The 135,827-nt window shown below is 48.8% G+C and overlaps 3 protein-coding genes across 3 annotated transcripts; 1 reads left to right on the plus strand and 2 right to left on the minus strand.

The window, feature by feature from the left end:
* The first annotated feature begins 8,086 nt into the window (after positions 1–8,086).
* Positions 8,087–28,119, plus strand: Rab17 (RAB17, member RAS oncogene family). The gene is made up of 6 exons (XM_057762613.1): positions 8,087–8,179; positions 13,028–13,187; positions 24,581–24,732; positions 25,714–25,839; positions 26,554–26,647; positions 26,820–28,119. Exons 2-6 carry the CDS (start codon positions 13,031–13,033, stop codon positions 26,930–26,932), a joined length of 642 nt encoding a protein of 213 aa, XP_057618596.1. The 5' UTR covers positions 8,087–8,179; positions 13,028–13,030; the 3' UTR covers positions 26,933–28,119.
* A 3,338-nt stretch (positions 28,120–31,457) lies between these two features.
* Positions 31,458–32,196, minus strand: Prlh (prolactin releasing hormone). Its single transcript, XM_057751405.1, has 2 exons — positions 32,097–32,196; positions 31,458–31,621 (listed from the first exon to the last, which is right to left on the minus strand). Exons 1-2 carry the CDS (start codon positions 32,194–32,196, stop codon positions 31,458–31,460), a joined length of 264 nt encoding a protein of 87 aa, XP_057607388.1.
* Positions 32,197–36,528: 4,332 nt separating this feature from the next.
* On the minus strand, positions 36,529–81,871 carry Mlph (melanophilin). The gene is made up of 16 exons (XM_057761545.1): positions 81,711–81,871; positions 74,329–74,462; positions 60,412–60,633; positions 60,192–60,304; positions 57,057–57,160; positions 55,581–55,700; positions 53,898–54,102; positions 52,238–52,377; positions 49,984–50,067; positions 48,194–48,346; positions 47,799–47,954; positions 46,262–46,354; positions 44,483–44,569; positions 43,007–43,058; positions 41,333–41,433; positions 36,529–37,790 (listed from the first exon to the last, which is right to left on the minus strand). The coding sequence occupies exons 2-16, from the start codon at positions 74,436–74,438 to the stop codon at positions 37,764–37,766; spliced, it is 1,767 nt and encodes a 588-aa protein (XP_057617528.1). The 5' UTR covers positions 74,439–74,462; positions 81,711–81,871; the 3' UTR covers positions 36,529–37,763.
* Between the last annotated feature and the right edge of the window lie 53,956 nt (positions 81,872–135,827).

Consider the following 135,827-nt stretch of genomic DNA (forward strand, 5'->3'; position numbering starts at 1 on the left):
GAATAATTTCAGGGTTGTCTAGAAGCTCGCCCAAACTGCATGAGAACAGAAAGTCCCATACAAACTGGCCCAATCCTGGCTGGCACTGTGCCTTTGGGAGTTGGAGCACCATGATCACTTATGCTAATTTTTAAAAGATTTTAAAGCACCTGAACTTTGCCAGACATCTATCCAGTGACCCAGGGAGAGACCACTCTCTGATCTGTCTTACAGGAAACCTTTTCAGGGATGAGAAAGTAGAGCAGGTTCCAGAGTAAGGGGGAATCCAGGCACAGTGGGCTGAGGGCAGAGGTGACTCTCAAGGTGCTGGAAGGGGACTGAGGTACATTCGGCTGTTCAAGAAAGGACATTGGTCAAGCGAGAGAGAGGTCAGAGTGGAGAGACAGCTCCTTCCTCAGACTGATTGTGTAGCCTGGCCACGGTGGAGGAGTATGCGCTGTCTTCTAGAGAAGAGCGACCTCATTGAGAACATCTAAGTCTTCCACAGGCCAGGCCACAGAACAGAGCGGGGCCAGACCACCCACAGGAACAAAGCCTGCTCCATCCCCTCCTCTAACTACAGGATTCCTGAACTGGTTTTCTTTTGTGGGGCCTTGGGTCAGTCTGGGCTTCACTTCCCTCATCTGTGAAATGAGATGAAAGAGCTGAATACGTCCCCCCTCCCCCGCCCAGCACTGATAGGGCCTGAGTGCAAACGGTGGCCCAGGTACCCAGAATTTAAAGAGTTAACACACAGAAAGCTGAAGGAGCACAGAGGATGAAGCATACCCCAGTCCTCCCCTGGGCTGATATAGTTGGTTTTGACGCTGACTTGCCACAAAGTAGCAAAGTATGCCCGTTAGGAATCCTCACCTGAAGACCATTTTGACTGCCTTCATTGACATGGACAGCATAGCCCAGATTAAAAAAAAAAAAAAAAAAAAGCATGGCCGACGGAAGATTGCTCACCTTTAGCTCCTTTGACCTTCCCTCTTGTCAGCTCAGATGGCCCTCTCGCGAACAGTTGACTTGTCCTGTTCTTGCTGCTCCTTCTCTGATAGCACCGATCCCAGAAACCAGCGTTTCCAGGCTTCCATTGTGGACTAAGGGCCAGCGTCTCTGCAGGAAACTTCCAGGTTTTTGGCACAAGATTGGGACTGCCGAAGCACTCAGCCTTGTTGGCTGAGCAACTGTGGGATTGTTGGTCTCTTCAGTAAGAGACAGCCACTTTGGGATGACTCCCACTGCTGAGGAAACCAGCCTCAGGGACTGAACAGCTACTGGGTTCTCATCCCTTCAGGAGCACAATTCAGCTTTTGTTTCTATTTTAACATAAGCCAACGTAATACATTTACACACACACACACACACACACACACCATTGGTTCTGTTTCTCCAGAGAACGCCACTACTACACTTATCTGACTTCCTACCACTGAGAATCCCGGGTTTGTTGTTTGGAACCTTGGAGCACTCCAAGATGGACTAGCCGTTCTGTCCTACCAGGTCCATCCCACACGAGGATAAACATGTGGATGCCTTGCTACATACTCATCCATGCTCTAGACACACTCCCACCCAGCGGCTGTCCCTTGCTATGACTGGTCAGGGACCCATGATGATGCTTCTGGAAGGGTGGATCCAGGACAGAGTACCTGGAAAGCCCCAGAAGTGGACTTGGGGCTACTTGGGTTGGTTGGTTCCAGGATGTGGGAGCACAGTCTGGAAGTAGTGTTCTTTGGTCCCGAGTACTCTGCATTCAGTAGCTCATAGTGTGGGGACAGGCTTGGGCAAAGCATCCGGGTCCATCTCTGCCACCGGATGCATCCCCTGCCGAGCACACAGTTAGCCTTACACTGCTCATTCTGCCCTCTTGGCTGTGCCCATGGAAGCATTTCCTCCCGTGGGTGAGGTCTTCTTTGACCTTTCTCAATCTTTCCTGCCTGGGGCTGCAGAAGCCTGGATAGCGACCTGTCACTCTGCGGGGCTCTGTCTCCCCCTGCTGGGGTACCTGGGACAGGACCTGACCTCCTTGGTTTCCTGCTGTGCTGGCTGTCAGCCAAGTGCTGCAGTGATCTCTGAGTGGAGGAATTTAGCCTGGCGGTCAGGAGTCGCTGCTGGAATTTTAAACTGAGATAAGGAGGGTAAAAGTTTCAGGGAGAGGCAGTCCCCAGCTCCTGTCTATCTCAAGGGCCTTCGGAGATTAGAGCATTGCAGAAGAGGGCACCTCAGATGGTTATCAGTCTGTCCTTAGCTACATCTCTTCAAGGAAGCCCAAGAAAGGAGCAGCCCAGCCCCACACTCCCGCCCCAGGCGAGCACCAGCATGTCCAGCTGGCCAGAGATGGTCGTCTGGTTATTTCTGTTGGAAAGATGGTTGCATTAGCAGGGGGGCCCACAACTGTGGTCTGTGCACTGAGGACAGGCTGCGCCGGTCTGCTGCAAACCCCGAGAACTTCCTGAAGGTTCCACATGAGGGGCCAGTGGGATGGCTCAGGGGGTAACTGGAGACAGTTAAAGCCAAGCCCGGTGACTAGATTCCACCCCTGGGCCCTAGGTACTGGAAGGATTCCCACATGTTGTCCTTTGACCTCAGTAAGCTTACCATGGCATGTGTGTCCACACACACATATGTACATACACACAAAATTAATAAAAACATAATAAAAAGGGGGCCAGAGAGATGACTTAGTGGTTAAGAGTACTTGCTCTTCTTCCAGAGGGCCTGGGCTCAGTTCCCAGAACCCATGTTGAGCTTATAGCTCCGGCGCTGGGGGATCTGAAGTCTTCTGTCTGGCTTCCACAGCATGGTATGCACAAACCCACACAGAGACACATATGCACACATATATCTAAAAGTGTTTACCAAAATCTCACAGTTTAAGTGGCAGTGGGTCTGGCTGCTTCTGTGGGGCACAGGGTGGGAATTCTGCAGGTCATAGTTCTAGAGGTCAAAGTTCTAGAGGTCATAGGACAGCAAGGAGCTCACACGGAAGATCTGTCTAGGGACACAGAAAATCTCTGCCATGGAGTGTCTGAACAGAGATCGGGATGGGTCTGCTTAGTCTCAGCAGCCCTTACAACTGTACTCAATTCTATAATTTTGCTTTTATTTAAAAAAAAAATTGAGATAGCATCTCATTGTGAAGCCAAGGCTGTCTTTTCCCCTCCTCTCCATCTCACTCCCTGAGGGCTAGGATTATAGGGGTGTCACCAAGCCTGGCATAGTTCTGACTTCTCTTGAAAGGCGAATGTGTGCCCTGGATGCTATCTACATGTAGACGTGACCTACTAAAGTGGCTTAGTGAGAATTCTTGTCAGTGCTCAGGCAGCAAGTTTTGTGAACTGTCTGGAAATTTAAAAAGAAATAGAACACTGAAAAATAATGCTGATTTTGCCCATGAACCCGAATTACTTATGGACTGTCTCATTTCTGCTGCCAGCAATGGCGGTGATGGTTACAATCTGAATTTCTGAGTTGTGGGTCCTCACCAACCCTGAAGTAGAGTTTATCATGTCTAAACCCTGAGGACACACCCTTTGGTTCACAGAGCTTTGTAACTTTGTCTCTCTCAGTGTCTGGTTAGAATGACCTCATCACACAGATCAGGCAGGCAGCCTGGGGTTGCCCGTTCAACCTCTGCCTTCAGGAATGAGCAGCCAGGTATGGGATAGGGGCTGACTGGTCCAAGGTCTCCATGAGAGGGCCTTGCAGGGGAAGACCACCTTAATGACCTTTGGTACAGGTTACCCCAGAGGGAAGGAATGCCACCCCTTCAAATGTCTGGATTCGGGCTCATCGTGGTTCACCCTGGGAGAATATCAGTTTGCTTGCAAACAGCCAGAACACTAGGACCCCAGTATGCTGCTAGACACGTCTTAACGGGGGGAACCCAGGCTTGGGGTAGCAGAATTCTAGGAAGGGAAGTTGGTGCACACACGTCTTCCTGCTTAGGATTGTGGTGCCATGGGCAGCATTCCCCTGGTGAGATTGTATTACAGGAAAATGGTGAAGATGTGTTGCTAAGTCATTGGAGCCCTTATCAGCTGGCTTTGAGTTGGGCAAAAGGAGGACTGTGCTTGGTGGGCCTGACCTAACCAGGTAAGCTCTCTAAGAGAGGGTCTGATGGTCAGAAGGAGTGGCTCTTCTGACTTAGAGAGAGTAGCCTGCCGTGTGAGAGAGGCCTATGCAGGCATCTGCCACCCCGAAACCTCTGAGCAGCCAATAGGAATGAAGGCCTCAGTCCCTCCATCCCAAAGAACTAAAAAGGTTCTGTTAACACCAGGTGAACACAGAAGAGCGGTCCTGGTTGCCTTATTTGATGTGGGAAGACCCACCCCTTTCATGGGCAGCACCTTCTGGTAGCAGCCCATATACAAAGAACATGGCAGAAGGAAGACGATGTGACTTTTACCCATTCGACCGTCCTTCTTGCCTCTGAGTTGATTCCTTCGCTGATATCAGAACCAGCGTTGTCAGCCTTCTATTGTGGACTAGGGACCAGCAGTTCTCCAGAAATCTTCCAGATTTGTGGTATCACACCGGGACCGCTGAGCCACCCGGCCTCATGAACTGACCTGGGTTGTTGGCCCCTGTAGTTAGAGACAATCATAGCGGGAATGCAGCCATCCCATGAGCCAAACACCTACTGGGTTTCAGTCTCCACCAGCCGCTGGAGTGGTTAAAACTGCCAAGATACGGGGAGGTTGCAATGTTGCAGTTCTAGAGCATAATTACAATTTACCTGGCGTGACCTTTAGCCTTAAAAACAGTCATTCCATGTCCACCTCTGTGTCAGACCTAACACCCTGCCCCTAGAGAGACCTAATACACCGACAACAGATAAAATGCTTCTGAAACTTGGAAGAACTCCACCAATCAAAGGGCTAAGAACGCTGTCAGATAAATCTGAAGCCTATAGCTGGGATTCCCCCGCCTTCCTGCAAACGCCTTCTTAATGCTTCTGTCAGTGTATTTCAGAATTGCCTTCCCCGACAACTCTCTTTGTTCTGTTGTTTTCAAACTCCATGGAAACGCTTCCATGTTGCTAAACATGGGCTTGGTAACCAAAACTTGTGGTCCCTAGGCCCATGATCACTCAGATTTTGGCTCCCAAATAAACTATCTCTTACTCCCTTTGAGGCGAGAACTGTTTTTGTGTTGGCATTCTACTTCTCTAGAGAGGAACAGTCAGTACAAAGAGTGAGTACTTTACCTGCTGGGCCACCTTCCTAGGCTTTTACCTGACTTCTCCTAGGCTGACAGATAACCTTGCTGAAAAGCATCACTAAAGCTTCGAAGGTCTCTCTGCTGCCCCCAGCCCTAAAGCTAAGAATGCCTGTCTGTGACACCCCAGTCCTGTGACAGATTTCCCTGCTCTGCTGCTGACCCCAGCTGATGCTCCACCAAATGTCACTGGCAAATATGTCGATGTCTGACTTTCTTCTCTCCTATAGCTTTAAAAGTTCATGTCGCCTCTTTTATAGTGAAAATGCCATTCTGGGTAGGTGACTCGCCTCTGTTTTCCTGGGCCGCAGTTGGCCATGTCTGGCTGAGAATAAACTTTATTTTTGTTTGCTCTTTAATCATTCATCCACTGAGGCAGGATCTTGCCTACAGTCCTAGGTTGTCTTAGAATTTTCCACATACCTCAAGTGGGCCTCAAACTTCAGCTGACAGGAAAAACATAACTCTTACGCCAAAGGGAATAAAAGACAATTCATTTCGAAGCCAAACCTGAGCGACCATGGTCTGGGAAATGTGGATCTAGGTGATCCCAGGTGCCATGTTCTTATATGGAAGCAGTTTTGTGGAGTTTTTATAGTGCAGTGGTTTGAATCAGAATGGCCCCCACAGGTTCATAGTTTTGAATGCTTAGTCACCAGGGAGTGGAACTGTTTGAGAAGGATTAGGAGGTGTGGCCTTGTTGGAGGAAGTGTCACTGGGGGTCGGTTTTGTGGTTTGGAAAGCCCATCCCATGTTGGGCAGTGGTGGGACATGCCTTTAATCCCAGCATTCAGGAGGCAGAGGGAGGCGGATCTCTGTGAGTTTGAGGCTAGCCTGGTCTACAAGAGCTAGTTTTAGAACAGGAACCAAAAAGAAACCCTGTCTGGAAAATCCAAAAAAAAAAAAAAAGAAAAGAAAAGAAAAGCCCACCCCAGGTTTGCTATCTTTCGCTCTGCCTGCTGCCTGTGGATCAGGATATGAAGCTCTCCACTCCTGCCACAGGACCATGTCTGCCTGCTCCCTGTGATGATGAGCATGGACTAACCTTGTAAAACTGAAAGCAAGCCCCTAGTTACACGATTTCTTTTAGAAGAGTTGCCTTGGTCATGGTGTCTCTTCACAGCAACAGAATGGTGACTAAGACAGATAGTAACAGAACAAAGAGCGTTATAAAGCCAGGCATTTAAAAACTGCATTGATGGGAACATCAGAGAGGCAGGTTAGACAAAGATGGGGAATCTCTGCCATTAGGCTTTGGATACTACCTGATGATATTCTTAGCTTCTGGGTCCAGGGTGCTGCTAGTCTGATGAGATTCCAAACAGTTTTTACCTATTAGTGATAAGATGTTAGGCCCAATACAAGGATAGATACATAGGGATAGAGCTAGCCTGAGATAAGGTTATCAGCCCCTAGACCTGCAACATTCCAGCCTCTCCACACACAGCAGCTAATCAGCCAATTGTCTCTGCAGACACAGCCTCTCTCAGGAGTTTTGTGCACACTCTCCATCTTCTTACCTCCCCCTTCCCAAGTGTGATGTCTGCCTTTTCTTCCTCTAAAGCAGAGTTGCTGTTCTAAGTGGACACTGTGAAGATCCAGACCAGGTCAGGGCATGATACCTGCCACGACCCTTTCCTGCTCATCGACATCACAGGCCCCCTGCTCAGGGCACTTCCTACAGATCTCTAGCTAAGAACTTCCAGAAGGGGCACATCAAAGGGCCAATTGTGGCTGTGGTGGCACACATCCACTTCCTCTCCAGCTTCCCCATATCTTGCGGGGGACTCTGGGTACTTAGCTGCTATACCGTGTAACCTTCCCGATGTTGTTATAAGAAGGGACTGCCTTGTGGGCCAGATTCCACCTCAGAGTCCTCTGCTCCTGTCCGTCATGCTACTGTTATCAGACTTGGGGGTACCCAACCTGTGCTCCAGGACGTCTGGTCACCCACCCTTAATGAGCCAAACTAAAAGTGGGAAGCTGAAAATGGAGACTTATTCAATATGTTCACATTGGGAGGAAGGGAAAAGAGAGCCAGCTGAAGGAAGAGGCACACATATCTTCACTCCACATCAGGAGGGTGGAAGCAGTGCTGTTTCTTCCAGATTTCAGGTGGCTACCTAGGCACAGGGGCTCAGAGGCCCATTCAGGAAGGGAGTGATGTGTCTGGTCTTCAGAGCAGTGGACCAGGAGTGTGTCCTGAAGGACAGGGTGACTAGAAGAGGACCTCACCAGAGAAATGGGCCCTTCGAGAACTGTCGGAAGGAAAGCTTCTTGGGAACCTAAGACAGCTGCGCTTCCATTCACGGTGCTGAGTTCCCCATTGCTTCCTGCTTGGGGAGCCCAAGTTAGAAATCAAAGAGAGTTCTGAGTACAGAAAGAACTAACTATTGACCCAGGATTCATAGCTGACCCTGGGAGAACTACCTGGGCAATTACCATCCTCAGGTTCTGCTCCCTGGCCCTGCCCGCCTGGGATGCCTCCCCAGACTTGAGCTGTTTGTATAAAGAGTTAAGAAGTGAGCTCAAGCAACCACAGAGCTGTTATCCAAGTCAGTGATGCTGTCAGGTTTAAGGAGCCGTGACCAGTGCGACCTGGAAATGGCTGAAATTCTGCTTTGCAGCTGGGTGAGGCGAGGAGAGAACCAGAACGTGACTTTTAGCCTACTCCAGCCCAGGTAGTCATGTGATCGTGTGGGGACTTTGCACTGGGATTTACAGGAAGAGCAGAGGCCTGACCTGCAGGTTGGGGCCTTGGCAAGAGAGGTGGCCTTCCTACTTCCTTTGCTCTGCCTCTGGTTGTCCGGTGGTACAGGGCTCCTCCCATCCTGCCCCCCCCCCCGAGGGGGCCTGACCAGCCAATCCACCCAGCACCTAAGGGAAGCATAGCCAGGGGGAAGGAGGAGGGAGAAAGGAGAGCAGCTGAGGTCCTGCAGGATGATGGTCTGTTGAACTTCCTCAAGGTGAACAGGTGAGCCATTGTTCTTACTGTAGTTTACAGAATGGTCTCTGTGTGTGTGCACGCGTGTGTGTATATACATGCTTGCAAATATGTATTGCTGTGTTCTCGGGAGCTTAATCAGAGGCAGAGCTGAAACAATTCACTCATTGTGTTTGTTCACAGCCCAGTGTCCTTGTTTGTATCATAAGTGACTCCTGAAGTCATATTTTGGGAAGGAAAGTCCATTTGAATTTTCCTTGAACATAAACTGTCAGCGTGAGGAGGTGCCTTCTAAGGAGGCCTTTTCAGGCAGCAGCCGAGGCTCCAGCAATAACAGAGGAGCTTGGCAGACTTTCTTCCAAAACTTCCTTCTAATCTGCAGCTTGCTTTTTCTCTCCTATCAAACGCCATATTGTTCTGAAAGAACAGCTTGGAGGGTTTGGCTAAGGAGGACGGGAGTGCAACTTCCCTCAACTCCCTCCTTTCTTGGATGTTTTCTCCTTGGTTGAAGAGAGGCAGGCTCGTGATAGCTGAAGAACCACCAAGTTGGGATGAGAAGAGACTCCTAGTCAGAGCCTGGCAGCCATCGCCTTCAGAAAGATCTGATTCTGGAGGAGGTCAGGTCCCACACTTCCACCTTTCTCTCCCTCCAGAGAGTTCGAGCTGCTGTTGTCGGAAGCTTGCAACACACAGTCACTCAAAAGTAGTATGAAAACATCTACTGTGGTCTTATCTATCACAGACAAAAGTAGTTAATGCCAGATCCAGTAATGGGTAAATGAACTGTGAAAGTGAGATCATTTGTAGGAATCTGACAAAGCCATGTGGTTACTGCATTTGATGTTATAGCCAAGTTTTATGATTTAAGGGCAGTGTATATGATCATTAAATCTCAGGGATTATTTATTTAGCTGTATTTTTGTTTGTTGTTGTTTTATTTTTTGAAATAGGGTCTTAGTATGTAGCCCAGAAAAGCTTGAAATTTGAGGCTATCCCCTGCATCAGCAGCTTGAGTGCTGGGATTATAGGCTTACAACACATTAGCATTGATTTGGAGGTGCAAAAACAGAGTCCCCCTGTACCATTGCTGAGGCTGATGGTGCATTGTGCTACTCTTCTGGCAGCTAGGATGGAGCCAGGGCCTTGGGAGTTCCTGAGAGCACTAAAAACAACAGGCTCCAGCTCCAGGCTGTGTCTTTGCCTCAGAGAAACTGCCGGGCCTTTGTCCCGTGGAGGTGGTGCCAGGCTCTTGGACTTCCTGCTCAGCTTTGGCAGGTGTCTTTGTGCAGGAACAGGTGGACTCAGAGCACATACCCACCCTGCTTCTGTCTGGAGCGCCCTGGCAGCTGCACCCTCAACAGCCCTATCTGAGCCGTGTGCAGGTTGGCCCCACAGTGACCCATGAAGGACCTTCAGTGCTGCTGGCAACTCTGTCTCCCTTTCTACAAGTACACCAGGCGCTCTTCCAACAAGCATGTGGAATGGGAGTGTGGCTGATATGAGAGAAAGCACACTGATCCAGTTAGCATCTGTGGACACACTTCCGGGTTTGTTCAGGAGAGAGCAAGTGCCTGTTGTTCCCTCAGTGGCTTCTGCTCCCTCAGTGGCTATGACATGCTCCCTGAAGGCAATCTGGCTTCATGGTGGTGGTCAGAACCCAGGTGAACCGCTGCTAAGATAGGTGTACTTATTCCCATGCCGAGATCCTTTCAGCCAAGGGGAAACAGGGAGTGAGGCTTCATAATGGCAGAGCCGTGGTCTATGTTGCTGGTTTCTGGAGGTGGAGACTTGGTGGAAAAGATAAGGGGCAGGAATGACATCAGGCAGGAGGCTGCTGCTGACTCTGGTGGCAGCGAGCAGGACCAGAGCTTTAGCAAGGAAAAGACATGACCTGTTTGATGTGGAGTTGACAGATGGGTTCCTGGCAGGGTCTGAACCCCAAGGCAGTGTGTCCCTCCTGGTCCCCATTCAGGATTCTGGAAGCTGGCTTGTCCTTAGGCTCAGAGGGCGGAGTTTCTGGGTGGAGGTTGCACATATTATTCCTGGAGGCTGACTGCTCTCTCTCTCTTTCTGTTTATCTCTCTCTCTGTCTCTGTCTCTGTCTCTCTCTCTCAGTTCAGTCATATTACAAGACACAGGTGCTCAGTTAAGAATCCATTCTGTCTATCCACCCTTTAGTCATCTGATTAATCCATCCACCCACTCCAACCAGTCATCCACCTGCTCATCCACCTACTTTCCCACCTATCCATTTATCTGCTCATCCATCCATCTATCCATTCATCCACCCACCCGCCCGCCCACCCACCCGTCCGTCCGTCCGTCCGTCCGTCCGTCCGTCCACCCACCCACCCACCCATCCATCCGCCCATCCACCTGATCTCTCACCTACACAGCTATGCATGCAGCCATCTGTCCACCTATCACCCATCCATCTCCCCACCCGTAGATCTCTTCAGTCACTCTTGCACCCATCAACTCACCCATGAACCCACCCACCGTGTGCAGACAGGCATCCGTTGCTTAAGTGTGTGACGAGCACCGGCTACACGCTGGGCATTGTTGTCAGACTCGAAGAAACACAGGCAGCTCGAGCGGTGGCTAGTGGACTTGGCTTCAGTTTTGCGTTGATTAACTTTTATGATGTTGGGTTGTCGTATTTAGGGTTTTATTGCTGTGAAGAGACACCATGACCGTGGCAACTTTTATAAAGGAAAACATTTAACTGGGCCTGGCTTACAGTTCAGAATTTTAGTCCAACATCATGGCAGGAAACATGGTGGCATGCAGGCAGATATGGTGCTGGAGAAGGAGCTGAGAGTTCTACATCTGGATCAGCAGGCAGCAGGAAGAGAGAGAGTGTGAACCACTAGGCCTGGCTTGAGCTTCTAAGACCTCAAATTCCACCTCCATAGTGACACACTTCCTCCAACAAGGCCACCCTTACTTCAATAAGGCCACATCTCTTAATAGTACCACTCCTTATGGGCCTATGGGGACCGTTTTTTGTTCAAACCACCACATGGGTAAACAGGGTTTTAAAAAGCTTTAGACAGACAACTTAGTTGTTGCTGATCCTGCCCTGAAATCAACGCATGGGGAACTCTAGAGTTCCCCTGGGATGGGTCCCAAGTCTGCTGTGCTGCTGGGCACAGCTGTGCTGCTGGTCTGAGCTCCTTTCCAGGGGCAGAGGAGTCACGGAGCCTTCTCCCTGACTCCAACAGTTTATCTCGACAACTGCTGCATGAGACCTGGTCTCTACACTGTGTTCTTTTCTTCTGTCGCCAGAGTCTCAAATGGTCTGTGTTGTGGTTCTTGTCTATCTTTCCTTTACGCCAACCCGCCCCCAGGTTCCCACCCGGCCTTTGTCCACTATGGTGGGAGAAAGGCTCTGTTGGAGAGACTAGCCACCCATAATGGCCATGAACATTAATTAGGGGACATTCCTAGAAGTGGTCCAGATGACAAACCCTGGGGATTACACCACAATTTCACATTTTTCAATCATTTCATGACCCCGCAGAACCAAGCAAGGGCTCCAATGACTGTGAACACTAAAGAGAGACAGCCAGATGTTACCTGTCTTCTGTGGGAGGTGTTCGCCACACTAAAACCACTTCTGGCCCTGTGCTGTTTATGAGATGAGATCTCTCTCCTGAACCATGCACCATACAGAGCTCACAGAAATATATATAAATGGCCATGGCAGCCCAGGGAGGTCCCAGCAATAGGCGGGGGCACAAGAAACCCGATGTCTTCATACATGAGTTGTAAAGAGAGATGCCAGGTGTGGCGGCACATGCCTTTATTCTTGGGTGGCAGAGGCAGGTGGAGGCAAGTGGATCTCTGTGAGTTCGAGGTTAGGCTGGTCTACAGGTTCCAGGACAGCCAAGGTGGTCACACAGAGGAACTGTGTCTTGAAAAGGAAGAAAAAGAAAAGGAAAGGAAAGGAAAGGAAAGGAAAGGAAAGGAAAGGAAAGGAAAGGAAAGAAAAGAAAAGGAAGAGAGCACAGGGGCCTGTGGAGGTTTCCTTTGGGAGCTTGGGAGTTTCTGTGAGAGTGAGCACTGGGCACACAGCTCCTGCAGTCTGGTGTTCGGATGTGTGCCTGGAAGCTATTATCATTACCACCACACAGGGCTTCTGTGTTTTTGCTATGGAGCTGGGCTCTGAGGCCTCAGAGATGAGGTCCTCAAGACATAGATATCTCCTCCCACGACCTGGATCCCTTCCCTCTCTTTCTTCCTCCCTCCATTCCCTCATCCATCTTGTTTGATGGAGTCTTTACTGTGTAGACTAGACAGGTCTCAAATTTGGCATCCTCCAGCCTCAGCTTTTGGCACGCTGGGATTGTAGGTGCGCTTTACTGTTCCTGGTCCTGGGAAGATTACCCCCTTGCATCACAGAGCGAAGTTTTCATTGGAAAACAGAGGATTTGAGGAAAAAGGGGCTGTAAAGTCTTTGAAAGCATGCAGAAAGAAAGCTGCACTTGCTTGGTTCTGGAAGGTCAGGGATGTTGATATGAGGGTGACTTTTATTTTTTTAAAATCCCTCTCTTTAATCCAGGGACAATCAAAGGTGCCCAGGTGCTTTTAACCTCTCTCGGGTGCTTGGAATCAGTTTGTAAGCTGTGAGAAACAGGATGTGATTGAATTAGGATAAAGAGCCCATGTGGTCCTGGTGGAGACCACTGTGGTGAGGGTCCAGGGCCCCTTGTCATGCAGCAGACACTTTCCCAGAGACTGCTCTGCTCAAGGTGTCTGCATTCTGTCTAGTAAGCAGGCCCCCACTCCCGTGTGTGTATGTGTGTGTGTGCGCGCGCGCGCGTTGGATTTTGCTGAGGTTTCCCACCCATCTCTGTCTTCCTTGGTTGTTCGCAGGTCATGGCGCAGGCTGGTGGGCTGCCGCAGGCCGGCACTACTTCTGGCCAGCCCTACGTGAGCAAGTTGGTTCTGCTTGGAAGCAGCTCTGTAGGCAAGACCAGCCTAGTCCTTCGCTACATCAAGCAGGACTTCAACAGCGTCTTGCCGACTGTGGGCTGTAAGTGTGGAGAGCCCTGGTAGGGGCAGATGGGAATGTGGTCTGCCTCAGGATGGCCCCTGTCTTGAAACCCGAGGCTGGGTATGCCAGGACAGCAGGGAGGAGCTACATTGTGAAACATTGTCTCACATACATACATGCATACATACATACATACATACATACTTACATACATACATACACACAGCAAGCACACAAAGAGCCTTTCCTTACAGCATCCCCAGCCCCAGCCCAAACCTAGTGAACCAAACCCAAGTCTTTGATGCTGATGAAGTACAAACAGTGTGATGGTTGAGCTGCAATCCTAAGGATGCAGTGGGAATCAGGAAAAGCTGAGAGAGGCCTAGGTACATGAAGTTGGGCATAGAGCAGGTTCTCCAGAGAGTAAAATAATTAGGGAGCTTCATGAGCTGGCTGGAGGGCAGGTGACCTTCCTCAGGCTACCCTCACTGCCCGTGCCCCACACTCAAGCCTTCTAGGACCAGAACCTCTGCCCCCGGATCTACACACACAAATGCCAGCTGGGCTGAAACTAGACCCCTAGAGGAGGTTGTTCACACACACTTCCAGAATAGTGCGCCTGCCTGCCCTCAGGCTTCTTCTTCCCATGGGCCGTGATGATAAGTGTGTGGCATGTTTGAATTTGGAGCAAGGACAGATCAGAGAGCAACCCCCACCTCATTCCTGCAGATTTTGTTTTTCAATACCCAATAGGGTTTTCTTAGCTTCCTAAGTGGATGGTCCTGCCTCCAGAAGCTCAGTCAGAAAGAATGAGCTATGGTGTGATCAGGGGTTGGGGTGGCTAGGGTTAGAGTGCGTAGGGTTGGGGTGGGCAGAGCCTTGTGCTGAATTGAAGGACTGACTGCCTTATACAGATGATATCTACCATGAGCGAGCTTTCCAGCCCTGAAAATTAGCTTCTAAAAGACCCCTTGACAGTCCTTAGAAAGCCGGGGCAAAGCTAACTGACCCCCTAGCTGCCTTTGCTTTGAGCTACTGACATTAGCTGATGTTAAGATTGACTGGCTTTTGAGGTCGCATGCTGGGCACTATGCTGGGTCTTTCACTAGCTTTGCTGCACTTCTGACGCATGTGGGCTGTGAGCAACAGTGGTCAGGAGCCGTAAGTCTGCGCCCGCCCGGCTGGATAGCTTCATCTCTAATTACTTTCCCTTTCCTTGAGTCACTCTGCAATAAATAAATAAATAAATAAATAAGTAAATAAATAAATAAATAAGATCCATACAGGGCTTGAGAGATGGCTCAGCAGTTAAGAGCACTGACTGCTTGCTCTTCCGGGGGTCCTGAGCTCAATTCTCGGCACCCACAAGGCAGCTCACAATCTGATGCCCTTTCCTGGTCTGCAGGCACACATGTACCTGTATACATTAAAAAAAGGACATATAGTATTTGAAATTTAATCTTGGAATATTTCATCCCCCAGCCCAAACCCACCCACCCATTCACCTTTCCAACTCCCCCAGAAGCCCCACACCACATCTTAATTTCATGACCTCTTTCCCCTTTTCTTTTGGGTAGCCCCCTGAGTTTAGTTAGAGTTGTTCTTACGTGCACAGGCGTAGGGCCATCTACTGGAGAATGGGTATTTCATCAGGGGCCACATCCCTGAAGAAAACCTTTCTCCTTTCCCCATCAATCTTTAATTGCTAATAGCTCTTCAGCAAGTGGGAAGGCCTCCTGAGCATCCCCATTCATGCTGGGATGTTGACTATCTTCATCTTATGGAAGCAATCGCAGTCACTATGACTTCATGGTGCAATGGCCCTGCTGTGACCAAGAGACACTGTTTCAAGAGCATTCTTCCCTAAGCTCTGGCTCTTACAATCTTTCCACCCGCTCTTCTCTGGTGTTCCCTGAGTCTTCGGGAAGAGGTGTGATGTCAATGTCTCCTTTAGGGCAGAGTCCTCCAGTCAGTCACCTTTGCTCCAGTTTGACCAGTAGCAGACCTCTGTATTTACTGGTGTTCACTGGTGAGGGCTAGGAGCTGCACTAACCTAGGGGCACAGAGATAACTTCTTCAAAGGCAGCTTGATACTATGTCCGTTTAGTCAAATAATAGCAGTGGGCTCTTTCTTAGAGTCACTGAGCCTCCAGCCATCTCACCCTGCTTTTTTATGCCAGAAGTGACAAGAAGTTTTGACTTTGGTGGACTTGAGACTTCGGTCTCTCCTTTCATGCTCCATCTTTTTTTAAACTTCTTTACTGATTTTTATTGAACTCTACATTTTTCTCTGCTTTCCTCCCTGCCTCTCCTCTCCCCTTCAACCCTCTCCCAAAGTCCCCATGCTCCCAATTTACTCAGGAGAGCTTGTCTTTTTCTACTTCCTATGTAGATTAGATCCATGTATGTCTCTCATAGGGGCCTCATTGTTGTCCAAGTTCTCTGGGATTGTGATTTGTAGGCTTTTTTTTTGTTGCTTTATGTTTAAAAACCACTTATGAGTGAGTACATGTACAATTGTCTTTCTGGGTCTGGGTTACCACACTTAAAATAATGTTTTCTAGCTTCATTGATTTGCCTGCAAATTTCAAGATGTCATCATTTTTTTCTGCGGTGTAGTACGCCATTGTGTAAATGTACCACATTTTTCTTATCCATTCTTTGGTCGAGGGGCATTTAGGTTGTTTCCTGGTTCTGGCTATAACAAACAATGCTGCTATTAACATAGTTGAGCAATGTCCTTGTGGCACGGTTGAGCATCCTTTGGATATATACCCAAAAGTGGTATTGCTGGGTCTTGAGAAAGGTTGTTTCCCAGGTTTCTGAGAAATCACCAGAATTGATATCCAAAGGGGCTGTACCAGCTTACACTCCCACCAGCAATGCAGAAGTGTTACCTTTACCCCACAACCTCTCCAGCATAAATTGTCATCAGTGTTTTTGATCTTGGCCATTCTTACAGGTGTAAGATGGAATTTCAGAGTTGTTTTGATTTGCATTTCTCTGATGACTAAGGATGTTGAGCATTTTCTTAAGTGTCTTTCAGCCATTTTAGATTCCTCTGTTGAGAGTTCTCTGTTTAGGTCTGTACTCCATTTTTTATTGGATTATTTGTTCTTTTGATGAGCAATTTTTTGAATTATTTGTATATTTTGGAGATCAGCCCTCTGTCTGATGTGAGGTTGGTGAAGATGTTTTCCCATTCTATAGGCTATCTTTTGGTCTTGTTGACCATGTCCTTTGCTTTACAGAAGATTTTCAATTTCAAGAGGTCTCATTTATTAATTGTTTCTCTCAGTGTCTGTGCTACTGGGGTTATATTTAGGAAGTGGTCTCCTGTGCCAATGCATTAAGTATACTTCCCACTTTCTCTTCTATGAGGTTCAGTGTGGCTGACTTTAAGTTGAGGTCTTTGATCCATTTGGACTTGAGTTTTGTGCAAGGTGATAGATATGGGTCTGTTTTCATTCTTCTACATGTTGATATTCAGTTATGCCAGCAACATTTGTTAAATACCCTTTCTTTTTTTCAGTTTATATTTTTTGCTTTTTTGTCAAAAATCAGGTGTTTGAAAGTATGTGGATTAATATCCAGGTCTTCAATTCAGTTCCATTGGTCCTCCTGTCTGTTCTTATGCCAATACCAGGCTGTTTTCAGTACTGTAGCTCTGTAGTAGAGTTTGAAGTCAGGGATTGTGATGCCTCCAGAAGTTCCTTTATTGTACAGGATTGTTTTGGCTATCCTGGGTTTTTTTTTTTTTTGCTTTTCCATATAAAATTGAGTACTGTTCTTTCAAGGTCTATGAAGAATTTTACTGGGATTTTGATGGGCATTGCATTGAATCTGTAGATTGCTTTTGGTAAGATTGCCATTTTTCCTATGTTAATTCTACCTACCCAAGAGCATGGGAGATTTTTCCACTTCCTGGTGTCTTCTTCAATTTCTTTCTTCAGACATTTAAAGTTCTTGTCATACAAGTCTTCCACTTGTCTGATTAGAGTTACTCAGAGATATTTTATACTATTTGTGGCTATTGTGAAGGGTGATATTTCTCTGATTTCTTTCTCAGCCCATTTATTATCTGTGTAAAGGAAGGCTATTGATTTTTTTGAGTTGATCTTGTATCCTGCTACATTACTGAAAGTGTTTATGCGTTGTAGAAGTTCCTTGGTAGAAGTTTTGGGGTCATTTATGTAAACTATCATATCATCAGCAAACAGTGAGAGTTTGACTTCTTCTTTTTCTGATTTGTCTCCCCTTGATCTCATTTTGTTGTCTTATTGCTCTAACTAGGACCTCAATAATTATATTGAATAGATACGGAGAGAGTGAACAACCTTGTTCCTGATTTCAGTGAGATTGCTCTGAGTTTCTCTCCATTCAGTTTGATGTTGGCTGTTGGCTTGCTGTATATTGCCTTTATTATGTTTAGGTATGTTCCTTGTATCCCTGCTCTCTCCAAGACCTTTATCATGAAGGGATGTTATATTTTGTCGAAAACTTTTTCAGCATCTAATTAGATGATCATGTGGTTTTTATTTTTCAATTTGTTTATATGGTGGATTACGTTGACAGATTTTTGTATGTTGAATCATCCCTATATCTCTGGAGTGAAGCCAACTTGATCATGGTGGATGATAGTTCTGATGTGTTCTTGGATTTGAATTGCTAGTATTTTATTGACTATTTTTGCAGCAATGTTCATGAGTGAGATTGGTCTGTAATTCTCTTTCTTAGTAATGTCTTTAGGTGGTTTGGATATCAGGGTAATTGTAGCCTCATAAAAAGTGGCAATGTTCCTTCTGTTTCTATTGTGTGGAATAATTTGAGGATTATTGGTATTAGTTCTTCTTTGAAAATCTTGTAGAATTCTGAGCTGAAACCATCTGTCCTGGGCCTTTTGTTTGGGAGACTTTTGATGACTGTTTCTATTTCTTCAGCAGTTATACATCTGTTTAATTTGCTTATCTGGTCTTGATTTAATTTTGGTAAATGATATCTATCCAGAAAGTTGTCCATTTTCTTTAAGTTTCCCAATTTTGTGGAGTACAGGTTTTTGAAATATGACCTGATGATTCTCTGGATCTCCTCTGTGTCTGCTGTTATGCCCCCCTTTTCATTTCTGATTTTGTTAATTTGGATATTCTCTCTCTGCCTTTTGGTTAGTTTGGATAAAGGGTTGTCTATTTTGTTGATTTTCTCGAAGAACCAACTCTTTGTCTCATTGATTCTTTGTAGTTTTCTTTTTTCTGTTTTGTTGATTTCAGCTCTCAGTTTGATTATTTCCTGCCTTCTAGTTCTCTTGAGTGACTTTGCTTCTTTTTGTTCTAAAGTTTGCAAATGTTCTGTTAATTCACTAGTGTGGGATTTTTCCAGCTTCTTTGTGTAGGTATTTAGTACTATGAACTTTCCTCTTAACACTGCTTTCATCGTGTCCCATAAATTTGGGTATGTTGTGTGGTCATTTTCATTGAATTTTGATAAGTCTTTAATTTCTCCCTTTATTTCTTCCTTAACCCATTGATGATTTAGTTGAGCATTGTTTAATTTCCATGTGTTTGTGGTCTTTCTAATTAGTGTTGAATTCTAGTTTTAAGCCATTGTGATATGATAGACACATGGGGTTATTTTATTTTAGTGTGTAGGGTTCAATGTATTGTTTAGGCTTTAGAAGTGTTTCTTTTACATATGTATTTGGGGCATAGATGTTCAGTATTGAGATTTCTTCTTGATGGACTTTTCCTGTGACTAATATGAAATGTCTTTCTTTGTCTCTTTTGATTGATTTTAGTTTGAAGTCTATTTTGTCAGATATTAGGAAAGCTTGTTTCTTAGGTCTATTTGATTAGAAATTTGTTTTCCAACCCTTTACTCTGAGACTATGTCTATCTTTGAGGTTGAGGTGTGTTTCTTGTATGCAGTAGAAGGATGGATTCGGCTTTCATATCCAATCTGTTAACGTGTGTCTTTTTATAGGTGAGTTGAATCCATTTATATTAAGTGATATTAACAACCAGTGATTGTTATCTCCTGATAATTTAGTTTTCGTTGTTGGTGATGTTAATTTGTGTGTTTTTACCTTCTTTGGGATTTGCTGCTGAGAGATCAATTGTCCATGTTTTTGTTGATGTAGCCAACTTCCTTGGGTTGGAGTTTTCCTTCCAGTACTTTGTATAGGGCTGGGTTTGTGGCTAGATATTGGTTAAATCTGGTTTTGTCATGGAATATCTTGTTTTGTCCTTCAATGGTGATTAAAAGTTTTGCTGGGTATAGTAGTTTGGGCTGGTCTCTTAATATCTGCATAACACTTGACCATGACCTTCTGGCTTTCATTGTCTCCAATGAGAAGTCAGGTGTAATTCTGATAGGTCTGCCTTTATATGTTACTTGGTCTTTTTCCTTTGCAGGTCTTAATATTCTTTCTTTATTCTGTATGTTTAATGTTTTGATTATTATGTGGTTAGGCAACTTTTTTTTATCCAGTCTGTTTGGTGTTCTTTATTCTTCTTGTATCTTCATAGGCATATCTTTTCTTAGGTTGGGAAAGTTTTTTTTCTATGATTTTGTTAAAAATATTTTTTCTGCTTTTGAATTGAACTTCTCCTTCTTCTATACTATTCTTCTTAGGTTTGGCCATTTCATGGTGTTCCATATTTTCTGGATATTTTGGGTTAAGCTTTTATTAGATTTAATGTTTTCTTTGACTGATGAGTCTATTTCTTCTTTTGTATCTTCAGTGCTTGAGACTCTCTCTTCCATCTATTGTATTCTGCTGTTCATGCTTGCATTTGTGGTTCCTGATAGTTTTCTCATGATTTCTGTTTCTATAATTCCCTCAGCTTGGGTTTTATTTATTGTTTCTATTTCAGTTTTCAAATCTTGAATAGTTTCTTTCATATGTTTGATTGCTTTATCTTGGTTTTCTTTAAGGGATTTGCCAATGTCTTCCAATTTTTTGTTTGTATTGTCTTTTCCTCCATTTCTTTTTTTTTTTATTTATTTTTTTTTCGAGACAAGGTTTCTCTGTGGTTTTGGAGCCTGTCCTGGAACTAGCTCTTGTAGACCAGGCTGGTCTCGAACTCACAGAGATCTGCCTGCCTCTGCCTCCTGAGTGCTGGGATGAAAGGCGTGCGCCACCACCGCCGGCCTTTTCCTCCATTTCTTTGAGGGAGTTTTTCATTTCCTCTTTAAGAGTCTCAAACATTCTCCTGAAGTTATTTTTTATGTCATTTTCTTCTTTATCTATATTTGGTTGTTCAAGTCTTGTTGTTGTAGGGTCTCAGCTGGTGTTTTGTTGCTCTTTGTGGTGCTGAATGTGTTCTTACCTTGTCTACTCATCTTTTCCTCTAATAGGTGTGGTTGGGGCTGTCTGTGACTCTGGTGATTAATCTTCTAGGTGCCAGTGGATCCAAGGCTCAGATGGTTGTTCCTCGTTGTTCAGTCAGTGCCATGGTTCTAGTTATCCCCTTGGTCACTCTGTGTTTCTGGAGGTTGTTCGGTGCTCCTGGGGTTTGCTCTGCTCCCATGGAGTTTGCTGTCTTAGTCCTGCTCTGGTCTAAGCTGCTGGCTCAGATCTGTTTCTGTAAATGTCCCTGGTTCGGATCTGCTCCTGCAGCGGTCCCTGGCTTGGAGTGAGTCCTGAAAAGGTCTCTGTCTCTGATCTCAGAGGTCCCAGACTCACATCCTCACCCGGCAGAGGTTTCTGGTTCCTGCCTACTCCCTTGGAAGTCCCAGATGGACACCTGAACTTGCAGAGGTTCTGGCTCAGGCCTACTCCCTCGGAGGTCCCAGACTCACGCCCAAATCTGCAGAGGTACTGGCTCAGTCCTAGTTCCTAGTAGGTCCCAGACTCACACCCAGACCCGCAGGGGTCCCAACTCAGGTCTACTCCCTCGAAGGTCCCAGATTCATGCCCGGACTCGCAACAGTCTCTGGCTCTGGCCCACTCGCTCAGCAGTTGCTTCCGCGTACCTGTTCCTGTGAAATTCACTGTCTCATGTCTGCTCCAGCCCAGGTTGCTGGCTCAGACCTGCCTCTGCAAATGTTCCTGGTCTTGACCCGCTCCCGCTCCCATGGAGCTTGCCACCCTAGGCCCACTCCAGCCTAGGTCACTGGCTCCTCAAGCTCCATCTTATTAATACATCCATCCATCTCTCCCCCAAAATGCCAGGCCTCAGGGATTGCCAATCTGTGCAGCCAGGTCTGGTGGGTGACACCTTCTTTCTCTCCAGGAAGGCTCAGCTCTGTGTTGTGTAAACATCTCAACCCTGGCCATTGGGCTATAGCTTGGGTGGAGAGCCGTATTGCCCTTGCACACTGATGGGATTTGACACTGAGGACTCCCAGCCATCACGTTTAAACTGCAAAAGAAAAATGGGACAGATAAAGATTGTCAACGGAGAAGACAGGTCTGAGTTTGACACCCATGTGTCACTTGGATCTCCCTGACTCCCTCCTCCACTCTTTCTGTGTGTGTATGTGTAGGATGTATGCACACATGTGCATAGTACATGTCCACATAGAGGCCATAGGAAGATGTCTAGTGTCCTTCTATGTCACGGTGCTAGGATTCCAGGTCTGCATGAGGCTGCACCTTGATTTTTATGTGGGTGCTGAGAATTGAACTTGGGTCCTTATACTTACGCAGAAACTGCTCTTACCCACTGAGCTATCTTTCAAGCCTCTGAGACAATGACTATCCGAATATCCCCCTATTGGCTCCAAAGGCAGAAACATGATCTGAAGTGAGAACAAACAGATCAGAGTGTGTGGACTAAACATCAATGTTGCTGTGGCAACAGTTGGGGGCGGGGCATACAAAAGAAGACAGGAAGAGGAAGTAGAAGTTGCTCCAACAGACCTGACACTGCGTGTGTTTTCTCTGGGGGAAGGAAACCCAGGTCACGTTAAACAGGAGGAAAATGAGATGTTGAGAGTTTAAGCAAGTTATTGAGACCCTTGAAGGTGAGAGGCATCTGTGTCCAAGGCTCCCCCAGGCCTTCACCTGCACAGGAGAGTCGATGGTCAGCAGTAGCCATGTGAGCTGGGAGTCCCTCGTCCTATCTACGGTGGAGGTTGTCACTCTGTGAGAAGAGCAGGTTAGCCCGACCTCAAGTTCATGGAGCCTCAGGTTTACACAGCTTATGTCATTACCCCTGCTGAGATGTGGCTCTGATTCCCAGAGAGAATCTTATCTTTCTAGAAAGTTCGGTCCACTCCTACTCTTCTCTTTCCAAAGTGGATGGAAATGTGCCCCCAGAGATGACCAAGCCCTAACTCACGAGCCTGTGAATGGTGGTGCTTTCTATGGAGATGAGAAGACCTTGGACCTGAACCCCCAGATTCCCTGACTGTCACCCTCAAGAGAAGAGGCGAGGGTACAGGATTACTGCATAGGGGTGGCTGCTATAGCTTCATTTCTGTTGGGATGAAACATGGATGGTGACCAAAAGTAACTTGGAGGGGGCAGGGGTTCATTTGACTTACCTTTCTAGATCACAATCCATTACTGAAGGAATGCAGGCAGGAACTGGAGGCAGGAACCACGGAGGATGCTGCTTGCTGGCTTGCTCTCTGGTTCTCTTAGGCTCATGCTCAGCTTTCTTTTTCTTTTTCTTTTTTAATTTATTTTTAATTTATGTGCATGGCATTTTGACTGCATGTATGTCTGTGTGTCACATGCAAGCAGTTCTCATGGAGGTCAGAAGAGGGTGTTGAAGACCCTGGAACTGGAGTTAGGATGGTTGTTAGCTACCATGAGGACCCTGGGGATCAAGCTCTGGGCCTCTGGAAGAGCAGCCAGTGTTCTTATCCATTTAGCCATCTCTCCAGCCCCTCGGCCTGTTTTCTTAGACAGCCCAGACTCTTCTGCTTAGGGATGGTAGCCCTCACAGTGGGCTGGGCCCTCTCATATCCCTCACCAAACAAGTGAATCCCTTAGAGACGTGGCCGCAGGCTAGTCTCATCTGGGCAGTCACTATACCAGTCCCCGAGATACAGAGTCACTGTCCTTGGGCTAGAAGTTACATTTTACCCATTGTAGGTCGTAGGTTTCTCTCCTACAGGGTCTCCCCAACTGACTCCAAATCTACCTTGGGTCTGTGTAGGGAAGTGGCTCTGGGTGAAGCCCTTGCTTTCTGCTGACTCTTCACGTCCTGAAGGCTCCCTAATTTCCCTCGCCTCTTTTCTTCTACCTTCCCTAGTAGCCCACACACTTGACACAGACGTTTTTGGTACCATTGGATAACTATTTAAATATCACACCAGGGCAGGGGAGAGGGACCATCACCTACGCATAGACACATAATTAAGAATACAAATTCAATACTGGAAAGCAAAGCTCAAGGAAAAGTATCTTCGAGGAAAAGGTGGACGGCATGTTATGTGAAGGGGTTGGAGCCAGTCTCTGTGGTTGGTCAAGCAGGTACCTGAATGAGGAAGGCAGGCCCCGGGAGCCTCACAGAGCACACAAGAGAAGATGGGGGAGCACAGCGAGCTCCCTAGGCTGACAGTTGCAGACTTGAGTAACTCACGAGAGAATGCTAGGTGTGGAAGTGAGGTCAGTGATAGAAGAGCCAGTGGCTGGTGGGGGGGGGGGGTAGACACCGAAGAGGTTTTCTTCTGGTGACTGAGCGTGGCTTTGGAATGTGACAGGCGACTGAATAGCCATTGTGCCTGAGGGACTAAGGCATGAGAACCCTTGGAGTTCAACACATCACTGGACACTGTAGAGACATGCCAGGTTATTCACTGCTGGACATGGATTATGTTCCTTTCACATCATTCTTAGTTCAGGGTCTTTTACCTTATCCCAAGGCTTTAGCTTCACCCCAAGAGGAAGCCTATAAAGGACACAAAGCAGCCACCAGCTGCGCTTTGCTTAGTAGGGAAGCTCTGGTGTAACGTCCATGCTACTACGTGTACTATGGTCCTGTAGCGCCTGTACTATGTGTACTATGGTACTGCGCCTGTGATGTTTTGCAAGTGAGCTGGCAAAGGCCTGGAGATTGACATACACATATACACACAAAGACAGAGACATGGGTCATCCTTGAAACAAGAATGTCCCCTTTATTGTGTTCCAGGGCAGCTTATATAGGGATCCTTAACTAATAGCCGTGCCCCAGCTAAACCCACCAGAAACTAAGAATTCCTGAGGGTCTCAGGCTCAGAGCAGCTGCAAACACAGGAAAACAAGTTGTTTTGCTCAGAGCAGCTGCAAGCATAACAAGTTATTTACAGGACATTCAGGGTCTGGGGGTCCACAGCCCCCAACACTCTGGCTTCTGGAACAGGCATTCACTCAGCCTCCATCAGCAAGTGTCTAGCTGCCTCTCCCTGGGCTGCTGAGCATAGACCACCTCCATGACACACTGGGAGTCACGGGTGACCACTTTATCCCCAGCAAACACTCACTGGCTTCCTGGCTGCAGGTGCGTTCTTCACGAAGGTGGTGGATGTGGGCTCTTCATCTCTGAAGCTTGAGATCTGGGACACGGCTGGCCAGGAGAAGTACCACAGCGTCTGCCACCTCTACTTCAGGGGTGCCAATGCTGCTCTCTTGGTGTATGACATCACTCGCAAGGTAGGGTTACCTTCCGCCTCCTTCCCCAGGCAACTGTACTGTTTCCTGCATTCTGCAGGGATCAGTGGCAAGGAAACAGGATTGGGGCCATGTTTTATGGGAGCTGCTCTATCTACAAAAAGGGACTATTAAGCCTATACAATTCACCTCATTCAGGAAGTCCTCTCGGCAATGTCTCCCAGGCAAAGTTGGGTTTGGTTTCTCTGCAGTCTCTCGGCACACCCCTTCCCCCCACAGCACCACCATCGCTGGCTGCTGTGCTGCTGGATGCCAAGAGGCGGTTACAGACCAAGCCCACTGCCATAGGCCATCTATCCTGTATCACCAGTGGGTGCAAAACACAGAGCATGCGTGAAGATGACACTGGAGTACTAGACTCATATGTCTGTGTGTGTCCAGCCTAGCCTAGTGCCAGGCGAGCTTGCTGCCTCCGGGACTATAATAGGAGCTAGGGAAGTGGGGACTAGTTATAGCGGGTGGGAGGCAGGAAAACACACTGGGAGAGGGTCTCAGATAAAGCCCTGCAGAGGATCCAGAAAGTGTGTGTTAGGCGCAGATCCAGGAGGGTAGAGGGTTGGATCCGCACATTAGCCCTGATGCCCTAGGTCAGGAGAAAAGTTCCAGAGGACACAGGGTCAAGTCTCCCCACATAGCCTATGAGGGGCTGCAGTTAGGAACTGTGTTGGGGTGATGACAGTTTCCTCAAATGCTCCTGCACAAAATGGTGTCCAGAGTGGAGTTCTTGACCCCAAATGCCCTGTGCCCTGCACATCCCTGGCTCTCTGGTGTGATGCCCATCACACAGCCTTCCCCTACCAGGGGCCAGCCCATCCTGGCTGCCCTCCTAGGGGGGACAGAGCAGTCCCTTGGCATTGCACTCTGGGAAAAGGCCTCAATGTGGCGTCCTACCGGTGAGGGACACCTGCTTTGCTCTTCTGGCTCGGCAAGAACGCCAGCGTGGTTTCTGTTCTGTCTCTTTAGGATTCCTTTCACCAGGCCCAGCAGTGGCTGGAGGACCTGGAGAAGGAGTTCCAGCCAGGAGAAGTGGTGGTAATGCTGGTTGGCAACAAAACAGACCTCGGCGAGGAGCGCCAAGTGTCCTTCCAGGTGCCCTATGGTGGCAGGCAGCGGGAGGGAGGCCTTGGCTCTGTGGACTTGAGGGCTTTTGAAACCATCACACACACACACACACACACACACACACACACATCCACACACACACACACATCCTGTGCTTCAGGTACTCATGTATCACCTACATACATACTTACAACCACACTCATGATTCCTTTACCTACCTATATGCTCATACTTCATAAGCACGCATGTTCACACACGTGCAGAGCCATGCTGCCTGAATATACCTTCATAAGCACAGACACACACTGCCTCCAAAGTCATACATGCTAATATCTCCGCATGCAAACCCACAAGCACTCACATGTGCCGAAATTCAAAAGACCCCACCGTAGTCCCCCATTTTGGTTGGAGATTCATGTGGGAGGTGCGTGTACACACACGCACACGGGGAGTGTGTATGTGGGGTGGTCTGTGTGAAGGGTGTGTGCACACATATGTGACCCAGTACAACCAGTCCTTTTTTGGTTGTCTTGAGGCAGGCTTTTATGTGTTCAAGGCTGGCCTGGAACTCAGACTCATGACTTTTCCACCCCAGCTTCCTAAGTGCTGGCATTTTTTTATATTTATATAATATATATTTGTTATATTTATTATTATAGCATTATCCAGTTTCTTGTTGTGAGTCAGCCAGGAGGTGTCCCTGGAGGGACTCCCATTAAACACACTGACTTTTTCCTTCAGGAAGGGAAGGAATTTGCGGAGAGCAAAAGCCTACTCTTCATGGAAACCTCGGTCAAGCAGAACTACCAGGTGTCTGAGGTCTTCGATACCATTGGTGAGTGATGGCGTGCTATAGGAGGGTGGGAGCTCTCCCCTATGCCTCATCCCCTGAACCACCTTCTGGTGTTTCTGGGGGCTGGAAGGACCACGAGGAAGAGTGGTGGAGTGTTTGGGTTAGGGTGCTGGGGGTGGGGATTCCCTCCCTAGTAAACCCCTGTTTTCTACAGCCCGGGAGCTACTGCAGAGAGCAGGAGACAGGGGGAACAGCAGCCCACAGGACGGTGAAGCTGTGGTTCTGAACCAGGGACCTGCTGCCAGGCAGCGCCAGTGTTGTGCGTGAGTTACTGAGCGTGCGGAGGACATCTCAGCCTGTGCCTCAGAGGGTCCTCAGCCCCTCTGGTCCGAGGCAGCAGCGGCTTCTGAACAAGGCTGGCGACTCTGTGTATTCATACTCTCCATAAGACGGGTTATGCCCGAGCCCTGGAGGCTTCCAGAAGTTGGCTTCCTTCATAAGAACTGCTTGCCAGAGCTGCTGGGAATGGCCAGTGGTAAGATCTGGTGTAGAATGGCTCCCAGAAGATTGCCAGTCCCACTGAATTCCCCGATCCCACCATATTCCTGGATGCCTTGAGCTGGTGTGCCTGCTCCACCTGGGCTGTCCCATTCAGCGGCCTTGCTATCAGAACGGAAGAGTTAAATGAAGCAGAGAAGAAGCGTGAGCTGGAAAGATTCTTTGACTCATGCGATGGGAAGACAGTTGCTTCGTCCTGGGGCAGCTGGTCCCTAACTGGACCACCTTGGTTCTGGGAGTTGCCAAGGGAGAAAGGGGCTGATAAAAAAAAAGGGGGGCATCTATGCTGGGAAAAATGGAGAGATGAGCCCAAGGTGGTGGGTCACAGTGAGGTGACCCCGGAGAGACAGTCAGGAGTGGTGGGGATGGGTGTGTCCCCCTTCCAGCTGTGGATGGACAGAGCTAGGCTTCTATCTAGTTGGTGCCAGGACTCTCGAGCCTCCATGGTATTGTCTATGCATCCTTCTCTCTAAATATTAAGTGTCTTGACAATCTGACCACTGCCCAAGGTTGCACTAGGACCCACAGCCCGACAGGTCGCACTGCCAGGCTGCACACATTAGTCTGGTTTGTAGGCATTAAACATGGCGAAAGCTTGTGGGGCAAGTGTAGTGAGGGTGGATATAGGCATCAGTCTGGGTAGACTGTCTCTCCTGGTGGTAACTGTTACTGCATTGAGAGTTTTCATCTTTATAGAGAAACCCAGGTCCTTGTCCAGGGAGGAAAGCTCCAGAGGGTCTCTTTCTTGATGCTTGCTATGGCAAGATGGAGGTATTTCAAATGTGGCCATTTAGGGGGCACTGTTTTTTGTTTTATTTTGCTTTTGAGACAGAGTTTCTCTGTATAACAACCTCAGATGTCCTGGAACTAGCTCTGTAGACCAGGCTGGCCTTGAACTTGAAGAGATCCACCTGCCTCTGCCTCCCAAGTGTTGGGATTAATAAACAGCATTTGCCACCGCCCCACACAGGGTTGGTTTTTTTCTCTTTGCTTCTGGGAGTGTGATAAGCTGTTGAGTCTCAACAACAAGACACTGTTGTTGGGTGTGGTGATAGAGGCCTCTAATCCCAGCACATGCAAGACTGATGCAGGAGAATGGCCAGTTTGTTCTGGGCTGCACAGAGAAACAAACAAAAACCAGAATGAAACAAACCCCAGAGACTTCCACAGAATGAAATGTTGTTTCCTCACTGAGGAAGGTGGCCCCACTGTGTCCACTGTAAGCACAAACGGACAAAAGGGAAATCTTCTTTCCCACTTCACTCCAAATTCTCAGCCAAAGTGAACTCAGGCTGGCTAGGAGCTTGGTGATGCCTGGGCTGTGCCCTTTGCTCTCATCGGCTTTGCCTGGGCAGACTAACCCCAGCTTCCTTGTCTGGGGACTGGAGGGAGCCTCCTGGGTCCCCTGCACCCCTGGACCGATCCAGCTTCAGTTCTGGGGCCTGGAAACAACCAGACTTTTTGGTACTGATGTCGTCCCGACCAGACCGGGAGGAAACTGCTGTGACCACTGGACAGATGTGGGCCAGACACGGAAAGGCTTGTTCTGACAATCAGTGAGGAAGTGTCACGTGCTCCTTGGGAGAACCTTACCCACTCTTCCTCCGCCCATTTTCTAGTGAGGCCTGCTGATGCCGTGGGACTGCTATTCTGACAACTAGGGAAGATGGAGAGTGGCCACATGATGGTGCTCTAATAAGTAAACTAGGGGATATAAATATTCTAGCATCCTGGTCTATCCCCTTCATCTCCAAGGTCTCCATCAGGGCTGGGGAATCATTCTGCAAGCCGGCAAGCCCCTCCTAAAGGTGATGAGAGGCTTGGGCCGCAAGACCACTAGATGGCGCTCCAGAATCACCTAAGGCAAGCCTGTTCTGTCCCAAGTGTCTAGAAACTCAGGTGCACCTCCCAAGATCAAAGTCATTGCTTGAGGACAGAGGAAGGGGGAGAACTCCAGGGAGATCTGTAGGGTGCCTGTCTGTCCAATTGTTAATCTCTCCTCTCCCTTGACTGATGAGTATTGCTCCCTTCAGCACACTCCACCAGAAAGCCCAAGACTGGGCAGATCTGGTACCATGCAGCTTCCTTGCCTCCTCCTCCACTAGGCAAGTGAAATGCAGTGCTGCACTGGAACCACACTGGAGAAATCTCTTACAGTTGAGAGGCAGGACCCCAAGCTCATGGTCAAGGTTAGCATGTCCAGGTGGGACTCATGACCCCATCAGAAGACCCAGGGCCTTTGGACAGTGGGGCACAGTGTCCAGCTAAGCTGAGGTCCTTTTCTGTGACAGGAAGTACAGGAGCCTAGCCAGGCACACCACGAGGAGCATGATCAGCATGGATCCTTTTAAAGAACAGCTCACCGGCTGTTTCAGAAGGTCAATGTTATGACTAAAGGTAGCAGACAATAAGATCAGGAACAGAGCGAGAGAGAGAGGGGAGGGAGGGAGGGAGGGAGAGAGAGAGAGAGAGGGAATACACACAGCTATTCACTTTTCTAGGCTTATATTTCATCTTATTCTTGAGAGAAATGTGCTGAATTATTTGGGGGCAATGTCTTGGTGTCTGAAGCTCACCACCAAGTATAGGTGAGTCTCGGACAAGGAGAGGAAGTGGGAAAACAGCATACAGGAGAGCTGACGAGTTCAGGTGGCTGATATAGTCACTACAGTATCTTTTGGAATTTCGGGTGTTTTAAAACTGTTCCAAGACTGGAGAAAACGAATATGTCTCCATTCATCTTAATGGATAAGGAGACGGTCTGTTCCTGGAGACTGGCTATGAGAGGCAGTCCTCCAAGCACAACAGTTGTTACCATTGCCGTAAGAGCAGGGCTGTTACCTGCAGGAAACCTTCAACAAGATCCAGCCCGCACAGAAGGAGGGATGGGGAGGGCCAGTAGACCTTTATCTGAGATTCTAGCCACTCCCTGTGTCCCCATCTCAGCTGCATGCCACTTTCCCCCAAGTGGTTTTGGAAGATCCTAAAGTGTAGCCCGAGTAGAACAGCTTAGATGGCAGGCAGATGACCCCCAGTGGAGGCCAAGTCGGTCTGTGGGCAGAATGGAACTCTCTGATCTGGGATGAGGCATCTGCACAGACCGATGAGGCAGCTGGAAACCACTGGCTCTCCTCTGTGCAGGGGAATCTCACTGCCCTAGCTTCCCATGGAGCCTCCCTAAGCTCCTGTTCGAGTTTCCCCTTTTTCTAAGGACACCAGCTGTGCTGTGTTGGCACCCATCTTACTCTGACTCAAGTACCCTGAGAAGAGTGGGTGTGTGCTCTGACTCCAAAGTTGTTTGAGGAAGGACATAGAGACACCCCGTGTGACTTAGAAGGGGCACATAGGATCCAAATGATCAGGGGTCAGGTCTCTGGGATTCTCCTCTGAGCAGGAAGGAGGGTGGCATGACCGCATGTGTTAGTAGCTGCCAGCATTCATCAAGCAACAAGGAACAGAGTATGTTCAGGGTGGTGAGGGACACCACGCATCCCTGTGCTGGTGGAGCCAAGTCATGCATTTGCCCAAACAGCAGACGTTGTACTGACCTTGAACCTAACGGACGCCACAGGTTCTGGGTGACGGTGGTATGTAGCTTTATGGGCTGTATCTTTAGTTTCCCTGTCCTTCAGGGGACCGGGAACGGTGCTCAGGGGACAGGGCTCCTAGGACCATCTCTGTATCTTCTAATTTTTGCAGCAAACCCAAAATAGCTCAAAAAGTAAGTCTTAGAAAACACAGAGAGAAGCGTTGTGTTGCCTTTCTTTGGGATCAAGTATCTTACGCACTGTAGTGTGCGGTCCCTTCAGCTTTATGCAGTGTGCAAATCTGAGTATGTGGCCAGGGAATCTTGGGTGGGTGAGAGCTTGTGGGAGCAAGTCACCAAGGAAAGGACACCCCATTTCTGGACATTGGTGTGGCTTTGGGGAATGAGAATTTACAGGAACACGGATATCAACATAGCTTTCCTTCCCTCAATGCAGGTTATTAGGGGACCAGGTCAGCTCTGCAGGGCCTGGTAGAGAGGGGGTATCTCAGTTGTTTTGGGGGACAGGTCAGAGTTTCTTCTTTCCAAAGAGGCTGCTGGGCTCTGAGTTTCTTTCCTGGTTAACCTCCCATGAGGGAAAACATCTTTGTTCTGACACAGCTACAAGTGTACAGTAAACAAGGCCAGCACTTTTATTAGATTGTAGGGAAAGCAGAGAAAGCGGGGTGGGGGTGGGGGTGGGGAGGTTCCACAGGGAGAGGGAGGGTGGTGTTGGGCCCAGCATCACTGTCTTCAGGCGCTGGGCTGTCATCCATGCTGAGAGAACTTGGCACCTCCCTCCAACGGGAGGCAGCTTAGCCGGCACCGCAGGCCAGGTACGGTGACATCCCTCAGGGCTGCCCTCCTCCTGCCAAAGCGACCCACGGGCCTGATCCCACGGCCTGTGTACCAGGCTGGATTGATGTCAGGGGCTGGACAGGAGAGAGTCAGAGCAGCATACGAGATGCATGGCACACAGGTGCGGTGTCCTCCACACAGAACCCCTAAACTGATGGAAACCTGGGCACCAGGCCATGTTGGCATCCAACCTGATGAGACTGGCCACAGCGTATCTGGGCAGTGGTGTGGCTTTGGGAAATGAATTTAGAGATATACCAGTAGTGACATTCCCTTCCCTTTCCCCACTCCCTCCCCTCCAAGTTCTTAAGGGACCCAGCCAAGCTTCCCAGTAGGGTAGGGGCATGGTGAGGATAGGGAGACAGGACTGTTCTGGGCAGAGGCCCATTCAACAGGATCTTATTACCAAGAGGTCATCCTCCAGACTGAACACATGGCCAGGTAGGAGATGGCCAAACCCCATTCAGGTGCTGGGGTGTACTCAAGGCATCTAGGGAGAGTATGGAGGGGCGGGCAAGAGAGGCTGCCCACCACAAGCCAGGCACTTACTGCGTGTCTCCATGGAGTGCTGGTGGGCTCGGCTGGAAGCTCCTGGCAGGACCAAGGCTAAGAGCAGCAGGCACAGGAGCCATGCCCTCAGAGCTGCCATGCTTCTGGGATCCCACAGGAGAAGGTATAGCCTAGGGACAGATGTGTAAGAGTAAGCGGTGTGCACCAAGCTGGGACCTTAGGTTGTGTGTGCAGATGCACATGTGTGAGTGGTACATGTATGTGCATGTGAAGTACACAAATGCATATGTTTGGTGCACATAGTACACTTCTCAGGAGAGAGGTATGTGAACTGTGCACAGGTGGCTGTCTTGGGACATTCTTGGGTCTGTCTGTCCATCTGTGTGAGGAGTTGGGAGGTAGACACCCAGGTCTTGGTGGGGAGCAGGTTTATGGGAAGGGCTGGGGCAGCAGAGGTGGGGGAACAATTTGCTCAACCTCAGAGTTAGTTAGGGTTTTGGGGGGTGTTGGGCCCTCACTGCTCAGTCCTTCTCCACACGTGGCCCAGGATCTCCTGACACCGAGAGCCAGACAGGCATAGAGGACCCTCAGCGTCCTCCATCCCTAGTGAGTGCACACCCCACAACCCCACAATAACCCAGGACTTCAGACCTAGTTTGCTGAGGCTTCGTAATGAATCCGTGGCGCCCGCCTTTCTACACAGCGCCCTTTTGAGTGACAGAGGAGAGGGTTACTTCTGTGTATGGGAAGGGGTATCCTGCTGGAGTACCCCTCTTGACCCCACCCCTGGTATTTCAGATTCCATCATAAGATGCTCCAGAGCTTTATCTGAAGGCCCTTTAACTGACCTTGACTTTCCAGCCCCTCCTTGACCACACAGAAAAAGCTTTTCATCAGAGTTCTTTAAAACGCCCACTCCCCCGCCTCTTCACAACACTGCTGGGGTGTCCCACACAGAACAGGGGAGCCCCGACTAGAGAGAATGGAGGTGCTATCATGAACCATGGTAAAAACTGCACCCACTCGGGCTGGGTGATGGGTGCCCAGAATGCTAGTCGACCCTGGTTCCTGAGCCCCAGGAGACCCCTTTCTGGAGCAATGTAGACTTGTCTGCCCAGTGCACCTATTGGGCTCTGCTTGAGAGGGTGTCCCTCAGTGGGAAGTGTCCCTTGGTGGGACACTTAACCCGCCCTCCACCATGGGACAGCCCTTGAGTGTGAGAGTCCCCACGAGCGTGCATGATCCTGGACCACAGACCGTGGACAGCTCTCTCTGCTTGGTGCCCACACCTGGCTGCTCAGGAAGCCTGGCAGAGAAAAGCCTGGCAGAGGAGCTGGCAGGCACAGGAACACCCGCCCCTCTAGCACTGCCGAGTTACTCACCTGTCGTCTCTTGAGTGTGGCGACAAGGCTGCCCAGGTGTCAGGGGAGGCCTGCCTGGCTGTGCGCCTTTTATAGGCCAGCAAGGAGGCAATGGACGCTCCCGGTTGGTCCCTTCCTTGAGATGGCGTCTTTGCTTATAGCCTGCCGTCCCCAACTACGACTCCTCCCTCACCAAGACACTTCGTCTTTTTGCTTTCCTTTCTTTTATCTTAAAAAAAAAAAAAAAAAAAAAAACCAAAAAACTCTCATCAGCGGTGTGATTTGTTCCTTCCTGAATTATATAATTTCATTTGGGCCAAGTGGCTTTAAAACACATTAACCTCCCTTCTTCACGCTCGCCTTTGGGCAGACTCCAGACTTACGTGTCCACCCATCCTCTCAATGGGAGGCAGTCATCGAACAGGAAACGCCTGTTCTGAAGGCTCTTCTTCTCTTTTCCTGCCTCACCTGAGCCATGGCTTCCTGGAATGGTGGTCAGAAAGTCCCTCACACCCAGGTGGGTGCTTCCTACTTTGGTTGTCCCCTCAGCTTGCTTGTCCTCAGATGGGGTCTTTAGACACACTTCCTCTATTTCACCCCGAGTCTATGACTTAGAAAATGCCAGGTTTAATTTTCATAAAAACAAAGAGAAGCCTGGTGTTGTGGCATACACCCAATTCCAGCACTCAGGAATGTGAAGCAAGAGGATGGCTATGAGTTCAAGACCAGCCTGTGCCAGTAAAACAAAACAAAAAATTGAAAATCAAACAGCAGAAAAGACTACTTTTGTTATAGTTTGAAGGTGGTGTGTGGCAGTGCCCTATTTATAATACCAGCGCTGAGATAGACGGAGCGGAGATGGAAGGGTCTTGAAGCTCCTTGGCCAGTCAGCTTAGCCAAACCAACAAACAACCTCCAGATTCAGTGACTCAAAAAAAAAAAAAAAAGAAAAAAAGAAAAGAAAAAGTGGAGGAATGATTGATGAAGACATCCGGTGTTGATCTCTGGCCTCTTATACACATGTGCACAGGGGCCCCACACAAATGTATATACACCCTCCCATACAACCTTCTAAAAACCAAATTTATTTTGCTGTAAAGGCAATTTACAGGCAACGAGAGAAAATGAGTGCACTTAAAAAGAGAGAAAAGAGCCCAGGTAATGTGCAAACGCCAGCACTTTTACTTCGGGCATTGCTTTGGGTGAGTTCCCTGTGCCTTCCGGTAGATTCACCCTGCTTACAGGTGCTGAGCCTCATTCCTTTGGCCATCATAGCCCGGGATTGTTAAATTATCTGTCGGTTTGTGCTGTTGAAAAAGACTATGTAAGATCCCATCATTTAACTTGACCCGTCACCACCACGTCAACAGTTACAGGTTCTATGAAGTATCATTTAAGTGCAATAGAGCATTCTCGAAGGAACTCTGCATGAGACAAGACAAAGCAGGAGGACTCTCCAGGACAATCACTTCCTGGCCACCACCAGACTTGTAGGAAAAGTGTCAGGATACCACTTCACCCTTTGGGGACTTGGTCAGTGCAGCATCTGTGTTCTCAAGGCATGGCTGCATCTTCCTTGGAAGAGGGCTCTGACCAGTGGACTCATTGGGAGATATGGCAGGAGGTGGGTATGGTAAGGAACTCCAGAAGGAGCATGGCATAGCCCAGAGATGAGGATCGCAGGGAGCTTTAAATGCTTGCTTGGTGCCTTGGTTCCATCTGTAGATAGCTTAGGTGTTAACAGTGGTGATAGCCCGGCCTCTCACCTTGGTGGGGAAGAGCCATGGTAGGGCATGTTCCTGTCTTAAGGGTGGGTCTTGTGGGAGATTTCCCTGGATGTGTGCTCAGTCCTGGGACCCAAAGGGACTGCTGTGAGACCTTGGGAGTGGGAGTAAGTGTCCTGAATATCATTGTGGATCTGGGTCTCTCTCCTCTCCTCTCCTCTCCTCTCCTCTCCTCTCCTCTCCTCTCCTCTCCTCTCCTCTCCTCTCCTCTCCTCTCCTCTCCCCTCCCCTCCCCTCCCCTCCCCTCCCCCTCCTCCTCTTTCTCCTCTTCTTTTCTCCTCTCCTCCTCCTCTTCTTACTCCTCTCTCTCTCTCTCTCTCTCTCTCTCTCTCTCTCTCTCTCTCTCTCTCTTCCTCTCCTCCTCCCTCCCCCGCCCCCGTCTCTCTCTGTCTTTCTCTGTATTTGCATCTAGAATCATGGGTCCTCTTAGCAGAGTAGCTTTATTTATCAAAGTAAGGACAGAGTACGCCTTTGAGAGTCTAAACGGGAGCCAGCAGGCAGGGTGGGGGGCTGCACAACGACCCTGGTCTCAGCTCAGTCTCCTCCTCCAGACTTGATGGCATCAGGCAAAAGGTCTGCAGAATCGAGAGGTGCTTTGGGTAGCTGGAGATGCTCCAAAGGCAGATGGCAAAGGACAGGGGCAGTGTGGCCTGGGCTGCTCTTGCAGGTCTCCACAGAATCCCAGGTGTAGGCCTGGCCTGGGCACCTCAGAGCTGACAAGGGGGTTTCATGGAGGGTTTGACCACAGAGAGAAGGCAACTTTCCCCACACCTTATTAACGCGCCATGAATTCCAGGACAGGGGAACCGAACAAGGACTCTTGAACCAGCTTTGGGCACAGCAGAGGGATTTCCCATCCAGCACAGCCCTAACTCTGGGTAGCAAACACTGAAGACATACGTGGATCATGAGCTGTGGCTGTCAGACTGGAGGAACCACAGATCTGTGGCTGAAGGAACCGTGACCCTGGGGCATCAGCTGGAGTTCTGAACAGTTGACAAAGTGAAGAACAGGGGCTGGGGAGAGGCAAGGCTGTGAGGCTGTGCCCCCACACTCCCTGAAGCTGCATTGCTTGTGTCCCTGGGCTGCAGGAGAAAGCTCTGTGCCCTTCCCCACACTCCGACTCAGATGGATTTCTGCTCCTTGCAGTAAAGGGACCCCAGTGTTTGGGGGTACACTGCAAAGTTTTGAGGTCTTTGAACTCTCGTGCTCTCTAGTGGGTCAGACAGTGTCTCCCCAGTTCACACCCACCTAGAACTTCGGAAAACAGTCCTCTGTGGGAATAGGGCCTTTGCGAGTGTATTGACTGAGGCGGGCATACTGGGTAAAAATGGCCCTACAGGCAATAAATAATGTCCGGACAAGATGGCAGCTGTTCAGAACCATGCAAGACAAGGGGACATGAAGGTGAGGATGGGGACTGAAGTCAAGGTGTACTGGAATGGCTGCCATCCCAGAAGGAGGAAGAGGAACCTACCCCTCAGAACTGCAAGTTCCACCGACACCTTGATTGGATTTTTGACCTCGGACACTCAGGAGGACACATTTCCTGTGGTCATGATTGGCTTATTTTGCTAGAAGGCCAGGGGAAACAAACATGGGACTCCTGAGATGTGGGTCTCTGAATGAGAGAAAGTTTCCTCCTTGAAGTTTATTCTCAGGGTACGCTAGGATGCTGGGGCTCTGGCCTGTGTGTTCTCTGGACTCTGGAACATGTCGCGAGCTGGCAGGAAAGAGGCAGTTCTGGGAGTAGGAGATGGCCTCCCTGTACTTGTGGAAGCGCTGTGAAGAGCTGACTATGTAGTCATGAGCAAGACTGACTCCAATGTTCTTGGCTTTGGAAAACCTAAATCCTTGATAAATTCCAAAGCCGTCATTTGCGTGAGCTAGAGTCCTATGTTTAAAGCGTGAGCTGTCTAGAAAGAGAGGTCCCTAGGTAGTGCACCCCAAAAGCCTGTTAGAGGCTTGGCTTCGATGTGGCACGGTGGTTGGTAGTTATGGTGGTGGACCTGTCTGTGACCCACAAGGATGCTTAAGAACAAGGTCTGTGTGATGGGTGAGGAGCCTAGCCCCTCCCCTCGTTCACTGTCTGTAATTGCGTACTCTCCCATCACACCCGCTTGTATCTCTCTCTCTCTCTCTCTCTCTCTCTCTCTCTCTCTGTCAGGAATGTGAATACTCTCAGGGCCTCCGCGGGACCATCTCTTTCCATCACATCTGGGAATGTGGCTCAACAAAGTCAAGGGAGGGGGTTAAAGGGTCATAGCGGAAGGGTATCTGGGTGTTCCTCAGGCAGAGAGCATCATCTGAAGGGGAATTCCATGAGTTTGTATCTTCCGGGTCAGAGGCTGGCAGGTGGCCTGGTGACAGCCAGAAGTCTGAGAACATGTCATCTCACAAGAGGATCCACACAGGAAGTTCTTCTTATTTCTCACTGGGATGGTGGCCACAAGCAGCTGTGAGCATCAAGAAGTTCTGAGCCCATGGGGATGCGATGACTGTGTGGAGGAGGCAGTGTGGGGCGCTTTGTGGTACTCTCCTGTGCCCATGAACTTCCCCTTCTAGGGTTGCTGGGCCATCACGGGTTTCTGCAGAGTAAAAACACACATTCATTTAGGTATACACATAGTTTCATGTGCAAAGTGTACACACAGATGTAAAATGAACCTCACAGTTATGTGAAAGATACAGACGTAACAGAGAAACATACAAATGTAGGTGTTCACACCGGTGAGGATCTAGACACAAACTTATATATACGTATGTACACATGCATACACAGATATACACACCAGCATGTGCTCATAGATATAACGTATGCATATACAGAGAGACAGGTGACTTAATACAGACACACACATAGGCGTGTATATTGACACCCATGTGGGCATGCAAAGCCATACATACCAGCATGTACATGACACATGGGTACATACATAGACAGACGTAGGTGTGAATGAAGAAAAACACATGCGGGTGTGACTACATATAGATCCAATCTCAGACATGTGAATGTGCTTGCATCTTCCTGGTTCTGTTTGTTCATGTGTGCATGCACTACTCAGTTGCTTGTGTTTGCTATGCCCCAGTCTTAGTTGGTCCCTTGCTTGTTTTGTTTGTTCATTTGTTTCTGTCTTTTAATACAGGGTCTTATACATAAATAGCCCTGGCTGCCCTGGAACTCTTTATGTAGAGCAGGCTGCTTTAGAACTCACAGACATCCATCTGCCTCTGCCCCCCGAGTGCTGGGATTAAAGGCGTGCACCTCCATGCCTGGCTTCCTTATTTTTTTTTTTTTTTTCTGTAACTCTGTTTTCCCGGATATGAGTTTCCATCCACTGTGTCCATGGAAAGGATTTGAAAGTCTAGAGCTTTTGAAGGCAGGGAGCTTAATTTGAAAACCTATATAAAGATTTAATTGGCAGGCATGCCTTTTAGGGATGACCAACTCCAGTTATGAGGGTCAGGCAGACTCATTCCTGGCTTCAGTGTGCAGTTTAGGGCATCCCTGCCTTAGTGTTCTTTGCAGTGGGCATGCAGACTCCTGCAAGGGTGAGGTCTCTAACCTCATGAATGTCTTTCTACTGTTTCTGCATCTCTACCATGTGACACTCTGGCTTTTAAACAGGGAGTTCATAACCGTGAAAGGCCATCTATGAGCCACGTATTCCCCAGAAGGGCCTACACACTGAGAGAATGGATTGGGGTACTTGCTTCACTCTGTCTTTCTAAGAAGATGAGCTTGCAGCGGTGTGGCAGGTTCCCTGAGCCCCTATATGGAAGCTTTCTCTAGAGCTTGGCTGCAAGCCTGCATGGCTGCTGCCTCTACTCACTGTGGTTTCTGCCTCTGGCTGCAGTTCTGCAGAGATGGGGAAGGGAATTTATAGATGCCATGAGTTATGTTAGTCACATTCTGCACATGAGTTTACAGAAAATTTACAGAATTTACGGGGAACAGTGTGAACAGAGGATTCCAGGACACAGAGATCATCTCTCCTGGAAAGGCCTCCAGGTCAAAGCATCTCCATGGTGGCAGAAGAAGGGCTGGGGACTTGAGAGCTGCACCCCTCCCATCATGAGATGCCCACATGGACTTGATTAGGATTGGTGCTGGGTGTAGAACTCAGCTAAAACTTGCTTGCTGAGTACACATTAAATTCTCAGTGACAACAAAGAGTTAAATAGTACATGGAGACCTGTCTGATGTGGGATGCCCTTCTGTATGCTGTGAATATGTTTTACTACCATTGGTTAATAAAGAAGCTGATTTGGCCAATAGCCAGGCAGAATAGAACCAGGCAGGAAATCCAAGAAAAGCATACAGGAAAAAAATAAAGCAGAGTCATAGAGATGCCAATAGCGGCCGGGGAAGCAAGATGCCAGGTAACAAGCTGCAAGCCTCATGGTAAAATATAGAGTAATAGAAATGGATTAATTTAAGTTGTAAGAGCTAGTTAATAATAAGCCTGAGCTAATAGGCCAAACTATTTGTAATTAATATTAAGCCCCAGAGTGGTTATTCGGGGATTGACGGGTGGGAATAAAACTTCTAGTCACATTTGTCCTTGGAGGAGGTTCCATTTGGCCTGTGCAGGAGGCCGTTATGAAGAGCCACATGCTGAGGACAATGGCTTAGGCCACCCCTGAGGCTACTCATTGAAATATCTTTCCCCAGAAGTCATTAATATTCAGCCTAGATAGTAGGTGGAGTCAGACATACATTTTAGATAAATACTTAGGCCATCCCAAGAGAACTATGGCTTTCCCTATGGCATGGGTGACCTACTCCAGGGCTGTGTGCATGCTGACAAGACAGCCTGCCACCAAGCTACACCTTCAACCCAAGGCAAACTTTTAAGAAAATAACAAATTTGGAACTCAGTCTTCTTGAAGACTTTGAAGACTTCTTGAAGGTTTGAAGAATTGAGCCAGGCAGATGTCTGCTCAACCTTGAAACTAGAAGGAAGTTGAGGTGAACCTTGGACAGTGCACTGGGTTGGTGAAATAGGGGTAAGGAGAGATATGAGGGACAAGGGTTGGCATAGCTTGGATGTAAGGTGTCTGTCAAGATTCATATATTGGAGGTTTGGCCCCAGAATGATGATGGATCTTGATGGGCGGGGCTTAGTGGGAGCTCTGTAGGTTGTAGGGGTCATGCCTTTGGAAAGGATTAAAGACAGCCTCGCTAAAGCACAGGGTGGAGAGATGGCTCAGTGGTTAAGAACGCTTCCTGCTCTTCCAGAAAACCCGAGTTTGGTTCTCAGCACGCACATCTAGGTGGCTCACATCCAGCTGTAAGCCCCCACTCCAGAGGATCCAATGACCTTTTATGCTGGTGAACACACACATGCCACAGATTGGCATACACTCACACAGACACCCACCCTTACATAAATACACATTTTTAAAAGTCTGCATCTGGCTCCAGTGACTTCAGAATGATCCTTACTCTTCTGTCTGATAAAATGATCTCTCACTGATTCCCAACCATTACAAGCATCTCCTAAGCAGTGATGCTGGCACTATGTCCTTGAACTCTGCAGAACCATGAGTCAAGTAGGTCTATTTTCTCTCTAAGTAGCCTGTCTGCCTAGTGTATTTCATTACAGCAAGGAAAATTAGACTAACACAAAGTGTGTTTAGGCCTTGATTAGGGCACTTGTCACTGTCACCGTGAGTTTTTCCGGGATGAGGGCCACAACCTTGTCATCTGACAGGTCACAGAGCAACCACTAGGCACGCTCCTAACTCAGTGCCCAGGCTTAAGGTAGCTCAGTTGTTCCTGTGTCCAGGGCTCATTTTGCTGAACTGAGGGCCTCAGGGGTCAAATGAGGGTCTTCAGGGCTCATTCTCTGTATGCAGCAGCCCTATCAGGCCTGAGGGCTTGCCAGAGAGCAGCCTTGTAATTTCCGGATTGGCCCCTTTCCAGAGCTGAGCCTGCTCCTTGGGAACTGGGCGCTTAGTGATTCTGCCACTCTTTATTCCTTGCTGTACCTGAATACTTTAAAGAAATGTGTTCAGTTCTTGTGCAGTTTGATGGTTACCCTCACCTGCCACCCCTCTTTTGTTCTTGATTAAGGCATTAGCAAAACGTGAAGCTACAAGGTCACACGGAGAAAGGAGACATTACCGCAAAGATGTGTCTGGCTGTCCCTCTCTTCCCGTTAGGGTTCCTCTGTGTCAGCGAGCCACGGTACACTGATTTCCGGTCGAAAGAACCACCATCTATGCCTTTGGGAAAAGAGAGAGGAGGTGAGGTGCTTAATCAAGCAAAGACCAATCCAAATGAGTTCTTCTCTACCTCCGACATTGGACAGCGGCGTTGACGCAAACACAGCTTCTGTTGGGAGGGTTCACACTGGGACACATTCGGCAAGGTGAACTCGGTGGTTGTGTGAATACCAGTTCAGAGGCTTCTACCTCTTTTAAAGAGGTAGGGCCACTAAGAAAGGAGGCAGGGCCAGTAGGAAAAGGGTGGGGCCAGTAACCAGGAGATGGGGCCAGCAGGAAAGAAAGGGGCCAGTGAAAAAGGAGGCGGACCAAAGCTTTTAGGTTGCTGGAACTGGAGTTTGTGTCCTTTTTCTCTGGCTCTGGAAGAATAACAGGGGCTTAGGACACTCGGGGCAGGGGCACATTTATCTTCTGCCATGTGGTTTTGTGACAGGATGTTGAAATAAGAGCGGCGGGGTTGCGTCCCCGGGCTGCTGGGCTCACGCCCGGCAGATTTATCCGTAAACATTAGCCCGAGGCGAACACGCCCCCAATGGGTGGGGCTATGTCCCTACAACAGGACAAGGGACCTGAGGGGTGCTGGGTCTCCAATCCACAGAGCAGAAGTCTTTTAGGCCTGTGGCTGCAGAGTTGAGGGCCTTGGCCTCCAACCTTAACCAACTGCTTGGGTTTAGGTGGGGGAGTGGACTTTCATGGTTCAGGTGGGAATTTCTTGATTGAAAGAAGTGGGGCTGGCTCATAGTACTCCGGAGTCCCGATGGTCTCTCCAGACCTGTGTTCAGTGATGTGCTACACATCAGGCCTGTCTGCCAAGGGGATTTGGGGCTCACCTCTGTCTTCTTGTTGCCCACACTCCTGTGTTTGGATGTTGGCAGACGCTGCCCTTTAAGATTAAACGGTGGTGCTCTAGAAGCCCCAAAATTTCAACAGCAGCTCCTCATCATCCCCTCTCTAAGTTAACCGTGACTTTGAGGGCTTGGAGTACCAGCTCTGATCTTCAGGTGAGCCAGATGTATGCTGGGACCTCAGTGGATGCAAAGAGGAGTCTCTTCCTGGGCTCTGCTTCCCATCAGCAGGAGGTAAGGATCTTTCTCTACCATACACTCCCAACACCCAGTGTGTTACCCAAGTGCATGGGGGGAGCACAGACTCGACCCTCTGAAGCCACAGCCCAGAACACACCCTCATCCCTTTGAGTTTCCCAACAAGAATTTCCACAGTGATAGAAAAAGTAACTGGTGCACTTCCATGTTCCCAGGACAAAACTGATGTTCTTGTTACCACAGAGACTTCAAAGTCTTCTAACTGTCCAATATTCTGCACTTTCTGTAGGGACTGTTTATACTGAAAACATGGCCCTACCAGCATTGCCTGCGCTTGCTTAAAGCCACTGGGAACAGCATGCCTGGGCCCTGGGGTGGCCCAGGGGCCTTTTTGGGTGTTCTAAAGAGACAGGGCCTAGGGTGGGTTCCATAGGTTAGGGAGGAGTGTGCAGAGCCTGGCTGACTTCATTCCTCCTCTGAGCTCATTTCTCAGTAGCAACGAGGCAGGAAGGGGAGCAGGTGGCTCTTACCTTGACTGCTGGGGGCATACTTCCTCTTCAGGAGATAGGGCAGCGCAGTTGCCTAGGAGGAAGAGAACATCCCTGGGCATTCCTGAAGTGTAATTGAACTAATTTGGGACTTCTTTTTATTCTGGTTTTAATTACCAAGGTCACCTGTTTTTTATTCTCTGTCAAATATTTGAGCTCTTAGTATATGCACACTGTCTGTAAATCATGTGCCAGAGCCTATGTGGAAGAGAAGCCAGGGAACTGCCTGCTTTGGGTGGAGGGTTGGAAAGACTACAGGGACCTGGGTTCAAATCACAGTGCTGCTGCTTACTACCACACGCTAGAACCCATCCTCTGTGACCGCCACTCTCTTCCTCTGTAACACATGGACTCATGGCTGTAAATTGTGTGCCCTGTGTCTGTTGTTCCTCCTTCTTCCTTTTCAAGTGTTCCCTTCTCTACAACATGCTAAGAAATCCATTCTCTGTCTGACCTTTTCAGGAGTGGAGAGAGGAAATGGCTCAGTTGCCACAGCAATGTTCCCCAGTGTCAGGGATGCTCTAGTGGGTCTATCAGCAGGTCCTGCAGGTAGAACTCAGAGCCTGGGCTTCTTGGAACTCATAGGAACCCATCGATGTCAGGGCCCAGGACCCAGTCATTACCCTGTTGTCATTTCCACACATTTGACCCTGGCCAGGCATCCACCTCTCTGAGTGGGATTCATGTGTCAACGTCACAGAGTGTCAATGTCCACCCACCCAGGTTCTGCAACATAGGTAAAGGGTGGATAGAAACCAACAGACTTGGAACTGACAAACTGACAAGTGGCTGGACTTGTTCTGTGATGCTCAGTGAGGACCTGGGCCATGGTGGGCAGGGCCTGGAGCAGGCCTGGAGACAGCACCCCAATCCTGTTCCTAATATCCCCTAGACACATGGAACTTTCTCCTCCCAGGCCTCTCCTTCACTCACATCCCATCATAGTGTCTTCGCAGTGCTGGTCTCATCCTTGGGTCATTTCCTCATACAGTGGCTCCTGTGTGTTTTCAACCCCCAACCCAGCAACTGTATCTCTCAGACAGAGGGCAGATGACAGGCTGCTATACCTGATCCGGGTGGCAGAAGAATCCAGAAACACATGTGGCTCTGGCAAGACCCCTACCCAAGACTGATGTGGAGGGATAAACACCCCAGCGACTTTGCCCCAGGGTAGGATAAGTAGGGTGTGACATCCCTGTCCCCAGAGCTACTTAAAGAACTGAGCCAGGGAGCCTGGTGCTTGACAGAAGTTCCATATACCTGTGTTCCCCATCTCTGCACCTTGCTGGGATCTCTGGGATTTCCCCATTAGGTACTACCCTACTCTCCTACCCTCTACCCACTGACCCAGTCTGCTGACTCGTCAGGCATTGCTGAGCTGTTGGGTCTCTCTCCACACCCTCCCCTAGCACTTGCTCTTCAGAGGGAGTTGCCTCGGAAGGCTGTGGTAGATGGTACCTTGGGCACCTTGTCTTGGTCCTCAGGGTCTGCAGAGGGATCCTTCGGGATCCTGTCAAGTTTTTCAGTAACCCGGGGAAGAAAGATCTGGAGACCAAGGAAAAAAGATGTGTCATTGTTGTCTTGTTGAACCATGACATCCAGAGTGGGAGTCAAGCAGGCACAGTGCAGGACAGTGGTCCCTGTAGATACTGGTCAAGCATGCTGGGATAGAGTGTAACACCACACCCCCCATTCCCACCTGGGATTCTAGACAATGCTTTGGAAGATTGGTTTAGTGTATTACATTTGTTCAACACATAAAAATGTGTTGCTTTTGCCTTAGTTAAATAAAATTAACCTGGGAGAGAGTCAGGCTAACAACTGGTTGACAGGAAGTAGCAGGGAGGCCTTTAGCATGGATTTTATTTTTAAGTTAGGGAGGTGTGGAAGGGAGTGGCTTCCAGGATGCCAGCGAGGAGAGAAAATCAGTCAGTTGCTACTCTGGCTCTCTGAGCTTGCAGGTTTTCAAGCTAGCCTTTGAATCTCAACTAACTTTAGCAGCAGTAGCGCCATTGTCTGGGGGAACAGAATTCCCCCCAGGCCACGGCCTTAGTGGCCAGGCTGCTAGGAGTTTGAAGCTGTGACAAAAATAAAATTACACGGCTATGGAGTCAGAAAATTAAAATGCATTTTCCAGCTGGCTTTTTATGCCAACAAGCAGTTTCTTGCCATAGTAGGGACTTGAAGTCACATGGGGGGTACTCACATGTGAAAGTTACATATCTATCTATCTATCTATCTATCTATCTATCTATCTATCTATCTATCTATCTATCTATCTATCTATCTATCTACCTATCTACCTATCTTCCATCTATCATCTATCAATCATCTATCTATCTATCTATCTATCTATCTATCTATCTATCTATCTATCTATCTATCTATCTATCTATCTACCTATCTTCCATCTATCATCTATCAATCATCTATCTATCTATCTATCTATCTATCTATCTATCTATCTATCTATCTATCTATCATCCATCCACCCATCCACCTACCTATCTATCTGGAACAACACATTGACTGGGCAATAAGGATTTAATCCCTCACCTTACCTAGGGGTGCTACAGGCCATTCTTCATTCTTCTACCCCAATACCCCCACCATTGCTCTCTCTGTCTGAAGCCTCTGACTGGACTTGGGGAAGGATGTTAGGTTCTGGTCACTGGTCTAAGCACAGGTCCAGTGGCCTTTCCTTCAGTAACTCCAACCACGCTCATCTCAAAAGGGTCATTGAATCAAGTCTTCCATCACCAGATGAGGTTTGACCACCCACGTACTGGGGCTCCACGTCGGGAGCTTTGTATATGAATAAGGTGGGAGGGACTATATGTGTAGGCCAGAGAACAACCTTGTGTGTCACCCCTCAAATGCTAGCCACCATCTTTTTTGAGATAGTGTCTCTTACTGCCCCATAGCTCACCAAGTAGACCTGGGTGGCTGACCAGTGAGCCCCAGGGGTCTTCCTGTCGCTGCTTCCCCAACGCTGGGATTGCAAGTGTGTACCAGCACCACCGTGCCTGGCTTTTTTATTATTATTTTTTCTGTGTTACAAGTTCTGAGGATTGAACTCAGGCCATCACGCTTGCAGTGTCAGGCATTTTATAGATCTCCTGTCTTCCCAGCCAGGGCTTTTACTCCGTGGTCCCTGGGAGGTCCTAGGGGACACTGTGGGCTACTGAGGACGTCCTGGGGACACAGGCTTGGTGTTTCACACCTCACCCAACTCACTGGGATGTTTGACTTTCTCCGGGGTTTTCCTGAGGGTTTCACCGTGAGCCCTGCTGCCCTCAGGGCTGCAATCCTGGACTCGATGTCCGAGACCTAGAAGAGAGAGGGACAGACGACAGGGAGCCAGACAGATGTCCCTCAGTGTTCCCTCTCTGATCATAAAGATCAGACTCACAACCATAACCTGGCTGTGGAATTGAACTCGGGGTCTTGCACATCCTAAGCACGGGGTGCACATACCACTGAGCCACACCACCAGTCACTCCCTCAGTTTACCTCCGTGGTCCCCATCTGCCATCCTCTGGAACTTTCTTCTCCACTTCCCCATCCCTGTCTTTGAGTCTTGGGGTTTCACAGTCGGTCCATGAACTTACTAAGCACGACTCCACCTTGGGGCCTTTGCACGTTCTGTCCCCTCTGCCTGTGCTCCGATCCCCTAGAGCATTGGTTCTCAACCTCCCTCATGCCATGTCCCTTTAATACAGTTCCTCATGTTGTGGTGACCTCCATCCATACACTTATTTATTTATATTCATACATTTATTCCATCGTTACTTCATAACTATAATTTTTGCTGATGTTATGAATCGTAATGTAAATATGATATGCAAGAGGTCTGATAATGTGGCCTCCCCAAGGGGTCGTGACCCACAGGAGTCGTGACCCACTGCCCTAGCCCTTCCGCGTTGGATTCTCCCCACTGTCCCTCTACCACCTTTTCTAAGAGTCCCTCCCTGGGCATTCTGGGATAAACCTCCATATTGTCCTCATTACTATGTCATGATGGAATCATTTGTTTTGTTTTCATTTTTTGTTAGGTGTCCCCTCCCACAAAAAAATCTAAGTTCCACAGAGGCAGGAACTTGGGCTCAGGTCTTCACAGCTGTCCCCTATGTGACCCGCCCATGTCAGCCACATTTTAGAAGGGAGCCCTTGAAGGAAAGGCCTGGGCCTACCTCAGCCCTTGGAGGTGAGCGGTGCTGGCTCACACCTCCCTTCCTTGGGCACTGGCAGCCATTTGCCGATGAGGGCAGGGGCCCTGGATGTCCCCATAGCTTGGGTGCAGGCCTTCTTTGTTTACCGGACTCCAGGGGGAGGACACTGCAGTCTGCAGCTGTCTCTGGAAGACCTGTACACGCTGGCTTGGCCTGGACCTGTGCACTGTTGATGTCACTCGCCCAAATCTGAGCCCTACAGTCACCGCTCAGGCTCACAAGAACCATCTGCCAAGTTCAGGTGTGAGCCCTGTTGTCCTAACCTCTCAGCCTGGGTCTGGGTTCTGCTCGTAGGCTGGGGGATGGTGACAATATGTATCTTTCTTGTGACTGAAAAGCTTGCCTGCATTCCCCAGGTTGAGCAAAGAGCAGCAAGGTGGGAAGAAGCAAGCCTTAGGCTTGCACTCTGCCCTATTCCTGACTGCCAGGGAGGCTTCTGTGAGCCCGCAGGTGTGCTGTTGGCTTCTCAGACCTCTGCCTGGGTTCCATCACCAGGACGTTGTCATCTTTAGGGAAATTTTGTCCAGGGGATGTGAGGCTACCTCACTCTCAGATTGTTGAACTTCAGAGGCTGCCACGGCCACTCTGTCCTCCATCTCGGACAGCTCCTCATCGGTGCTCTTTGTAGTCCGAGGAGGGTTCCCGGGCCCCTGAGGGCTTCTTCCCCGTGTCTCCATGTGCCCCACGTCTGTGCACACCTAGGGACAAGAAGGGTGACACTAGTTATCCATGAAGCAGACCACAGGCTGCTGCCTCACTGTTTAGTCGTCCCCCACCACTTCACGCGTGTGGTCTTATCAAATCCCCCTTTCATCCATGTGGTCTCATCAAGTCCCCCGAAGCCTGTAGCTAGTAAGCCGCCATCCCTGAAAGGGTGGGTGGCTACCCGGGACTGTCACTCTTGCTCTGCCCTTTGCCTAGGACCGAGAGACCTTACCTCCGGGGACACTGCATGGAGGGTGCCACTTGACTTGGTCTCATCTTCTGATGAGGTGCCAGGATCACTGATGTTGCTGGTCAGCTCCTCCAGCCTCCTCCGGAGAGTCTCCTCTTCTGTGTCTGCACTGGGGTGTGAGTCCGCAGCTGGTTCCTGGCAGGGCCAGGCAAGGGGCTCAGAGGCAGCTTGGGGAGGTGGGCTAGCCTGAGAAGACTCCAGCACCCATTCCCATTTAAGGCCCACCCTCTGCCCTGCTTCCTCATCCCCTCAAATGTTCACCTGGATAAAACAGGTACATACAATTTATTGTCTCGCCATTACAAGGTACACGGCTCAGTTCTTCATCATGCACCCAGCACCATCCTCTCCCCACAGAACTTTCCCCTCTTGCTATACTGAGCCTCCGCCCCCACCGAACACTCACTCCTCATCCTTCCCCCGGCCCTAGGCGTCCATCACATTCCTGACTGTCTTCCTGAATCTGACTTTGCTGGACTCCTCGTATGAGCAACATTGCATGGTCTGCTCTCTGGGGGAGCTCATTTCACTGAACCTAAGTCCTCCAAGTTGACCCATGTTGTGGTACAAGGCAGAACACATCTCTCTTTTAAAGACAACCCATCAGACCATAGGGTTTAAATAAGACACTGAGCTTTCCTTGGGGGAGGTACTCATACGTGGAGGGTAGTGGTAGTTCCTCCCTACACTGCTCCCTATTCCCATTGAGCCCACAGCTCTTCCATTTGTTTCCAGCTTTGGTCCTATGTCCATGGACCTAAATTACAGCCCTGGGCATTTGGCTATGGCTCATGGGGCTGGGGACAAGGGTCTCTCTTGTTCTCTGCATTCTCCCTTTGTGAGACTGAGGTGTGCCACAATGGGGAGCTCTCAACACTACCTAGATATTCTGTGTTCCCATAGCACTTGGGGGGGGGTCTATCCTGCACTCGCATAGCAACAAGGACCCTCGCATTTTCCAGTTATTGTGAGTTCAGGGACAAGGTAGAGATGTCACACCTTATCTTCCTGTCACTTTTGCAACCCCCCTCAGGCCAACATCAAGTTGCAAAATGTTGCTGACAGAAGAAAGGGAAGGTGGCAGTGTGTGTTGACTTAGTGACACTGTCCTTTGTAGGCGAGTCTTCTTGCGTACAGATCAAAGGAGGTAGCCTGTGTGGGAGACCGTCTCTTTGTCTTGATGAGATTTTAAGGACCTAGAATATCTATTTGCTTTGACTGGTTAAAAAAAAAAAAGTCCATGAAAATCCACATGTGTGTCTCAGGCTGGCTTTGGAGTCTAGACAGTGGCCATTTCTTTGCTGCTTGAAGTTACTCTCCACTGTGATGTCCTTCAGGCACAGGTCCTGTAAGTGGCATTATGACTTCAAGAGAAGTTGGGTCATGAGGGAACACTGGCGAGGAGCTACCAAGAATGACGTAACCACTACCAGCTGGCTTTGACTTAGGGATGGGGAAGAGGCGTGAGAATCATGAGTCTCTTTGGTGAGGTAGTGAAGGCTAGGGATGCTGGTCCCACTTCAGCACGCAAGGTGTCTACAGCTGGATGAAGATTCATCTCACAGTAGTTTATGTGATACCTACCCATACTACCTTGTGATCAGACTTGGGCTGCTTCATGTGGGTGGGCTATGCGGGAAACCTCATTTATCCGTCCTTGGAGCACTGTGCACCAACCAAGCAAGATCTCTGAGACACTTCCCCAAAGTGAACTTTAATCTCCTTTAAGGGGAGGTTGTGGGCTGATCTCACGTAGCCTAGGGTATTAGTACCTGGGCTGAGGGTGGCAGGACCACATTCTCCAGGTGGCCCAGCAGGTGCTCCACAGCTGACATGCGCTTGTTCAACTCCAAAATCTGCATCAGAGGAAGAGAGGTACAGTGGTCTGGTTATAGCGGAGGACCTCCCTGCAACTCCCACCAGCACAGGGGTCTTCCTTCTTGTCCCAAGTCCGGCTAGGACACGGCCCTGGAGGTTAACTGTGAAATAAGGTCTTTCTGATGCCAAGGGTGTTGGAACCAAGAGAGGAGGTGACCGGGGTGGGAGGACCATGTAGGAGAGATGAGCAACCCAACTAGACCTCAAGGCAGCTGAAAGAGGCAACCGTGTCTGTCATTGGGCAGCTCCTGTCACTGTCCTGGCTGATTAGCGCAGGAAGATGTGCGTTGAGCTGGACACGGTGACCAAAGTCATTAGATAGCAAGAGCCCTGGGTCACTTGTGACCCAAAGAACAGCTTCCTAATCTCTTTGAGTCACCAGACTCTTGAGTCAGCTAGTCTATTAGCTCTCAGACAGAGCCCGGAAAATCAATTCCTCTTCGCTCTGCTTCCTCGCGGGCGGCCTCTCTGTCCTGCATTATCTCATTTACCGCTCGCCTGGCCTCATGAGAGGGAAATGACACGCACAGGGGTGGGAAGCTGCCATTGTTGGCGGGTAATTACCACGGCACTGAGGACTTGCAGTGGGGGAAGACCGCTCACTGGAAATGTCAACGCAAGTGTATGTGAGCCCCATGCCCGTGCTTGCCCTCTGCGGGCATGACTGAAGGTTCATATGGTGTTCGTTGTGTTGACAACGATCGATATCCTCAGTGGGCTGTCAGCATGTAGCCTTTGTCTACTGGCCCAGGAAGCACAGGTGGGGACTTGGAAAAAGAAAAAGGTTCCAGACTGTCATTGCGAATGCCACGTGGGGTGAGTAAGAAAGCAAGCCACTAGAAAGGCTGGGAAGCTGAAACTGGCGAAGAAGGCAGAGGCTCAGAGGGGCCAGCAAAATAACAGACAGGGTAGTTGACTCAGAGGGCTCAGTGGTGGCTTTCTGATGAGGCCCTGGCTATAGCTAGGCCCTGTGGAGAAGTGGTGACCACCAGGCCTGTGAGACACACAAGGAACTCAGGCAACACCAACTTCGGCCTGGTGGCTAGAGCCTCTGGAACTTTGCAGACGAGCCCACCACAAAAAGGGTCTCATGAGGGACCAGGGTTTTAAGTAGAACTGGAGTCTCCCATTTTGCCAAGATGAAGGCAAGCACAGGATGAAGATGAGCAGCCTTACTTTCTCTGTGGAAAATAAAAGGTCTGGGTGTGGCAGAGACACCGTAACCCAGCACTTGAGAGGCTGAGGCAGGAGGATAGCAAACTTAAGACCAGTTTGTGCTACAAAGAAATAGCCTGTCTCCCAAATCAAAGGGCTGGGCTGTGTGTGACTCAGTGTCAGAGAGTTCACTCGAGGCCCTGGGTTCCATCTCCAGCCTGGGGTGGGGATTTCTCCCAGTGTCTCACATCAGATTCCCCCTCCACCCATTTCCTGTGTGTGTGACCTTCATAGCAGGTTAAATTAGTCCTGTTCAGGCTCAGAACCCTGAACTCAGCCTTTTTGAAATGCAAATATCACCATCTCCTGCAGGAAGGAGTGTGGCCTAAACCTTGCTTGAATGCAGAAATCTATCTCTTGTCTTAAAGGCAAGGGACACAGGTTCTCTGGCCAAATCAACATTATATGGCTGTCTTTTGCGGACTCTGATTTGAATCTTGGTGACCATATAATCAAAATTAATTACAATTCTGTGCGTTATCACGGAAGAGGCAGGTGGTAACTATATTTTAATTTCTTCTTAGAGACAGAGTCTGGAAATGTAGTATAGGCCATATTCTTCTATCTCGGTTTTCCAACTCACTTGATTAGCTTTTCCTTCCTTGTATGACGTTTCCTTCCTTCCTTCCTTCCTTCCTTCCTTCCTTCCTTCCTTCCTTCCTTCCTTCTTTCCTTCCTTTTAACATTTTAGGGAACTGTAATACTTTGTCAATTTTATGTTACATAAATCTACCTCAATAAAGCATGTATGTATGTATGTATGTATGTATGTATGTATGTATGTATGTATATATATAGACATATTCCTATAATATAGGCAATTTTATGTCTAAAAGTGCAGAAAGCTTCAGCTGCTTTAAAGTAACTTGATGTGAAAGAGAAAAAAATCCATCCAGAGAAACACAAAGGTGGAATTCTCTCAAACCCCACTACCTGTGTGTCAGGCATAGCCCGGGTCCTCCTCTTGGAATACTGGGAAGCTGCCCTGGGATCCTGGAGACTGTCTTCATCAGAGGTGTCCACGTCAGCCAGGTACTGGGAGGGGAGCTGTTTGCTTTTGACATCATCTATCCCTTTGGAGAAAGGTGGGGTTTGAGCTGAGTGAAGGGTCAAGAGCCTGGGAACACATTTGCCCCTTGCTTGTGTCTGGTGCTCCGCAGATCCCACCCTGAGCTATGAATCCTGCCCAGAAACTGCCTGATGACACTGCAGTCCCTCCAATGCAGCCTGGGAGACCCTGTGCCAAGGATACCCCAAACCCAGCCCATACTCTGACTCCCTGTGAGATCGCATTTGTTGCTAATTTAGTGTTCATTTGGCAACACACGTGACCATCTCATTTAGTCCCTACAACTTTGGGGCGAGCTAGAAATCACTGCTTTTCCTAGCAATGACAATGAGGGGCAGGGAAGCCATGTGACCTGGTGGTATACCATATCATCATGTCCCTGATCTTGGGGACAGTCTGCTCCATTGAGAGAAGAGCCGGCCATACCCTGACATTCCTTTCTCCTCATCTCCACTCTGATATCCCCCCACCCCCATCTAGGATGCTGTGTGGGAAGTCTTGCATGAGGATCAATGAATGTTGCTGCCTGGGTTCCATTCTCAGAACCTCCCAAGCACAAGGGCCTTTGCTCGGCATTGCTGGGTCTTCTGCTCCTGCTTGCCTCTTCCACATGATCCAGGGTCATGCCGTCATGGGAAGGAATATAGAGTCTTATCCCTGGACAGGCTTATTCACTCACAGTTTTGAGAACAAGTAGAAGCCCATTTCTATGCTCAGGACCCCAATCCTTGCAGGGAACACGAGGTTACAGTCTCTAAGGACCAACAAGGAGGCAGGAGCAGACAGGTCTCCCTGCAGAAGGCACGCTGCAGCTGTGACCTCATTAACTCTAACTTAATCTGTATCTGAACTGCTGAACCCAGCACACCAGCACCCTTGGGCGCAGGAAGGGGCATCCTCAGGGATTCCACTTGGAAGGCTAAACGGTCTGATACAAATCTAACGGAACTGGTTTCCTTCTCTGGCTCTTTGTCTCCTGATGAGCGGGACCTGCTCTGCTGATCTTCCAGTGTAGCTTTGGACTTGGTGGAACTGTAGCCGTTTTGAGGAAATTGACATGTCCCTACCCCGTATCAGTGGCAGCGGACTGCAAATGACTTAACGTCTTTCTTGCTATTTCTAGACATCACAGGGAAGCCCTGAGCCAGGCAGAAAAAGGTCCATGAAGTTTGCAGAAGGACAATTACCTGGAAAGAACTGGCCAGTCTGTCTACGTAAATTAGGGGGAGGGGCTGGCTTCTTAGGAACTCCTACCCCCAGAAAAGAAGTTGGCTAGATTAATAGACCTGGATGGAGGTGGGTGGTCCTTGGACCTCCCACAGGGCAGAGAAACCTGCTTGCTCTTTGGGCTGAGGAGGAAGGAAGACTTGATTGGGGGAGGGGGAGGGAATGGGAGGTGGTGGCGGGGAAGAGGCAGAAATCTTTAATAATTAAATTAATTAATTAATAAAAAAATCAGCAAGAAAAAAAAATAAATAAAAAGGCTGAAAAAAAAAAAAAAAAGAAGTTGGCTAGAGTACCTACCAGGCATAGCTGTGGCCCCTAGGGTCCTCTTGCAGGATGCTCCAGGCACGTCCAGCTCCATGTGAGCATCATCTCCGGAGAGCAAGGAGCTATATGGCTGCTCTTCTGGACTGAGGTGACACCCCAAAGGCCCTGCCTCAGTATTCTCCAGGCCCTCGGGCTCGAGGGAGGTGGTGTCCTCAGAGCAGGGCTCACCTGAGAGGGACTGAACGCATGGGTTGTCATCTTTGGCTGCTCCGATGGTACTGGATGAACACTAGACAGCCATCTGCTCTGGCACGGCGCTCTTCAGCTCTATTTCCAGTCACTGTGCCAAGAGCATTTACCGCCCTCCTGCTTCATGTCTGTGACACCAGGGTTCCCCGGGACACTGGGCCCAGGCATCAGACAGGAGACAGAAGCACCATGCCAAGATTTTACTTCTTTCTTCAGAGAGAGGACACGGTTACTGTGTCTACTGTAGCGGCCCTTGATGACCAGAGGGGTCAAAGGATGGAGGTGAGGCTTCCTCAGCAGACTGCCCCCAGGCTGAGGGGTCTCCATGGTGCCGCTGTCCCCAAGGTGTCTATGAATTGAGGGCTCCTAGAAATCACTGACCCAGCATCTCTATAGTTTGACCTTGGCTGGTGGAGTGGCATGGGATCTGGGGGAGGGGGAGTTGGAGGAGCAGGGTCTATGGCCCAATGTTCCCTTAGAGGTTGGCTTCTGTGACCCCAGTGTTCCCTTAGGGGATGATTTCTGTGACCCCAGTGTTCCCTTAGGGGCTGGCTTCTGTGACCCCAGTGTTTCCTTAGGGGCTGGCTTCTGTGACCCCAGTGTTCCCTTAGAGGGTGGCTTCTGTGACCCCAGTGTTCCTTTAGGGGATGGCTTCTGTGACCCCAGTGTTCCCTTAGAGGCTGGCTTCTGTGACCCCAGTGTTCCCTTAGGGGCTGGCTTCTGTGATCCCTGCTCTTTACCCTCTCCTTCCATGAGGGTCAGAAGGCTCAACCCTGCCTAGCTCAGTCCATTATTGCCTGAGCCCAGGAGCTGCTGGAGGGTTCACAACAAAACCGGACCTGCCTGGCCTTGTGCTAGCTCCTGTCCTCACAACTTTTTTTACTGCCTGTCTGCACGTCTCGTGATACCAGGCATGAACTCTCATCTTGAAACCAACCCCGAAAGGCAGAGGTTATCAGCCTTCTTCCGAAATGAGCAGATAAGGCATCAGAGACTTTCCAAGGAGCAGCGTGTGGTAAGAGCATTTGCCTTCACTCTCAAGATCAGCCTCGTCCGACAATGAAGTGCATGGTGTCCCAGCCAGGCACAGGTGCAGCTCAATACAGGGCCCTGTCTGGCTCCTTAGCGGATGCCATTGTTTATTCTGCCCTCCCAAGTCTTTATTTCTAGGCTGAGCACCAACCCTCACATCCCAAGCCCCCGACTCCTTAGTTCCTGCCTGCCCCAACCTCTCCAAGTGTTTTCTCAGTATCCTGAGGAGCTGGCCTTGGGAGATGTGAAGTTTCGGAGTCCTGTTCTCCCACATCCCATCTCAAATTGTCTCCCTGTCGAGAGTCTGATGTGACCTACTGATCATAGGACACTGTGTCCCCTGGTACAATCCCAACTAAGGCCCAAGCACCTGCCCCTCAACTCCAGCTCTTAAAACAAATGGGAGTGGGTGGGGAGATAGCAGAGTGCACCGACCTGCAGGCTGTGTTCTGACTCAGGGACAGAGGACAGGCCCAGGGTATGGCTGCAAGGCTGCATGGAGTGTTCCGACTCTTCCTCAAAGTCCAAGTCACTGAAGGAGAGCAGGCGCTTTTTCTTCTCGAGGGAAGATAAGCAAGACTGGTCAAACCCCAGCCCCACACTCAGCCTCCAGACAGCAGCCTCCACCGAGGGCACCCACCTTAGACTAGAAACTGAGCCCCAAAGCAGCCCTGAGGTCAAAGGTGACCCAGGAGCCCATGGTATCTGTCCCATCAGAAGCGACACTGTTCCCAGGACCCTAGTTGTGCAGTAAGGAAAGTGAGTTCTTGGCCTGCCAGGTGCTCCTAGGGTCGGGGCTGTGGCAGTGCTGAAGGTAGTCCATACAGAAGGCATCCTGGGACTTCAGGTATATGGAGCTCACTGACTATGGGTGGAGGGAGGTGACCACTCTGTCTGTCTGTCTGTCTGTCTGTCTGTGTATCTATCTATGCATCTATGCATCTATCTATGTATCTATGTATCTATCTATGTATCTGTCTGTCTATCTATATATCTATGTATCTGTCTGTCTGTGTATGTATGTATGTATGTATGTATGTATGTATGTATGTATGTATCTATCTATCTATCTATCTATCTATCTATCTATCTATCTATCTGAGCATTTCTTTACAACTGCTATCGCCCCTTGGTACAATTACTCTGATCCTTTAAATGTGTGCTTTATTGTAGAATGTTCTAGACACTGGCTGGGTTGTATTCCGTGAGCTCAGCAAATGGTGTGAATCGGATCTTGTGCAAAAGATGACTGAGTGTCTCTGGAATTTTTCTCAGATCTGATTCTGGTACCTTCAAAGGGTTTAAGGCCAAACTCACACTCTCCAGCTCACATCCTGTCCCCAGACCAAGGCACCACCTGACCTGTCTCCACCACCAAAACTAATTTAAAAGATGAATGAGAAGAGAAACAACCACTTCTAAAGACAACTTTCACCCTCTGAAAGGTGCGAGGGCCACTCCCATGCAGGTCCCTTGAGCTATCTGGACATAGGTCTGTCCTGTACACTCTTTGTCATGGCACCTGGGTGCCTCAGAACTCCAGTCAGGCCAGGCACGGCAGTGGGATTTGTCCATCTGTACCTTGGAGTTTTGGAGCTCTGAAATGAACACTGGACTCCCATGCCTAGGAGGGAGGGCCCCAGGAGGGAAGGGCTCAGGAGGGAGGGGCTTAAGAAGGGAGGAGGGAGGGAGGGAGGGAGCAAGAGAGGGAGGGAGGGAGTCCCATGCTGGGGATGAGGAGCCACTGAGGGTGCAGAAGTTCACAGGTAGGTATGAGATAGGGGTAGGGAGAAATTCAGGAGCCTGAGGTTTGGATTCCTTAGGAGGAAGTGTAGGGGAGCTGAGAGGCATAGGGATGGGAAGCTGAGGTATGGCCTTTGGGGAGAGAAACAGCGCCTGGGGAGGACTTACTTTGGTGTTGAGGGACTGGGCCTGGGCCTCCACATCCAGGTCTCCATCCTCATCCGTCTGCTCACTGTCTCCACCCCCTTCCTCCAAGCTTGGCTCAGATCCACCTGCAATAAACAGGTGCATGGCTCCACCCTTGGAGGGCTGGACGGGGAGACCACTTAACTGTCTCTCCATCCATCCAGCCATTTTCCCACTCGCCTGCCAACTACCCACCTGCCAACCTGTGCTGCTTTGAATGGTAATGGCCCCCATAAGCTCATATATTTGAACACTTTTCTCTAGTGGGTGGAACTGTTTGGGAAGGATGAGGAGGTGTGGCCTTGATGGAGGAGGTGTGTCACTGGGGGTTGAGCTTTGAAGTTTCAAAAGACTGGTACCATTCCTAGCTACCCTTTCTCTGCCTCGTGGTGTGTCTCAAGATGTGAGTTCTCTCCTATTGCTCTAGTGACAAGGCTGCCACCTGCCTACTGTCATGATCTCCACCATGATGGTTATAGACCCTAAACCTCTGAAATCATAATTCCCAAATAAACTCTTCACAGCAATAGAAAAGTAACTAAGACATCCTCCCTCCTCCTATCCCTCCCTCCTCCTATCCCTCCTTCCTTCTATCCCTCCCTCCCACTCTTCTTTCTTCCATTTATATATCCACCTATTCATCTACCCAGCCAAGCACCTGGTTACCACCATATACCTGCCATTCTTTCTTAACTTTCCTTGTATCTACCTTCTGACCCATCCATCCACCCATCTATTTATCCATCCATCCATCTATTCATTCATCCATCCATCCATCTATAAATCTATCCATCCATCCATCAGTCCATCCATCAGTCTATCCATCCATCCATCCATACAAAAATCTATCCATCCATCCATCCATCCATCCATCCATCCATCCATCCATCCATCCATCTATCCATCTATAAATCTATCCATCCATCCATCCATAAATCCATCCATAAATCTATCCATCCATCCGTCTATCCATCCATCCATCCATACATACATACATACAAAAATCTATCCATCCATCCATCCATCCATCCATCCATCCATCCATCCATATATCCATCCATATATCCATCCATCCATCCATCCATCCATCCATCCATAAATCCATCCATCCATCAATCTATTCATCCATCCATCCATCCATCCATTCATAAATCCATCCATCCATCCATCCATCCATCCATCCATCCATCCATCCATTCATAAATTCATCCATCCATCCATCCATCCATCCATCCATCCATCCATCCATCAATCTATCCATCCATCCATTCATAAATCCATCCATCCATCCATCCATCCATCCATCCATCCATCCATCCATCTATCCATTCATAAATTCATCCATCCATCCATCCATCCATCCATCCATCCATCCACCCATCCATCCATAAATCTATCCATCCGTCCGTCCGTCCGTCTGTCCGTCTGTCCGTCCGTCCACCCACCCACCCACCCACCCAGAAACCCTGTCTTCTTCATTTTCACAGCAGGATGCTGTTCTAAGGTGAGCCAGGCCTCAGATGGCTCTTGTTCCTCAGGATGTGACCTAGTTCACAGTGGCCTTGGTCAGTGTACCCTACTTTCATCCCTCATCCTGCCTGTGGCTCTGCTGCTTATGAACAGCCACCTGGGAAAGTGTTGGAGGGACACAGGGGTCCCTCTTCCTGCCTTGTACTTTTGGGCTCCCGGCCCATGGCCTGGGAAGCTCTCAGGTGGATTTTTCTACTTCCCTCTACCACCCCATGCCTGTTCAGTCTGAGCCTGAACCTGTTGGGAGCATGGCGGGCAGAACCACCTTTGCAGGGTGCCAGAGTGGGAGGGGTCGGTGTCAGCAGAAGCAGGCTGTGGAGGCTGTGGAGGCAATGGCTGACTTCCTGGGGTGACATCAAAAGCTAAGCACCCTTCCCTAGCCTTCAGGATCCTTCCAGATACAACTTCTGACTTCTCTCTACGCTGAGGACACAGGTCAGAGCTACACCTATCTGATCAAACATATTAGACAAGTCTGAAGGGTTTCCCACATTCCTGCCACAGACCAGGGATATCCTGACCTCATTTGCCCAGGAGAAAAAAAAAATAAAAAGGAAGACAGCTGAGGTCCCACTATTGATAGCAAGTAAATCCTGCTGTCTGCCAGGAAAACCTGCATTCAAACATAGGGCTTTGTTAAGGAGGGGATGCTGGGTACCTAGCAACAGGAGAGAGCCCATTCCTTTCCCCCACAAAGGCTGCTCATGAAGAGCCCATGAAGCCATGCCTGGAAACAGGCCTCGCTCAGAGGGTCTGCAATGAAACCATCCATGCCCAGGCTGAGTCAGCTCTCAGAACAGTAACTTTGGTCTTTTGGTTGTTTTTATTTTCTTTTAAGAAAGTCCCCTCTGGGAGGTGATGGCTTAGTGGCCAAAAGCACAGACTGTTTATGCTGAGGATCTGGGTTCGGTTCCCAACACCCACATTGGGTGGTGGTGGTGTCCACATGCACCTGTAACTCTAGATCCAGGTGCTTTCATGAACTTCTCTAATATCCATAGTCCTGCGCTTACATGTGCATCACACACACACACACACACACACACACACACACACACACACACACACGATTAATTTTAATAAATATTTAAAGAATAAAATAGCGAAAGTGCCATCTCCTTTCTTCCACTGTGTCTTGACTTGCTCTGTTTACAGGAGCCCACCAGGGGAGAATAAAGCTTTGGGACCCAGCGACTTGTGAGGAAGTGCCTCTATGTCGTTTTTTGTCCTACAGCGCCACCTGCTGGCCTTCATAGAGACTGTTTTGAGAGTGGCAGATTATCGCCGGCAAGGAAGTGTTAATTCCCACAACTTTCTAGATGGCTAAAGGGAAACTCTGTCAACTTCTAAGTGACAGACGGCTGATTCCCTGGCTATGAATCCTCAACATAGTGTAAAATTTTAGAAAAAAAAATCCCACTGACTTCAAATATTGGGGATGTTTATAGCAAACTGGAACTCTCAGGGGCCTGGAACGTGACTGAGGGCTCCAGAGATCTGTGCCACACAGAAGCCAACCAACCACCCTGGAACAGTTCTTCAACATTAAAGGATGTCTGGAACAGCCCCAGCCAGGTCCTCCCTTACCGCCACCCTGCAGCCGCCCACAGAGAGACCGGATCACTTTGGCACTCCCGAAGTGCTTGAACCGAGTTCTCAGGTGCTGGTAGTACCACTCCAGAGAGCCGATCTTCACGACTCTGCGGGGAGATGAGCGCAGGTCTGAGACAGTCTTCCCCAGCCAGCCCCACCAAAGGAACACAGCAGGCTTAGAAGCCATTAGGGACATTCTGCCTCCGGGGCTCACCTGGCCAAGTGGCAGGGGTCACAGAGCCAACCCTGCTCTTCTGGGTGGGCGTGGCTGCAGTTTTTGCAGACATAGAGGCCACACTCTAGACACTGCCTTCTGCTGTTCACGAGGAACCGGTAGGGCTGAAGGCAGCGGGCACAGTGGGTCTCATTCAGATGGGCTGTGTCAGACAGCAGCTCCCTCTTCGAGCTCTCCTTTTGTATCTTGCCCTTCAGTCCCCTGGGAAGAATGTAGGACCAAGAAAAACATCAGATGGCTCGTTCTACACGAGGTGGCTGAGTGCAAGCAGTGTGAATATGTGCCCCCGCGCACGGTACTTCCATGTGCAGGAGTGTGGCTCAAACTGATGGAAGGCAATCTTGGGCATCTTGGCCATCACCAGAACGCCAGTTTGCCCTCTTCCTGGAGGGGACAAACAGGTCAGGCTTAATCATATCCAATTTTGGTAGGCTAGAGTCGAAACTTATGATTGTCACAGAATGGCACTGCCCTTTAGCGTTGCTGTGGCATTTACAATTGTGCCCTGTGCCTTCTCTTGTGGGTCAGAGACTCCTGAGGCAAGGCCCGGTGACATTTCCTCAGCAGGTGGTTTTGGACGTCTTCCAGCACGCACCAAGTCAAGGCCCAGGATTGCTCTCACAGAACCTGACCTGGGTGTTTGGCTTGGAGTGTCTCCAGACAGGAATCACCCAGCACCTGGAAGTCCCAGGAGAAACCTGTTCTTCGAGACCATCTGGTTTAAAATAACACCGCTTCCTGGCGAGTCTGCCAAGTGGAACGAGCTGCAACTGACTGAGAAATGTACCCCAGATCCTAATGAATGCACCCCCTTTGTCCTGAGTTTCACAGAATACCTGGCAAGCACAACATTTTTAGTTTTAGATAGGATAACGGTAATCTGTTCCGAGTGAGAAAAATTAGCGAGGCACTGGGACCACTGTCTCTTGAGGACTCTCAAGTCTTCGATTTCCATGGGGATATACTCCAGCATGGGAGGGTTGAGGGGTGCTGGGAGGGTACACCTGGCTTGAATGGCACTGGTTTACTTTTATGGCCAATAAGAAAAAGAAGGGTGTGTATAGGACAGAGAGAGAGAGAGAGAGAGAGAGAGAGAGAGAGAGAGAGAGAGAGAATGATTTTAAATATTGTATTTTTTTTTTTTTTTGGTTTTTTGAGACAGGGTTTGTCTGTGGTTTTGGAGCCTGTCCTGGAACTAGCTCTTGTAGACCAGGCTGGTCTCGAACTCACAGAGATCCGCCTGCCTCTGCCTCCCAAGTGCTGGGATTTAAGGCGTGCGCCACCACCGCCCAGCTGTTGTATTGTGTTTATACATTTTTATTTAGACCACAAAGCATTGGGCTTTCTCGCACATGTGTCATTATGCGCTGTTCCCAACTATCTCCCTCCCCACCCCACCCCCAAGCTGGTTCCTTTTCCTCCCCTAGTTAGTTCCTACTTAAACTTTCCTTTTGCGTGGGATCCACTACCTTCTCTATTTCCCACCTCCTCCCTCCAGCTGGGCTGGTATAGTGGTGCACACCTTTAATTCCAGCACTTGGGAGGTAGAGGCAGGCAGATCTTTGTGAGTTCGAGACCAGCCTGGTCTACATAGGGTTCCAGGACAGCCAGGGCTACATGGACAGACTTTGTCTCAAAAACCAAAACCAAAAACAAAACAAAAAACATAAGCAAATAAAAAAAAAGATGGATTTCTGCCTCCCCTTTCACGGTCCTCTGTCTGATTTTGTGACCTATAAGCACACAGATGTAAACACGAATAGATGCATACAAATATTAACGCTGGTCTTTTTGAGTTTGACTTACTTCATTTAACAAAAAGATTTATGGTTTCATCCCTTTTCCTGCAAATGACATGATTACAGTTTTCCGCATGGCCGTGTAAAATTCCTCTGCACACACACACCACATATTCTTTATTGATTCATCTGTTGATGGCCATCTAGACCGGTTCCATTTTCTGGGTATTTCAAATACTGCAGCAATAAACACAGATGTGCAAGTGTTTCTGTGGCGTGCTGACTTAGAACACTTTGGACGTATGCCCAGGCCTGGCATAGCTGAGTTCCGTTTCCAAGAACCTCCATATTGTCTTCCACAGTGGCTGGAGCTAGTCAATATTTATGACAGCAGAGAATAAGGCTTCTTCTTTTCCACATCCCTGCCAGCGCTTGTTGTCAGTGGTTTTCTCAATGGTAGTCGTTCTGACTGGGGTGAGATGGGATTTTCATTTGCATCTCTCTTGATGCCCAAGGATGGTGATCACCCTTTCCAAGTATCGACTGTATTCATAGTTCTTCTGCGAGCTCTCTATAGAGCTCATTTTTCGGAAATCATTTGCTGATTTTTTTCACATTTAAATTTATAGTTATTGTGATATGTTTTTATAACCATTCTGTTCTATTTTTAGCTGTGCTGTTATTCTCATACTGAACTTATTCTATAAGCTCAGCTGTGTCTTGGGTATGGACTTACGAGAAGAGGCACAGCGTTGAAAGGCTTGGCACCACCCACCGTTTCAGACACTATAACATGTTTTCTGAACAGGAGTGACTAGCTACTCATGCTGGATAGTTTTATGTCAACTTGACACATACTCGAGTTATCTGAAGGAAAGAATCTTAATTGAGAAAATGCCTTCCTAAGATCTGGCTGTAGGGCATTTTCTTAATTAATTATTGATGGGGGAAGGGCCAGCCCACTGTGGGTGATGCTACCCCTGGGCTGGTGGTCCTGGGTGTTATAAGAAAGCAGGCTAAGAAGGCCATGGGGAGCAGGCCAGTAAGCAGCACCCCTCCAAGACCCCTGCATCAGCTCCTACCTTCAGGTTCCTGACCTGCTTGAGTTTCAGTCCTGACTTCCTTCGAGGATGGACGGTGTCATGGAAGTGTAAACCAAATAACTCTTTCCTCCCCAAGTTTCTTTAGTCACAGTATTTCATCACAGCAATAGCAACCCTAACTAAGACAAGTTGGTACCAGGAATGGGGTATTGCATTGAAGTGACAGACCTGACCAGGTTTGGGGGAGGACTGTGGAAGGGCATTGGAATGCTGGACTAGAAAAGTCTTGAGAGCTCAGTGGGCTGCTTTGTAGGAGCTTGGCAGAGGAGGATGTTGAGGGGAACACAAAGGATGGAGCTCTGGCTTGTGAAGTTTCAGAGGGAAGTTTAAAGACCCTGGGGGTGGGGCATTAGTTATTGTCAATTAAGACCTCATCATTCTGGTTCGCTGGGGCTCAAGAATCAACTGTGATTGACAAGATGACAAAGGTCTAGAATGGACCTTTGTTTTGCTGGAGTGCTTGACGTCAGTCAGCGGGAACTGGCACATTAGTGATTCTAAGAAGAAACCAGCATCAGTGAGGTGAAGTCTTCTGGTAAGAAGTGAGGTGAATGTTTCCCGAGAGTCAGCACACAGAAGCTGTCTTTAGAGGCAGCCAAGGTTTTACCTTGTCCTGGCAGATGAACTTGGTAGTGTAAGAGCTGCCCAGGTGGTTCTAGTTTTGAAGGCATGAAGGGGTCACAGAGAGCAGCTGAGGTTTGGCACTGTGAGAGGCCGGGAGAAGCCATTGGGGAAGGTGCAGCCTCAGTGGTAGTTGAAGGCCCAGGATTTAAGGGCTTATGCAGGTCTGTGGAACCATGAAGAGAGCCCAGGGGAGGCTACTGGGGAAAGTGAAACCCAGCTGCAGCAGAGTTTTGGAGATGCCAGTACCATGGGACAAACACCAAGAGCGGCCACAGCAATGGAGCCAGTAGAGCTTAGAAGACAAGCTCTGTGTGTGGCAGAGGGCAGAGCTGGAGAAGGGACTCCAGCCCCACGGAGGAGCCCAGGAGATCACGAACGAATCCTAAATAACTGGACATTGAGTTTCTTTTTGGAGTTGGTTTTACTTTGTTCAGATTGTGACTGTGTCCTGGTTCTTCCATTAGGAAGTAAGCACATATTTCTGATTTTACAGGCGTTCATGATTGAGAGACTTTTAAAAGATTGGATCTTGAAAGAGACTGGCTATTTCAAAGAGACTGATTTCTATTTTCTAGTGTTTAAATTTTTAAAGAGTGTGGAAACTTTTACAATTTGGAATGTTTATATTGTAATGTTGATAATAGTGTGTGTTCTTGGGGAAGTACAAGGAAGGAAAAGATATGTATGGCTTTTAACACTGTTGTGTTTGTCAAGTTGACAAAGAGTTAATTGTGCTGGCTAGTTTTATGTCAAAGTAACACAGGCGAGAGTTATCTGAAAGGAGGGAACCTCAAGACTTGTTGACACATTCTGAAAACCAAGAAAAAGAGGGCAAGCAGTGACCAGAAACTTGGAGCAATGCTGGCTTTGCTCTATAGCGTAGTTCAGATAAAGCCACTCTCACACACCTGGCTGTGAACAGTCACAGGGGCCCAGGAGTCAACTGGAAGGCCCAGCATCCTTCACTTCCGCTCTTGCCTGTCTGGACTGACCAGGGAAGCTATGGGTCACCCCTCCTCCAGACCCCTCCGTCCCCCTCCTAATGGGAAATAGAATCCTGGGGCCAGCTCAGCAGGAAGGAGGTGCAAACATTTGAAGCCATGACAGTCAGAGTATGAAGAGAGCCTGGGGAGGGAGCTGGAATTGTATTTCAGGTACTGAACTTGGGGGAAAGCGTGATCCCCCCCGTTTCAAGTTCTAGCTGGAGAATGGGAGGAGAGGACCAAGGAGGCACCATGTTGGAGGTTAGGAGGCATTTGTCAGCGGCTGGGCACCTCACCTAAACTGGATCCATGATCCTCTGGAGAGATGTGTCTGGGGACAGATGTTTTCTCCAAAATGAACACTAATCAAGAAAAACTGATTACTGACCACTGAAAAAAGAGTCAAACACAAAGTAGAACTTAAGAAAACCCTTGTCCTCTCTTGCAAGAGCAACAGTTTCCAGCTTTCACCATTTCTAAGAACAGTAGAGCAGTGTGATTCAATTTCCTTCTGCTGAGTGGACGTAGTACCATGCGAAGGTCTGAACAACTCTGGGAGCCATGATTTTCAAAGGTTCAGTTTCAAAAATTACACACAGGTAGAAGGGAAAGATGGACTGGACACCAGAACAAAAAGCTCATCAATAAGGTTCAAGAGCCAACATCACAATCAACCCGCAAGAAACTACAAGAAGTGATCAAACTTAATGTGCAGAATTATCCAAAAATCATCTCATTCCCCCTCCCTCAAAAAACAAGTCAGTTCCTCCAACCAGATGGAGTGGCACATACCGGTAATCCCAGTTCTCTGACGCTAGAGACCAGTTCTCTGTGGCTGGAGACCATGCTAGGTTAGAAAGACCTTACTTACACACATGTGTGCATGCCCCCCCAACACACAGAGAGAAGCAGAGAGAGGCAGAGCAGTGATAAAGAGACAGAGAGAGACAGAGACACACATGTAGGCAGAGACACGGAGAAATAGAGACACACAGAGAGAATAAAAATAAACCCCTCTCCCATTTTATAGATACTGATATACACAAGGCTGGATTTCCTTTTGTGTCTCTCCAAATACCCTACCATAGCACCCAGAACGTGGAGGCAAGGTGAAGCTGCCTTACTTGCTGTTAAACTCAGCATTGAGTCAATTTTCAAATACATAGGGCCAACACCATTCTCGCTTAAGGTTTTGTTTTGGAAAAAGTTTTTTTTTTTTAAAGAATAAATAGGTTAAAATGCAAGTGGTTTTTTGTTGTTAACTATTATTCTTTCCTGAGACAAGTTTTTATTACGCAGTTCACTATGTAGACCAGGTTGGCTTCAAACTCACAGAGATCCACCTGTCCCTGCCACTGCAGTTCTGGGATTAAAGGTGTGCGCCACTATGCCTAGCTATTATTTTTACATTAACAAACATTTTACAGAAACCAGTTTTGTGCTCTAGTATGCTTAGTGTTATGATATGAAACTCATGAAAAAAAAAACTTTTGGGGCTCTCAGTAGTGTAAGAATGTAAAAGGATCCCCAGGCCAGAGATTTTGAGAGACTGCTGATTTTCAAGTTGCTTGCTCTCTCCTAGATGGAGGAGGAGAAAATGACAGCATGGCATAGAGATTAAGCCCGCTGCTGCACAGCAGAGGCTGGTGAGTGGAGACAGACGGAGTTGGAGTGGCGTGTGGATCCTGGGTGTCTCTGCAGCATGGGCAGTTAGAGTCCGGGGCTGGTGGACAAGGAGGGGAGGGGAGAGGAGGGCAAGGGAGGGGAGGGAGAGCCTGCTCTCAGGAAAGCTCAGTGTCCCTGCGGGGAAGAGGGGAATGGGGTAAGAACAACTTCTCAGACAGAGGAGTAGGGTAAAGCGGGGAGGAGAGGTGGAGCCGTGGATGGTGTTGGGTGGAACCCAGGCAAGAAGAGGCAACGGTGTGATGAGTAAAAGGGAGAACCAGCGTGGGTTCTACTGCGCCATACCTGAGGCTATGCTTTGCTGGGGCCATGGCTCCAGGCCGAGCAGTGAAGGGGAGGGAAGACATTTGTATGTGTGTTTGTGCATCAGGGTGATGGGCTCTGGTGTCTGGTATCCCCCTGGTCCGTAGAGCATCCTCATCAGGCTGATCTGAGGCCCTATGTAGGGATATAGCCCCACCCATTGGGGGCGTGTTCGCCTCAGGCTAATGTTTACAGATAAATCTGCTGGGCGTGATCCCAGCAGCCCCTTTTTCTTTTGCTCGCCGCGGGAACCTGTGGTCCTGTAAGTCTATTTCCTTATTAAAGCTGTATATATCTATATAATCTGTCTGCATTCATTCACGCCGCCACAGCCCTAAGCAGCAAGGGTATCGGCTAAAGATGTAGAGCTGGTGTCTCGTGGCCTGTGTTACTGTGAAGGTCACCTGGCCAAAACCTCCTTTGAATCCCCATTGTTGGTTTGACCCGAACTAGGGAAGGAAACTCACGAGGAAAAAAGATGGTGCCAGGAAAGGAGGTCATGCATGCAGAAGAGCCTGGAATTCAGAAACCACCAGAATTCAGTTTTCTGGTTCAAGAGTTGAGGATTCGGGAACTAAGACTAGACAAGAAACATGAGACCGGCCTTCCCTTTGCACACTGTGAAGGTGACCACAAGGTCACAGGGACACACACAAAACCCTCCCAATCAGAAAAGAGAGCTGGGTCTGCACGTTAGAAGGGTCATAGGTGACTCCCAGCCAAGGGGAATCCAGCCTCAAGAGCAGAACAGACTCATTAGCACTCCCAAGAGCAGTGTAAGGACATGCCCCATACCTCAGCATCCATGAAAGAAGAGCTAATTCAAAGCAGGACAAAATGATGGCAACGTGTCGCTCAAAGGAAGTGTGACCGGCCGAGACTGCTGCCGGGTGCAGAGGATATGAAAGAGTAAGCGGTGGAGGAAGCAGAGACCTGAAGGTGGAGGAGGCAGGACCCAGGGTCAGGCATATGTGGGAAGAGGCGTGGCAGCCTTCCCGAAGGCTCTGGGAAAGGACTGGTCCGGGAGGTAAGGAAATCCCTGGGGAAAATGCGGGTGGTGATGTGTGAGTGGAGGGGACAGGGGCCAAGCAGCAGAGACTCCCATCAGCCCTCATACACCAACGCTAACCTCCAGCCCCCGCACAGGCAGCTCATTTCCGGTTTCAGCCCCTCCATAGCCCTTATCTGCTTGTCTGTCGGGATGACGGACCAGCTAAGGGTGACTGCGGTTGTCTCATTTTTCTCCTGATTTTTAACTTTAGTTTTATTTTGTATGCATGAATGTTTTACCTCTGTGTATGTCTGTGCACTATATGTCGGTCTGGTGCCCGCAGAGACCAGAAGAGGGCATTGGATCTCCTGGAACTGGAGTTACAGATGATTGGGAGTCATCATGTGGGTGCTGGGAATCGAACCCGGTTCCTCTAGCAGAGCAGTAAGCGCTCCTAACCCCGCAGCCTCCTCTGCACCCGTTCTGCTGACTTTTAAATGAGCCAATGTGTGTGTCTATGTCTCACACTGGCAGGTCTTTCATGGATTATCTCAGGAATTCCTGTGTATTTGCAGAGATCAAAACCCACACTACCACCTATTTGCCTTTGGGAAGGTTAGCAGTTCTAATATTTGATCTGTGGGCTGCGTCCCTTGGACAGGATGTGCCATTAAAGCGTACTCCAGTTACTCCCTTCCCAAAGATGTGAGTCACGAAGGCTGGCAATGCACGGCTGGCTGCTCTTCCTGGTTTTTAGGACCATCCAGCGATTTCCACCACAGCCTCAGCTGAGCATCGGACCCTTACACACAGAGGCAGAGATATTGAGAAGACTTTAAATATTCAGGGCATGAGGCAAGACCAGGGTGCAGGCTCTCGAGCCCCACTGAGCTGTCCTTCTTTGTACATAGTACCAGCCCACTGAGGTCCAGGATGGGTGTGTCCCAGGAGGGAGGGGCTTACAAGTGGAGGCTTAACTGGGTGTTCCCCCCAAGGTTTGCTTTGGCAATGCCGTGTTTGTGTAGCATAAAAATAATAGCATGTGATTATATTTTCTGAATGTAAAGCTTTTTAAAGCCTAGGTGACACCTGTGGCTGCAGAATGTATGGGAGATAAGAGACACTTCTCTGGAATTTTCTCTCAACTCAGGACAAAGGAACCTTGATCCAAAGGTCAGAGAGACATTAGCCAGGAAACTTCAGATTGTGGAAGACCACGGAATTAAGCAGTCAGCTCCTTCAATGACAAGTTTCAAAGGAAAGAGAGAGGAGTGTGTGTGTGTGTGTCTGTGTGTGTGTGGTGTATGTGTGGTGTGTGTATGTGTGTGTGTGTGTGTGTGCGTGTGTGAGAGAGAGAGAGAGAGGTGTGTTTGTAGGGTGTGTGTATGTGTAGCCAATAGACTAAACATGACTGAAAAGACAGAGAACTGAGCTGGACATGGTACCATACTCCTATAAACCCAGCGCTGAGGAGGCTGAGACAGGAGGATCCCGAGTTTGAGGCCAACCTGAGCTGCATAGCAAAACCTCCATCAGAAATAAGAGAAGGGAGAGGAGGACCAGAGGGAGCAGGAGAGGAAGAGAAGGAGTGGAAGGGGAGAGAAGGAGGGAAGGGAAAGAAGGAAGAGAAGGAGAAAGAAGGAGAAAACAAATTACCAATTGCAAAGTCTGGACCTTATCTGAAGGTGGGTGGAGAAGCCTGATATTATGAGCTGCTTTAAATGACATTCTTGTGAACTCTAGCTGGAGTAAAGATAACGTGGGCAAAGTCGTTGAGGATAAGAATATAAACCAGCACAGTTGGTTTGCCCTCCCGAGTGGCATTCATGGCTCATTCTTCACACCTGGGGAACCTGCCTCTTTCTTAGCCTTCTTCAGGAGAACAGCAGCCACATCACTGGGTCATCTGGAGGATGAAGTGGCATCACAGAGATGGAGCCCAAGGGTCACTGTGTGGCTCTGCTGGCTGTAGAGCCTACTAGTAGCCGTGCCAGACACTGGTGACATACAGCAAGCTTGTGCGGCAAGGACACAAGAGGCTAACAAGCAAGCCACTCAGCCGCTGTTATAGGAGGTTGTGGGACCTCACAGTGGGCAGGGGTGAGGCCCATGAGCCACAATGAGAAGGCAGTGGCACCATTAAGCCCAATGGAATGTTCTTTAGAGAATAAGAAAGTGGCGTGTGTTGGTGGATCACTTAGAAACTATATTATTTGCAATACTGTCTGGCCAATAGCTTAAGCGTATTTCTAGCTAGCTCTTATATTCTAAACTAACCAAACCATTTCTATTAATCTGTGTATCAACATGAGGTCATGGCCTACCAGCAAAGTTTCAGTGGGCTCCAGCAGAGGCTTCTGTCCCTGGCAGCAGCTACATGGCTTCTTCCTGACTCCCTCTCCTCTCTCCTCCTCTATCTGCTTGGAACTCCTGCGTTGCCCTATACTGTTAAGCCACTGGCCAAAACAGCTTTATTTATTAACCAATAAAAGCAAAACTGACAGAAGGACTTCCCACACCAGACTTGACTGGAGTCCTGTTTTTAAGCCATGACACAGGGGTCTATGGGAAGGATAGGCAAGAGGGCAGTGGTGGCAGAAGGAAGGAGTGGGCAGGAATCTCTTTCAGTTGGTGTAGAGTTGGTGTGGCTTGACTTAGGGCTAGCATTGAACTCAGTAAACTGTTGCTGCATTGGGAACGTATTCTAATGGGCTTGTGGATACATGAATGAGAAAGGAAAGGAACAAGCATGACCTCAGGAGCTTGACTTTAGCAACTGAGATGGGGATGAGGTCTTGGGGGACACGAATCATGAGTAGTCAGTCAGATGTCCAATCTGAGAGATGAACAGAGGTTCATTGAGTCAACAGTTTAGAAGGGTCTTGGTTTTCTGTCTAGGCCTACTGTGACACTTACTGATGACTGGACATAGGTGTTATGTTATTTGAGTTCCAAATAAAATAAAACAGGGGGTGGAAATGGCTCTGTAATTAAGAGGGCTTGCAGAGGACCCAGGTACAGTTCCCAGCACCTCCATGGCAGCTTACAACTGTCTGCAACTCCAGCTCCAGGGGATCTGATGCCCTCTTCTGGTCTCCATGGGTACTGCACACAGGTGGTGCACATACATGTATGCATATGAAATACTCATATACATACACATTTAAGAACTATAGAATAAAGTCAAACAGAAAAGGTAGTCCCATCAAGTCCTCATAGCCGTGGAAGTGGGTGAATGACTGCCATACTGGGAAATAGTCTGTGCAACATTCCGTGCACTGCAGGTTGGGCAGTGCCATTTGACCTTGGGCATGGCTAGGTATGTATGTCAGTGGTAGAGTAAGGCTCTAGGTCCAGCCTTCAGCACTACAAAACAAAAAACCAAACAACACCGCCTTCTATCCTTCTTCCCACCAAAAGCAATAAATCAAACCCCTTAAGACTGGATAAGATCACAGGGGATTGAATGCACATAGAAGAAAAACAAGAGTTGAGCTCAGGGCCCTGGGCCCACCAAAGGTATATATATATAAAATCTAGATAGATGTCACCAGCAAGGGAGCCAGAGAAGGGAGAGGCTAGCTATCAGCACACACACTCCCCCGAGGGAATGCTCTGTGAGGACCGAGCCTGCTACTATGATATATATTTAAAAATAAAATTACATTTCCATAACTTACTTTTTCTGCTCAGCAGTGCCTTGGGACCTGCCCACGTCAAGTGTCAACTTATTTTTCCATTTATTTTTAATGGATTCCAAGAAATCCATCATGAAGCTTATCGTCAAATTTGCCATCTGGGGGGCTGGAACGATGGCAGTCTCAACATGCGCTCACGGCTTGGGGACCCTTGAAGAGTGACCAGTGAGACCGAGGCCTTACATTCTTTCATTTAACTTCAATGAATTCAAATAGCCACATGCGGGTGGTGGCTTCTGTCACCTGCCTTTGGGAAGTCAACATGATGACGTCATCAGGCTGTACTTTTCTTTCTCCATCATCAGTGGAAGGCGTCAGGGTGAGGTCTGCGAACGCACTCGGGTATGCAGAAATTTAAACAGTACAGGATAAATTTGTTCTTTGAGCCGTTGACAGATTCCTTACAAAACCAACTGACACCAGCCAGTCAGGAAGACACAATGGGCAATTTATCCCATGAACAAGCAGGGAAGAGCACGGCTCATGGGTCCCTCTACCCTAAGAGTAACCCTGCTACATGTAAGCACCTACCAATAGTGAGTATCATGGGACACCATGGCAACAGGCGTGCTGTGCCTGTGAATCACAAGAAGGGATTCCGGGCCACAGCTGGTGCATGTCGCTACTGGAGAGAGCCCTGAGACAGAAGAAATGGGACTCTTTTAATCAGCTCACTCTGCTGGACCAATTGTACCACCAAGAACCTCGTTTTTTGATTTTGTACCTGTTTCAATCTTGCCTTTTCAAAGAGTCACCCCCGCCCAGAGTGGGCAGAGAGCCTAAGCCTCCTGTTGTGACCTCACTGTGCTCCTTCCCACCTGCCTCAGGACCTCCGCATGGCCTGTACCCTGCTACCTCCTGGGCTCAGGCTGGACTTGCAAACAGGCAAGTCACAGGGAAGAGTAGGGCTGCCCCTTTAGCCATAGGTTTCCCAGAACAGAGAACATGGGACCGGGCAGCAACCTCAAGAAGAATCATGAGAAATCTGTCAACCCTCTGCCGCATGACTGTGCCCTAGGCCTGTTGCCAGCTACAGTTAACTGTGTGTGCAGTGAAAGTCAGTGTGCCACTTGGGCCTCGGTGATTTTGCCGCTGACTTTCCATCACTGCCCCCTCTGCAGATGTCACCCCGGTCCTCTGTGATAAGTATTGTGCACAACATTTCCCCACCTGATAGACATTCGGAACTTTTAGTAAACCCATTCCCTAGTCCCATGGCTGCTGTCCTGGGACAGCTACATCTACCCCTGCTTGCTCATTCTGTGCAAACAGCAGGGGCCCTGACTGTGACTAGTCCACCAGGAATGTCCTTGCAAGACGCTTCCTAGCCAAAGAGTACTTAGAAGTAACCTGGGGTGTGTTTTCTTCACAGGGAGAAATGAGCAAAGCAGCATGGAATAAGGAAAGCCAGATGTTACCAGGGAGTGATTCAGCGGCATGCAAAAACTCCTGGAATTTCACTAAGCTTGAGATGAAGGAGGGGCCTGACCTCTTCCAGGTCCCTGGGAAGGTGTTACCTGCCTGGCACCCCTATACCTGTCTCCTTCCCTTGCATGTCAGTGTGAACAAAGGTATCAGTTGCTGTTTATTTAAAATAAAGGCTGGCCACAGCCAGGTTTGCTCTGGAGACAAGGGGCAGAGTACCAGTTCAACTCTTGGGTGGAAAGAGAGCTAGTGGTAACGTTGGATGTCAGATGCTTAAAAAGTGGATCCAGGTTGCTCTGGGCATCCGCCTGGTGGCAGAGACAGGCTTTGCCCCAAGCCAACCAGGGGTGGTGGTGATGGGACTGGCTCAAGACGGGGCTGATTCATGATGAAGACCCAAGGGTCACAGTCAGCAAGGTAGGAAGAAGAGTGGAGGTTCTTGGAGAGATTGTGCCGACTGGACCCTTCCCATAATACTAGAACCTCTGTGTGCTGGCTTGGAACTGGGCGTGTCTTTCGGCGATTTGTCCTGGGCCCCGTTCTGTGTTGGGATCCAGAGTCCCTCCCATGCCTGATAGCCACTTCTCTGGGCTTTCTCTGAGTTCCCTCCCCAGGAACTCTCTAGGACACTCTTTCCTCCCGGTTTTAAATACTGGGGTCAGATGAGTCATGTCCCCCAACCCCAAGACCCCTACATGCCAATCCCTAGAGCCCGTGTGGTCTGCTCCTAACCTGTGCTTGCTCTTAGTTGCCTTCCTTTGCTGTTCAGTCTTCACTCAGGGTCTCCTCCCAACTCCTCAATAAGCTGACCCCAAAAGACAGAGGGAAGAGAATAGTTGCCAGGCAGACTGAGAACCTTTCCTGTAGGCAGAGGCAGAGGCAGAGGGAAGTGTAAGCAATGAGGTAAACTTTGGCTCAGGTGGCGGGGAGAATGAGGTACACAGGCTGGGGTCACCCAGGAAGAGGGGTGCCCCTCACATTACTGAAAAGGATGGAAGCCAGCCTCTTACCAAATCCCAGGGTCCAAGTGATTTAAAACCATACTAAATTCCTCACACAGTACCATTAGCTCCTTTTCTCTCTTGAAGGTGGGACCTCAGGACCATGCGGCTCATGAGATGAGACAGTGCCCAGAAGCAGAGTCAAGTTCAAAGGAGTTCTTCAGAGAACAGAAAGCCTCATTTTCATAATGAGAAACTCAAAGTTTGCAATGGGAGCCATTTCCCAGGGCATGGCTTCCCATCCATTCTGCCTACCTAGTACCTCTGGCCTTGCACCACCAGGGCACCTGAGGTGACGGCCACTTGGGACATCAGAGGACCTGAACTCCATAGCTCAGCCACTTACTCAAGTCTTTCTTCTTCTCTTCTTCTGAGGTCGAAGTCCCGCTGAACCACGGCCCATACATGCTTGGCCTCCTCGTCTGTGAGCTTAGAAAGGTCCAGCTTTTTCCCCATCTCTGCGCCTCATCCAGGCCACACCTGAAAAGTCATGGGATCACAACCAGTCAATGCCAGGAGGCCCCAGGGACAGCAAATAAGTCACAGAGTATGAGGCAGATCACAAAAATACCCATGGATCCCCCAGGATGTCTGTGTATTGGGACAAATGGTTTTTTAAATGGATAAATACCTGGGCGGGGACTAGGGCCAGTTAATAAATTTTGTTCAGTTAAATACACAGAAATAAGTAGATGTGTAAGGGAATTAGTTCTTGCCCCTGGGGCATAGATGGCCGCACTCACTGTTCCCGCTGTGAGATGAGTGTCTGTTGTCCCCCATTACATATGTTCAGAAAAGAAGAAAGCGTGTCTAAGTCTACTCTAGCTCTGAGTCCCCAGGGCCATTGCCCGTGATCTTCAGGGCTGACAATGCTGGTCTCAGAGGGCAGGGGAGCTTTGGAGACTCGTTCCCCATGTAGACATGATGGCTAATCTCCACTGTCAAAGTGACTGGGTTTAAAATGCTCTAGAAGACACACTTCTGGGTATAGCTACAAGGGGCTTAGCTGAGGAGAAAAGATCCACCCTGAGTGTAGGCAGCGCAGCATCCCATGGGCTGGGGTCCCTCACTGAAGGGAAAGGAGAGAGGAGAAAGGAGCTGAACACCGGCATTCATCTCCTTCCACGTCACAACTGCGGACTCAGTGAGACCTGCCTCATGCTTCTGCCACTGTACCAGTCACCTGAGGACTGTGAGCCCCAAAGCAAATTTCCCTTCCTTAAGTTGCTTTTGTAGTAATGAGGACAGTAAAAGGCACCGTAGTTCCTCATCATCTGAAAGATTTACGGTCTTCTGGGGTGGGGGGGCTGCTTGCTTAGGGTTGTCACATGGCACAGAGACCCCACCTAGCAATGTCTTACTAGGATGATGCCCAACGTGCTTGCTCCAGGAACATTCATGCACAGCCCATAGTGAGACTAAAGGAAGGAAAACAGCCAAAAGGACAAGATGGTGAGAGCCTGCAACTTTGCTCACTAGGAGAGGTCAGCTGACAGACTGTCCAGTGGGAGTTTGTGCCCAGTGCATGTTAGGGGCACCTGACCATGGCAACAGCCAGGACTTGCAGGGATTCTAAATGGCTCAGTTGCAGTCAGAGCAGCAAGCCCCTGAGTGTACTGGTGTATTGTGTTCTAGATGACCCAAGGGAGTGGAAGTCAAACCAGATTTTTGATTAATCAATTAAAATGTAATTAATTTTATTTAAGACATAGTCTTCCCGTGTAACCCAGACTAGAATGAAACTCTCAATCCTGCCTCAGCCTCCCGAGTTTTGATATTATGTATCTGTACCTTCACATGGACTCAGACTTCAGATTTTGAACTTCTCCACACCCCTTGTTAATAATGCCCATGTCAATGGACACAGACGGAAAACTTCAGACGTCAGAAGGACAGACGGCAGAACCTCGTGACTTTACTCTAAGTGTGGCCTGCACTGGCAGCCTGCTTTAGACGTTGTTTAGGATGAAGATGCCCAGGCTTGACCGAGCCCTGCAGACTAGGAGGCTGCATTTTGACAAACTTCAAGGGCAGTTCGTGTGCGTGTTAGAGAGGACGAGTCCAGCTCCTCTGGCAGTTCGTGTGCGCGTGCATGTTAGAGAGAACTTGCACAGCGAGTCCTCAGACTCCTGTGGGTGGCAATACTGCGGGGGAGAGTCGTGCGTTTAGTGGTCACCAACAGACCCAGCCTGCACGTTCTGTTGGGTGCGCAGTGGGTATGAGGCAGGCCAGTGATGGGGATGGAGATAAGCAGAGAAAGATCGGCTCTCATGTTGGCTTTCTGTAGAGGTGTCACTTGGCTCTCACAGGTCATATCAACATGACATTATATCTGGGTATAAAACCAGGGGCATCATTGACAACTCCCTCATGCTTCACCGAGTACATGGCACATCCGCGACCAACAGAGCCCTTCTCTGACCACATAGCGAGCTCCACTCCTTGGCTGGTCACTCCCTACCTCCTCTCTTCTGAAGTTTCTTCATACCTTTTAGTGGTCAGTGCGGTCATGTTACTGTTAAGCACCCTGGGGACAGGAACTCTGTTTGTCCCTGGTACATATGTGCTTTCTAAGCTCTCCATTGTTTGCGGCAGGCAATGAGGGACACCCATAGGTGACCCCTAGTCTAACTGACTCCCGGAACCATATGGTTCTCGAGAGGACTGTGTTTAGATGCCAGAAAGGCCTGTTTTGTGCTACTGGGAGTTGACTGGTCCTGGGAGGCTCTGGTAAGCCTCCCTTGAGGATCTGACTTATTTTCTAGGGAATGATAGGGAAGGAGACCAGTCAGGTGCTCTCATGAGGAACCTGCCAACCACCTGGAAGTCTCCATCTCGCTTTCAAATTCCGAGATACACCCCTCCCCCTTTCAGAGCCACCGAACAATCAGAAGCAGTCAGCATGACCGATTGAGAAGAACAGGCTGTGTGTCAGAGAAGTACTTTAATGTGACCATTAATTATGGCCCATAGCCTCAGCACTCAGTTAACTGAGGCAGGAGGATCTCAGGTTGGAGGTTAGCATGAGCGACATGGCGAGATACGTATGTCTCACACACACGCAAATTCAAAACTAGCAGCAAAAACGACCGTGATGATTAATCTTCATTGTCAACCTGACTAGATTTGGGATCTCCTAGAAGTAACAACTTGCACAAGCTCCCGTGGTGTAATGGTTAATGCTCTGGACTCTGAATCCATCGATCTGAGTTCATATCTCGGTGGAGCCTTGAGGAAGAGATCAGGGAGACCTGGTCAGTCATCCTCATCAACTCAAACCATGAAACCCAATATAAGCAGGCTGCCCATGCATGCACGCTTCAGCATTGCTGGGGCTTGTTTAGGAGACACACCTCTGGGCATGCCTGTAAGTGAATTTCTGGAGAGGTTAATGGAGAAAGGGAAACCCACCCTGTGGGCAGCGCATGTGCTGGGGTCCTGGACTGAAGCGAAAGGAGCCACTGAGTTCAGTGCTGGCATTCCTCTCTGCAGCCTGGCTGTGGGAGCAAGGTGACCAGCTGTCTCACACTCCTGCGGGCCACAGCTAGAGCTGCTCTTACTGCCATGCCTTCCTCCTACCCCCAACTGGGAGTGAAACTAACCCTTCTTTGAGTGACTTTTGTTGGGTAAAGCAAAGTGACTTTCCAGAGTCCCCTGCTGCCAGCTAGAACAGCCGCCTCCCCTCACACCCTCCTGTGTCTTCAAATTGGTGAAAGATAACTCCTCAGTATTTTCTCTCTCACCCCTCAATATTCTCAAGCTCCTGCACAGCGGCGATTAGGAGGAATGTATTTAGGGGGTGCCTTGGCTGGTGTGACCAAGAAAGTGCCACGAGGAGCCAATGCACTCTGCAGGCGCCCCCCTCCGAACACGTGGTGTCTGACTTCTACGGAACAGAACAAGACGTTCTTATTAAATGGGTGACTGAGGCCCATTCATTCTGGATTCTCATCATTTAAAGCCAGTGTCTTACGGGGCCAGAGTTCATTCAAGTTCTATTCTTAGAGCCAATGAGCAGCATGATCCTCAGCTGAGGGCTCTCACCCCCTCACCTCCTGAAGTAGAAATCAAAGGCCATGGGCACTTAACTCCTGAGTGTGAAGGAAAAGCCAGAGGAGAGGCCACCTCTTTCTCATCCTCATACATAGTTTGAATTCTTTTTTAAAAGATTCTTTTAAAATTATTATTATTATTATTATTTTGGTTAGCATACAAGGTGATGGGTTTTTATCAAGGAATCCTCATACAGATTTGCCATTATACTTTCTCAGAGCGTGCTCGGTGTCAGCAAATGCATGCATGGCCATGCATGGTGAGTGCATGCATGCCATGCTGATGACATGCCCCCACCCCCCCTTGCCCCCCCCCTCCAGCCCTGGTTTAGGCTCTTTCTCCTCCTATGATGCTTGTTTTTCTCAGTGAGAGTCACTTGGTTTCTTAGCCAAAAGCCGGTGATGCCTGAAGCCAGGAGTGGGAAAAGGCCTGGGGAGCTGAGCCTGGGAGGAGTCTGAACCCTTGTTGCCTAGGGTGCTGCTCGGATGAGGCAGGACAGGGTCCAGACTGGTGCCAGGACAGCACGACTGGCCATCAGCCATGAAACTGAGGACAGATTCTTGCTAGATTGAAAGGGGAAGCTGTGTGGAGGGGCAGGACCTCTGTGCCCCTTGCCGGGTCGGGAAATCTGTCTTGACAAAACACATCTTGGAGGATCCGTGAAGGATCCCCAAGTTCACTTTGCTCTGCTTAGGAGATCCAGGAAGGGTGGAATTCAGTGTTTGGAAAGCACACACACACACACACCCATCCCTAAGCTAAGAACAATGTGTTGGCACCTTATGGGTTGGAGCCCTATGACGTTTTCCTCTCATGTCCCCACCCCTCTTTTTGGATGGAGTCACATGTCCTTGAGTGCAGGAGGTTCTAAGGAGAGTGTTTTCTGAGTTTGTCTGATGGGAACTTCGAAGGGTGGTACTGCCACAGGACAAGACCTGTTGAGTGCATCGTTGTCCAATCAAAGGCTGGGGACCAGTGTCACCGGAACCGGATGCATCCTTACCTCCCACAATAAAGCTTCCCTATTTAGTGAATCAAAAAATAGGAAAAAGTACAACACTTGATTAAAATAACTGTTTCTAAAAAATAATCTCAAATCAAATGAAGAATTTGTTTGATGCCAGTGTTGTAAAATGCACAAACTAAGTCAGTGACATTTTGAAGACATGCTGATAACTTCACTGCCCAGCCCAACCGTGGCCTGGGACATGCTCACTTGAACTAGGTGCAAGGGCAGCTCCTCTTGGTTAGGCACAGTCTGCAGCCTCCAGCAAGTCAATGATCCTTTATCATCCCTGCTTTGCTTGCTCCTTGTGGACTAGTCTGCTCTTATAAAATCTGTACTTGCAACAGTGAAGGGCAGGGAATGTGTCAGACCACGGAGGGGCCAGGCTGTCCTGTGTCTGGCTAGGCAGTGGGGATGGGCATGTGTTAGGGCAGGGCGATGCCTCTGGGCTCTGACTGTTCCTAGTCTGTGCTGATAACCCAGTCACGAGCTTCCTGAGCCCCAGAGCACTCTCAAGTTCTCTCTGCTCCACTGCTTGTCTTTAATCCTATTTCCAATCGCCCAGATGTCAGCTGTCCCCAGATACTTAATAATTATAATGGGCAACAGGAGACATCAGAAAGAGTGGCCGGCAGGAAGGAGAGATAAAAGCTGAGAGCGACCACTCAGACCCTGCCGCAGAGTTTCAAAGGAATGATGTTGTCTTCAGCTATTAAAGTTTTAAATTAACGCTTCGGTCACTTGAAGGGAAACTTGTAGACAAAGACCTGGCTTATCTGCTGCTAGGGCCACCTGCCCAGAAGCTGGCACATTTGACTGAGAGCAAACAAACTATGGAACAACTCAGCAGATCCAACTGATAGGCAGGTCCTGCTGATAAAAGTGTAAGCAAAGGTGCCAGCTACGACCCCTTTGGGGCTGTCTCCAGAGCTTCTGGGTGTGGTTACGTGTGTGGACAGGGCTCACACCAACGGGAGTACCTCTGGCCTCCAGTCTCTAGAAGCAGGGTGTGCATAGTGCCACCCAGAAGCACTCCCTGTCCCACAGCAGTCCAGATGCCCCCGTGAAACTCTGGAAAGGCTACAAGACGTCCTACAAGCCAGGACGCCTGCCATCACGTCTAGCTTGGGCTCCCTGCTCTCAGTGTTTCTTGGGAGCCTCCCTTACCCACGGCTGTCAGTTCTGACCTACATGCGAAGCCTCCGGCCCAGGCTGTGGCTGAGAGCTGAGCCAAGTACAGCTGCAAAGTTGGCAGCTGGGCTTCCAACCCTCTTCTCAAGATTTCAGGTTCCCTGTCTCTACCGTGAAAGGCTGGGCTCCATGGCCTCTCTGGTCATCTCTAACCCAGCATGATGCTGGGATCTTAGAATTAAGAGGTACCATATGGTATGGTAGCGTATGGTGCATGTACATGTTGGGGCTCATCCTCTTTCAGAAATTGATAGTGAGTCCTAAAAGGCGCTTTAACCACGTGATCAGGCACATAGCCATTCTGCATCAACAGTGGGGGAAGGGAAAGGCATTATTAGACGACAGGCTCTGGGGACCTCTTTGCTCCTTCCCAGCTCCCTCCTCCCTCAGTGTTGAGCAGTTTTTTCAGAGCCATTCTTGCTTCAATCAGAAAGATCCACCTGCTTCTCACGCATGTGCCTGAACCAGGTACTCAGTCCTGTGAGGCGCCTGTCATGGTCCCCGATATGGAGATAGGGCATGGATGCTGGGTGAGATGGAGAAGCACACAACCCCCTTGCCTGGTGCTGCTTGAATTCTAAAAAGTAACACCTTGGAGACTTGGGCAGGGGTAGTGCTCATGGCCAGGAAAGCTGTGTGTTGCTGAGGGGGATGGGTGTCACTTGAGGAGGAAGCCAACAGGCCCAGGAGCGCACCAACCTCACTGCCCAGCCGCTCCTGATCTTTTCAGCTCATCCCCTTTCCTGAGGCTTTATGGCCTGGGCATCTCGTCAAGTCTTGAACCCTCATTACCACGCAAAGCCCTCATAGAGAAACTTGAACAATAACACTGCCCGGAATCAGAACAGGAAAACTCGCCAGCCCATTTCAGATGAGAGCAAAGAGCTGCGTTTTTAGTTCAGGTCAGGAGGATATAGGTGTGGCCTCTGTGAAATCTCGGATTTTTGAGACTTTGAAACAGTGGTGGAGATGCCTGTCATGTCTCCTACAACCCACCCACCTTTCTTCTCACAAGGAGGTGAACCAGGGAACCTATGGTCCAGAAAAAAAAAGGGGAGGGATTCCACTAAATCTGGTATCTGGTGCTGTCAGAGGTCTAGAGGAAGGCAGGTGCCTCCTTCATGCTCCAGTCTTTTCCTTTCCTCTTGCTTCTCCAAGACCAGCTGGGCAGCAGGAAGAAGTCTCTCTCCAAACAGCCTCTCACCCTGGGCTCCAGCCCAAGTTTCCTGGGGCGCCAGCTTTTACCTCAGATGAGGCTTTTGATTAAAACCAACTGTTTAGCACCAAATGGGCTCCCCAAGGATTTTAGCCCACTGCGGTCAAGGCACCTGGTAGAAGCCTGGAGTTTGGGGTTTACTGAGTGAGTGATCTCCTCATCAGCAGGGACCTAAGCCAGAGGGAGGGTGGGGCTGAACCCTTGATGAGCTGGGTTCCCTCTCCTGGGGGTCCTGCAAGTCCCAGGTTCTCCGTGCACTCACCAGCCTCTCTCCTGGGAACGCTCAGCCCTTGGCTCTGTCTCTTGAGTCCGGGGCTCTGCTCTTTGCCCTTAGGTCCTGAGAGAGAAACTCCATGCACCGAGGGCCGCGTTGGGTCAGGGTGCACTGAGCTAGAGAGCTTAGGGAGCAGGGCAGCTGTGGCACAGGACCGGCCCAACTTGCCGCCTTCTCAGATCACATGGGTTACTCTCCGTCCCGCCCAGCTCCAGGATCACCGTGCAGCCCGGGTGCTCCTGCAGGCCAAGTGCAGAGCGGAAGCCAGGGGCCCTTCTGAGAAGCGCCTGTGGGTGCGGAGGACAGAGTCTCCTCGTCCCGCAAGCTCGTTGGGGGAGACTGCGCGGCCAGGCAGGAAGAACTGTCACACACCTTGAAGTCCTCTGAGCCCTGGTCCCTCAGAGGAGGGACCCACCGCATGTCCTAGCAGAGGACAGCGTAGTCTCCTTGAATACCCATTCTGACTCTTCAAGGAGACAGCTTCACAGAGATGAAAACTGAGGCTCAGAAAAGCACCCCACCCAGAGTCACCGACTAGTCAGCGAGACTGTGAACCCAGGGTTTCCAGCCAGAGTCGCGCGTACCCCCGGGGCCTCAGATTGCAGGTTGCAACCAGATCCAGAAGACCCTTCAGTGAGCAGCCCAGCCACTGGTAAAGGAGGTGGACTTTAACTACTGAGAAAAGGCCAGTAGCTCACACCATGGGAGGACCAGGTGATAGGAAAGGCCTCCAGATCAGGATGAGAGCCAATGAATTTTGCAGGCCTCAGTTAGCTTCAAGGTCAGTTTCTCTCAAGCCCAGCGTCCCTCCCCAACCCTTAGGGGACTTAGCCCTGGACGTTGAGAGAATTCAGCCCCCCTCCTCCTCCCAAGCATCTCCTCGCCCTAACCAGGCTCCCCATTGTTCTATTTAGAAACCATCAAATAAGAAATATGTTTAGCTGGGTGTGTGGTGGTTCACACACAAAACCCAACACTTGGGAGACAGAGACAGGAGGACTGCAGACAGTTACAGACCAACCTGGGCTAGGATTGAGTTCCAGCCAAGCCAGCCTGAGCTACAGAGAGAGACTCCCGTCTCAAACAATGGCCTCTATTCTTTAGGGACCTCTTTTACAATCCAGTTCCAGTATCTATGCAAAAATAGACAGGGGCATAGATAATAAACAGCTGCAGGGTGGACAGATGTGAGAGCCTCATCGCCTGTCCATCAACCAGAGAGGAAAGGGAACCTTAGGTCACCTGCAGAGATCTTTCAAAAACCACACACAGTGTGTGTGTGTGTGTGTGTGTGTGTGTGTGTGTGTAGGGGATGGAGGCACTGGGGCTGAATTAAGTGTTCCAGTGAGTTGGGTGGGTGAATTAAGAGTGGAACTGTTATCAACGACACAATTCCAATACTAACTTGAAAGTATTAAGTTTTACACAATGCCAAGATGCCTTGACTATGGAAGCTGCTGAGTGTGTAAGGTCCTGGGATCACACCTGAAATTGTGAAGACAGACGTCAGTTTCTTTCTACTCTAGTGCTTACTTATTTGAACTAGTTCTTTTTTTTTTTTTTTTTTTTTTTTTTTAAGTATTAACAGGGCTGGAGAGATAGCTCAGCATTTAAGAGCACTTGCTGCTCTTACAGAGGACACAAGTTCCATTCCCAGGACTCACGGGGCAACTCGCAGGCATCCAGGATCTATCTATCTGGCACCGCTTTCCGGCCTCTGCGGGCACTGGGCATGCAGGATTGCACGTACATCCATGTAGGCAAAACACCATTTATACACAATAAAAACAAGCAAATCTTAAAAAATAAAGACCTTAAAAAGTTTTAGATGGAATCAAGGTGGTATACATTAAAGTGAAGATACATGGCACAGAATATAAAGAATAAAAGGTTAAATTCCTCTCACTACCAAGTCCAGTCTCTAACAGCAATCGTCATTGATGATTTATATGATGTTTCTGACTTGTTTTGTGTACATGAATGTGAGTGTATGTGGGTATATGAGTGAGTATATGATTCTGTGTGTGTACTTATGATTGTATGACTCTCTCTGTGCATTTGTCTGAGTGTATGACACACACTCTGTGTGTGTGCGCGCGCGTGTGCATGTGTGTGTGATTCAGCAGTTGTGTGACTTGGGGTTCCTGGGAGAAGCAGGACCTTCTGGCTGCGTCACCCTGGCAGGCTGCCTCCCTCGGCTTCAGTGTTCTTCCTCGCCTGGTGGAGTAACAAAATCACTGTGGTGAGTCCTTTTGGACTCAGTACACACAGTCCACAGCGGAATGTGCCATGTGGGAGGTTCTGGGTAAATGTCCACTACAGCCAGCAGAAATCTGTTCCATCCTGTCCAGTGATTGCAGGACATGCACAGCAGGGCTGCTTGCTGTCTATTGGTGGACAGATAACTTTTTGAGATAATTCTTCCACTTCCATCGTCGTATCGACATTCCGTATTGATGGTGGCTTATACGGTACAGACATGATCACAGCTCTACGGGCACACTTAGAACAATGTCTCTAGAATCAAATCGAAATTTGGAACTTGGATCGGAGTCAAAGAGTGTATGTGTTTTTTTTTTTTTTTTAGGAGACTATTTCAAAATTGTTGAAGCAAACTCAAAACTAGAGAAGGTGACACAGAGAACTGCCAACTTACTTCAGCCACTTGGGAGGGACTTGTGACGTGTCAGCGTGTTGGGTGTGAAAACCAGGATGACCATCTAGAGAACCAAAATCCAGATTTTAATCACTGCCTTTTCCAGACTGTTTCCATAACATTACTTAGTGCCAAAGAGTCTGGCCAGAATCAACTGCATCTAGCAGCCCTCTCTCTCTGTCTCTCTCCCTCAAGCACATATGTGTGTGCTTGCGTGTGTGCTAGTGGTGAGTGTACATGAGGCGCGTCAGGAGAAGACATGAGCACCCTGTTCTGTCTCTCTCCACCTTATTCCCTTGAGACAGGGTCTCTCACTGAACCTGGAGCTACACTGGCTGCCAGCAAGTCCCTAAGAGCCTCCTGTCTCTGTCTTCTACAGCACCAGGCTTACAGGTATGTGTGACCACGCTCAACCTATGTGTGTGCACTTATGTGTAATGTTATACCCTATATGTAAATGTTGAATGCACACATCCCTCCCCACAAAGTATTTATTTATTGCAAATAGGAAGAGAGAACTCTGACCACAGTGAAGCCTAGAAGACAGCCTTACTTCTAGAAGGTTCTTGTTAAATCGTGAGAAATACTGGACAAATCCAAAGTTAGGGACAGTCTACAAGTAAGCAACCTGTACAATTTAAGCGTGACAAAGCCCAGAAGCCAAGAAAAGTCTGAGGGGAGGAGGCAATCTGAATATTAAGAGACAGTGGGGCTAGAGAGATGGCTCAGTGGGTAAGAATATTTTCAGAACGAATATGAGGGCTTGAGTTCAAGTCCCCAGCTAACCATAACCAAGCTTGGTGGCTCACACTTCAATCCATCACCTAGGAGGCAGAAGCAGGTGTGTGTCTGTGAGTTCAGAGGTCAGACTTCTCTACATAGTGAGTCCCAGACCTTCCAGGTCTATATATAGAGAGTTTGTATAATATATATATAAATATGTATATGGTGTGTGTGTGTGTGTGTGTGTGATTCGACCAGTCTCATTATGCTGGTTTCTCATTATGATCCCTGCCTTCTAGAAGGCCCTGTCTTCTAGGCTTTACTGTGGCCAAATTTCTCTCTCCTTCTTTGCAATAAATAAATTCTTTATGGGGAGGGATGTGTGTATTCAACATTGGCATATATACCACCACCAGTAAATTATATTTCCATAAACAAATTCAAACAATGGCCGAGAACACGTTTTGTGTCTTTGCACCGCTACTTACCTAGTTCCTCAGGCTTCCTGGGGTCTCTCGGGGGTCCTCTCTGACTCCCTGGCATTTTAGCCTGCCTTGCAGTCCATCCTTCCTTGTTCTCTTTCTGGGGGTGGGTAGCTTTCTCTTTCTAAAGGCTGTGTACTTGAACCTTGCATCTTACAGATGAGGAAACTCAGCCCCTTTCCCCTTCCCAGCAGGCCCCAGCAAGCAATGCGTCCCTATGATCATCAGTGGCCACAGCAGGCCATCTTAGCCCTGCTTCATAGCCTGGCACAGGGGGTCCAGTTCCCTCTCTTCATAGGACGGGGAAAGCAATATGGCCCCTACCTTCCATTTAGTGGCATAAGAGACCAGGGCCCCGTGGTTTCTCCCAGAAGCTTACCTATGAGAGTATATGGACCAGGGAAGTATTCTCTCTGCCCTCAGAAAACACCAGAAGGGAGCAAAATAAGAACAGAATAGACACAACTAACATGGCAGGAGCTCAGAAGAGGAAACTCTCATTAATGTGACGCACACAGCAGACTTGACCTGCCCCTACACAGGCTAACTGACCGCCAGTATAGAAGATTTATCCAGCTCAAGTCTGATGCAGCATCCCAAGTGACCAGGAGACAGAGAAAAGTTATTGGTCGTACCCAGAGGCAGGACAACATTTGGACAATAACAGGCCGTTAGTAGAATCCAGTACTTAGAGGCACCAGATGTTGGAATCATGACAAAGATTTTATTCTAGTTTGAACATAAATTTTCAATCTGCTGAATGTCTGTCTGGTCCCAAACTGGCGGCGCCATTCTAGGAGGTTCTGGAAATGTTAGGGGGTGGGGCCTAGCAGAAGAAAGTGGGCATCTGGTGCCAGTCCTCTGCCTCTCGGCTTCCCGTCTACAAGGTGCATGGCTTTAAAACAATCTCCGCACCGCAGTGCTCAACTTCATGGAGCAATGGAGTCAAATGACGTGACAGAAACTTCTGGAACTTTGAGCCACACTAACTCGTCCCTTCTTTAAGTTACTTCCTCAGCTCTTGTCACAATGGCAGAAGGTCTTACTGACACAGATTTTAGGGCAGTTTTCATACATCCACCTCACAAATCCATGTCATGAGATAGCCCCACAACCAATTTTAAGTCACCAAGAAATCAACCATCAATCCCTAAAGCCAGGAGGCCAGAGGGTCACCCATTAGCTGTGCCATCTTGGGGAAGAATTTTAGTCCTACTGTGCCTCAGTTGCTCTGTTGGCATCTCAGACTTCACGTTAGAGGCAAGGCAGAGCACAGAACAGCAGCACGCAGGACCCACCCATGACCATGCCTCTTCTGAACCAACAAGTCCCGATTCCATGCAGCAGAGGAGCACAGCCGGGTGAAGATCTGTGTGTTTCCATCGCTCTTGTAGTAGGATTCACGGAACACATTTCTGTACAATGAAGGTGAGGAGGGAGAGGCTCCTGGGGACGGAGTCCCTACACTGGGAGGAAGTTATCTGCCATTCTCTTTCCTTTTCCTTCTTCTGGCCTGGAACTTTGATGGAGGTAGTGGTCTGGAGCTGCAGAAAGTGTCTGGCAACCGGAAGGAGACAAGCGAGAGGTGCCCCTAGGATCCTGGGTGGAAAGACAGGTTTGAACCCCTGCGATACTGTTAGCCATCTCCTCAGTAGGCAGTCCATCTCTAAGTTCCCTTGCTGTGGGAACAGAATCAAAGCTGGTGTAAGCCCCTGTCAGATGGGTTTGCATCGTGAAGGTGAATGCAGCTGACTCCACAGAGAGGAGCGGGAGAAAGGTGGATCTTTGTGTTCTGTCAGGCTCACAACTATCGTTGAGTAAGGCGGCTTCTTCCAAAATGGTCCCCAGGCAGCATAGGTATGAAGACAGAACTTCCAGCTGCCTGACTTAGGACACAAAGGGTTAATATTTCTCTTGTTGTAGGTACTTTCTGTGATCCTCCTGCCTCAGCCTCCCGAAGGCTGGAACTGCAGCCTTGTCCTTCCTCCCTTGTTTGCTTTCTTTTCTCCTTCCTTGGGTCCTTCCTAAAAGCCTTCCATTTTCTAAGTGCCAGGAGATGAGGGTCTGGGACACTCTGTGGGACTGGTCCCCAACATTCCCTACAAGGCCGGTAGGTCAGCGCCAGGCTCCATTGACATCCTATACAGGTAGGGCACTCCTGGGATTATGCAGAGGGGAGTCACCCCAGGCTGGTGCAGGTTGAAAGCAGCGTCCTGCTGTGACTCCTCCACACCGATAGGGGGCGACAGAACCACAGCTGGAGTACTTGGGGCTCAGTGCCAAACGGTCACCCGCTGAAGGGTAGTCATCTGTCACAGTCAGCTGACTGGAACCAGCCCCTGTCCAATCTCCCTGCGTTTAATTCAGGGACACCTTCCCAGGCCCCAGCACCTTTTCTCAGTCATGGTGAAGTCGTGTTTTAGCCTCTCACCCTGTGCCTCCCTTGTCTCCCAGGGGCCCGCTATCCGTGACCCCCTCCTTCCCATCCTGGCTTCCCTCGAAGCCACTTGGTGTGCCGCCAGCCACAGTGACTCATGCGGCCCGAAGGGCAGGGCTGCGGCTTCTGTGCCGGGCGCCCGCCCTGTCTGTCCCCACGGTGGTGGCCTGGAGCCCACCCAAGAGGGTGGGGGAAGACACTGAGGTTCAGGCCACCCACTCCTGAGACACTGTTGCCTTTTGTCAGGAGACCTTCACTGGGGAACCCAGCTCCACCACCCTAAGTTCTGATGGCCTGTCTTTGTCTCTGCCCTGCACTTCAAAATGAAACCATGCTAAGCCACCCCTAGGTTACTAGCCTGGTACTCCCATTCAACAGTCCTCATCCCAAAACTTCTTAATGCTCAATTTTGTTCTCCCCTTTCCCCCTCTTTCTGTCTCCCTTCCCTTCTGTCCCTCTTCCCCCTCCTTCCCTCCCTGCCTCCCTGCCTCCCTGCCCCCTCCTTCTTCTCCTTCTGCTCCCAATACTAAATTAAACACAAAGACGAATTTACTCTGCTCCCGATGCCTCTGGCCTTGGTTGCTGGCCAACCTAGGGGACCGCTTTGCAGAGCCTAGGAACTGTTGAGTCATTTGGTTCCCCTCCAGTTCTGCTTGGGGAGTCCCTTGGTAGGGGTGGAATGCTGGGATTTCCCATCACCAGGATCCCTAGTCCATTTCCTATAGAGACCCTAGGACCTCTAGGCCTGCAGGGACCCACCCACATACGGCCTCCTGGGGGACCCAAGACCAGGAAAGCCCCCATCTCTCCATTAAGCTGTTCTTGCTGGGAAACTGGGACCCCCAGCAGGTCCCTGGACCCTGGGAAAGTCCTGCCCCCTACAGGCCAGCCTTTAGGGGCTCATTGCAGGCAGCACTATGGCAGGCAGGGCATGGCTGCATGTAGGTGCAGTGGGGGCGTTGTTTTCTAGCGGGAGGTAGAACCACCATGGCAGCTTTCCAGTGGGGGCACTTACGCCTGGGTCTGAGTCTGGAAGACTCAACCCTCCTACTGGATACCCTGGGATCATCTCCTTTTCTGGTATCCAGCTTGATGGAGTCAAGTCCTCACGGAAGTGAGTGCACTGCCGAACAGAGTCCAAGACCATCCAGTGGGGGCCTTGGTCTGTGCGTCCCAACTATAGCCTGAGATGGAGATGGGGCAGAAGTGTTGCCCGGCAACATTTTCATCTGGCCACAGCAGAAGTCACCTATCTTAAGACCAGAAAACAGAGGAGGGCGTGGTTTCTGAGACAGGACAGTGTCTCCCCGAGGCTGCTGCCATAGAGCTGTGGGGCACGGGACATCCATTCCTAGTTGCCATCATGGCTTTGTTTGGTCCACCAAGCCCTTCTGGCCCCTCATTGGCTGAGCCCAGTGAGAAGATAGAGGCCAAGGGTGGTGGTGTAGATATTGCCCCCAGCAGCTGGAGTTGGGGAGGCAGAAGAGAGCAGAGAAGGGTAGACTTAAGTTCAGGAACACTTCTGGCCTTGGATGTCTTGGGACTTAGGGACTTTATATGGGCTTCTAATCAGAAGACATCTGGCATTGTAGCTATCCTGGCAGGAGTGTAGCTATTCTAGAGAGAGACACGCATGCCCCCCTACCCCATCAGACTGTTAAAACAAAACCATAAGAGATAGGAACTTCCCAGGAATCTCGTGCTGGGTAAAAGAAAAGGTTGGGACCCCAGTGCCAACCAGAGGGAGGACATTACCTCCTAGAAAGAGGTTTTGGTCTGAACAGTTTGTCAGACTACCTTTTGGGAGGCCGGAGCCCAGACGACAAGGACGATGATGACATAACACAATGACCCACCTTGATGGAGACCACTTACTTACGTGTGCTTCTTGCTCTCCGGTGAAACCTAAATCTCACGACAGTGCCTGAAGATGGAGTTCAGGGGACACTGAACCTCTTTGTCTGTTCCTCTTCCCGGCGTGGCCATGTTGAGTTGAGTCTTCTTTTCTGCCAGTGGATGAACGGCGGTGGAGCCTAGCTTGCCAGGGCTGCCAGGGCCCAGGCTTGTGCTCTCAGATCTCCAGAGAGCGGCCCTGGTATGAGATGCCAACTGCATCCCAGACTGTATGACTCTAGGCACTTTGGGGAGAGAGTGAGTCTAGGGGGGATTTTCAGGGTTCCCCAGCACCCCATGGTTGCAGTCATGGGCTTCAGCACATGACTTAGCAATTGTTGTTGAGTAAACAGTCCTGCGCCTCTCCTGTTCATTCTAGATCAGGTGAGCTCCAGGTGGTGCGGCTGTCGACAGGGGCAGTGTTAAGCCTAAGAGAAAGGGAGCTTGAACTCTGGAGAATGGTGTGCATCAAAAGGGCTGTAGCGAGGACCTTGAGAGGGGCTGCCACCCTGGATCAGGTCAAGTCCATCCTCTCTATTGCAGCTCCAGCTGAGAGTTGCTCACCCTCTTGTGATGCTCACAGTGGCTTCCCATGATCCAGAGGTGCTCTAAGCCCTGCACTCTTTGAGGCTCGGCTCTAGGGACTCCTTCCGGTGACTCGTTGGTCTCTACAGCAGACTTGTGGACAGTGGTGCTTCTGACATTGTACTTTAATGACCGAGGAGGACCTGAGGCTCAGGGAGCCTGTGACCTTCCAGAGGGCCTACGACAGCGAGTGGGAAAGGGTCCCACTCAGGCTGGTCTGAGACAAGCATGTCTTTTGTGCCTCTTTCCTTCACAGATTCCCCTCAAAGGCCATTGGGATACTGAGTGGCTGAAGGCCATTGATCTAGTGATGCTGAGCTAGGCTCTCAGGCAGAGTCACTTGAACTCCTTCTGGTACCAGGACATGCCCCTTGAACCTCTAAAGTTCTGTCTTTTGAGATGCTCTTTCCACTCCCGGCCCTGGCTCAAGCATTCTTGTCTAGGATATATATATATATATATATATATATATATATATATATATATATATATATAATTTTGTAGGTTTTTAGAGACAGGGTTTCTCTGTAGCTTTGGAGCCTGTCCTGGAACTAGATCTTGTAGACCAGGCTGGCCTCTGACTCACAGAGATCCTCCTGTCTCTGCTTCCCGAGTGCTGGGATTAAAGGTGTGCGCCTTCTCTGCCTGGTTTAGGATACGTATTTTAACAACCATCCTTCACTTCGTTTTCTTCCCTGCGACCAAACATCCCCATTCACCCTCACCAGATACCTGCTTGTTCTTAGGGGAAGGAGACTAGAAGAACTGGTGTTTCAGGGTCAACAACCATGTGGGCCCCTGCGTACTTGGTTTCCTCCTAGCCTGGATGGAGGTCTTCACTACAGAGCTCTCCAAACTGGATGGTGGTTTCTTCAGGTATCTGGTGCCCTCTTCTGGCTGGTTCTGTTACTGCATGGGTTCTAAGGGCTGTACAACAAGTAGCCATTAACACAAAGCTGACACCCTCATTCTTTGATTGCTAGAGCGGTCCCAGCCCACTGGCCCCGTCTGCTAGTGAAACTTCCAGCCGTGGTGCCAGGTGTCCAGCCCCTGTGATGAGAGTTCCGCTTAGACTCCCACGGTAGCTGGGGATCCCACCAATCTCTTCCTGTTTTTCTAAGATTGGACACCCACTTCTTTTTGTCTTCCATCATGGCTGGGCTCTGGACCAGTTGTTGCTACCTTCTTGATTCTAACTTGCCCTTCATCTGTGACAGGATCTTCAAAAGACTGAGGGAAGCGAAACTGTCTCCCTATAAATGAGCAGGTTACAATGCTAGGGGTTACTCGGGGGCCACGGGAATCAAAATGATGGGCTTGATGGCATGATAGACACATGGCTCATAATTCCATTCAGGGAGTGAAAAGTTTATCGAGCATTCTGGGTAGTTTTATGCCAACTTGACACAAGCTAAAGTCATCTGAGAGGAGGGAACCACAACTAAGAAAATGTCTCCATAAGAGCTGCGTTGCAGTCAAACCTGCAAGGCATTTTCTTAATTAGTAATTGATGGGGTGGGCCTAACCCACTGTGGGTGGTGCCACCCCTGGACTGATGGTCCTGGGTTCTATAAGAATTCAGGCTGAGCAAGTCATGGCAAACAAGCCAGTAAGCAGCTCCCCTCCATGGCCTCTGCATCAGCTCCTGCGTCCAGGTTCCTGCCCTGCTTGAGTTCCTGCCTTTCCTGCTCTTGATGATGAACTGTGAGTGAATTAACCCTTTCCTCCCTGGGTTGCCTTGGTCATAGGGTTTCATCACAGCAATAGAACCCCTGTTGAAGACACAGAGTTTTACGGAGCTGCCCAAGCTACTAATGGGAAAGAATGGAGGTGACCATAGCGGTAAGATTCCTGGAAGGATCTTTGTGACTGATCCATGTCTTGACTCAGGTGGTGGTCACGTGAATTACACCTGCAATAAAGCTGCTAACAACTAAACGCACACACACAGATACACACACACACACAGAGACATACAGACACATATTCACACACTCCAAACATATAGCCATACACAGACATCCAGACACCCCCCCACAGACACCCAGTCACACACCCACTCACAGTCTCACACACAGACACAGTCTCACACAGATTCACACACATACAATACACACCATGGTTGTGTATTGTGTAAGACATTGCCACGGAGAGAACCCAGGTCAAAGGCTTGCAGATTTCTCTGTTATTTGCCACGAGTTAACAATCACTGCAAAGTAAAAATGTTAAAATATAAGTGGGGTCTCAGAGAAATGAAATTTGTACACAGTGTGTGTGCAAACCCAGCAAGTGACCGTCGGCAAGTAAGCAGGTACACACATTGTCACGTGTGCTTGTCATGGAGGCTATAGAAAAAGCAAACTGAAGGCTTGCAGAGCAGAAGAATGAGCCCCACAGACATTGTCCCATGTGAAGGAAATACAAGGTATCATAGAGCATGGTTCTGTGTGTGAGTCTCCAGAGCGGGAATCTGATTTTCAGCTTGGATATGTGGCTGCCACAGAATTTGCAAGTGTCCCTTAGGCTGCAGGAAATGTCTTGCATCTTGCTGAGGCTGCAGCAGGCATTTTAATACATTTGCTAGTCTCAGATACACAAGAGTGCCAGGAGTGACTTAGCTAGGCATTTCAAACAGGCACATCCTCCTGTATGTAAGTCATATACAGTTAAGAAGAACAGCTTATCCAAAATCCAAGTGGGAGGTTTTGGCCCAATGCCGGAGCAGGTAACTGATGGCTATTTTACAGGAAACTTTCCCATGTTCCATTGACGACCGCTGGAGATTTATTGCTTTAAGTATTTCTCTGTCCTGTGTAGATAATTTAACTCATTCCAGCTGGGCCCTAACAATCCCATCTGCTGTGGTCTCGTGCGACTCATTGGCTATTTAAAAACTTCCACAGCAAAGAACTTTTGGCATGGAAATTGTATACATCAGTATCCCAAGGCGAGCCCCCCCCCCCCGCCCCGTTCACTTCTCGCTCACACGGAGTTCCTTCAGGATGGAATCAAGATGTGTGACTTAAGCGTTTTCTTCCCCCCAAGGATGAGTCTGCTGAGGCGGATATGGCGGAACACCACTTAGATCTTCCTTCCAAGAGAACATGCTGGAAAGCTGGAGGCGGGAGCTGGCTGGCAGCCTCGGCTTCAGCGCCTTCAGCATCTGTTGCAGTGTGGGAGCCTCAACCCTCTCTTCAGGCAGCTCCACGATAGGGCTTCTCTGGAAATACTGGGCAAGACAGAGTCTGGTGGCTTCTCCCCAGCGCGGTCCTCCTCAGGGCTGCTTGCTTGTCTCACACAGCACCATGGGCTGAGGCTCGCTCGCCAGGGGTACACTCTGACACCAGAAACCTTTTCTCTTCCTCCACCAGCTCCTGTCTCTTCTTCTATGGGCTCTGCCTACTACACATCTCTGCCACGTATCTGCCTCTGGCATGCTTCCCCAAAGACTAAAAACATCTGCCAGTTAGATATTCATTGTAGCCAAGGTAAGACAGGACCCAGAAGGTCACCTGCAGGCCCAAGATGTGGAGGTGTTTCCACAAGGTGTGGAAGGAGGTGCTATCTAAAATGAGGGAGGGCACAGGAGAGGGAAGGAGGGAGAGACAGAGGACAGACAGATGGACAGACACACACACAGACAGACACACACAGGATAAACAGCAAGAGAGCGAGAGAGAGAGTGTGTGAGAGAGAGAGAGGGGGGAGGGGGAGGGGGAGGGGAAAGGAGAAGGAGAGGAAGAGAGAGGGAGTCTTCCTCATTGGTCTTCCCCAGACCTCCCCCAGTGCCTGTCTGTCTGAGCCCACCCAGAAGCTAGAAGACAATGGTTTGGGAATGGTTTCCCTTCACTGCCAAGCATGAGAAGGGAAACTCGAATGGGAATCTGAGTGAATTTTTCATCCTGTTAATGTACGAGAACCACCCAGGATCCTGCATAGGTTAGGGTGTGGCACGCAGGCCAGAGAGGAGTCACAGACAGAGAAAGTGCTGTGCAAAGTCCTTGTTGGGTCCCGTGGAGGAGAGGCAGGGACTCCTTGAAGGCTCTTTCCACATTGCTGTATGTTTGTACATTTTTGTAATAAACAATTCAAAATAGGGGGAAACCCAAGCCTTTAACTAGAATGTTCCTCTTCGGTGGAAGACGTGGGCAGGACTTTGCCTGCCTCACTTTCCCCCTGAGCACAACTAAACAGCCTCCTTGTTATCTAATCAGAGTTAGCAGTTAGGGAGATGGGACCCCATCTACTGCCTCCCTGCTCAGTCTGCCATCATGGTGGGACCGGAGATCGTGTCCACGGCAGGTTTCCATTCGTGATCTGCCCCGCGTGGCTCATCCACTGCCTTACAACTCCCGAGTGAGCTACTCATGTTTAAATGTCTGATCCTGGGCATAGTGGCATGTAAGAGACTCACCTCCTTGGCTAATTGAGGTAGGAGGCTTGAGCCCCAAAGCTCAAGGACAGTCTGGGAACATAATGAGACCCTGGAAAAAGGTGGGGAGGGGTGAGAGAGGGAGAGAGAAGGAGCGGAGAAAACATGTCATAAAATACAAATGTCCGTCTTTTATTTATATATTTATTTATTTGGCCTGACAGGCTTTGGACATTGTGACTTCCTTGCTGCGGTTGGGTTGACCACGACCTAGCTCACTGTGCCCTCCGCATTGTCCTGCAGCCTCTACTGTTCCTCACTGTTTTCTGGAAACATCTGGACCTAGAATGCTGAACTCATGCACTTACCTCTGGCTCTCACAGCTGTGTTCCTCAGGACAGGCTAACCCATGACCCATTTTGCAATTTGCCTTATCTGAGGGCCACATATATTTGTTTAAAGCTTTACCACAGAGCCTTTAGAAGCAAGGCCCTATTGTGTTTCCCCAGCAGCAGCTCCAAAGCCAAGAGTTTCAGTGTGCTCAGCAAAGCTATGACACAAAATCAAAGAGGCCGTGCCTAAAGCCTCAGAGATTGAATGCCTTCCCCTTCCAGGCAGCACAAACTCGCTGGGGCTTAGGTCCATTGTCAGAGGTACTGAACCTGTCTCGTTGCCTTTGGTCTATCCCTCCCCAAAGCACCCACCCTGCCTGCCTTCCACCATTCCCAGGCCATACTCTCTGCCCAGCCAGGCAGTATTCTAAGTGACTTAGGGAATACTCAGAGCACGACCTTCACCGTGCCCACCTCTCCAGGAACTTCCTGGCTCTTGCCCTTCCTGGGTCAGCTCTTCAGCACTTCCTTGGATTCAGCACTTCCTTGGGATACTTAGGCTGGCTCAAGTTCCTTTGTTGATTGTATAAGCATTCCACAATCAGTCTAACTGAAAGACATGTGTGGCATGAGGTAGGGGCAGGATGGAAGAGAGGGGCACGGCTAACTCTGAGAAGCTCTTCTGTGATGCTGGGATTGAGCTGTGTGGCATTAACTATGATTTTGCCTCTCAATGAGCCCGGCCATGCGTAGCAATCATCACTGGGTTAGTCACGGACTAGAAACAGGAGTAGGAATTATGCTATTCCAAAGAGGGAGGCATCGGAATCACTGAGCGGATTTACTGCGGTTTTGGTTACTCGGGTCTAGGAACCTGACTAGAAGCGGTGAGGGAATGAAGACAGGACAGACACACATGGAAACCTGGGCGTAGCGGAGTTGTGACAGAGCAACACTCATACCGCACGACAGCGTGGACTCTTGTCACGCTTATCATGCACGGCACATGGGGAAGGACTTCTCTGGGTGGGAGGTGTCTGTCGGTGCAGTTCCAGGCTGCAAGCTGCCAGGGAGGAGGAAGCAGTTGCTAGCTTTTTTTTTTTTTTTTTTTTTTTTGATTTTCGAGACAGGGTTTCTTTTTGGTTCCTGTCCTGGAACTAGCTCTTGTAGACCAGGCTGGCCTCAAACTCACAGAGATCCGCCTGCCTCTGCCTCCCGAGTGCTGGGATTAAAGGCGTGCGCCACCACCGCCCAGCAGTTGCTAGCTTTTGCACACGCTAATCCATCATTTCTAAGCACTTTGACTTGGACCAGAGGAAGGCGTTGCCATTTCTTGAGCCTGATCCATATGGCTCTGCCAATTCCCATGGATTGGAGGCACTGGGCCTTAACATGTCTGTTCCCATTTCAGCAATACACATTCTCTCAAGACTTCATCTGCTCTTCACACACCCACTCAGAACTTCCTCGGCTTTCCACACAACAGCCGCCATGGAGATATTGACCAAGCATCTCCTAGTAGCCTGGCAACTCCTCTTTCTCGGGCAGAAGAACCCCATGAGAAAGCCAATGAGACTGATGGTTTTATAAATGAGAAAAGTAATATTCAGAGAAACATGACGAAGGCCCGCAACTGGGAAGCGATGGAGTCAGTGCCCAATTCCAGGCACACTGGACTCCCAGGTCCCTGCCCTAGATGGCCTGGGGCATCTGATCCTGAGTCATTTCCTGTGCCTTTGGCCTGTTAATCCTGCTCCCTTCCACCTTCACTTATAGGTCAAGTGTCTTGTTGTTCTTGGATTTCTTGTGGCTTCTCTGTCTTTACTCTCATGTGGGCCCTGTGTTCAAAAATGAGGGCACCAATCGACCTGCCATGAGTGGCCAATCGACCTGCCCACAGTGATGAAATATGCCACCCACAATGACGCTGTGTGTTCTCCTTAACTAGGTGGGACCTGTGGCTCTCATACAAGTCACCCTCACACAAGCAGCCTCCACCCTTGAGTGGAATGAATTCCTTCCCCTTCAGCCAACACCACAGAACTTGGGAAGGAATATGGGAAGTTGGTATCCGGAGGTTACTAAGCCTTAATTTTTTTCTCTGGCTGAGTAATACTGAATCTTAGATTCTGAAGGTCCCTGGGCGTTCATGGTCCCTATGCTCAGTCTAGTAAGCGATGATGGGAGACCATCCTGCCTGTTCTAGCTTCATTTTTGCTGCTGTGATGAAATCTCCTGACAGAAAGCAACTTAGGAGAAGCTTATAATTCTGAGTTTCAGTCCGTCGCTATGAAGACTTTACAGCAGCTGGAGCTTGAAACAGGTTACATCAAATCCACAGTCAAGAGCAGAAGGAAAAAATGCAAGAATCTTTGATGGCCTGCTTGTTATCTTCAGCTAGCTTTCTCTTCTCTTACACTGTTTGGGATAACCTGCCTAGGGAATGGTGCCACCCACAGTGGGCTTGATCTTCTACACCATTTTATAATCAACTCTTCCTGGACACTCCCACAGGACAACTTGACAATTTCTCCTTAAGACTCTCTTCCCAGGTAATTCTAGGTTGTATCAAGTTGACAGAATTAACAAGCACACTGCTTTCCAGAAGAGGGTGGCCCAGTGCCCACGCTCACCCATAGGGTATGAGGATCTTGTTTGTGCTCACTAACATTGGCTGTACTTCTGTATGGGAAATAGGATTCAGGCAAAAGACAGGCAGGCCAACCTAGGAGTAAACACAGTCTCACTTCTAAGGCTTCCTGTAGTCAAATGACTTGTCTTGACCAATGGAATGAGTGCAAATGATGTTTCACTTCTCAACAGAGAATCTCTCTCTCTCTCTCTCCGCCCCCATTTCTTCTATCAGAACGACTTTGAATACCACAGTTTATAAATATTGACAGCTATGGATGGCCGAGCCTACTGGCTGCTCAAGACTCTATGGAAGCTCATCTTGAAGGGTGGCCCCAGTGAAGCACACCTCCTGATGCTCACTCACAGCCTTGCAGACCTCCCCCTGTTCACTTCTCCCTTGGACTGATGGAGTGTGGTCGAAAGGACACTGTTTCTGTCACAGACACAAAGTTTATAGCTGATGCTCTCTTCCACTTTTTGGAAGCTCAGAGCTACCACATGGAGGAGAGAGAAGCTCCGACTAGTGAGAGGTTTTCAAATGTGGGTGAGGCATCTCACACTCGGCTCAGACCATCCCGCTCCACTTACCTGTCCCTGTGAACCCACGCCATGTTCTACTCATTGAGGTGGGGGATAACGGAAGAGCAAGAGAAGGATCCCTTGATTTATTCGTGAGTATTAACTTCCCACAGAAGCAGTGATACATAAGATGTAAAGGGGCCTGGAAAGTGAGACAATGATGCTTAGTTCCTCTCCATGGGTTAGCTTCATTGTCAATGAGCAGTTTCTATGGGAAAATCCATCCCAAACTCCAAACAATTACCTTGGCAACAGCCCTGGAATGGAGCCAGTGTGTAAACCTGAGCATCCGTAGCTGTAAAAATCTGGTCATTGTGAACACACTTCCAACGGGGCTCTTTTCTCTCGCTCTTGCTTTGTCTTGCTCACCTCTCTCTGTATTGTGCTGTGCAAAAGACCCTAGGCTTCCTGTTCTAGTCCCCAACTCCCCTAAACCAGCATACATACGTTTTTTGTAACTACCCCCTCGAGGCTTGCCTCATTAAGTAAGGAAAATCAAATTCTGTTTTCCTAAGTGACGGGATGTGTTTATCTAGGGACTCTGAGCGGGATTCAGCCCCTGGCCAGATGGATCCAGATATGCTCAGCAGAATTTGAGGCGCCGGCCCCAGGGCCCTCCCCGACCATGTGACTCACAGAGGACCAGTGCCAGAGACGTGCTCCGTGTGTCCTGCCCGTGCTGGGCTGCACACAGGGTACACACAGGCTTATGCTCCTTGGCTGCCTTAGGTGGGGCTGGGGTGGGGGAAAGGGGAGGGTGTACTCTTGCTGGAACTATGGTCTGCCCTCCCAGCCCAATGTGAGTCATGCCTATTTTTAGCTTACCACTCACCCAGGTGGGCCAGGTTCCATGCTAACTGCTGGGAATTCTGCGTCTCTATCTCTTACACGAAGTGGCTGAGAGACCTGGGAGCCTTGGACCTTGGAGCCTACATTTTAGCACATGTGACTCTGGCAAAGGAGGAAATTAGCCTTTGGGGACCTGGGGAACTTATGACAGGGACATCTGCTGCTGATGGCTTTGTGAGCCTGTTGAGCCCATGGACTGGGGGCTGGGGTTGGGGCAGGGATGGCAACCAGAACCACGCCTGCCACTATACCTAGTGTACTTTCCTGGGGACAGACATGGCTAATAGGTCTTGGTATTGTCGCAGTAGCTTGGACACTGCTTCAGAGGAAGGTTCTGTGGTTAGTAGCCACATCTGTCTCTGAAACTGTGTGAGGGGGGGACAGGCTGGGCAGGGTAGCTGTGCACTGCCCTCTGATGTCCTGGCTTGACCGGCACCACATATGATTGACCTGTTGTAGAAAATGTATTAGATCTGCCTATGGCCATATTGCCCTGAAGGCGCCAGATCTTCTGAAGTTAAAGCAATGTCAGGCCTGCTTAGTATTTGCACGCGAGAATTTATTCACATCGGCTTGATTGGCCTTAGTTGTTTTCTCCTCCTCTCCCTTCCTCCTCTACCCCCCCTCCTCATTTTCTTCCCCCTCCTTCCTCTTTTCTTTTGAGATAAGGTCTGGTGTATTCCAGGCTAGCCTCAATAACTTTGACTTTCTGGTCCCCCTCCTTCCACCTCCAGCATGTTAGGACTGCAGGTATACATTCCCACACCCGGGTCAATGCAGCATGCGAGATGGAAGCAGGGCTTTGTGCCTGGTAGGCATGCGCTCTATTAATGGAACTACATCCCCAGCCTTTACTCGTGTGGGTGGATAATCCAACTTGGGATTTCTTCGAGCCAGACTGAGAGAAAGGGGAGTTTAAGTCATTTATTTAAGAGTTGATCTTGGGAAGAACGGGGGTGGAGGGGCAAAGCAGGGTGTGTTTTAGGATTTGTATTGATGTGAGAGATATTGTGACCATGGCCACTCTTATAAAGAAAGCATTTAATTGGGGTGGCTCGCTTGTAGGTCAGAGGTTCAGTCCATTCTCATCATGGTGGGGAGTATGGTGGCGTGAAGGAAGACATGGTGCTCGCTACATCTTCATCCGAAGGCAACAGGAAGCGTATTCTGTCACACTAAGCAAAGCTGGAGTAAAAGAGACCTCAAAACAACCCTGCCCCCCACCCCCCCGCCCCAGCCGTGACACACTTCCTCCAACAAGACCACACCGGCCACATCTCCGAGAAGCGGCACTCTCTGTGAGATTATGGGTGCCAATTACAAGCAAACCACCAGTGTGTAAGAAAGCAGAGGGCCACTGTGGCCTTACTAGGGGCCGCTTGGTGACTGTTTAGATATTCTGTGGAGTTGTCAAGGGCTTGGCAGTGGTTGTTTGTTTCCTAGCTCTGTCCTTTCGTTGACAGAGAGGCTCAGGGGTCTTCAGTACCCTCCATCTTTGTCTGAGTAGTGTGCCAACTGTGTGATCTTGAGCACCAGCAGGGCCCTCAGGCTTAGAGCTTCAGGCCCTGGTGCAGGGACAGAGGGAAAAGGGAGACTGGGATATAGGGGGTGTCCTTTCAGCCCCATGTCTAACGTCTAGAGGAGAGGGCCCCTGGCCTGGCTCCGTATCTCCGCTTTGCTCTGTTGGATTGGACACACTGTCCAGCTTCTCTGACAGCTGCAGTTCTTGTCCAGAATGGTCCCCTGAGAGCTTTCTAAGGAGTGACATGAGGTAATGTCTATGGAAGACTGAGTGCATTACAGAAGTCTTGGGAAGTCTGAGCTATTGACCTCCCTTCCAACCCTTCCTCTCTTTTCCTCCGTCCCTCCCTCCCTCCGTCCCTCTGTCCGTCCGTCCGTCCGTCCGTCCGTCCCTCCCTCCCTCCCTCCCTCCATCCCTCCCTTCCTCCCTCCCTTCCCTCTCTCCCTTCCTCTGGATACAGGAGAAATTAGGGTCTCTTCTTGGGGTTCTACGAATCATTAATAAAATAATTTAGGAATGAACTCAAACAGAAGCTCAAGGACAATTTTATTATCGTTTCGAGATAATCACTGGGCAGGCCAGCTGCCCCATAAATTTGAGCTGCCACCCAGAAGAGGGGCATGGATGAGAGAAGGAAGAAACCCACACCATTGAGGCTGGCATGGCGGGTGGACCCGCAGCAGACAAGCAACACTGTGGTGCAGAGGGGAGCTCAAGAGAAAGCAATGAAACTCCAGATGTCGGGGAAACCAATGTATTTGGTAAAGTTTGCTTAGAAAAGGGAGCGGCAAAGGAAAAGTTATGCTTTTCCTGAATAATTCAGAGAAGCAGGCAGATTAGCAGCGAGATTCTAGAAAGGGCGAGGATAGCATCTCATTAAAGGACTACTTCTTCTACCTCTCTAGCATGGCTGAAGGTGACTCTACCTTCCTAAGGGTGATCCCTTGTCCAAGTGAACATTCAGCTGGTTGGATTGCCCAAATCAGTCAAGATTTCTCCACTCCTAAGAAGCCTGGGGCTGGCTTGGGCTGGCTGTTGTTCCCCATTGGTTGTAGGTGGGACACACTGGTCACTTTAGTAAAGTTGGGTATTCTTATGTGTCCTTCCCAAGCCACACTGGTTGGGTGGATAGTAAATGCATGCACAGTCTAGATGTCCAGATGTTGGATAGGCTCGGTGGGACCCGTCTGGTATCGTGTCATCTTACAGTGTGTGCAATACCTGCTCTTTCCTGCCTGAGCTCCATTTCAGGAGCAGGCAGCCCATCCCCAGACTTGGAGCTCCCCGACATTCCAGAGTCAAGGTCAAAGTGTAGCTAGTGACCCCTCACCCCGTCTTTTCCTTGTCCTACAAGGGACATAAGAGCGCAGAGGGATGGTGTGAGGGTTGTCTTTCCCCTGCTGGGCAGAGCTCCACAGGACCAGGACTGTGAAGGTGGGAAGGAAAACCAGCCCCAGGCTGCTGAAGGAGAAGGCTCATCTCCACTCAGTTCCTTAATCCTGGGGGAGGGGCAGTGAGGGCCTCAGAGCCTTAAGTGCACTCAAGTCTGAGCCTGCAGATGTTTTCCAGCTGTTTTTCATTGTCTGCAGCGGCCTGAAGAGGAAATGGGCCTCGTCAGCAGCGCCAGGGGAGGGCCGCACACTGCTTCAGAGATAGGCTGGACTTCTTTGAGGACATGAGGACGCAGCTCCTGAGAGAGGGCGCAGGTTGACATCAGACCTTGTGGCCTGACAGGTAACTCAAGTGCTACCTCCTATCTTCAGACTCCCTTGCCCTTCCGGTCACATCACCACATGCCCTGCAGTCCCAACCCCCACAGCAAAGATTTTACACCTTGAGGGTGGCAGTGCAGAACGCGTGGGTTCAGTCAGCTTAGGCAGATCTGGGTGGATCTGGAGGGCTTGCGTGGGGCCAGCCAGCAGGAGGATAAATGGTTTGCAGCTGCAGAGGGCTATCCCAGGCCTAGGGGACTTGAATTTCCTGCTACAGACCTAGAGACTCCCATGGGTCAGCACACAGCTGAGAGCTCTCCAGTGCCCAGGGATGATCCCACAGCTTTTCAGGATGAGTAAGAACAGGGACACAACCTGCAGAAACCATGCGGAGGTTAGACGGGGCCACTGAGCCTATTTCCGGGGAATAGTCTCTTCCCCAGAAAATGAATCAACACTTAAACTTCATCCTAGACAAATTTAACTCCAGACAGACCCTGCCATTAAATGTAAAACTCAGACCCATGGGCTGTTAGGAAATAAACACGGCAAAACAAAGTCCCTGGGATCCAGGACAAGATGAAGAGCCCTAGCCCTAGCACCAAGGCATACTCAACTGCTTCTCTCATCCCTTCTGTGTGGCTCTACCCTTCAGGAGAGCCACCTTGAGGGTGAGGTCCTCACCTGCTCAACCCTTTCTCCCAGGACACGGAGCAGGGCCGGAATGTAGCATCTTCACCTCACACGCTGGTGAACACATGCCCGAGCTGAATGCCACTCAGATGACACTGTGGGATTTTGGCATCAGATAAACGAACTAGACCATTGTCTAAGTGAAGGTGGGGTGGAGTCTGCTGGCTGGGGGCTTTGAGGAGAAGCTGCTGACGAGGACGGCAGGCCTTGCTTTGCAATGGGCAAAGGCCTCCCTGGCCTTCCCAGGCTCAGCTTCTGCAACCGCCTTTGCAGCCATCCTCCTGGCAACGTTGCAGTGGCTCTGGCTGGAACAGCGGAGCAGGGAGCACTAGCATTTCCTGCAAATACTATTTCATGACCTTTGACGGAAATGTGACTTAGGGGATTTTGCTGTGGATGCTGGGAAATGGATGAGATGTCAAAGATTCTGTGGAAGTCTCCACTCCATATGGGTTTCTCCCAGGCTCACGGAGGATGAATGCAAGAAAGTGTCTCAGAGGAGGAGGAGGAAGGGGAGGAGGGGCACACAAAGCAATGCTCCTCTGGAGGGACAACAGAGAAGAGGAGGGAGGAGGGGAGGGGAAGGAAAGGGGAGGTTCAAAAGGGAGGAGAAGAGGAAGGGATAGAAGGTGAGGGGAGAGAGGAGGAAGGAAGGACAGAGGGTGAGGATAAAAGGAGAGGGAGGAGGGGGTAGGAAAGGGAAAAGAGGGAGATGGGAGAGTAGGGAAATGGAGAGGAGGGGAGAGAGAGAAGGGGAGGAAGGCAAGGAAGAGGATGGAAGGGAAGGAGAAAGGAGAGAGGGGGAAGGTAGGTTAATGGATGGAGAGGAGGAGGAGGGAAGGGCAGGAGAAGAGGAGGAGGAGGGAAGGGGAGGAGGGGAGGAGGAGGAGGGAAGGGGAGGAGGGAAGGAGGATGGAGAAGGGGAGGTGCTTTGGGAAGGCAGGTACAGGTCTCCTGCCCTGCTCTTCCCCAGCCACAGGGTCCTGCAGATCAGACTTGCTTTCAGTCTGTGCTGGTGGGAAGGAAAATAACAGGGAACAGTTGAATAAATAAAGCTCCTCGCTCAAAGGTGGCCACAGAGATCATATTTTCCCTAATCTCCCATCTTGGCATGCCGAGGGGCGCTTGTTTTCACTTATTTTTTGAGAATGTCCTACGTGTATGCAAAGAGTTTTGATCAAATCCACACCATTTCCGCCTCCACCTCTCCAACTCCTTCCACTTCTCCCTCTTCATTTCCTGTGCTCTTTCTTTCTTTCTTTTTTTTTTTTTTTTTAGTTTTTCAAGATAGGGTTTCTCTGTAGCTTTGGAGTCTGTCCTGGAACTAGCTCTTGTAGACCAGGCTGGCCTCGAACTCACAGAGATCCGCCTGCCTCTGCCTCCCGAGTGCTGGGATTAAAGACGTGCGCCACCACCGCCCGGCGTCCTGTGCTCTTTCTTTTAACCCAGAGAGCCTATTAGGTGCTTCTAGTGTGTGTGTATGGTTGAGTATGTATATGAGTGGGTATGTTTGTGTGTGAGGGTGGATAGATATGTAATTGGATATGTGTGTGTGTGAATGTCTGTATGTATGTGGGTATATGTGTGTATGTATGACTGGATGTATATGTAGGTATGGATGTGTGTGTATGTGAGTATGTGCATATGTGTGTGGGTGTATGGGTTGGTGTGTAGGTGGATATTGTGTGTATGTAGATATGTGTTTGTGGGTATGTGTGTGCATGTATGTATGTGTGTGTGTGGGTATGTGTGTGTGAATATGTGTGTATGTGTGTCTGTATGTGGGTATGTGTATGAATATGTTTGCATATATGTATATTGGTATATGTGTGCATGTTTGCATGCTTGTGTGTGCATGTGTATATATGTGTGTGTATGTGGGTCTGTGTGCGTGGGTTTGTGTGTGCAGGTATGTATGTGTGTGTGGGTATGTATATGCACGTGTATGTGTATGTATGTGGGTCTGTGTGGGTGGGTTTGTCTGTGCATGTATGTGTATGTGTGCATATGTGTGTGCATGTGTGTGTGTGTGTGTATGTTTATGGCTGAGTGGTTGGGTGAATGATTGGATGTGTGGCTGTATGTGCGGGCAACCTCCAGAGAGAGAACCTTCCAGAGGCTGCAGCCCTTAAGAGGACTTTTCCTCCCATCATAGGCATCAACTCCTCACTAGGAGTGGACGGTTCCTGTGCTCGCTTCTGGCCTCATGGGAATCTGCTCAGGTCAAGAACCCCCTAGGAACAGGAAGCAACACTTGTGCCCAGATACGTGTAAGTTCGGAGGCCTGGCTCCTTATTCCGCACGTCCCAGTTGCTACAGCACTGTGCATACCCTTTGCTGAATTCTGGCCTGCAATCCACCAACGCTTGCTTGCTTGTGCTCAAGCTTGAGTTCTCTATTCCTAGGCAGCTTATGGCCCCACGCCTGGGGAACGATGCCACCCACATTGTGCTGAGTCCTCCCATGTCAATTAACACAATTAAGCCAACCTTCCCCCAGACATGCCCACAGGCCAAGCCAATGCAGACAGTCTGCCATTGAGACCTTCCCAGGGGATCCTAGATTGTGTCAAGCTGACAATCAAAGCTCACGACCATAGCCACTGTGACCAGACTGTGGTGTCATTCTCAATTTCGCATGTTAAAAACCTAGCCCCAAGTCTAGAGTAGAATAGATAGGAGTTTAGGGGTGTAGACGAGGTCATAAGAGTGGGGTCCTCATCAGTACACACACAGTCCCCAAGGAGTTCAGTTCCCCTCTCCACCACACACGAGGAGAGGGGGAGGAGGGGCCATGTGTCTATGAACCAGGAGGCAGCCCTCAGCTGAGACCAAAGCTTCTGGTGACAAGACCGTGGATTTCTCTCTCATTGTTGACAGCCCACCTAGCATGTAGTGATCTGTGGGGCAGCTTATGTGAGCTATGGTAAGCACCCTGGCTGTGTGCCTGTCTGATCCACCTTGGTTACCCCTTGACGCCTCTGGCGACAACTTTGCATCAATGTTGAACTTGCTTTCGCGGCAGCTGAATTCTGCATTGTTAGCTCAAGATGAGGGTTCATGAGCTCTTGTTAAATCTCTTCTGGACACCCATAATTAAGAAACTATTTGACTTGGAAAGCTTCGCAGAAACCAAAAAAGAAAAAAGAAAAAGACTGAAATCTTTGGGGGCTCATGAAATTGGCCTGGCTTAGCTGCCTCCAAAGACATGTATAATAGGTTTTTTAGGTTAGAGTCCATGACTCCTGGGGCACTGTGTTCCTTCACTTTGGGTTTCCCTCAGAGTCAAGGAAGCTTGGAAACTTGACAGGACAATTGGTAGTAGATGTTAATCTTGAGTACCCTGTATGGCTTGCAAACGTCATTGTATTCTGGCAACTACCATTGTATTGACCCTGGAAATTGACATTGTATTTTGTTTCCAAGAAGGGTTTAAAAGTCTGATTGCTCTCAATTAAATTGTCACAGTCTCAGTCTTGCTGTGGCCCCTTCAGCATGAGCCTGGTTTAATTTTTCGCCGGCTCTATCAGGTAACCCTGGCTCAGTGAATGCTACAAGATCCCAAACCAAACAAGCATGCAATTTGTGCCTCACAAACCCTTGGCTGACAAGAATGAAGCTGAGAGCCTCCCCATGGGTTCAGACAGTCACTCTATTAGCAAGAGTACATGACAACTTAATTAAAAAGATTAATTTTTAATTATGTGTCTGTGTGTGAATGTCTATGCAGGGGACAACTGTCAGTGCAGATGATGGAGGAGGTCAGAGAGGGGGTCAGATTTCTTGGTGCTGTAGTTATAGGTAATTTGAAATACCCAGTGTGGGTGCTAGGACTTGAACTCAGGTCCTCTCCAAGAGCAACACATGCTCTTGATTGCTGAACTACCTCTATTTTCCCTTTGCCTCAAACTTTTTAAAATATAAATGATTCCTTTTTGTGATAGCAATCAAGCAAAAGTCTGGATGTTTCATATTCTAACCTGATGAGTTAAGGTTTCCTTAGAGTTTTGAAATCCATTTTAATTAGGATAATTTGACAAGTCAAAAATTTAACACTCTTCCATTTCTTTATCTTTTCCTCCTGGCGTTAGGGATTGAGCCCAGAGCTGCACTCTGTCACGTGATATACCACCCAGCTTATTCTTGGTCCCATTCATTCTTCCTTACACAGACATCTGAGTGTTGCAAGGAGGGCTTGTTTGTCCTGGCTGCCCAGAACCAAATAATCACACAGAAACCATATTATTTAAATCACTGCTTGGCCCATTAGCTCTAACTCCTTATTGGCTAACATATCTTAATTTAACCCATCTCCATTAATCTGTGCATCACCACGAGGTCGTGGCCTACCAGCAAAGTTTGAGCATGTCTGTCTCCAGCAGCAGCTCTGTGACTTCTCTCTGACTCTGCCTTCCTTCTCCCAGCATTCTGTTTAGTTTTCCCCACCTAGCTCTGTTCCCCTAGAGCTCTGCAATAGGCCCAAAGCAGTTCCAATGGTATTCACAGTATACAAAGGGGAAATTCCACATCTCCTGAGCACTGTGTGTCTTGCCCCAGCACAGGGAAAGGTGCCATGGATAGACTCTGGGCCTTGAAGAACTGTCCTCTGGGCGAGGGAGGAGACAGCTGGCCGGCCCAGGGGACACAAGCTGCACGAAGAAGAACATTTCCGCTGTGGGAGGAGCTCTGAGGTGCTGTGACATCACTGTGGGGTGGGGAAGCCTTCCTTGGGGATTCCTCAGGTGGGTCTATCTGAGCAGCAATGGGGGAGGATTGGAACCAGGATAAGGGGCTGCAGACAGATGAGGGGTCAGGTCTGGGGGTTGTCCACACACACCACCTGCTCTGGTGAGGGTCAGTTGTTAAAGGATTACCTCCTTGAGATGTCCAGCTGGCTTCTCGAAGGTCACACTTCTTGAGGACTGTTTCCAGCTCAGAGTGAGTAAGTGAGTGTGTTTATTTCTTCCTGTCCCCAGCCGGTTCCTGTGAACCTTGGGCTCCTCTCAAGTAAAGCTGGCTTGAGAGCTTCTCTTCTTGGAAGTGGGCTAGAGTCCCCCCACCCAATGCTCCCTTCTGCCTGGCCAGGTATCAAAATCAGTGCCGTAGCAGGCTCTCTTTGCCTCCTATCCCTGTCCCCTCTGTCCTCCTTGGCTCTCCTCACCCCAGTGTAGTGCTTGCTCAACTCATTTCCTTTGGCCTCAGTTTTTACAGGAGCAGAACTAAGGAGCCTATTGCAGTTAACTGCATATTTAGCAAGTGTCCTATGACTGTACATGCCAGTTGTTCTCAGTCAGGGGACATCAATCTCTGTCCAAACCCCAGAGCTTACTGAGGGGCGGCTGGTAAACTCTGCGCCCACTCTGAGCCTTACTGTTACATTGGCACCTATGCTGATGCCTTTCTGCATTTCTGCTCTAGTTTCCCTCCCCTCCCCTCCCCTCTCCTTCCCTCCCCTCTTCCCTTCCTTTCTCTTCCATCTCCTCCCCTTGCTCTTGTTTCCTTTCCTTTCTTTCTTTCCCTGCTCTCCCTTCTCTTCTTTTCCCTCCCCTCCCCCTCTCTTTGACTCTTCCCTTTTCCTCCCTCCTTCTCCCCTCCCCCGCCCCTTTCAAGCAGAGAACCTGGCTCTAGGACTTCACTCCATGTGGGTCACCTGCTCACACTGTGGTTGCCCTGAGTAAGTGAGTTCTTGGGAGGAATGTGGGCCCCCTGCACGGCCCTGAATACCTTTGTTCCACTTAGCTGCCTTGCAACATTGCAGCAATTACACTCGAAGAAACATCTGTGGATTTTTTAACTGTGAAATCAAGACTGGGTGTTGCTCAATATGTAGACAAAATATAGTGTTTCCCCTCTACAAAGAATGGGTACCATATGGTGGTGGGTCCGTGGCACTTACTGAAGACTGCTGAGAGCAGGCACTGGGGTGGGTGCTGGGACCCAACCAGGATCTGCCCGCCAGTCTTTTTCCTCTCCTAGGCTACTCCACAGAGACACCATATTCCATCTGCCTCCAGGCCCTTCTTTAAGTAGGGATAGTGATGATCCAGGGCTTTTTGGGGAGTCAAGTGGGGTCTTATTCAGCAAGAAGCCTGTGCTCAGGGAGCTTCAGGTTATCAGGGGGTAGAGAGTGGGGCATCAGGTGCCACAGTCCCCACAGAAACTGGAATCCAAATCCAGAGTGAATGGTGCCTATTTCTTGCCTGGCCACACCTGCTAGCTTGGTGTTGCCCAAGGTCAAATGCTTTTCTTCTTCCTGTCAATGGCTCTTTGGCATGCCATTCTGTCAGGTGTCATTGTTTGCCCAACACTGGCTTTCAGGACCAGCAAGTGACTGACCCAAGGGTCTCTCTCCACTTCAGTTGTGGGGACATTCAAGCATCTGTGCTATAAACCTGGGCATCTGCCCAGAGCAGGGAGTCTGTGCTTCCCCAGGGAATGGCTGCTGGTGTAAGTGGCTGCTGGAGCATGACACCACAGACCCTGTTACTCTGAGAGAAAAGGCCAGCTCCACTTGAAGGTGCTCCTGCTGGCCTGTGAAGACGGTTGAAAGCAGGAAAATGAGGAACATTCTAGAAAATTGTTTATGGATCTGAAAATTGCTCTCAGCTTGAACGTGCACAGCACATTATTCTCGGAGGGCCCCACTTCCATGCCCACTTGCGCTGCTGGAGACTCAGGGTTGTTAGAAGTTAGGTAATTAATTATTCATAAGTTTGGGGATACAGACAAGTGTCATGTTGCAGAGATCTTTCAGATTAATTTCTTTTTTTTTTTTTGGAATTAACAGAATCAACCACTCTCCTGATTTTTAATGATAATTAATCAACCTTGAGGACTTCACAGAGTGATGGCAGCAGACGAAGACCAAGTTCAGAGATTCACTCTCAGGAGGGGAAGTGAGGAAGCTCAGCAGAGGCCAGTGGCTGTTGTTTTCAAGATCTCGCCACCTCCCCGTGCCCCATGATGTCTTCTTCTAACCCAGACTGACTCTATAGTCCACATTGGCTTTGAACTCCAGGAGGGAGATCGTTCCTTTTTGTTTTCCCTAGCTCTGGGTTTACAAGCGTGAGCCATCATGCCTGGCTTCTAGGTCTTTGTGTCTGCTTTTTGAATCAGGGTCTTCCTAAAGACCAGGCTGGCCTTGAACTCACAGACATCTACTTGCTCCTACATCCTGAGTGGTGGGATTAATTGTGCACCACAATGCCTGGCAAATGTGTGATCTAAGGCTCTAATGAGTTCTAGGGATCTGAACTAAAGTCTTTGTATTTGTGCAGCTAGTACATTACCTACGGAGTCACCTCTGAGTTCAAATCTTTTGAACTTTAATTAAGAAGGTTTTCTGTTAGTTCTTTCAGAATTTCCCCTTCCCTGTCTTGAGGCTTTAATGGCTCTCTATTTGTCTTTCCACTATATACATTCTTTTTATTTTTGCTCTGCTTTCTTGGAGAGTTTCTCAGCTATGTTTACCTTTACTGTTGGCTTTAACTCAAGTTTTTTCCACTTCACCATTTATTGATTGACTTGGTCTTTGGCTTTAAATGTCAGGAACTGTTTACAATTAGGGTCTATGGGCTGATCAGATGGCTCAGCAGGCGAAGGGGCTTGCTGTGCAAGCCTGGTGACCTGGGTTCAATCCTTGGTACCCACATAAACATAGAAAGAGAGAATCAACTTCACAAAGTTGTCCTCTGACTCCACATAGGTGCTGTCACATCACATGGATGAGCTTGTGCACACACACACACACACACACACACACACACACACACACACACACACCAATAAATAAAATAAAACACCACCATCAACAACAAAAGCTTCGGGCCTTGAAATGGGTGGGGTCTGGTCCCAAAACAAGGATGGCTTGGGCTGTCCTGCAGTGACCTGGAGGCCAGCTGGTGTGCTCCCTAGGGACCAGTAACAGGTGGTTTCTAAAGCTGTTTCATTTGGGACTAGCTGATTTTTTTTTTCCTAGAAAATGGCTATCTACCAGCCTCTGTGGCTGAGGTATTGTTTGCTGGTATCCTGGGCTGGAGGACAGGACTGGCGTTCTGTGTCCAGGGTCCACGGCTTCCTTCATCTCTGGTTTTCATTTCTTCTGAAGCGCTCTCCACTGTGCCTCTGTACCTTTGCCTGTGCCCAGGGAATAAACTACTCAACTTCGGGTAGCAGGGTGTGGACCGTTAAACTACTCCCTGGTTCCGGGAACGCTGATTTTGTTGCCTGGGTGGAGAACGCCTTTCTCCATGGCATCCGTGGTTTCTGTGAGCCTTCCTGGGTACTGTGGCAGCCAGACAGCTACTCACACACCTCCTTCTCTTAGAACTGTATATCCCCTACCTTTTCTATGCCTCTCTCACCTCCTGCTTCCAAGTTGTGACTTTTGGATATAATTACATCCAGGTTTTGCTGAACGTGATGTTTAGTCTTTTTATTTTCCTGGTGTCTTCAATAAAGGGTGTTTTTTTTTTTTTTTTTTTTTTTTTTTTTTGTAATGGAAATGGAAGAATTTTATTTATTCCTGCAGGTTCTTAAAACTGAAGCTAATCTCTGTATTTTCCTTTGAGTTTAAAACATAAAAATGTCCTGTAACAGGGCATTTGTCCCCCCCCCCCCCGGAACCCTGTTCCTACTTGGAAGAGGCTTATTGGACTGAATTCAGCATGACCCCAAAGTCCAAACCCAACAGGGCTTTTCTTTCCACACCTCAAACATGCATGTCTTGTGACATTGGGGCCGAGGCTCCTCAGAGAAGACGAAGAAGCTGGTGTGAGCTCAGAGGAGCCAGGGGCTTCAGTCAGCTCATGTTCCACTGTGTGGTCGGTGACAGCATGCAGGTCTGGCAGCCTGTGTGTCGCAAATGATCAATGACCCAGCTCACCTAGGGAGTTGGGAGTGACAGTCATGTTCCTGGCTTCTCATAAAGCAAAAAGACCTGTAGTTCTCATCACAGCTGCTTTGTGGGGTTCACGATCACCTCGGAAGCAAACCTCTAAGCATGTAAATATATTTGGGAGGGTCGATACTAGGAAAGACCCACCCTAAATGTGAAGGGTGCTGGTCTGTGCTCTGGGGATTGAACTGAATACAAAGGAGGGAATAAGCTGGGACCGATAGTCCTCTCCTCGGCCTCCTGACCATGGGTACCTCCTGCTCCTACCCGCATGCCTTCCCTGCCCTGATGGTGATGGACTGTATGACGGGGGGCATGCTGGCCAAATGCGCTCTTAAGGTGCTTTGGTTAGGAGTCTTATTGCAGAACAAGAAATAGAATCAATACAGTGGCAAATACAATGTGTATCTCCGGACCACCGTGGTCTACATTACACCAAAGTCAGGGCCTCATCCAGTCCTTTCCACAACCAGTTGAAACTCCTTCCAAGGGTGGGTCCCTCTGAGTGTCTTGTAGTATAATTCAGTTCAAGTATTGTAACTGAAGCCTACAGAAATGTGTTTTCCAGTGTCCAGGAGGCCAGAACTCTGAGATCAGGGTCTAGAAGGGCCATGTTCCTTCTGCAGACTCCAGGTGGTCCTTGCTGGCAGCTGCATCCCTCCAGTTTATGCCTCTGTTTGCACACGGCTTCTCCCTTTAGCTGTGTGTGCGCCCTCATCCTTTTATTTCTTTTCGAAAGCTTGTTTTAGTTTTATGTATATGAGCGTGTGTCTGCATTTATGTGCACCACAAGAGTGTAGTACCCATGGAGGCCAGAAGAGGGACTCAGATTCCCTGGAATTGGAGTCACAGATGGTTGTGAGCCTCCAAAAGCATGATGGGAACTGAACCCCATTCCTCTTCAAGGTCAGTGAGTGCCCTTAACTGCTGGGACATCTCTGCAGCTGCAACACACTTTGATTTCTTATGAGGACATTATTTATTGGTTTTAGGAGCCAGGCAACCAAAGACAATCTTGTTTCAAAATCCTTCATTGTATCTACAGAGATTCTTCTCTTTTATTTTACTATCAAATAAGGTCATTTCTGGGGGTCAGGGAGTTAGAGTCTAGACATATCTTTTGGGGGCTACCATGTGGCTCTCCACACTCCCTGTACTCCTGGCATATTCTTCTTTCCTACCTAAGTGTCTGCATGATGTGCGCTCTGCAGTGCCTGCCATGTCTGTAGACTCTAGGATACGAAAGGAGGGATTAGAAACTGCACGGAGGAAGGGGCATCTTATAATTTGTATTCATTTAAAGGATAAAGGCTGGTGAGATGGCTCTGTAGATGAGAACACCTGCTACTCAAAGGTAGAGGCTGCCCCCAATTTGTGATTCCTTCATCTATGCTTTTTTCCCTGTGTGATGACTCACAGATACAAAACACATTTAGTAGAAACTGAACTTCAGACTCCTCTGTCGACCTTTCCATGGGCTAATGACATGTGTTCTGATCTTCTGGTGTTTCTGAGCAATAGCCATGAGTACAGATCAGTTAATTTGGGACCCTAAGGGGTCTAAGTGACGTCTGCTGTGGGCTGTGTGGCTAAGGGAGCATGTTCAGTAGGTTAGGGCACTAAATACATTTTCCACAGTTGCTATTCTTGGCCCTATTACGAGTTGGGGGACATCTCTATTTGTGTTCTGTGTGGTGCAGAGTGGCACAGAAGCTTCTTCTGATGGACCCACATCTATCACTGAAGTCTATGGTTTCTCCTAGTGCCGGAATCACACTCCCAACTCACAGACTCTCCATGGGATCTTGACATTGGCTTTTCCCCACTTGGACTGGGATTTTTCTGAGGTTGACCAGCTATCCTTCCTGGGCTCCTGCTAAAACTGACCTCTAAACCATCACTGGAATGCCCAGACCCTGGTAATAAAGCAGGCATTCATTGCCCTTCTCAGGTGAACATTTCAAGATGGGACAGCCATATTCCAAAGAAGGGACCAGCATGATAAGTTTAGGCAAGCTGGTGACTCAGAAAGCACCATTGTAAAGGGTGGGTACTAATTACAGTAGTAAAAACTCATAGGACACTTAGAGGTAATGTTAAAAATAAAACAGCAAAGGAACTGGATATGGGGAAAAAGTGGCAGAGGGAGAGGGGCCAGGACTGCATTTGTCCTCAGAAGTGTTAGCATATTCTGTTTGGAGCCCGTTGCCTAGCGAAATTCCACAACGGGAGCGTCATTTCTACCCGATCCTGACTTGTCCAGAATCCTCCAGAGACCAAAGGCTTTTGCTATTTTAATATATGGGTCAATGGAAAACAGTCGGAAATCTGGTAGTTAGCTCAAGTTTCACTACCAGACTCCCTTTTGAACAGACACATTTATAATTTAGTTAATATTCTAATAAAATGACACCAGGAGGGGATAAAAAATGAAGTCAGGATATTTCGGCGGAAGGGAGGAGAAGCAGAGAGATCAGGAACCTGGAGCTGGGAGGGACCCGAGAGTCCTCCCCTGGCCTCCCTCTTCCTTACCGGAGAACAGGTGAGAGACACAGGTGTGCCTTCCACTTTCCAGACTCCAGCTGTCTCCTTTCTAGGGTGAAGGTCACAGCTAGAGACCTGCAAGATGTGTTTGTTTCAAAGAACACATCCCACGACATCTGAAAGTCATATTTTACACTAAAGGGAGAACTCTGGCTTTTTGGACAATACTGAAGTTTCGGCTGCCTGGGCTGGTACCCCTGTTAGGGTACAGGGATGTTCCATTTGGAACCTTGATGTTCCCAACTTCACCTTAGTCAATGATGGGAGGGGCTTCTGAAAAGTATCAAAAATGAGGAACCTCAGAGTTGCCTATCTATAGGAGACATACATAAATATATATACACCCACCCATGCATAGCTGGGAAGTGCTGGAGGGATGGGTTTGGATGTCATATAGACCCCTTAGGGATGAGAAGAATAAAAACTGACCCTCTTGGCCCCTGGGTATGTCAGACGTTGACACTATGGGGAAGGGAGGAAGGACATGGTCATCTCTGAACTATAGGGATTAGTATATATGCCCCAAGTCTTCCATAGTTCCAGAAATCTACAGGACCCCTACCTCAGCCCCTGCCCCCAGTCTCAATATAGACTGCTCAGAATTGGTTTCTGAGAGCTGTTGAGACAAACACACAACTCTCACCTTGTAGAGAATAAGGGTTTAGTCTAAAGCCAAATTTGAGTGAACATGGCCTGGGAACACATATTTAGGTTACCCCAAATACCATGCTCCAAAATGGAAGAAGTTTTGTGAAGATTTTATGGCAACCTAACAAAGAAAATCATAAACCAAGGAACTTTTCAAATACATTGGCGGAAACATTAAGTGGTTGATTGCAGCATAGTTGAGAGATATCTCAGCTTGGGGTTTCAGCTGAGGATACTCTTAGCCCTTTGGTTGGTGGAGGACAGGATTTTGTTAAGTTAATACATTCCAAAGGTCTTTAAGTTTATCAGAGTGTTAGGTTTGACACAGAGGTAGGCAAGAGGACAAAGCAGCCCAGGGTAAATTGCAACTAGGTTCTGGACCTACAGCATTCTAATCACTCCAGGTACTAAAGTTCTAATTAGTCACACAGCCTTTGCAGATACAGCTTCTTTCCAGGAATTCCTGTTCATAGAATCTATATGCTGTATTTAATTAAGATTAAACCAATTAATGCATTTTGTAGACAGAGATTGCTTGTTCATTTCCTGGTCACCCAGAACAGAATAATCACACAGAAACTATATTAATTATAACACTGTTTGGCCAAAGGTTCATGCATGTTTTTAGCTATCTCTTACATCTTAAATTAACCCATTTCTATTCATCTGTGCATCATCACGAAGCTATGGCCTACCGGTAAAGTTTTGGCATGTCTTTCTCCTTCAGCAGCTGCATGGCGTCTCTGACTCCACCTACTTTCTCTCTATACCACTGTTTGGATTTCCTGCCTGGCTTTATTCTACTAAGCCATTGGCCGAAACAGCTTCTTTAATAACCAATGGTAATAAAACATGTTCATAGCATACAGAGGGGGCTCCCACACCAAATGCGTAATTCATAACCTTCCTTTTCTAAAGTGATTATATTTACTTCCTTACTATATGTAAAGACTCTATCTCTACGGGCAGTCATTAGAGGAAGTCAACAGAGGTCAGCTGAAAAATACCTGGGGATAGGGATAGAGGCACTTAGAATTAGGAGGGGTAATTGCCTTTGAAAGTTAGACATGATTCTTGTCTGGAGCATCAGTCTGTAGAAAATGGTCTTTATTGGGTGTGTTCTGCAGCCTGGCCTGGTGCTGCAAGCTTGATAGAGCCCTTTGCTTCTGTTCGACACAGGGATGGGGTTTGGAATGTGGGAAGTAGGAGGTGTGTACCCTACCTATAAGGGACACTTCAGAAATTACCATACTCTAGGGGGGCTTCCAGAATCAGAGTCACATGTCACTCCTTCTGGGAAGCCATTGGCAGGAGGTCTGAAGTCTTGCTCTCTTCATCTTTCCTTCCCAACAGGGTCTAGCAGGTGAGGGCTCTCAGGGATGGGTGGCTTGAATGAGTGAAATAGTGATACAAGCAGGTTAATGGCCTGGCAGTCCCACTGGGGAAGATGCCCCTCCTTATCTGATCCCTTTCAGTCCTTCTAGGAGACGGACTTCAACCCACCCACCACCTCTCCCAGTATCTCTGCTGCAGATTTGACTTGTGCCTTGGTCACCTTCTAAGTACTAACTGGAGGTGCATGCTGTCTAGGTGAGAAGTGATGGGGGTAATTTTTGGGTGCCCAGTGACCATGCCTATGGCTGGAGAGGTGAGTTGAGGAGACTCTGAGGTGGGGAGGCTCACCCATGGTGACGGTCGCTGTTTACAGCTTCCTGGCCATCCGTGACTGCAGCCAATGGAAAAAGCCCTTCACCGGTGCTCATGAGCCATGAATCAGTGGCTGCCCTCACTAACGGCTTTAGTGAGTATCTCATTTACTTTGCCTGAGGGAGGGCTGAGGTGGCAGCTGGAACAGGACACTCTTGTGCCAGTTCCTATGAATATTTGTCGGGCATGCCTCATCGACCCCCACTCGGGGTTTTGGCCACTCCCTGTCTGTGGCCACACTGAGAGGGTGGGATTTGATCCTGACTCTCCTCAGTTACTCATCGCTAGGTCATCTACCCACACAGCTGCTGATGGTCCCCTGTCCTGGGACAGCTTCTGTAGGGAGTCCTCATTCCTGCTTTCCCTCTCTCTAGAGTGGTTTTCATCTCTCACCGTTCCCTTTTGTGAGGCCTCATCTTTCTAGTCCTGTTGATTAGCTGGGGTTGACAAAGATGTGGGTATCATGTCTTGTTTAGGATAGCAAGATCTCGTCATAGCACGTAAGTGGCTTCACCTGGGAGCCCCACACAGACCTGACACTGCCCTGGCAAGAGACACTTGCCTTATCCAAGGTGTCAAAGAGGCAACTGTGGAAAGTGTTTCAGGGCTAAAAACAACCTGGGTGTCTCTGTCATTCCAAAGCTCCGTGTGAGTTATGTCTACCAGAACACTGTCTGCTCTGTGAAACATTTCTACTTATTCCTATCAGTCTCCATGGTAACACCCAGAAAGATGGCTGTTATTCCCATTTTACCATGGATGGAGCTAAGGAGTGAGTGGCCAGATCAAAATCTCATGGTTTATCCCTGAGAGACCAGTGTCACATTCGACCCCATCCTGGGTGCTCATGTGCCTGCCTTGCCCCTGCCCCTGCTTCTCCATTGCTTGGTTGATGCACATGACCTGTGTCCTCTCATTTCTCTCTACCTTGTTTGTGCCCATTTCATTGTATTCTCCTTTGCCACGTCCTAGCACTATATGACTATGCACCAGTTTGTCCCTATAGATTTACCATCTCAGGCAATGTGTACCTGAGAATAGGGTGCCATATACTGTGTGATCTTTTGTGCCAGGCTTTTTTCACTTAGCAGGAGGTATTTTGAGGGGCATGGAAGAAAGAGTTTGTTTTTCTTACACTTCCACATCATAGTCCCTCACTGAAGCAAGCCAGGGAAGGAACTCAAGGCAAAAACCTGGAGGCAGGAACTGAAGTGCAGGCCATAGAGGAAAACTGCTTACTGGTTTGCTCAACGTGTTTTTGAAGCCCTCCCAGGTTGTAGTACTGTCTTTTTATACATGATTAATAGCATATCATATAACTGTTGCATTTTGTTTATGCACCAATCACTGAAAATTTTCATTTTATATCTTACATGTTTGTGTGTGTGTGTGTCCTAGAGAGTGTTAAATGCCAACTTACCACAGCCCATAATCACCTGAAAAAGGAATCTCAATCCAGTAATTAATTTATCAGGTTGTCTGTAGGGGATTGTTTTGATCATTAGTTGAGGTGGAACGGCCAGCCCACTGTGGGCAGCATCATTCCCTAGGAAGATAATCTTAGGCTGTATAAGAAAGGTAGGTAGACACGAGCCTGTGAGTGAGCCTGCAAACAGTGTTCTTCTACAGTTCTTCTGCCTCGAGTTCCTGTCCTGACTTCCCTTAATGATGGACTCTGACCCAGAAGGGTAAGTCAGATAAGTCTTGTCTCCCCAAAGTTGCTTTTGGTCAGTGTTTTTTTTTTTTTTCACAGCAACGGGAATGAAACTAGGATAGTGTGTGCACACACTTTTTGTGGCACATGTGTGGAGGTCAGAGAACAACCTGGGGGAGTTGGCTTTCTCCTTCCACCATGTGAGCTCCTAAGATTGAACCCAGGTTGCTCGCATTGACCACAAGCACCTTTACTTGCTGAGCCATCTTGTTGACTCTTCACTCATTGTATGATGGACATTTATGTCATTTGGAAGCTATTAATAATACTGCCAAGAGTATTTGTATACAAGCCTCTGAATATACACACAGAACTGATACGGGGAGACCTTCTGTATATGTGTTGCTTTTATTGGTTAATGAATAAAGAAACTGCTTTGGCCTGTGGTAGGGTAGAGTAGAGCTAGGCAGGAAAACTAAACTGAATGCTGGGAGAAAGAAGGCAGAGTCAAGAGAAGACATGTAGCCACCAGAGGAGAAAGACACGAGCCACCAGCTGGAATCTTGCCGGTAGGCCATGAGCCCTGTGATAAAATACAAAATAATAGAAATGGCTTAATTTAAGATATAAGAGTTAGCTAGCAATATGCTTAAGTGAGTGGCCAAGCAGTGATTTAAATAATATAGTTTCTGTGTGGTTATTTCAAATCTGGGCAGCTGGGAACGAACAAGCAGCCTCTCCCAACCACAAAACCATATATATTCATATCTCTTGGATGTATAGAAATGGAAATGCTGAAATGCAGTAAACTAGCTTAGTTTGAAGAGTTGCTGAACTAGTTTTTTGAAGTCTACGCTGTCTTATGTTCCCACCACAGGCTTATGAGTTCTGTTTTCTCCATATTCTCACCTCTGCTTAGCATCTTAGTCAACATAACGCATGTGCAGTGGTACCTCACTGGGAGTTGCTATGCTACCCTGATGCCTGCCCACTGCATACTCTCCTGTATCCCTCACTCACTTGCTTATCTCCTTTGGGACAATGCCTATTCAGGCGCTGTCTTAGTTACGGTTTCTATTGCTGCAATGAAACACCATTACCAAAAAGCAAGTTGGGGAGGAAAGGGTTTATTTGGCTTATACTTCAGTATTGCTGTTCATCACTGAAGGAAGTTAGGACAGGAATTCAAACAAGACAGGATCTAATTGCAGAGGTCTTGGAGGGAAGCTGCTTATTGTCTTGCTTCCCATGGTTTGATCAGCCTACTTTCTTATAGAACCCAGGACTACTAGCCCAGGGATGGCACCACCCGCTGTGGGCTGGGCCCTCCCATACTGATCCCTAATTGAGAAAATGCCTTACAGCTGGATCTCATGGAGGCATTTCCTCAGCTGAGGATCTTTCCTAGCTGATAATATTAGCTTGTGTCAACACAAAACCAGCAGTATAGGTACCTTTCTCACTTCTTACATTGGGTTGTCTTTTTGTTATTGAATTGTAATAGTTCCTAATATAATTTTGGCTTCAAATTACATATCTCATCTATACAATTTTCACATACACCATCTCTTTCTATGGTGTCTTAATTTTATTGAAAATATCTTATGAAGAATACTAGCTTTGAAACATGATGAAATCCAATTTATATTTTTTTCTTTTGCTTTTGTCTTCAGTGTGTATGAAGATTCCATTGGCCAACCCAACGCTGGGAAAACTTAGACCTGTGGGTTTCTTTGTCCTCACAATCTTATAGTTTTAGCTTTTGTATGTAGGTCTTTGACTCACTATAAATTAATTTTTGTATTTGATGTGAATTAGGTTATGATCTTGGCATATGAGCTAAGGACTGGATATGGCATGTGACCCAGAGTCACTTAGATGATGAGGATGATGAAAGGGACCAGCAGAGGTTGATTTGCTTCATAAAAGCAAAACATCTCACTATTGTGTTCTTCTAACAGAGAGTTAGGCAGTAAAAGTTGTCATGTTTAGAGGCTGCAAAGAGCCAGAGCTGAGGAAAACTCAACATTCTTTTCAGAAAGTTTATGCTTGTGTGAGTTAATTTTAAATGTTTACTTGACATAACCTGTAGCTTCCCAATAAGAAGGCCTCAGTTGAGGGATTGACAAGATCAGATTGGCCTGTGGACATGTCTATGGAGGATTGTCTTTATTGTTTATTAAAACAAGAGGGCCAAGCCCTCATGGGTGGTGCCATTCCTTAGGCAAGTGGTCCTGAACTATATCAGAAAGTGTAGACCTCCCCGCTAGCCAGTAAGTAGCACCTTCCATGGTTCCTGCTGTGTGGGATCGCAAGCAGGCCTGCTTTCAAGTTCCTGCCTTGATTTCTTTCAATGATGGACTATATACTGGAATTGTAAGCTAAATAAAACATCGCCTCCCCTAAGTTGCTTTGTGTCATAGTGTTTTATCACAACAGCAGAGATGAGACTAAAATAGTTAATGCTGAGACTGTGATACCCCACAAGGAAAGCCACAGACAAAGAGATGGGGAAGCCTTGGAACTTCCAGAGGACTTCTACAGTGGTCCAGCCCTCATTCCTTCTTACCACATTTCCACATCTGTGATACGAAGGCCCCATGCTCTATATTCTCTCAAGAGACTTCAAAGATCATGTCCTCCAATTCCGTAGCTGAATCCAGATTGGTGTGGCACAAGGCTGTGGCATTCATTAGACTAAACAGCAGGCTGAGGGTCTGAACTGGCTTTCTTCACTACTCAATAACGTCCACTGTATTGACCATGCACATCTGTTTGGTTGACCATGCACATATGCTTGGTTGACCACGCACAATCACAGCCACTTCGTTCACCATGACTATCCACTTGGTTGACCATGCACGTCTACTTGGCTGCCCATGCACATCCTCTTGGTTGAGCATGTACATCTACTTGGTTGAGCATGCACATCTACTTGGTTGAGCACATATACACCTGCTTAGTTGAGCACGCACGTCTGTTAGACCATGTACATTGGTTGACCATGTACATCCTCTTGTAGGACAATGCACAGGTACATTCTCTTGGTTGACGATGGACATCCATTTGCACATTTGTTAGACTGACAATGTACATCTGCTAGGCTGACCAGGCACATCTGCTAGGTTGACCATGTCACCTGTTAGGTTAATCATGCACGCCTGCTAGGTTGACCATTTACATCTGCTTAGCTGAGCATGCATATTTACTTGGTTGACCATGCACATCTACCTGGTTGACCGTACACATCTGTTTGGTTGATCACGTATATATCCATTGGGTACACAGATGCCTTATTGACCACACTGCGGTTGTGGTTATTGCCACTCGTTGGAGTGACAAGGTTCACAGAGTGCACAGAGCTAGTAAGATCATCCTTCTGAGCACCTGCTGGAGCTCACAGCTTGCCACAGTGACTCAGAATCTGAGAACACAATGATGAGTCAAGAAGGCTCCTGGCGGCAGAAAAAGGACCTGTATTACTGGGCACTGGATGACCCTAGAACCAAATTCCAAGCGAGGAGCATCCTGAAGTTCAGCAGGCATGGTGACCTGCCATTGACGAAGCAGCTGAGTGCACAGGATGATTTAGAGGACACGGCCTGCCATACGGACACCTCAAGGACTGACTGGGTAGATGAGAGAGGACTGTAGATTAGATGGACGAATAAAACCGCCCTGGCTCTGCTGGGGAGGGTGGCTGTCCTTGTGAATGGCAGACCTCTCAGCATCAGGAGAGGCCTCTAGAGCAGTCAGTCTGACCGTGGAGTTGGTGGAGGGTTGGTTGGCACAGCCTCACCTGTACCTGGAAGCTCAGATGTGAGGACTGGAGTGCAAAGATGAACACGAGTTGGTGCTGTTCCCTCGCCAAGTGCTCATAGGTTTGAAGCTGCTATATTCCTATCTGAGAAGAGATGGTTATAACAGAAGGATTCCTAGACCTGAGACATTCAGGACTCCTGAAGTCATCTCAGATGTCCACTGCAAGGAATTATAGGCAATGTGATGTGACCTGGCCAATGAAGGGGGCTGTGGACACACATATGCACATGCATGCATATGCAAACACACTTGCCCACACACATGCACACACACATGAACACACACACACAATATAGCACTAGGGATTGAACTCAGATATTCTTGCACACATGTTGGACAAGTGATCCACTGCTTACCTAAATCCCCAGCCTACCCTTATACTATTTTAAATTTGACATATTAAATTTAAAAAGCTCTTGAACTGTGAAGTCAGTGTCCAGTAAATCATACTGTGTGGTGTAGACTTGTTAGGAAATTATCATTTAGTAGAAGGCAGAGGTCATTTTATTTAGTAAGTAGGTATTGTTGTTAGAAGTTTCAAAGCGCCCAGTTTATACTCTGGGGTGAAGAGACGAGGGTAGGGTTTGAACCTGAGGAACACAGAGATGGATACGTTTTAGGACAAGACAGAGCACGGTGAGAGGAGTGCTCTGCGTTCTAGGGAATGATCCTCTACACTCCTGCAATGCACAGGCTCTGTAGTCCCTTTTCTCAACCAACTTGCCTGTCAGCTCTGCCGTGCATACAAGTAGTCTGCAATGCTGCAGGCTTTCCACACAGAACATTGACTTCTTTCTCGTGTCATAGGAAAGCACTCGTGGGTTGCTCTCATCAGCTTGAGCAGGAGAAGCAGCCCTTGTGTGCCACATTCGTGCAGAAGAGAGACGTAGAGAGTGGTGACATCTGCTATGCAATCTTAAAGCCACTCTGTGTCTGGCTGAACTAGTCATGGACTCTAACACATCATGGGGCACCAAGGTGAAGGTCATGGAAGACTCCAACAGCAAGGTCCATGAGAACTTCCTGGCTAATGGAGTTGACTTGACATCCTTTGTGATGCACTCGAGTGGGATATGACCAAATATCCTGCTAAGCAGCCAGTCACTAGTGAGCGTGGTGGACACACTGGCCAAGCAATTGGCACAAACTGAGACAGACTTGAAGTCCTGCACAGCCACGTACAGTGTTCTGAAGGCCAACATGGAGAACTTGGAGAAGAAATCCACGGAGATACTCTTCACTTGGACACCGAGCAATATCATCAGCAAAGGACTTCGTACTTGATTTGGAATATCTCATAATCTTGCAGGTTATCGTTCCCAAGACAAGCTATGCACAAGACATATAAGTCTCTGTCGGACATAGTGGTCCCTCGGTCAACCAAACTGATTGCTGAGGACAATGAGGCTGGCCTCTTCACAGTGACTCTCTTCCGCAAAGTGACTGAAGACTTCAAAGTTAAAGCCAAAGTAAACAAGTTCTTTATCTTTTAAGAACAGTAGATGCAGAATAAGAATTGATTAGGAATATGCAGAGGCCACCATTTCTTTGGCATCTGAGAGGGTGCCTCCTGAGAAACAAAGGCCTAGATCAACAGTAAAGCATACCATGACCGTGACCCACAGTCACACCCCGAGGCTGCTCTGAAGGGGCTGTGGGTTTCGAGAATGTGTCGGGCTCTCTCTCTTCCTTCCACTTGCCTTTGTAAAGGATAATGAAAAGGGAAAAGCCTGAAAGTTTTAAACTTTAAGCCAAAAGTCTACTTCTTCAAATTGAAAAGTGGTACTTTGGGACCAACACACTCGATGCTGTTGCTAGGAAACCCAGTCCCAATTTCCTACCCTCTAATCATCTTGGTGAACTTAAAAAACAGTATCAAAGGGGAGGTAAGATATTGGGTTTTCATCGTGGCTTTGTTTTTTTCCCCCTTTAAAAAAGAATATGGCTTCTCCCCTCTTTCTTTCTAACAAACCCAAATCCACCAATCCTCTATCCCATCCGTTTTCAAATCCTGCCATCTGTCCTGGAAAATGGTTTTGATCCCCATCTGTCTGTTTCTCCAGGCCTTCAGATGTCCTTTTCTGGACACCAGATCATCTCTGTCTCATGTTAGCCATCTTCCCCTCCCTCACAAATGTGTCATGAGTTTTGGTCAAGTAACTCTTCAGCTTGTGTGCCTCTGAGAACTAACTATGACCCCACTATGGGTTTTGGTGTCTATATATGAACCCATGTTGATTCCCCAAACGCTTTCTCTTATTTCCCCAGCTCCTGTGCCTTCTTTAGAGTCCCACCCTGGTTTTTTGATCCTCGTGCAATGACCTGGTCGTGTGCCTCCTACATGGGCTATTCTTGAGTCTGCCTGGATGCACCGTTTTCCTGCAGCTCTCCCAGCCTGGATGTGTTATTTCCTGCAGGTCTCCCTTCTTCCCTCTTCCCTGGTTTCCATCCCTGTGTGCTGGAGTGTATCCTTTAGTAGAATTCTGGTAAAAGTAATGGACAATAATTTCATGGGGACTTCTCTAACAGCGTCTTTCTGTCTTTCTTCCAACTTTACTTTTGATTAATAGTTTGTTTGAACACAGGATTCAAATACTTCCCAGGCATTTAGAGACACTGCTCTCTTGTTTGCTTGCTTCCAGAGTTATTGGAGGAGGGGGAGGATCAGGTATATATTCTGATTCGTGACCTTTGGTACAAATCCTATAGTACCATCTCTTGTTGTGACAAGATACTTGAGAAGATTAACTTTAAAATAGGAAGTGAAAGGTCTCAGATGTAGGGTCAAAGGACACCGAGATGGACCACTGTGGGGTAAGATGTTTATTAGGAGAGTTATTAATTCCATGGGTAGACAGACAGACAGAAAGACAAACAACAACATGGCAGGGCTTCTGGGGCAAGTTTTCCAGAGTCAGACAATATGGGCTGGGGAGCCTAAGAAGCATGGGTGCGGGACCTATGAAACAGACTCAGGCCCATGTAGCTGAGTCAGGATCCCTTCTGAGAGGAAGCAGGAAAGATTCTCAATTGGAGTCAGCTTTCAGGTTCCCTGAATTCCCAATAGAAGTCAGGGAAAGGGGTTTGGAGCAGGGTGTGTGGTCACTAGCATTCCTTTGATATAATCCTGATTCCTAGTCAAGAAGTCTGGGGCACCCAGAAGCCTGTTAGCTAGAGGCTCACACAGTGCCCTCACTAGCGCGCCCATCAGCACTTGTAGGAGGGCAGGGGCTGCTGCAGGTGGTTCAGCCTCAGCAGAAGTCTGGTCTGCTTCCTAACAGCGAGGAAGGGTTTATTTTAGCTTATGCTTCATAGGTTTTGGCTCATGCTCCCGTGGCTCTGTTATTTTGGGGGCAGCGGTGCACAGAGCACTGTGGCATGGAGCAAGTCTCACCTATGGCAGCAGCTGGGAGCACGGTTCTGTGGAAGGGTATGAGCAAACTCCTTCGGAGCCTAGAAGCTCTGGGTCCCTAGGAGCTTGAATTATAGGCAGTTGTGAGATGCCTGCAATGGATGCTGGGAACTGAATTCAGCTCCTCTGAGAGAACAGTCTGTACTCTTAACTGCTGAACCATCTCTCTAGACCAATATCTTTTCTTTGATCCCTGTGAATAGTCATTATTATGTAATAGAAATATGAATGATGCTATCTATATATTATAATTATATTACTATTAATGTAAACATTAGCATTATAATATTAATTATATTATTATATTAATATTAACTCCCCCATATTTATTTATTTTGAGTAAATCACTATTTAGTGATATGCTATGTAGGTTATTACTTTGTAGTGTGGACTGGCTTCATTATGTAGATCAGGCTGGCCTTGAACTTGCAGAAGCCCTCCTGTTTCTAGAGTGCTGGGATTCCAGGTGTGTACTGCTAGACCTGTCTCCCTTAATCTCCTCTCTTTCCCTTCCCCTTTTCTTTCCCCTCTCTCCTTCTTTCCCTCTCTTTCTGTTCTTCCTCCTTTCTTTCTCTTTCTTTCTTCTTTCTCATTGTTAGGGTTTTATTGCTGTGAAGAGACACCATGATCATGGCAGCTTGTATAAAGAAAAACATTTAACTTGGGCTGGCTGACAGGTTAAGAGGTTTAGTCCACGTCATGAAGGGGAGATTGATGTCATGCAGTTAGACATGGTGCTTGGGAGGTAGCTGAGAGTTCTATATCCAGACCAGTAGGCAGCAGGAAGAGAGAGTGACGCTGGACCTGGCTTGAGCATCTGAGTCCTCAAAACCTGCCCTCTAGTGACACACTTCCTCCAACAAGGCCACACCTCTATGAGCCACTTCCTATGAGCCTATGGGGGCCATTTTCATCCAAACGGTCACATTCATGCTTCCCTTTTCTCCTTTTTATGTTCTCACTTTTCTTTGTTTGTTTTTCCTTCTTTCTTCTTTCCTTTTCTTTCTCTGTTTTTTCTTCTTTATGTCTTACATCTCTGTTATTTCCTTAGAGAGCATGGCTGGTTGTTCATATTAGGAAGGAAGTAGTAGAAAGCTAGTTGGAATCTATGCATTTACGGAATAATTTGTGGAATGATGAAGTTCCCAGTTGAGTGGGAAAAGGACTTCACCTATTTTTCCAACTTACATACCAGCACAGTATATCTTTCTTGAGATCCAGTCCTCTATAGGGAAGCCTGTGTTTATGCCACCAGGACATTATAGTTTGAATTGTGTTTCTCTGAATAGATGTGTTAAAGTCTACCTGCCAATACTCACAGTGTGTCTGTCCTTGCTCAGAAGCCGAGTCACTGTGTGTGCAACTAAGTAATGACACGGCTACCTGGGAGAGGGCTGGATCTAACCAAGCATGGCCACCATGAAGATGAGAAGAGAGAGACAGACCCCGGAGAGCCTCACAGGAGGCAGACACAGAGAAGCTTCACCATGATAGGCTGTCATGGGTGAGAAGCACCTGGAGCCCTGAGCCACCTGTAGCTGGAGGCAGCCGAGTGCTCCCTGGGATGCTCTGGAAACCACGTGACTCTGCCACCCCCCTGACTTTTAGCCTCTGGAACAGCGAGAAGACAGGTTTCTGCTGCTTCAGGCGCTTCATCCCAGTGCCCTGGTGAATGAACACAGGTGTATGTGCCTATTGATCTTGAGTGATTTCCACTGGGGAGGTCCAGGCAGGGAACCAGCTCCTGCAACAATTCAACTTCATTCCTCCTTTCTCTTCCCTTGGTGGCATAGGATCCACCCTTGTTCGTCTGTACTTACTCTTCCTGAGTCTGGCTCTCTGGGGTGTCTCTGGCTTAACTGCTCTCGACTTTATTGGGTTGCAGACCTAGGGTCTTGCATCTTTCCTGCACAGACCTCCAACAAATCCGTGTCCATTCAGCCACAGCTCAGTTTTGGAAAATAAAAATAACCCAAACTTCTTATTGTTGAGAACCTGCTCTTTGTCTGCTCAAACACAATTTCTAGTTCTCAAGTCTCTCTAAGGTCACAGCATCCACAACCCTTATTTCTCCAAGATGTAACTGCAGATGCCCACTTCGGGCATTCCCAAGTAGGGGTGCTGGCCCTTCTGGGGTTCCTGTCAAGTAACATCAAGATAGGTCCTGGATGGGAATCTCCATGGAGATTTGTTTGGGTGCTGCCTCCTGGTCCTCAGACTCCACACAGAGCCCCTCAGGACACGTTTGTTCACTGGAAGCAGGAGCTGAGATGACCGTGAATCTATAGTAAGGAGAAGTCTGACTCTAAGCACAAAGAACAAAACCTCCGCCCAATCTCTGGCTGTTTGTGTCAACCTGACAGAAGCCAGAGCCATCAGAGAGGAAGAAGCCTCAGTTGAGGAAATGCCTCCATGAGATCCAACTGTAAGGCATTTTCTCAGTTAGTGATCAAAGGGGAAGGGCCCAGAAAGCAGGCTGAGCAAGCCATGGGGAGCAAGCCAATAAGCAGTACCCATCTATGACCTCTGCATCAGCTCCTGCCTCCAGGCTGCAACCCTACTTGAGTTCCTATCCTGACTTTCCTCCCCACTTGCTTTTTGGTCACGATGTTTTGCCGCAGCAATAGAAACCCTAACTAAGACAGATTACTAAAGAGAGACTGGATCCACCTACTTTTTACAAATGGCAGTTTACATTTCAAACTGGAGAAAAGCGAAGAGTCAAATCGGAATTTTCATGTAGTCCTATAATTATAAAACCAAACACATCTTCGCTAAAGTCTTTGAATTCCAATCAACTGCAGAAGGCTTCTTGGCTCCTCTCACGTCCAGGCTTGTGACAGCCTTAAAATTAATCAGCTAGACCTGGTTTATGGCTTCCCAAACTTCTAGGAAGACTGTTATATTTTTAACTGGGTGATCTTGCAAAACTTTCCTAGAGCCGGCTCAGGGCTGATGTGGCACTTTCTGGTTCACACAGGCTTCCTATCTCCCCAGAGGCAGAGTTAAAGTTCCCCCTCCCCAAGTTACCGATTGGAGAAAAACGTAGAAGTCCTCAGGCATTTCTTTCTTTGAAAAAAAAAGGGGGGTTGTCAGAGAGGTTTTTCTACAACCTTCAGGTCAAACGTCGATTATAAGGCCATATTATGAGTGGGATGCGCCTTGTTTTCCTATGGACCTGTATATGGAAGGCTTTGTCCCGGTGAGGGAGGTTTGGGGGGTGCTCTGGAAGTGATTGGATCATGAGGGCGCTCTTAACCTTCACCCGTGGATTAACTCATTGATAGGTTTATAATTTATAGACTACCGGAGATGACAGGAAGAGGTGAGTTCCCGGGGCATACTGCACAAGCATGTGCCCCCTCCATGTGCTTTTCTGTCACTTTTCCCCTGCTCTCTGGCCATCACGAGCTCATCGAGGTGGGCAGCTCCACCCCACAGTGCCCTTCAGCCTTAGGAGAGCCATAAAGCAGCCAGCTGGCCATGGGCTGTCACTTCCGGAACTGACAACAAGTACTTCCTCCTTGAAGCTGCTTTTCTGAGGTACTTTGTCACAGAAATAAAACTCTGACGTATGTACTAACACAGGCTCCAGGTCTTCGTGTGTCTTGGGTTGATGTTGTGGTGGGGACATCTGGCATTCGGTTTACCTTTGGGGGTCTTCATGTCAGTGACGTGTCTATTTTGCTTAGAAGAATGTTTTATGGAACACCTGTAGAAGGCGTTATGGACTATAGAGAGAATATTGTACTGGCCTCGATGGCCTGCTGGCCCTGGACACGTTTTGTAGTTTGTTGTCTTTGACACAGTTTTATGAGTGCATCGTGCAGGATGTATTTGGCTATGTAAGGAACCTGATTTGAAAATAAACACCCCCCTCCTTTTTTTTTTTTTTTTTTTTTTGACTGATATATTAAGGCAGGCTGACATGAAAGTAAGACCAAACTCTGGGACAGGCCCATCACTGGACTCAGGACAGCTGATCATTCTGTTCCCTACCTGCTCTTTGCTCTCTGCTTGGTTTCCTCCAGAGGGCAGCAGACAGCTCCGGGAATCATATCACTGAGGGCTGGAGAGGAGCTGTGTGCCAGGTGGAACCCTGAGACTCTGATTGGTCACATTCATCCTGAACTTCCTGGCGGTAGCCCTGGGAGGCTCTGCAGGAAGAGGACAGAGTTCTTCCGATAAAAGAAGATGGCGGGAAGGAGCTGGCCGAGGCACAGAGCCAGCAGAGACTGTTGACGGCTGCCAGCATGGCTCCCTTTACACCTTCTGTGTTTCAGCGGGTTAAAGGGAGAGGCCAACTGATTGCCATATTCAACGCTGCTAGAACAGCATTGCGTGTGTAGCAGAACAGAGTCCTGGCTGATCTCTAATTCAATAACTCCTCCTGCAAATGTGCCTTAAAACAGGAGTGTACAGAGAGGGGCAGCAGAGACTGAAAGGGCCAGAAGAGCCTTGGGAGTGGCTGCCACTCACCTGCCTCTGTCAGGTTCCTGGCAGGAAGGAGACTGAACTGGACATGGTGAGCATCCTTTGGTTCATGCATGGAGTCGATTGGGAAGCTCAGAGGAGAGGCCTTGAGCCAGCCCTCCAGTGGCACTTCCCAGAACCCCAGCACTAGCCTCTGCTACACTTCGGAAAATCGAAAACAAGATTGTTATTTAGGGACATACGGCACAGTTGCCAACCAGGTCTGAGGGGGTGGAGGGCAGCACCCTCCAGCGGCTGCTGGGTGCTGGAATATGGATTTGGGATGTTCACTCAGCCATTGCAGCTTCTGCCATCTCCCGGAAGCCAGGGGAGGGGCTGGGGTGCTAAGTCTGACTCCCACAGCCTGAGACTGTCTCTTAAAGCCCAGAGGGTGGCATTTTTGCTTCTCCAAGATGGCGTATCTATGTTCAAATGCCCTTGAAGCAGGGTGCCCTGCACAAGTGATTGCTGAGGGAGAGTGCCCACCTCATGAGGGTGAGTGAAGGAGACCAAGGGAAGGACAAGAAGCCAGGGTGTGACTGAGGAGATCCCTGGGGGTGCATTCTCGAGTGAATTTTATGTGGAGACAGAGAGGGGTGGGTGGCTACTGTGTGGGCTGAGGAGGGATCATACCAGGCCTGAGGAGATCCCAATGGGAGTTCAGAGTGTAGACTGAGGAGAGCCTCGGGGGTCAGGCTTGTTCCTGAGGGTAACCCACGAGAGTTTAGTGTGTGGGCTGGGTGGGTCCCATGGGGATCCAGGCTGTGGGGAATGGGGTATGGGATCCTATGGGAGTGTGAGTCAGGATTAGAAGTTGTCTGGCCCAGGGTAATGGTCTAGAGGGTTGTGCCCACATAAGCTGGTCCTGGATGTGGGCCATCCCAAGAGAGCCAAGGTCAACCCTGAATTAGTCATCTAGGGCTGCGTACGTAACACGTTGTCACACAGTACGTGTATTGGTATCCTGGTCAGGAGTTTGGGTGTGGCTTGGCTGGGTTCTCTACTTGGGTTCAGTAGGTTGGCATCTAGATGCTGGATGAGGTTCACATCTTTCTGAGCTTTGGGTCTTCACGGCTCCTTGTGGTGGGTTTCAGGAGTCTGTTACTGTGGCCGTAGGGTTCGTGTCTGGCTCCCTTGAAGATTATTGGTCTGGGCTGTTGGGCTCTCCTGGAGACTCCTATGTTAGCTTGCTGTGTGACCCTGTCAAGGGGCAGCAGCTGGCTTTGTCAAGGCTAATCACTGTCATTGGGGATGGGATCAACTCACAGTGGCAAAAGTCTCCACCTCCACAGTTCTGGGGACAGACGCTCAAGAGCAAAACACCAACAGCCTCGATGTTTGGCAAGGTGTGCTTCCGGTCCAAGAATAGTGCTATCAATGAGGGCTCCACTCTCATGGTCTAAACCTCCCCAAGGTCTTTACTATGGGTGGTTATAGTGTCACCTTGCCACAAACTAAAGTCACTTGACTAGGGAGTCTCACATGAAGAAGTGTCTTGATTTTGTTTTGAATGCAGGGAGGCCCACCTTGATTGTCAGGGGGCACCTTCTGGAATCAGTTCAGATCATGGGGATGGTAGAGGGAAGACCATCTTGCCTGGTGATTATTTCCCCTGCATCTGTGGCAGTGTTAATTCACCCTGTTGTTGCTGCCACCAAGTCCTTTGCTGATAGCAGAACCAACCGTCAAGGTTTCCTTGTGACTTAGGGACCCGTGGCTCTCTGGGAAACTTCCTGGCTTCTGATACCAGATCGGGACTCAGCTGCGTGGACTGAATAAAAACTAGTTGTCAGGCACAACCAATGAGAGACAGGCATTGAGGGGTTGCCCTGACTGCGGAGGAGGCACCCAGACTCAAGCACTGAGTAACTACCAGGTTCTCAGCCATTCAAGGGCAGTTCTGCCATTGGTACTGTTTTAAGGCTGACTTGATAAGCCCATGGTATACACAACATAGCCTGGGGAGTGGTGAGTCCACCACATGGATGCAGATGGACATTCAGACCAGAGACGTCAAGGAGAGAGAGAGCCCTGTGAAAGGGGAAGTGATGGCGGAAATGACTCTCCTACCACCACTACTGTCTATGGTAGCTTCAGTGAGGGAGCCTTGCCCCTTGTCAAACTGCAGATGACACTGATCAGGAGTGTTTAGGCAGGGCTCTGGTCACTGGGGGTCTTTCTAGACTCTGACTACAAGGCCCACTGTATTCAGAATGTGCAGTTCCCAGAATCTACAGGCACTGACCCCCGAAAGCATGGGAATGAACCAGTAGCCCCTGTCTTTTGTAGGGAGGACTCCTGTTGGTGGAGGCCGCTTGTTTGTTTCCCGGCCGCCAAGACTCCCAAAATAATCACACAGAAATCTGTATTAATTGCAATGCTGTTTGGCCAATAGCATAAGGGTATTTCTGGCTAACTCATATCTTAGATTAACCCATTTCTATTAATCTGTGTATTGTCATGTGCCTGTGGCTTACTGGCAAGGTTCCGGCATGTCTTTCTCTGGTGGCTGATATATGAGTTCCCCTGACTCTGCCTCCTCTCTATATATATCTTTTCCAGCCTGGCTATATTCTGTTAAACCATTGGCCGGAAGCAGCTTCTTTATTTATTAACCAATAAAAGCAGCACATATACAGAAGGACTTCCCACACCAGACTCTGTGAGGAGGACCCACAGCATCTTCTAAATGAGGATGGCCTATGGAAAGGTCAGCCAGAGTAAAGTCAGTGGTGCCCCGTCTGCCTTCTATACAACCATTGGCAGTGCATCCAAGGTGGACTTAACCCCCATCTCGCTCCAGAGCACAAGGGAGCCCCGAGATGGACCCTGCCAACTCTTTGTCTTATCCGGCTCAGAAAAAGCAACAAGGGTCCCCTCCTGGAACCAGGTGGCAAAGTAGAATCCCCATTATTGATGGCTGAGTGAGAAAGACATAGGACTGGGATCTCCTAGCCAATACAAGGGGGGTTTGCAAGGGTGTCACCAGGTTCCAGAAACTTCTGTAGTCACAGGAGGTGTGGAAGAGGGTCTAGGCAACCATTACAGGATAAAGAGCTTAACTCTTTGCTGATCAGAGGCACTAGCTTCTTTAACCCTGGTTATACCCTGGTTCCACATCTACTCTTGCCATTTCAATGAGACTAAATGAGTAGCTGTTTTGAAAAAGTATGGTTGCATTTGAACTCGACAGAGAGAACCCCGTGTATGATCTTGTGCAAAGTCCTGGCTCAGTTAACCTCAGTGGAATGAGCTGTTTGGGACATATGTTGTTGTTAAAAGTTGTCTTTTGTAGCAGCCTTGGGCAGATAGATCTTCCTAGTGCAGACCTTGCATCCCAACCAAGGCAGCAAGCACCTTGGTGTTTAGGGGGGCCAGGATATATGCCTGCAGGATGGAGAAAGGATTGGGGTATGAGCAGGGAATGCTGTCTCCCCATGTCATGTGGGTATTGTGACTTTAGTCCTAGAACCTCCGCTTCCATTTCACTTAAGGGAGGTGGGTGAAGAAACCCCCAGTTCAAATCTTCATCTCCATTACCCACCCACCCCACACCCAGCGAGTGAGTTCCCAGGAGGTCCCAGTAGCATAGCGGCCCTCTTTTCAGAGCATCAGGAGTCTGTGGAGCTGCAGGCTGAACTTCCTTTCTGGGGTGCTGCCTCCTTTACTTCCCTCTACTTGTAGGCGGTAATATATGGATAGAGTTAATGATTTCACTTTTCTGTACACGGCATTGATGGGATCACCTAATAAAATACACTCTTCAGATATCTCCCGGTGTTTTGTGATTTCTAACTTTTCACGTGGACCACCTGATGGCCAAGTGGTGAGAAGCGTAGGGCTATCCAACGTTGGACCTCGGACCTGGGCTCTGTGACTAACTCAGTGGGGATCCTAACAATGTCACCTGTCCTCTTGGAATATGGGTTTACTCACCAGTGAAACAGGAACATAATTTCACCTAGCCCAAACCATCATGGGGTCCGGAGAGACGGCGGAGTGCATGAGAGCACTTTCTAAGCAAGCGAACATGAGGACTTGAGCTCGAATACCCAGGACTTACTTAAGAAGCTCCGGGTGGCCAAGTGTGCCCCTGTAACCTCAGCCCGGTACAGTGGGGGAGAGGCAGGATTGTTGGGGCTTGGTGACTGACAGCCGAGCTTCAGGTTCAGTGAGAAACCATTCTCCAGGGAGTAAGGTGGAGAGCAAGCGTCAAACGTTGGAACCTGTGTTTTTCTCGGCCATCTAAGTGCGCATGCGCAGTCCTCCTCCTAGCATATATTATTTGAAAGGGCTTCGGGTGGGGGAAGTCCTCGAGATTTGCAAGAGAGAGGTTGAGTCGAGATGTACTTTTAAGTGCTTCGAAGGCACAGAGTTCTGTAGACACTCATGTTCTGACTGGAGAGCTTTCCGAAGAGTCCGGGCCAGAGAACCAACCCCATCCCACTACCCCCATCCCAGTGTGCCTCTGAGAAGGAGGCCAAGCCTCACAATCAAAATCATTATGTATAGAGCTCTCTCTCCCTCTCTTGCCTCTTGCCCTGGCATCAGAGCTCTGGTTAGCGGCAAGCCAAGGAGACGACGCTAATTGCTGGGTTTGATATTTGAAAAGAGAGATTATTAACAGAGGTCTCAGTTTAGAAACTTCAAGAAAAAATGGGAGGGTGTGGTGAGGGTGGAGGGGGGAGATTGCATTTCCTGTTTTCCTTTCAGATGGTGGTGGGAAACCATGGATACCCACAGAGAAATTCCAAAACTCATTCCTTTTCCTGCTAGAAGCCAGGCCCAAAAGGTGATGGGCAGAAGTGGTCAATTTATTATTATTATTTTAAAGCTATTGAAGTAGGTTTAAGTTGACTGTATCTTTATTTTATATGGATAAGTGGTTTTCCTGCATTTCTAGCTGTGTATCACGTGTGTGCCTGGTGCCCAAGGAGTCACAACGGGGTGTCAGATCCCCTGAAACTGGATGGTTGTGAGATGCCATGAGGGTCTGGGAACTGAACCTGTGTCTTCTGCAAGAGCAGTTAGTGCTCTTAGTCACTGACTCGTCTCTCCAGTCCCTCCATCGTCGTCTTCTTCTTCTCGTCCTCCTCCTCGTCCTCCTCATCTTCCTCCTCCTCCCCCCCTCCTCGTCTTCCTCCTCCTCCCCCCTCCTCCTCTCCCCCTCCTCCTCCCCTCCTCCTCCTCCTTTTCCTCCTCCTCCTCCTCCTTCTTCTTCTCCTCCTCCATCTCCCTCTCATTATTATTATTATTATTACTGTTGCAAACAGGGTCTCTCTGACTTGGAGCTTGTTGATCTGACCAGATCCCCTGGTCAGTGAGACCCAGGGATCTACCTGTCTCTGCCTCCCCAGTGATGGGATGACAAGCATGGGCCACCACTGGCTTTTTTTTTTTCTCCTTAATATGTGTTTTGGGGTCAGAATCAAAGTCCTCATACTCAGGCATCAAGCAGTTTACCAGTTCCTATGGATCACA

This window comes from Chionomys nivalis, chromosome 2, assembly GCF_950005125.1.
Source record: "Chionomys nivalis chromosome 2, mChiNiv1.1, whole genome shotgun sequence".
Lineage (NCBI taxonomy): Eukaryota > Metazoa > Chordata > Mammalia > Rodentia > Cricetidae > Chionomys > Chionomys nivalis.

Excerpts from the sequence above, each read along its gene's own strand:
- Rab17 (XM_057762613.1), top strand. The coding sequence starts at position 13,031 with ATGGCGCAGGCTGGTGGGCTGCCGCAGGCCGGCACTACTTCTGGCCAG. Across the intron at positions 13,188-24,580 it reads CGTCTTGCCGACTGTGGGCT|GTGCGTTCTTCACGAAGGTG; the intron begins GTAAGTGTGGAG and ends TCCTGGCTGCAG. Across the intron at positions 26,648-26,819 it reads TGAGGTCTTCGATACCATTG|CCCGGGAGCTACTGCAGAGA; the intron begins GTGAGTGATGGC and ends TGTTTTCTACAG.
- Prlh (XM_057751405.1), bottom strand. The coding sequence starts at position 32,196 with ATGGCAGCTCTGAGGGCATGGCTCCTGTGCCTGCTGCTCTTAGCCTTG. Across the intron at positions 31,622-32,096 it reads GCACTCCATGGAGACACGCA|CCCCTGACATCAATCCAGCC; the intron begins GTAAGTGCCTGG and ends TCTCCTGTCCAG.
- Mlph (XM_057761545.1), bottom strand. The coding sequence starts at position 74,438 with ATGGGGAAAAAGCTGGACCTTTCTAAGCTCACAGACGAGGAGGCCAAG. Across the intron at positions 48,347-49,983 it reads TCCTGCCACCCTCAGCCCAG|GAACCAGCTGCGGACTCACA; the intron begins GTACTAATACCC and ends TGGCCCTGCCAG. Across the intron at positions 47,955-48,193 it reads TCCATGCAGTGTCCCCGGAG|GTGTGCACAGACGTGGGGCA; the intron begins GTAAGGTCTCTC and ends TCTTGTCCCTAG.